The sequence below is a fragment of the Ictidomys tridecemlineatus genome, chromosome 1 (assembly GCF_052094955.1).
Source record: "Ictidomys tridecemlineatus isolate mIctTri1 chromosome 1, mIctTri1.hap1, whole genome shotgun sequence".
Classification (NCBI taxonomy): domain Eukaryota; kingdom Metazoa; phylum Chordata; class Mammalia; order Rodentia; family Sciuridae; genus Ictidomys; species Ictidomys tridecemlineatus.
The window spans coordinates 120,884,323-121,027,339 of record NC_135477.1 but is presented as its reverse complement, the minus strand read 5'-3'; the positions used below and the strand labels follow the sequence as shown (position 1 = coordinate 121,027,339).

Here is a 143,017-nt window from a genome sequence, read left to right as displayed (position 1 = left end):
TATGTTGTATCAGTGTTCTCATTTACTTCTAGGAAATTTTTAATCTCCTCTTTGATGTTTTGCAACCCATTGTTCATTCAATAGTATATTATTTTGTCTCCAGTTGAGGATGTTCTATTTTTTATTTTATCACTTTTTTCTAATTTTATTTCATTATGATCTGATAGAATGCAGGGTAGTATCTCTTTTTTTATTTTTTGTATTTTCTAGAGTTGCTTTGTGATATATATATATATATATATATATATATATATATATATATTAGAGAAGAATCCATGTGCTGCTGAGAAGAAAGTGTATTTGCTCATTGATGAATGAAATATTCTATATGTCTGTTAAGTCTAAGTCATTGATTGTATTATTGAATTCTATAGTATCTTTGTTTAGCATTTGTTTGGAAGATCTATCCAGTGGTGAAAGAGGTGTGTTAAAGTCATTCAGAATTATTGTGTTGTGGTCTATTTGACTCTTGAACTTGAGAAGAGTTTGTTTGATGAAAGAAGATGCTCCATTGTTTGGGGTATATATATTTTAATTGTTATGCCTTGTTGGTGTATGAGTCCCTTAAGCAGTATGAAACATCCTTCTTTATCCCTTTTGATTGACTTTGACTTGAGGTCTACTCTATTGATATGAGGATGGAAACCCCTGCTTGTGTCCACAGTCTATGTGAGTCGTATGTTTTTTCCCAACCTTTCACCTTCAGTCTGTGGATGTCTTTTCATACAAGATGAGTCTTTTGAAGGTAGTATATTGCTGGGTCTTTTTTAAAAAAATCCAATCTTCCAGAATATGTCTTTTGATTGGTGAGTTTAGGCCATTAGCACTCAGAGTTATTTTTGAGACATGATTTGTATTCTTGGTCATATTTGTTTATTTTTTATATTTAACTTAACTTGGTTTCTCCATTGATTAGTATTTCCTTTAGCATAATACCTCCCTTTGCTGATTTTCATTGTTGTTTTTAATTTCCTCCTCATGGAATATTTTGCTGAGGATGTTCTGTAGTTGAGGATTTCTAGTGTAAATTATTTTAGCTTTTGTTTATCAGAGAAGGTTTTTATTTTGTCATTAAATCTAAAGCTTAATTTTTCTGGATATAAGATTCTTGGTTGGTATCAATTTTCTTTCAGAGCTTGGCATATGTTGTTTCAGGACCTTCTAACTTTCAGGGTCTAGGTTGAAGAATCTGCAGATATTCTAATTGGTTCCCCCTATATGTGTTGTCGGGCAGGTCACTCAGAAAACAAATCAAATCCCAGTTTTGTCCAAATTGAAGAATCTTTATTTAGCCAGCCAGCCAGAGACTGCTCCCTGCAGGACCCATAACTGTTTCTGCAAGGAACAGCCCCGAGCCTGAGCATTTTAAGATATTTAAAGGCAAAAACTACATTTGGATTGATGTAGCTGTAAGCAAGCAGATACAGAAACTAAATTGGGCAGTTAGTGAGACAATGCAATGGTACATTGGTATTTCCCACAGGACTTTCCAGGTTGACATAGCAGCAAGCAAGCAGAAGGCAGTGGATCAAAATGACCCTAGTTGAGTACAAATTAGAGAATGGTTACTAACATCTTGACAATCAATCTCTGACAAAGTACATTGCCCAAGAAAAATGGAAAGCAAAGATAACAATTTTACATTGTATAAGAATTACTATTTTGCATTGTCAAGTATATTATGCTAGGTAACTATTAATGAATGCAGAGGATATGGAATCTCAGGGTAAAATGGAGTCTGTTTGGTCATTTCCCATATAGCCTGGCCCCTACAGATATAATCTGATTCCTTTTTCTTGTGGCTTTTAAATTATCTCCTTATTCTATATGCTAGGCATTTTCATTATAATGTGACTTGGTGTGGGTTTGTTGTGATTTTGTTCATTTGGTGTCCTGTAAGCCTCTTATATTTGATTTTCCAATTCATTCTTCATGATTAGAACATTTTCTGATATTACTTCATTGAATAGATTGTTCATTCCTTTGGTTTGGAACTGAATGCCTTCCTCTATCCCAAAATTATATCTATCTATCTATCTATCTATCTATCTATCTATCTATCTATCCATCTATCTATCTCTCTATCTATCTATAGCTATACATATTTTATTTTGTTTATTTATTTTTATGTGGTACTGAGGCTTGAACCTAGTGCCTCTCATATGCAAGGCAAGTGCTCTGTCACTGAGCCACAACTCCAGCCCCCAGTAATTCTTAAATTTGGTCTTTTTATGTTATCATATAATTCTTGAATTTTCTGTTCATGGTTTTTTACCATCTTCACTGTATGGTCAACATTCTTTTCAAGATTATGTATTTTGTCTTCATTGTCTGAGGCCTTGTCTTCTAAATGGTCTAATCCGTTGGTGATGCTTTCTATTGAGCTTTTAATTTGGCTTATTGTTTTTTTCATTTCAAGAATTTCTGGTTTTTTTTCAGAACCTTTACCTCCTCATTGAAGTAATCATTTGCTTATGTAGTTCTTTATAAAATGATCTTTTGCTGTCTATATTTGCTCTCTTATGTCATCCTTTAATTCACAGAACATTTTAGTCATGTACATCCCAAACTCCTTCTCTGTCATCTTTTCTGTTGTGCTGGCCATGGATTCAAATAATATAATATCTTCATTTTGGGGGGGCACTTTCTTCCCTTGTTGTTTATGTGTCTTCTCTTCTAGCACTGCAGGTCTGAGGTGTTACAGTTTTACCCTATAGACTTATTATGTCCCAGCAGGTTTTCAATACCTCTCCTTTAAGGGGGAGAACAATGTGAACATATTCCAATACAAACAATATACAACCTTAAGCCAAATATCTGCTATCAAGACATTTACAATTTTCTCACAATATACAGAAATGGTAAGCTCAATTATTACGTACAATATAAACAGTAGGTTTGCAAAAGAGTCTATAGTTTCTGATGGTGGACAAAGAACCAGGGATGAGGTGTAGGACCAGATGTTGAGGGGGTAGGAGGTAAGGATATAGAGTTATTAGAAAGCATGAAAGAGGAATCTAAAGAAGTTGGTTAGTAGCAGGAGAAGAAAGACAAAGTGATTTTGGGGAGACAAGTAAGTGGGAAGATAGTACAATACAGAAAACAAACAAACATATATATTAAGAAAAGTAAAAAAAGTAAAAAAATTAGAAAAAAAGAAAAGTAAAAAATGTAAAACTCGGAGGTAAAAGAATATACAGCACCACTGTAATATACTAGCCAGACATCCCAATCCTCAGTAGCCTAATTCTTGAAAAGTACTTGGTTTCACAAATGTTGGGGATATGATCATGAGAAAAGAGAGAGAGAAAAAATATTGAAGGAAGATACAAGAATTGCTTTTTGTTGCAGATCAGTATCTTTCCAGCTTCCTTTCTCATCCAATAGACAGGGTTGTCGGTTGTTTGCTGGTATTTCCATCCTCAGGTTGGTGAAGTTTATTAGGGTGGGAGGGTTGGTCTAAGGATTTCCTTTGGGGCCTTCTTGTGTGATATGGGTGCCTGGTCTTATCTCCTTATATCACCTGTAGACCTCACAATTCCTGGTCTCTAATTTAGTCTCTAAACTGTATTTCACCCTCCTTTCTACTTCCCAATCAGGAACCTTTCTCTCTGGAGGTCTTGTGGACTTCACTCTGGGAGCTGTGCACCTGTTGCAGAGAGCTGTTAACACCTCATATGCTTCTTCTTTTTTCTCAGGAATTTGATCTCTTCTGCTTTTTATTCTCGGGATTTTTATCTGGATGTCAATTTAGTACCAATTTCTGATATGCATGTTTCATATCCTTGGGTGAGACATGTCTCTGTATACTTTAGAATTTCATAGTACCCCACCAATGTTTTTTTTAAATAGTTCATTTTAGCTATATATAATATTAGGGTTCATTTTGACATTATATAAGCATGGGATGTAATTTGCTCAAATGTAGTCCCTAGTCCTTCCCTTCTGCCCCTCTTTCTTCACACTCTTTATCTCATCTCTCTAGTTCACTGATCTTTCTTCTATTTATACTTTTTTTAAAAAAATTAGTGTTTTGTGGATATACACAACAATTAGATTTAATGTGGTATGTACATACATGTACATAGGAAAGTTAGATCAAATTAATTCCATTATTTTTCCCTTTTTCTGTTCCTCCTATCTCTTCCTAAATTCCCTTTCTCTTAATGATCTCTCTTTATTTTCATGATTTTTTCCACATCCTCCCCTCTTATTTATTGCAGTCTACATGAGTCCTTAGATCTAAAGTGTTTGTATGCACTGATTCTATTTTTTTGCTTTTATTGGTGCATTATAGTTGTACATAATAGTTGGCTCACTATAGCATAATAATACATGACTGAACTTTAATTTACTTCATTTCAGTCCCTGGTGCTTCCCTTTTCCTTCCCTTCCACCTTCCCTCTATCCCCCTTCCATTGTACTGTCTACCTTCCATTCATTTATATATTTTAATTGGCACTACATAGATATATGTCATGGTATATATATATCACATTTTCTTAATTCATTTATCTAATGACAGGCATCTGGGCTGGTTCCATATCTTGGCTATTGTGAGTAGCACTGCTGTAAGCATTGATGTGACCATATCACTATAGTATACTAATTTTAGTTCTTTTGAACTGAGGAGTGGGATAGTTGGGCCAATATGGTGTTTTTATTCCTAGTTTTTTGAGGAGTTTCCATATGACTTTCCTGTGTTGTTGCAGTAATGTTTACTCCCACCAATAATGTATGAGTGTAAATTTCCCCCCACATCCTCTCCAGAATTTATTATTATTTATATATTTTTTCTTTTTTTGCAAAATTTCTTGTATTCCTTAGACTTGGGAAAGTGACAATTTTTCAGAGAAGCAGAATTTGTGATATATATATATATATATATATATATATATATATATATATATATATATATAAAGCTGTGCTAAATGGAGGACAATACCTGTTATGGAAGGTTGCCAATGAGGAATTTTGCAAGGAGACAGCTAGGTGAAATGCAGCAGCCGGTTATCCTCAGAGAAATCTAGATATGTTGTTAGGAAAGGGACCTTATGAGGGTCAGCAGCAACAAATTGGATATGATCCTGCCATATACTCACAAATTGCTGCAGATGTGGTTAGGCATGGAAGACTTTACAAGGACATGGAGATTTACAAGGTCAATTATCTAAGGTAATACAAGGAGCTAATGAACCTTATGCTGAATTTGTAGATAGGCTTATTCAAACAGCTACAAGAGTTTTTGGGGATACAGAATAAGCAATGCCATTAATTAAACAGCTAGCCTTTGAGCAAGGAAATCGATGGTGCAAGGAGGCCATTAGACCATGGAAACATGAAGTTTTAAACACATATATTAAATTATGTAGAGACATTAATGAACAAGGGCAAATCTTGGCAGCTGCAGTACAACAGGCTTTAGATGCCAGGCCAAAAACATGCTACAATTGTGAACAAACAGGACATTTTAAAAGGAATTGTCCCATAGGAGGAGGGTTTAACAAAACTAGGTATCAAAGGGGTAGAATACCAGGTATTTGCCCACGATGCTGTAGAGGAAGACATTGGGCTAATGAATGCCATTCTCAAACCACCATAGAGGGTACTCCATTATCAAAAACAGACAAGCACCAGGTGTTTACCCACGATATAGTGGAGAAAGGCATCAGGCTCCATTGCCAAAAAATGGACGGGGGGCTAATGCTCTGGGGCCCATGACCACAAATATACAGGGCACTGGAGGAACCCAGGAACACCATGAAGGAACCCAGCAACACCATCAGGGTAGTGCCCAGGACACATTATCCATCTGCGGCTCCGCCAGAGCAGTACTAACTCCAGAGATGGGAGTTCAAATCATTCCCACAGGAGTAAAAGGACCACTTTCACAAGGAACAGTAGGCTTATTGTTAGGATGCAGTTCTTCTACTCTAAAAGGACTTATGTTAAGTCCTGGAGTAATTGATCCCGATTATGAAGGTGAAATAAAAATTTTAGCCAATTCTCCAAAGGGTATATCAGTAATTTCATCAGGAGATAGAATAGCACAGTTATTAATAATACCCAGCCTACATGATAAATTTTCCAGTCATACTGTAGAAAGAGGTTCCAGGGGATTAGGCTCCACAGGTGTAGATTGGGCTATGCTTTCTTTAAATTTAGATTCTCACCCCATGCTAAAACTAAATATTCAAGGACATGAATTTAATGGGATACTGGATACAGGTGCAGACCTTAGCATCATCTCTCATCAAGAATGGTCAGAACATTGGCCATTACAACAAGCCACTCAAATGCTTCAAGGCCTAGGAGTGGCAACTAATCCCCATAGAAGTGCAATGGTATTAGATTGGAAGGATCCTGAAGGATGTGAAGGAACTATACAGCCATATGTGTTGGATCATCTTCCTATAAATTTATGGGGACAAGATGTCCTAGATCAATTAGGTGTGACATTAACAAATAACATCAATCCAAATATGCCCACTATTAGGGCTAGACAAGGTTTCATTGAAGAAAAAAGATTAGGAGAACAAGGTATAGCAGCACCAATTCAAATAGATCAAGGAATAAATTGACATGGACTGGGTTTTCAGAAGGGGTCACTGAGGCAATAAAAATTACTTGGAAATCAGATAGACTGGTATGGGTTCCTCAGTGGCCCCTGACTAAAGAAAAGATACATGCAGCCCATGACCTGATCAAACAACAATTAGCAGAGGGACATATACAACCTTCTGTATCTCCCTATAATACTCCCATTTTTGTCATTAAAAAGAAATCTGGTAAATGGAGATTATTACAAGATTTAAGAGCCATTAATAATGAGATGGTTATTATGGGACCTGCTCAATCAGGGATTCCCCAATTGTCTGCTTTACCAAAAACCTGGTATGTTTTAGCTATAGATATTAAAGATTGTTTCTTTTCAATTCCAATTCATCCTGAGGATAGTCCACATTTTGCATTTACTATCCCTGCACTGAATCATGAAGGTCCTGATCAGAGATATGAATGGAAAGTGCTCCCTCAAGGGATGGCTAACAGCCCAACTATGTGTCAAAATTATGTTAATAAAGCAATCCAGCCATTTAGAAATCAAAATCCTGAACTACAAATATTTCACTGTATGGATGATGTATTGTTAGCACACAAAGATAAAAACACATTGCTAGAATGTTATGCTACACTTACAAATTTATTAAAAAATTATAATCTAGAGATAGCAATAGATAAAGTACAATTAAATTTTCCAATTAATTATTTAGGAGTTCTATTATCCTCAACCATGGTCCGTCCACCAATAATTCAAATACAAGTAGATCAACTCAGATCACTTAATGACTTTCAAAAGTTATTAGGAGACATAAATTGGATAAGGCCTTATCTAGGCATACCAACAGGAGAGTTGGGACCTTTATTTGATATCCTAAAAGGTCCATCAGATCCAAATTCACCCCGCATATTAACTCCTGAAGCAAGAAATGCATTAAAAATTATTGAAACATATGGAAAATATGCATTTGCATAGAATTGATATAAGTTTGCCTTTATTATTTATTGTACTACCAACAAAAAATATTCCTACAGGAGTATTTTGGCAAGAAGGTCCATTATTGTGGATACATTTATCTTATTCTCCTAACACTATTCTTACTAGGTATCCTGAAGCTGTAGGACAATTAATACTCAAAGGAATAAAAGCAGCAAAGGGAGTGTTTGGAATTTCTCCCAATAAAATTGTTACTCCATATACTATGGATCAAATTGATGAGTTAGCTAATGAGTTAAATACTTGGGCAATAATCATGTGTAAATCTAATGTTTCATTTGATAATCACTTACCATCTAATCCTTTGTTGTCTTTTTGGTCTAAGCATCCTGTAGTTTTTCCAAAAATTACAAGAAAAACCCCTATATATTCACTGATGGGTCAAATAATGGTAAAGCAGCAGTAGTTACCCCTGATCAAACTTTTACATTTTTAGTACCCAAACAATCAGCTCAAAAGGTAGAGCTTAATGCAGTTTTACAAGTTTTTGTGATGTTTAAAGATTCTGTATTTAATTTATTTTCTGATAGTCAGTATATAGTTAATGCTATAGTATCCCTTGAAGATGCTGGTAGGATTTCCCCTTCCTCTACTGTTTTCTCTTTGTTTTCTGCTATACAAAGTCTAATCTGGGACAGAAAAGATCCATTCTTTATAGGACATATCAGGGCACATACAGGATTGCCTGGAGCCCTTAGTATGGGCAATGATTTAGCAGATAAAACTACACATGACATACATATTTTCTCTACACTAGAAGAAGCTACACATTTTCATAAAAGGTTCCATGTCAATGCTAATACTTTACAAAAGCATTTTAAAATAACTAAGAAACAAGCTAGACAAATAATAAAACAATGTCAAAATTGTGTGACCTTTTTACCACAAGTTAATCTTGGAGTCAATCCTAGAGGACTGATACCTAACCACATTTGGCAGATGGACGTCACACACTTGCCAGAATTTGGAAAATTAAAATATTTGCATGTTACAGTTGATACTTCTTCTGGATTTTTGATGGGCTCCCTTCATGCTGGAGAAAAAACTAAAGATGTTATAGCTCATTGCTTACAAAATGTTGCCACTGTGGGAGTTCCAAAACAGTTAAAAACAGATAATGCCCCTGGTTATACTTCTACCTCTTTTAAACAATTTTGCTCATCATTTGGCATTACTCATATAACAGGAATCCCATACAATCCACAGGGAAAAGGCATAGTTGAAAGAGCTCATCAAACTATTAAAATGTACTTATTAAAGCAAAAAGAGGGAATTGGAAAGGGGTATATATCCCCCAAAGATAAACTTAAAATAACGCTTTTTACTCTAAACTTTTTAAATTTGGATTCATCAGGGCTTAGTGCTGCGGAAAGGCATATGTGTCCAAAAAATGTACATAAGCCTAAGGTACTTTGGAAAGATATTCTAACAGGACAATGGAAAGGTCCTGACCCAGTGATTGTCTGGAATCGGGGGTCTGTTTGTGTATTTCCACAGGGAGAACAGCAGCCAATTTGGATTCCAGAGAGATTAACTAAGGTCCTGACCCAGTGATTGTCTGGAGTCGGGGTTCTGTTTGTGTGTTTCTACAGGGAGAACAACAGCCGAATTGGATTCCAGAGAAACTAACCAAAGTGAATTCTATGGACCAAAACAAAAATGAAAACAAAAAAAAGGTGATTTGACTCAAATCCATAACAGCTGATATCCAGAGCTCCAGCTTGGCTATTCTTACATCTGCGACAGTGATTAACCAGGATGCTTTTTTCAATATTTATTTTATTATTGCCTTTTCCCACATCATAAAGTTCTATTTTATTTTTGAGCTCATACAGACCTAGGTTTGTGGTGAGCCGCCTCTGCCGCTTATGCAGATTATGGTCGCCATTACAAGATGGCGTTGGCTCCGCTGTGGTATGTGACAAACAACTCCTTATTTGGGAGAGTTGGTGCATGGTTTTTCAGCACCCTATGAAAAAGTTCCATGTGGCAGCTTCGCATTGGGGCTTGAGATGCTATATTAAGGCTGGGAGGGGCATCCGAGGGATTATTAGAAGAAATATCAAGGGCCTGAATAAACTGCTGAAAGAAGATTCCTGAGTTGCGTCTTCCTTGCAGGCAAGGGGTCGCAACATAGGTTAATGTTTTTCTGATCAGTTTTATTTTTTGACTGTGGAGTTTTTAAACATTGCAATGGAGATTTCACCTAGGTAAAGCTACAAGGCCTTTACTATTGTCTTATGTGTTGGATGTTATGTGCACACACTTCTGTTTTGCATTGTATGTCTGTATGTGTGTATGTCCATATATCTTATATGAGGAGCGCTCATGATTAAATGGATCCGAATTTTTTTTATTCACGTGATTTTAATGGTTTAATTTAGATTGGGTAAACAGCTGTTGAAAATTGTTTTAATATGTGAACAAATAAGGAGGTTAACAGATCTGTTTGTTTGCTTTCACCTTTGCTTCTCATTATATTTAATAATTCTGTTCAGGATAATGTAAATTGTTCAAAAAATTGTTTTCTTAGTGCCTGTTGGAATGTTACATAATTTTTTTCCTAGCATCATTGCCAGAATTCCTATCTTCATCCCAGTGCCGGTGAAGACAAAGATAAAACCAAACTACAGCTTCTTCGGTAGTTATCACAACAAACTGTATAAACTGATGCATCAGTGAATAATAACTCAACAAGTAATGCTCAATCAAGGGGTCGATTTACTTTGGGAGGAAATGGACATATTGACAGATTCCTCTACTTTGAACTGCTTGCAGAACTTGCCTGGACTATGTATCGCTTGTATGCATTGTGAACTAGCTGATGGTGTCACCAGTGGTACAATTTTTCAAAGGAGCCCTCAATTGGCTTGGTGTCATGGCATTTTTCATCCTCCTCCCTTCGACTAGTGATGGTCTAAAATTTGGGGGCCAACAGAGGTGAGGCAAAGAACCTCACCCCCCCACTGGCACCAAGGCCAAATTTGGGGGCCAACAGAGGTGAGGCAAAGAACCTCACCCCCCCACTGGTGCAAAGGCCTATCCACAAGTATGGCTATATGCTGGACCAGTAGTCAGTGACGGGTATGATCCGATTGCAGTGGTACCAACCTAAGACAGGAGGCTGACGCCTAGAGGTCAGTTCATCCGATGACGGGTAAGGACCATATGTTGAATTGGACTACCTAACAGGCACGGTCCCTAAGCCACATTACTTGTTTAATTAAACAGAAGGGGGGAGATGCTGAGAGCCACAGCCAAGTCTGTATGGCTCCTGGGCATTTTGCCAACAGTATTGATTGACAGGCGAGGCATTAATCTCCGGCCTCTGCCACTAGTTTTGCATTCTCGCGCTATTTTGGACTTCTTGTGCTATTTTGAGTTCTCAAGAGGATTTCCAGGGATTCCCCAGGAGTTCCCATTGGTTGGCGAAGTGCAGGAGGAGGGATTTCCTGGGGAGCTATTTCCGGCTGGGGGTTCCTGCAGGAGCCGTGTGGCTTTTCGGGAGGATTCCCCAGGAGCGTGTGAGGTTTTTTCCTGCAGTTAAAAAATAAAATTTGTTCCTGCTTCAGTGGCTCGTGATTTGTGCCCAGCCAGACTGCGGCAAAATGGGCGGACATCAAATTAAAAAGCACATTAAAGGAAATAAGAATGCAAAGATAAAACCTATAGAATGGGAGAAAATCTTTGGGGATTGATATCCAGAATATATAAAGAACTTAAATAACTACACACCAAAAATAAGACAACCCAACTAATAAATAGGAAAATTAACTGAACAGACACTTCTCAAAAGAAGAAATACAAATAGCCAATATATGAAAAAATGTTCAACATAATTACCAATTTGGGAAATAAAAATCAAAACAATACATATTTCATCTCACTCCAATTAGAAAATCAAAGAGAGGGCTGGGGATGTCGCTCAAGCGGTAGCGCGCTCGCCTGGCATGCGTGCAGCCCGGGTTCGATCTTCAGCACCACATACAAACAAAGATGTTGTGTCCGCCCAAAACTAAAATAAATAAATAAATATTTTAAAAAATTTAAAAAAAAAGAAAATCAAAGAGATATCAATAGAGTAAAGGGATTAGGGTAGGGAGGGAGGATAAGCAGAAAAGGGGAAATACTGGGGAAATTATAATGGCCAAATTCTATTGTTACATTGTGTATATGTATGAATGTGTAAAAATGAATCCCACAATCTTGTACAATTATAATGCACCAATTAAAAAATGAAAACAAGAAACTACCAAATACTTGTTCCAAAATGCCTGCATGATTTTTCATTCTGATCTGTAAGATGAGAGTATTGCATTTGCTTCACATCTTTATCAACATTCTGAGTTTTCAATCCATTTAATTATGGCCAACTTAGTGAATGTGTACCATTATCTTTTTTCATTTTAATTTACATTTCCCTGGTTACCAAAGAGAAAATAATTTTATGTGTATATTGACCATCTATGAAATTTATATTGAAGTCTCATGTTGATTATAATTTTGGTTTTTTATTATTGAGTTGTAAGAGGTTTTTTTTGGCTTGTTTTTGTTTTTGTTTGGTTTGGTTTGGGTTTTGTATCAGAGATTGAAACCAGGGGCACTTTACCACTTTGCCACATTCTCAGTCCTCTTTTATATTTTATTTAGAGACAGGTTCTCACTGAGTTGCCTAGGGCCTTGCTAAGTTACTGAAGCTGGCCTCAAACCTGTGATCCTCCTGCCTCTGCCTCCAAAGCTGCTGGGATTACAGGTATGCACTATTGCACCTGGCCCAATGTAAGAGCTCTTTTTATATGCTAAAAGTGTGCCTTTAGCACTAGTCTATGACTTGCCTATTCCATTTCTTTTTTGGGGGACAAGGATTTAAAATTTGAAGAAGTCCTAACTTATCTCTTCAAAAATAAAAAAGGTTTATTTTGCACCCAGTCTTAGAGGCTCAAAGTGCAAGATTTAGTAATCACATCTTTTGGATTCTGGTGAGGGACCTCCCTTCCTGTATCACAATGTGATGGAGAAGGAAAAAGAAACTGAACTCATGAAGGAGGAGCCAAGTATGCAGGGTGGCCTTAATTATGACAATATGCTCTCAGAAGAACTTACTCTGCAAGCCTGTAACTAATCTTGTCCAAGGGCAGTTCCACCACGACCTATTGACTTTCCATTAGATTCCATCTCTTAATGTTTCCACCAACTCAACACCACCATACTGGGGGTGTTCCTATCATGTGAAACTTTACACACTCAAACCACATCTAAACCATAACATTTTGCCCCTAACCCCCAAGGGTTTATGACTTTCTCAAATGTAAAATTCAAATATCCAATTCCCAAGAATCATAAAAACTTAACTACTTCCAGTATCCCTCAAAAATCCAAGTCCATCTGAGACTCAAGGCAAATTCCTTCCTACTGTGAGCCTATGAAGTTATAAACAAGTTACATTCTTCTAAAATATAATGTTGTAACTTTTCTAAGTGTAGACCAAAAGCCAGAAGTCATAGGCCTCTCAGCAAGACAAACACAACAAGGCAGATATATATATATATTTTTTGAAGCTCTAAGTCCAGCATCCTATGCATACTGAGGCATAGAGTGATCCCTCAAGGTCTTTGAAAGCCTATCATCTGTAGCTTTGCTAATCATAGCCTTCAGGGCTATTCTCATGGGTTGGTTTTGCAAGCTGATGACTGTGGCTTTTCCAGGCTGGCACTACACACTGCAAATAGCTGGACCTTCCTGGGATCTCAAGAGTGATTGTCCATCTTCCATGATTCCACTGGGAATTCTCAAAGAGAATATCTGTAGCATTTCAATCCTTGTAACAGGCCTCTGACTAACTTTTTAAGCTCTCCTTTGAAATCTCAATAGAAGATATCATGGCTCAGAAGATCTTGCATTCTGCTTCCTGAAAAATTAACACCAAGTGGATAACACCAGAGCTTTCTGCTTGCTCACTTTGAAGAAGCTGCATGAATCATGTTTAGGCCCACTTGAGTGTCTGCTGGATTGGCTAAAAATATAAGTCAAATAGAAAGAGAAGTACCACATATTCTCACTTATATATGAAGCCAAAAGCAGATATCCTTCACATGGAGGTTAAAATAGTAGTTCTGGAGTCTGGAAACTGTGTGGGGGAGGAGATGAAGGAGGGAGGATAATTAACTGGTGTAGGAGTATAGTTGGATATGAGGAATAACTTTTAATGTTCTATAGCACATTAAGGTAACTATAATTTATAATAATAAATCATGTATTTCAATATAGACAATAGAGAAGATTTTGAGTGTTCCTAACACAATGAAATGACAAATGTTTAAAGCAATAAACATAACAGTCCCTGATCTAATAATTACACATTGTATATATGCACTGAAATATTACACATTGGGCTGAGTATGTAGCTCAGTAGTAGAGGGCTTACCTAGCGTGCACAAGGACCTAGATTCAAACCCTGGCAAAGAAAGTAAGGAAGCTAGGAGAGAAATAAGGAATGAAAGAAGGTAGGTCACATGTACTCCATGAATGTGTATTACTATTATGTGTCAGTTGAAAATTTTTTAATATGCAGAAAAATGAAGTGAGCTATCAAGACATAAAACATATGGAAAGGATACATTGATAGTCTGAAGGGCTACCTACGATATAACTCCAGTATTCTGAAAAAGGCAAAATACTGAAGACACTTGGAAAAGCAAGGATTGCCAGGAGTTGAGGGAGAGTGAGGGAGGCATAAATAGGTTGAGCTTAGGGGCTTTTTAGGGCAGTAAAGCTGTTCCAAATGATGCTGTAATGGTAGGTACATAACACTACAATACAAAAAAATCAAATTCTAAAGCATATTTAATGTTCATAATAATGTATTGGTGTTAAAAAATCAATTGTAACAAGTGTCTCACATTAAAACAATAAATAATCCAAACAAACAATGTCAATAAAAGGGGAAATCTGGGGTGGACAGCATGGGAGTATAGGAGAACTCTCTGCAACTCCTATTCAAGTTTTTTTTTGGCCCTAAAACTGCTCTGAATATACATAAAATTGAAATTCACTGTTTATCTCTAAAGCACTAATATTGAAACTATAAATAAATAGAAGAAAAACAAGTAGAGTAAAAAAAGGAGGACATGGGGAGGGAGAGGAGGAAAAGGGGAAGTACAGGGGACTGAAGTGAATAATCCACACTTGTATGATTGTGCCAAGATGAACCCCAATATTATATATAACTATAATACACTAATAAAAAGTTTTAAAACTGCTCTAATAAATAAAGTCTATTTGTATTTAAATGCTAAATGTAGCATACAAACCAATGTTATATAGGGGTTTTAAAGCACAACCAAAATAACAAAACTTTTCCCTGATTATCCAAGGAAAATTTGCTTTCTATATGGTGGCTACTGCAACTACTACAACTATAATCAGCAGGAATTAGTGTTTCTATGAATTTGAGGATGAAATGGAAGAAATGTCAAAAAACCTTAAGGGAAATTTTAACTTAGGAATTTGAGATCCAGAGTCCTCTTTCCTTAATGAGCAAAACTTTCTAAAATCCATCAAGATGGCAGGTTAGAAGAAGGCTATATTCCTTATTGTTCTGTGACCTGGGATTACAGGAGCAGGAGTACTGTGAGGTGAGTGAAAGAGGCATTTTACTAAAACTCAATATTGGACAGTCAGAATGCCTTAGAGACTTAGAAATTTGGGTACATTAAACAAAGAAAAGAGATCACATTGGAACCAAGCAGTAGCAGTAGCAGTGGCAACATCAGTAGTGATGCTGCAACGGCACAGAGTAAGGGAAAACACTGGAAAATACAACTGGCAGATTTAGAGCAGAAAATCCTGAGAGTGGAGGGGAATTCTGACCTAGGCTGAACCAGATTCTTTACTATACTGTACACTGGTGTATGAAGGGTGCCCTGTGTTTCCCAACTGTCCGTGGACAGCTGAGGCGGGAACCATTTGAGGTAAACATGCTGGCAGCAGCTGCTACAGGGGCAGGGAACTAGAAGATCTGAGCTGGGACAGATACATAATTATGCTGCATGTCTTTGGCTATGCCTGACAGAGTGTGAGCAGAGTGTGAGACCCTCTTTGAGTCTTGTGGGAATTTGAACTGGCAGGTATTAATATGCTCAGGGACTATGCCTGGGAAGACTGGAAAGGCACTGTCCATGGGAAGCAAAGGGAGCAAAGGATTGCCTACCCTACCCCATGAATGAACCCTGGGGAGACTCTGAGGGTACAGTATCCCAGCAGAGATCAGAGATTGCTGGGCACTAGAGGTGCAGTGATATAATCTCTACAGAGCAGTCACCACCTAGCAAAGCACCTGGGGTCTGGCTAGACCTAAGCTCCACCTTCAGGAACTCCACCTATGAGCATACCTCTCACAGAACTCTATAGTGGCTCCACCCTGGGAGTGCATTGAACTGGTCTATGCAGCAAAAACTCCAGCTTACAGTACTTCCCATTCTATCCTACCTCATATTGCCAAGAAGAGAAGCTGAGAATTTTTGAACTCCTACAGACAACATGGTGAGCAACATGAAAAGAAGAAGGGTTTTAAAAACTCAGCCCTTATGCTCATATTCAGTACCTACCTCAAGAAGAAATGGAAAGAAATATGATTGAGCATAGACAGTGAACACATATTCTCAACTATTTTTGCCACCTCAGTGGAAACAATTTCTTCATTTTTCATTAAAAAATCTCCTTTTTTCTCTTTTCTTCTCTTTTTTATTGTGTGTGTGTGTATGTGTGTGCACATGCACACATGCATGCATGCTGAATGGTACATGTATATTTATACATATACATATTTGTTTCTTTTTTCTCATTTGTAGCACTTTTTAAATATAGTTATTTTTCTTTGCCTTTTCAGATTTAGGGTTTTTGTTTAGTATATATTTTTATTTTATTCTAAATTGTTTTTCATTTGTCTGCTTCTCTTATCTCTTTTCTTTGCCAATATCCAAATTCTATTATTCTTACTTTCACTCTTCCTTTAATTTTTTACTTCCATTTTTCTCCTCCTTTCTCATAACCATCATATCCTACATCTCTTCTGCATTCTCTCTGTTCACCTTTTGAATTTGTAAACTCTTTTCTACCCACTTATTACATTTTATTCCCTCTAAATAAGCTATTTTTACCATGTTTTATCACTAATTGGTTTATATAATGCTTTCTCCCACCATCAATGCTGTTGCAATTATTACTGCTGTGGATGCCATTGTTGGCATCTATTGTTTGATTTAATGCCAGATATAATACATGATTAATTTCTGTTTTTACTGAGAGCAATTGCTGATGCCACCACTTGCCGAAGTCTGGCTGCAGCAAAATAACGGGGCGGGGGGGGGGGTGACGAGCAACTTGTGTACATTGATACAGCAGGAGTGGGAGCTGTTTATTGTAGGACAGGAGGAGAATATACACATTCCACACAGCTTATCTTAATTAATATAAACTAGATACAGCAGTCAACCAATAAGGTATCTCCACACTTAATGGCTTGCTGGCTTTACTTCACAAACCACTCCCTCTGGCAAAATGCCAGGCACCATCCTGACTTGTTTACAGACCCTAACAACCACTTCTGTTTATTATCTACAATTAACATTGTAGATCTCACAGTAGGAGCCAAGTATTTACTTTAATACTATGTATTGTTTGCATTGGTTGTTGCAATTATTTGTCTTCCCACAATATTTGAGATATTGGAAACCTACAGGGACACTACAGTTCACAAGGTAGAAAGTCTGCTGCTTCAGCTCCATACTAATAGATGGGTAGACACAAACAATATAAAAAAGTCAAGGGAAAAAAACATTCCAAAAAAAAAACAAAATGCCTCAACAACCATTGACACCACAGTGGAGGAAATGTCAGAGAAGAAATTTAGAAAATTCATACATTAACTCTTTTATGAGATGGAAGACAATTTAAGGATTAAAATCAGAGAAAATACAAGAAGTGAATGATCACTTTAATTAGGAGATCAGATATTCTGGAAAAGAATCAATCAGAAATCCTCAAAAAGAAGGAATTAATAAACCAAATTGAAAATTCAATGAAAAGCATTGCAAATAGACTAGACCACTTGGAAGATAGATTTTCAGGCATTTAAAACAAAATGTATGATCTTGAAAATAAATATGACCATTGAGAAAAGATATTAAGATACCATGAACAGAATATTCAAGAACATGGATAATGCTGGGTGTAGTGGTGCAAGCCTGTAATCCCAGCAGCTTGGGAGACTGAGATAGGAGAAGCATGAGCTCAAAACCCATCTCAGCAACAGTAAGGTGCTTAGCAGCTTAGTGAGATCCTGTCTCTAAATAAAATAAAAAATAGGGCTGAGGATGTGGCTCAGTGGCTGAGTGCCCCTGAGGAGTTCAATGCCCACAGGGCCCACCCCCCAAAAAAAGAATATGGATAGCATTAAAAGGACAAATTTAATATCAGGATAGATGAGAGCTCTGAAATACAAACTAAATGAATGCACAATCTTTTCAATGAAATAATATTAGAAATTTTTCCAAACCTTAAAAATTAAATGGAAATTAAAATACAGGAGTGTTATAGTTTCACATGAGAGGCCCTCAAAAGCTCAAGTGTGAGACAATGCAAGAATGTTTACAGAAGCAATGATAGGGCCATGAAAACCTTAATCCAATCATTTGAATGATCATATGATGAGATTAACTGAGTGAGAGCTGAAGGAGGTAGTGTGTGGCTGGAGGAGGTAGGCTATTGAGAGTGAGGCTTTGGGGTGTATATTTTGTATCTGGTGAGGAAACCTCTCTGCTCTTCATCCTAATTATCATGTGAGCTGCTTCCCTCTGCTACACTCTTCTGCTATGATATTCTTCCTCACCTGGAACAATTGTCAATGGACTGAGACCTCTGAAATCATGAGCCCTGAAACAAAATTTTCCTCCTCTATAATTACTCTCATTAAGTCTTTTAATCAAAGCAATGAAAAAGATGACTAAAACAAGGAGGTATACAGAACTCTGAATATACAAAATTACAATAGATCCACTCTAAGACACATTATTATGAAAATGCCTAACATACAAAAATAAGGATAAAATTTTAAAAGGTTCTAGAGAAAAATGACTGGTCACATTTAAAGGCAAACCAATCTGGATCTCAACTGATTTCTCAACCCAGACCCTAACACCTAGGAGATCTTGGAATAATGTATACCAAACTCTGAAATAAATTTGATGCCAGCCAAAAATACTTTATACAGCAAAATTAAGCTTCAGAATTTAAGATAAAATCAAAAACTTTCCATAATACACAAAAGCTAAAAATTCACAACTAGAAAGTCTGCAGTATAAAATGTACTCAATAATATATTTTATGAAGAAGAAATAAAAAATAAAAGTAAAAACCAGCAAAGGGAGGAAATACACAAAAAGAATATCAATTAAAGAAGAATTAACTGCCACTTAAAAACTAAAAATAAATCAAAATAACAGGTAATAAAAATCATCTAAGATTCAATGTAAATGGTATAAAATTTTTAATCAAAAGACATAAATTGGAAGACAGGATTTAAAAAATACTCAACAATATGTTGACTCCAAGAGACTCACCTCATAAGCAAAGATATCCACAGATTGAAGGTGAAAGGATGGAAAAATAACTAACCATTCACATGGATTTTGTAAACAAGCATGGGTTACTATTCTTATATCAGAAAAAGTGGACTTCTTTTCTTCAATCAGAAGAGACAAATAAGGTCATTTATGCTGCTTAAGGGAACCATACAACAACAAGAAATAATAATCATAAATATATATGCCCCAAACAATGGAGTATATAAGTACCAAATCAGAAAACTCTCATAATATTAAGGAGCAAATAGACTACAACATAATAATATTGGATGACTTCAACATGTCTCTCTCATCACTGAATAGATCATTCAAACAAAAACTAAATAAAGAAGCCTCAGAACTAAAATATACAATTAATAATTTAAGATTAACAGATATCTATGGAATATTTCATCCATCAATGACTGAATTCACTTTCTTCTCAGCAGCACTTGAAACATTTTCTAAAATATACCATATATTAGGCCACCAAGAAACTACTTCAGAGAGAGAGAGAGAGAGAGAGAGAGAGAGAGAGAGAGAGAGAGAGAGTATACCTTGCATTCAATTAGATCAATATGGAGTAAAATTAACCATAAGATTAAAAATAGAAACTAACACCTGGAAACGAACTAATACACTTTTTTGGTATTTTTTTAGATAAAATACCTTTATTTTATTTATTTTTATGTAGTGCTGAGGATTAAACCCAAAATGCCACTACTGAATCCTAGCCCAATAATACACTTTTAAACAATTAATGAATAGCAAAAGAAATCAGAGTGAAATAAAAATACTTAGAGGTAAATGAGACTAGTGGTACAACATATCAAAATCTCTGGGACATTATGTAGTGGTTCTCAGAGGAAAGTTCATAGCATTGAGCTCATCCATTAAAACAACAGAAAGATACCAAGTAAATAATCTAACATTACATCTCAATGTCCTAAAAAAAGAACAAATCAACAATAAAATCAGGAGAAGACAAGAAATAATTAAAATCAGAGCCAAAATGGATGAAACTGAGACATTAGAAAAATTTTTAAATCAATGAAAAAATGGATCATTTGAAAGAATAAACAAAATTGATAAATCCTTGGCAAAGCTAATCAAAAAAGAGGGAAAAATTCAAGTTACTCATCTGTGATAAAAAAAAGAAAATATTACCAGTCACTACTGAAATACAGAGAGTTATCAGAAATTATTTTGAAATTTTATACTCTAATAAGCTAGAAAATCTTGAAGATATTGACAAATTCCTAGAGATATGTAACCTACCCAAATTGAACCAGGGGATACAGAAAATTTAAACAGATCAATTTCAAGTAATAAAATTGAAGAAGCCATCAAAAGCCTATAAACAAAGAAAAGTCCAGGGCCAGATGGATTCTCAGCTGAGTTCTACTAGAACTTTAAAGAACTAAAACCAATCCTCCTCTGATTATTCTACTTAATAAAAAAGGAGGAAAAATTTCCAATCTCATTTTATCTGGTAGAACCACCCTGATAGGAAAATCAGACAAGGACACATCAAGGAAAGAAAACTTCAGACCAATATCCTTGATGAACACTGATGTAAAAATTCTTAATAAAATACCGGCAAATTGCATACAAAAACATATTTAAAAGATAGTGCACCATGATCAAGTGGGTTTCATCCAAGAGATGCAAGTTTTATTCAACATAAATAAATCAATAAATGTGATTCACCACATAAATAGATTTAAATACAAGCATCACATGATTTCCTCAATAGATGCAGAAAAAGCATTTGACAAAATACAGCAGCCATTCATGTTTAAAACACTAGAAAAACTAAGGATAGAAGGAGCATGCCTCAACATTGTAAGAGATACATACAATAAACCCAAGGCTAACATCATTCTGAATGGAGAAAAACTGAAAGATTTCCCTCTAATATCAGGAAAAAGACAGGGATGGTCACTTTTACCCCTTCTATTCAACATTAGCCAGAGTAGTTAGGAAAAAGATGGGAATTAAAGGGATATAATTAGGAAGTCAAAAACTCAAACTCTCTCTGCTTACTGATGACATAATTCTACATTTAAAAGACCCAAAAAGGCTCCACCAGAAAAATTCTAGAATACACAAATGAATTCAGCAAAGACGCAGGATACAAAATCAACACTAAGAGATCAATCATGTTCCTATATTCGAATGATGAATTAGCTGAAATAGAAATTGGGAAAACTGTCCCATTCACAATAGCCTCAAAAAAATAAGATAATTGGGAATCAATCTAACAAACAAGGTGAAGGATCTCTACAATGAAAACTACAGAACATTAAAGAAAGAAATTGAAGAAGACCTTAGAAAAGTTGGAGAGACCTTCCATGTTCTTGGATATGCATAAGTAATATTGTCACACTAGCCATCCTACCAAAACTTCCATGCATATTTGATAGAATTTCCATTGAAATTATAATAAAGTGCTTCATAGAAATAGAAAAAGTAGTTGTGAAATTCATTTGGAAAAATAAGAGGCCCAAAATAACCAAAGCAATCCTTAGCAAGAAAATGCAGCATGAGGTATCACAATACCACACATTAAGTTATACTACAGAGCTACAATAACAAAAAAAGAGCATGGTATCAGAACCAAAACATGGATAAAGACCAATGGTACAGAATAGAAGAAATGAAAACAAAGACACAAAAACATGGTTATCTTATACTAAAAAAGGGTGCCAAAGACATACGTTAGAAAAAACAACACTTCAAATGCTGCTGGGAAAACTAGAAATCCATATGTAATAGAATGAAATTTAACCCCTTTCTCTCAACCTGAAAAATAGTCAATTCAAAGTGAAACAAAGACCTAGGAATTAGACCAGAAACTTTGCACCTACTAGGAAAAAAAAAAGTAGGCCCAACACTTCAACATATGGGTTCAGGAACTGACTTCTTTAACAAGACTCCTAATGTGCAAGAAATAAAATTAAAAATAAGTAAATAGCGTGGGGCACAGTGGCTCACATCTATAATCTCAGCAGCTTGGGAGGCTGAGGCACGAGGATTGTGAGTTCAAAGTCAGTCTCAGCAACTTAGCAAGGCCCTAAGCAACTTGGTGAGACCCCATCTCTAAAAAAAAACGATAACTAAAAAAAAGGTTGGTGATGTGGCTTAGTGGTTGAGTGCTCCTGAGTTCAACCCCTGGTACAAAAAAAAATCAATAGGGCTGGGGTTGTGGCTCAGTGCTGGAGCACTTGCCTACCATGTGTGAGACACTGAATTCAATCCTCAGCACACATAAAAAAATTATTATGTCCATATGTGATTTTAAAATATATATTTTAAAAAACCAATAAACAGGATGGCATCAAATTAAAAAGCTTCTTCATAGCAAAGAAAACAATCAAGAATGTAAAGAGATAGCCTACAGAATGGGAGAGAATCTTTGCCACCTACACTTCAGATAGAGCATTAATCTCCAGGATATATAAAGAACTCAAAAGGCTTAACACAAAGAACAAATAATCTAATTAATAAATAGGCAAAGGAACTGAACAGGCATTCCAAAGAAGAAGAAATAAAAATTGTCAACAAATATATAAAAGAATGTTTAACATCTCTAGCAGTTAGAGAAATACACTGAGATTTCATCTCACTCCAGTCAGAATGGCAATTATCAATAATGCAATAAATGTTGGCTTCTGCAGTCTGGCTGCAGCAAAATAACCAGGGGGTGACGAGCAACTTGTGTACATTGATAAAGCAGGAGTGGGAGCCATTTATTGTAGGACAGGAGGGGTATATATACATTCCACACAGCTTATCTTAATTAACATAAACTAGATACAGCAGTCAACCAATAAGGAATCTCCACACTTAATGGCTTGCTGGCGTTACTTCACAAGCCACACCCTCTGGCAAAATGCCAGGTGCCATCTTGACTTGTTTACAGACCCTAACAGTTGGCAATCATGTGGGGGGAAAGGTACACTCATACATTGCTGGTGGGATTGAAAATTGATGCAACCATTCTAGAAAACAATTAGAGATTCCTCAGAAAACTTGGAATGGAACCACAATTTGACCCAGTTATCTCACTCACCCAAAGGACTTAAAGTCAGCATACTGGGCTGGGGCTGGGACTCAGTGATAGAGCATTTGCCTAGTATGGGTGAGTCATTGGGTTCAATTCCTGGCACCACATACAATAAACAAATAAAATAAAGGTATTGTGTCCATCTACAACTACAAAAATATTTTTTTAATGTCAGCATACCACAATTATGCAGCCAATTAATATTTATAGCAGCTCAATTCACAATAGCTAAACTATGGAACCAACATAAGTGACCTTCAACAGATAAATGGATAAGAAATTGGTATAGGGCTGGGGTTGTGGCTCAGTGGCAAAGCGCTTGCCTCACACACGTGAGGCCCTGGGTTCAATCTTCAGCACCACATAAAAAATAAATAAACAAAATAAAGATATTGTGTCAATGTATAACTAAAAAAATATTTTAAAAAGAAAAAAGAAACTGTAGTATATATACACAATGGAATATTACTCAGCCTTAAAGAATAATGAAATTATGGCACTTTCCAGTAAATGAATGGAAGTGGAGATGATCAAGCTAAATGAAATAAGCCAATCCCAAAGAACCAAAAGCAAAATGTTCTCTGTGATATATGAATGCTAACACATAAGGGAAGAATAGAAACTCATTGAATTGGAAAAGGGTAATAAAGGAAAGGGAATGAAGATGGGAATAGGAAAGACAGTATAATGAATTGGACAAAACTTTCCTATGTTCATAAATGAATACACAGTGAAACTCCACATCATTTACAATCACAAGAATGTAAGAAGATCCTAATTAGAATAAGTTATATTCTACATATGTATAATATGTCAAAATACACCCACAAACATACCTAAAAAGAACAACTTAAAAAATAATAAAAATAAATGTTTCCCAGAGGCTCGGGAGGCTGAGACAGGAAGATTGAGAGTTCAAAGCCAGCCTCAGCAATGGCAATGTGCTAAGCAACTCAGTGAGACCCTGTCTCTAAATGAAATACAAAATAGGGCTGTAGATGTGGCTCACTGGTTGAGTGCCTCTAAGTTTAGTCCCCAGTACCAAATTAATAAATTAATATTGATGAGGATATGGGGGAAATGGTACAATCTACATTGCTGGTGTGACTGCAAACTGGTGCAACCACTTTGAAAAACACTATGAAGATTCCTTAAAAAAACAAGAATAGAGCCACCATTCAACCAGTTTTCCCACCCCTCAGTATATATCCAAAGGATTTAAAATCAGCATACTGCAGTAATGCAGCAACATCAGTGTTTATAGCAGCACAATTCACAATAGGTAACATATGGAGCCAACCTAGGTGTCCTTCAACAGATAAATGAATAAATAACATGTGGTATTATACACAATGGAGAATTACTTAGCCAAAGAAAAATGACTTTAAGTGATTTTCTGGTAAATGGGTGGATCTGGAGACTATCATGCTAAGTGAAGTAAACTAGTTCCCCAAACGGAAAGATCAAATGTTTTCTCGGGTATGTGGAAGCTAACCTACATTAAAGATAAGAGAGTCATCAGAAGTTCAGTGGAGTAGATAAAGAAGAATGGAGGGAAGGGAGGGGGATAAGAAAAGGAAAGACAGTGGAATGAATCTGACATAAATCTCCTATGAACATATATGAATAAATCACATTGAATTTCACCATTATTTATATCCACAAGAAATTAATTTTTAAAAAGTAACTATTGGTAAGTGGCAGAAAGATCAATAGAGAAAGGAAGCAGGGTATGGGGAGAGGGAAGGGTAAGGAGAAGTACTGGGGTTTTAATTAGAACAGGATATATTCCATGCTTGTGTAATTATGTCAAAAATGGATTCTACTGTCCTGTATAAATAAAAAGAACTAATTTTAAAAAAACTTTTTCTAAGTCATCTTTGTAAAAAGTCCTAGACCTATATTAAGTTGTTTTAAGTATATAAGATGTTGGCATCTTCTCTTCCTCTGCCATCAATCTGGTAATTATTTAATATGACACACAGAACCTTCAACATTTTTTTTTCTTTTGATACTAGGAATTGAACCCAAGGGCACTTAACCACTGAGCCACATTCCCAGTGCTTTTTAATTTTTGAGACTGGGTCTATGTAGGTTTCTTACAGCCTAAATTGCTAAGGCTGTCTTTTAACTTGTGATCCTGCATCAGCCTCCCAACCTGCTGTGGTTAGAGGCATGGGACACCACACCTGGCTCTTCAGCATTTTTAAAAGTTTTTTTGTAGTTGTAGATGGATGCATGCCTTCATTTTATTTGTTTATTTTTATGCGGTGCTGAGGATCAAACCCAGTGCCTCATATGTGCTAGGCAAGCACTCTGCCACTGAGCTTCAGCCCTTTCTTAGCATTTTCTGAAGAAACATCTGACAATTCACTCTGCCATTTGAAATTCATGTTTCTTATGGGGCTGAGTCAGAATGACAGCAGTCTATTTCCAAAGTTGAGTAGAGTCCATGTGATCACCATGTAAAATGTTATTATGGTTTGAATGTATCCTCCAAAATTTCATGTGTTGAAGGTTTAATCTCTAAATTCATATGTTAATGGTATTTGAAGGTGGGGATATTTTGGCGGTAATTAAGATTAGATGAGGCCATGAATGTAGGATCCCCATGATAGCATTAGTGATTTTATGAGAAGAGTAAGATACTATCTTATTATCTTAGTGTAAGTATGCTTGCTTGGTCTCGCCTTCGGCTATGTTATACAGCAGAAGATCTCATTAGATACTATACAGATGCTGGTGCCTTGCTTTTAGAATTTCCAGTCTCAGAGCTTTAAGTTAAATAAAACTTTATTCTTTATAATTTTTTCAGTCATGGGTATTTTCTTATAGTAACAGAAAATAGACAAAGACAAATATGCTAGAATTGTGTTTTCTCTCTTGCTTGGGTTTTACAATGTTAATAACCTTAAAATTATACTTTTAAGTTTAAGGGTAGAAGAAAATTCTTTGACATGTTTATTTATTTTTTTTACAATCCAGATATTTATTTTAATGTGCATTTTTATATGTAAGTATAAATATATACAGAGTTCAAATTTTACATAATATTATCTTCTAATAGATTAATTAAATGATATTTAAAGTTATATATCTAAGATACTATTATCCAGAGATAACTTCTTAAATATGTTGGTATAATTCTTTACATTTTCCTACTTTTTAGAACTTAAATAAGTAAATATATTTGCATTTTCACTTAAAAGATTTTTTTTCTTTTTTTTATTGTTGGTAGTTCAAAACATTACACAGTTCTTAATATATCATATTTCACAGTTTGATTCAAGTGGGTTATGAACTCCCATTTTTACCCCGTATACAGATTGCTGTATCACATCAGTTACACTTCCATTGATTTACATATTGTCATTCTAGTGTCTGATGTATTCTGCTGTCTATCCTATTCTCTACTATCCCCCCTCCCCTCCCCTCCCCTCACCTCTTCTCTCTCTACCCCCTCTACTGTAAATAATTTCTTCCACTTGTATTATTCTTTTCTTACCCCTCCTTTCCTCTTATATGTAATTTTGTATAACCCTGAGAATCAACTTCCATTTTCATGCAATTTCCCTTCTCTCTCCCTTTCCCTCCCACCTCTCATCCCTGTTTAATGTTAATCTTCTTCTCTAGCTCTTCGTCCCTACCCTGTCCTTAGTTACTCCCCTTATATCAATGAAGTCATTTGGCATTTGTTTTTTAAGGATTGGCTAGCTTCACTTAGCATAATCTGCTCTAATGCCATCCATTTCCCTCCAAATTCTATGATTTTGTGACATGTTTATTTTTTAATGATAATTTTAATACTGACAAAAATATACAGGAAAAGACCACTTACACACTGTAGGTGTGAAACCACTGTAGAAATCACTATGGACCTTCCTCAAAAGACTAGAAATGATGCCACCACATGATCCATCTAAACAACTCCTTAGTATTTATCCAAAATAATGTGTAAGCCAGGCATTATGGTACATGCCTATAATCCCAGCAACTCAGGTGTCAAAGGCAGGAGGATTGAAAGTTTGAGGCCAGTCTGTCAATTTAGCAAGACTCTGTATCAAAATAAAACAAATACAAGTAGTTCAGTGGTAAAGCATATCCAGGTTAGATACCCAATAACAGAAGAAGAAAGAAAAGGAAAAAAATGTTGAAAACTAAAAATCCATTAGACAAACATGGACCAAAGATATAAACAGACAGCTAGCAGGAAAATACTTTAAAAGGCCTTTAAACATATTAAAACTTTATCAACTTAATCTACAATAAGAAACATTAATTAAACCACAAAAGATACTATATTTCCTAATCAGATAGCACACCATCAAAAAGTTGACAATATACTCTTTAAACAAATATGTGGGAAAACGAGTATTCTGATAGGAATGAGGAAAATGGTAGAACCACAATGGAAGGCATTTGGCAATCTCTTTAATAAACAACATGTTTGGCTTTTGAACTAGCAATGTCATCTCTGAGAATTTTCTCTAAATATATGCTTCATAATATTAAACATTACACAAAGTTCTTCATTGTGTAATCATTTGTAATCTGACAATGTCTAAGAAACAAGATAATGTTGTTGGGCATGATGGCACATCCCTATAACCCTAGTGATTCAGGAGAATGAGGCATGGCAAGTTTAAGGCCAGCCTCAGAAACTTAGTGAGATCCTGGTCAAAATAAGAATTTAAAAAACTGGGATGCAGCTCAGTGGTAATATGTTAATTGACAAAAATATCTGACATAAACAACTTGGAGGAAGAAAAGCTTACTCTAGCTATATAAAAGATTTTAGTTCATTGTTAGCTGGATCCATTGCTCTAGGCCTGAGGTGAGACAGAAATTATGGTGGAAATGTGAGAAAGAGTAAAGCTGCTCATCTCGTGGCAGTTGGAAGGCAGACAGAGAAAGAGGTAGAAAGATATCTGGGGGACAGGATACAGTCCTCAAGGGTGTACCCTCAAGACCCACTCCATTCTTTAGGTCATACCTCTTATATTTTGCACCAGCTTCCAATAGTTAATTCAAGTTAATAATCTATCAAATTGATTAATCCACTTATAAGGCTAGAGTCCTCAGGATGAAATAATTTCCTAAAATCCCCACAATGAGGCTTTGGGTGACACTTCATATCCAAACTATAATACACAATAAAATGAAGTATTATAAAATGAAGTATGCTTTATTAATATTCAGGGAAAAGGTAACAAAGAGCATATGTGGTACAGCTCAGATAAAGCATCAATCTCCAGGATATATAAAGAACTCAAAAAAATCAACACCAAAAAAATAATAATCCAATGAATAAAAGGACAAAGGAACTAAACAGATACTTCACAGAAGAAAAAATAAAATTTATCAAAAAATATATGAAAAAATGTTTAACATCTCTAACAACTAGAGAAATGCAAGTCAAAACCACACTGAGATTCCATTTCACTCCAGTCATAATGGCAATTATCAAAAATACTAGCAACAATAAATATTGGTGAGGATGTGGGGGGAAAAGGCACATTCATACATTGATAGTGGGACTGCAACCAATAGAGAAAGCAGTATGGAGATTCCTAAGAAAACTTGAAAGAGAACCACAATTTGACCCAGTCATCCTACTCCTAGGTTTATAACTAAAGGACTTAAAACCAGCATGCTACATTGACTCAGCCATATCAATGTTTATAGCAGCTTAATTCACAATACCTAAACTATGGAACCGAACTAGGGGCCCTTCAACCGATAAATAAATAAAGAAAATGTAGTGTGTATACAAAATGGAATATTGCTCAGCTTAAAGAATAATTAAATCATGGCATTTACAGGTAAATAGATGGAGTTGTATTGTGCTAAGCAAAATAAGCCAATCTCCCCCCAAAAACAAATTCCAAATATTTTCTCTGATAAGTAGATGCTGATCCATAATGGAAGAGGCTATGGAAGAATGCAAAAACTTTCGATTGGGCAGAGGGGAGTAAAAGGAGTAGATGGGGTGTGGGTTGGGAAATATGGTGGAACAAGAGGGACATTATTACCCTATGTACATGTATGATTGCAGGAACAGTATGACACTGCATCATGTACAACCAGAGAAATGAGAAGTTGTGCTCCATTTGTGTACAATGAGTTGAAATGCATTCTTCTGTCATCTATAGATAATTAGAATAAATAATTAAAAAAGAATAAAAGCAACAATAAATGTTGGTGAGAATGTGGGGAGAAAGGTACTCTTGTTCATTGCTGGTGGGGTTCAAATTGGTGCAACCACTATGGAAAGTAGTATGGATATTACTAAGAAAACTTGGAAGGGAACCACAATTTGACCCAGTCATCCTACTCCTAGGTTTCTACCCAAAGGACTTAAAATCAGCATACTACACTGACACAGCCACATCAATATTTATAGCAGCTCAATAACAGCTAAAACACGGAACCAAACTAGGTGCCCTTTAACAGATGAATGGATAAAGAAATTGTGGTATATATACACAATGGAATATTACTCAGCTTAAAGAAAAATGAAATTATGGCATTTTCAGGTAAATGGATGGAACTAGACAATATTATGCTAAGCAAAATAAGCCAATACCAAAGAACTAAAGGCCAAATATTTTCTCTGATATGCAGATGCTAATTCACAGTGGGTGGAGAAGAATAGTGGTATTTTGGACGAGAAGAGGAGAGTGAAGAGAGGGGAGGGTCATGGGGGTTGGAATGATAGTAGAATAAATTGGACATTATTACCCTATGTGCGTATGTGATTACATGACCTGTATAACTCTACACCATGTACAACCAGATGAATGAGAAGTTATGTTCCATTTATATATGGTGTATCAAAATGCATTCAACTGTCATGTATAAATAATTAGAACAAAAAAAATAAAATTTAAAATAAACAAAAAATAAATAAAGACATGCTATCCACCTATAACTACAAAAAAATTTAAATATAAATTTATTGTCTAGTGAGGGCCTCCTTTTTGACTCATAAACAGCTATCTTTTTATTCTGTCCTTTACCACCCCCTTTAACATTCTAACAAAGGAGTTCTCTAGAGTCTTTTCATAGGGGCACTAATCCTATTAATAAGTGCTTCCTTCATGGCCTAATCACCTCTCAAAGACCCCACCTCCAAATGTCATTGTATTTGAGATTAGATTTCAATACATAAATTGTATAGGGACAGAAGTATTCAGTCTATAGCATTTCCCAAACAAGACATAAATTGTCTGAATGTATTTTGTATTAGTCAGTTTTTCGTTGATGTGATCAAGATACCTGTCAAGAACAGTTTGGAGGAGGAAATTTTTGTTTGGGCTCACAGTTTCAGACCTGGGTCCAATGTCAGCTAAATCCATCTCTCTGGGCCCAAGACTAGCCAGAACATCATGGTGGAAGGGGGTGGCAGAGGAAAGTTATTTAGCTCATGGTAGCATGGAAGCCCAAGGGAGAGAGAAAGAGAGAAAGAAAGAAGCCAAGGATAAAATATATAATCTCCAAGGGCATGTCCCCAGTGACCTACTTACTCCAGCCACACCTCACCTGCCTAACTTACTATTACTGGATACTATCCAGTAATCCATTATTAATCTATCAAATGGATTGGTCCACTGGTTAGGTTACAGCTCTGATAATCATTTCACCTCTGAATATCCTTTCATTCTCTATCACATGAGTTTATTGGAGGATACGAGGTATCCTATAACTATAACATATATCTTAAAAAGGGATAAAAAAGATAGCAGATCAGAAGAAGAATGCACTTTCCAGAGGCTTCTCAATCAAGATTTATGAGTCAAAAAGACTGCTCTTTACTGCCACATCGATGTTCATAGCAGCACAATTCACAATTGCTAGACTGTGGAATCAACCCAGATGCCCTTCAATAGATGAATGGATAAAAAAAATGTGGCATTTATACACCATGGAGTATTACGCAGCACTAAAAAATGACAAAATCACGGAATTTGCAGGGAAATGGATGGCACTAGAGCAGATTATGCTCAGTGAAGCTAGCCAATCCCTAAAAAACAAATACCAAATGTCTTCTTTGATATAATGAGAGCAACTAAGAACAGAGCAGGGAGGAAGAGCAGGAAGAAAAGATTAACATTAAACAGAGACATGAGGTGGGAGGGAAAGGGAGAAAAAAGGGAAATTGCATGGAAATGGAGGGAGACCCTCATTGTTATACAAAATTACATATAAGAGGTTGTGAGGGGAATGGGATAACAAACATGGAGGGAAATGAATTACAGTAGATGGGGTAGAGAGAGAAGATGGGAGGGGAGGGGAGGGGGGATAGTAGAGGATAGGAAAGGTAGCAGAATACACAGTCACTAATATGGCAGTATGTAAAAATGTGGATGTGTAACTGATGTGATTCTGCAATCTGTATTTGGGGTAAAAATGGGAGTTCATAATCCACTTGATTCTAATGTATGAAATATGATATGTCAAGAGCTTTGTAATGTTGTGAACAACCAATAAAAAAAAAAGACTGCTCTTCAGCAAGGTGGTTGACTAAGGGAATTCACTGAAATTCAATACTGAAAAGCAAAATAATCTTAGAGACACAGAAAGTCGGAAAATTTGAACATAGAAATAATATATTAGAGATGGTCCAACCCACTGCAGAGGTAAGAGGGAACATAGGCAGAGAGAGAGGAAGGTAAGTGAATGAAATTGGCTTGGGAGAAACTGTGGAAGAGCAAGGGAGACTGACATTAACTGGCCGAGACATGGTGGTGACAGTTGTTAAGTGAAAATCAATTAAGCACTCATCTGAGTGGCTAAGAGTGCAGCCAGAATCAGCATTTCGGTAGCAGGAACCATTTTTGAATGGCTGCAGGGCAGCAAGCAGAGGTTGGAATAGAGAATAAAGGAAGTTACTAGCCTGACCCAGAAGTTACCCATTGTGGGATTCAGATTATGTCTGGACCAGAATGATTAAAACTGGTGCAGAGAGAAACATGCCTAGGGTGATACATGTTGGAGGAACAAGAAAAGAGAGCTCCCTTGATTGCTAGTGTCCCATCACATCATCTGGGATGACACAAGTAACCCATCAGAGAGGCATGTCTCTACTCCAGGTCTGATCCTGGGAAATTCACAACCATGAAGATAAAATATGTAAAGTCTTGCCAACAATTTTGACCACATCAATGGAAACAAGGCCTTTTTTCTCATTAAGAAGTTTTTTACCTGGTGTGTATTCAAATACAAGCATAGGAAAATTATGTCCAATTAATTCTAATGTCTTCCCAATTCCCCTCTCCACTTCCTTCCCTTCATTCCCCTTTGTCTAATCCAGTGGATTTCTATCCTACCCCTCCCCACCCTACGTTATTATGGGTTAGCATCCATATATCAGAGAGAACATTTGGCCTTTGGCTTTTGTGGGACTGGCATATTTCACTCAGCATAATAGTCCCCCAGTTCCATTCATTTATCAACAATGCCATAATTTCATTTTTCTTTATGATGTATATATACCACTTTCTTTATCCACTCATCTATTTAAGGGCACCTAGGTAGGTTCCATAACTTAGCTATTGTGAATTGAGTTACTATAAACATTGATTTGGCTGTATCACTGTAGCATGATAATTTTAAGTCCGTTTGGAATAGATCAAGGAGTAGGATAACTGAATCAACTGGTGGTTTCATTCCAAATTTTGTAAGGAATCTCCACACTGCTTTCCATAGTGGTTGTGCCAATTTGAGTCCCACCAGCAATGTATGAGAGTACCTTTCTTCCCAAATCCTTGTCAACATTTATTGTTACTTGTATTCTTTATAATTGCCATTCTGTTTGGACTGAGATGGAATCTCAGTGTAGTTTTAACTCTGCATCGTGTACAACCACAAGAAATGGTACCTTAATCAGAATAATACTCTATGTATTTGTAATACACAAAATATATTCTACTGTAAAATACATCATGTGAATCTAAGAAGAACAAATAAAATAAAAAATTTAAAAATATAAAAAAGTTTTTTTTCCTATTTTCTCATTTTCCTCCCTTTTTCTTATTTTTTTCATTCTGTGTGCTTGTGTATGTAATGTATGTGTATGTGTGTGTTCTTGCTGCACAGATAGATTTGATTAAATTATACAGATGTATATATTATATATAGATATATATTATTCATATAATTCTTCATTCATTTTAATTGCTCTCTTCTTCATCCATTTATTGTTTAGCCTTAGTTTGCCTTTGGATTGGTTTGTTTTAATCTAATGTTACATCTCAAGGTAAGAACTGTTAAGGTCTGTAAACAAGTCAAAATAACACCTGGTATTTTGCCAGGGGAATGTTAGAGTTTGTAAACAAGTCTGGATGGTGCCTGGCAAAATGCCAGAGGGAGTGGTTTGAGAAGTAACAAAAGTGAGCTATTAAGTGTGGAGATTCCTTATTGGTTGACTGATGTATCTAGTTTATGCTAATTAAGATAAGCTGTGCAAAATGTATAAATAGCTCTGTTGTCCTACAATAAACGGCTTCCATTCCTGCTGTATCAATCTACAGAAGTTATTCGCCCCCCCCCCCCCCCGTTATTATGCTGCAGCCGGACTGCAGCAAAGAACAAACTAATTCCCAAAACCCACTTGTTTTTCCCCCTCTTGTTATCCTTTCTTCACTCTCTTTCCCCACTAATAACCAATTTTTCCTGTTCCCTCTCCCTCTCCTTTTTTGTTTGGTCACTTTTTAATTAATTTTACTCCTCCACCTTTATAGCCATCATCTCTTACCTATCTCCTGCTTCTCTTCTGTTCACTTTTTAAATATTTCAAACTTTTTCTTCCCTTTCTAACATATTTTTCACTTAAGAAATTTTAATTCCACTATCTGTTAGAATTATATAGTTCATGTAATTTCTACCTATTCATATTGTTGTGATTGTTAATACAGTGTGCAACATATCAAACACCTGCTGGTTTTTACTCATTCATGGTTCACTAGTTCATCTAGTTCAAAGTTGTTTATTGCTGATGTTGATGTGAAATCCTGACCCCAGGATTTCTTTACAGGTGGTAATTGATGTTAATAGATATCAAAGTATATATCAGACTGTATTTTAAGACTGTGCATTGGTAGTTAACATTGCTAGTCCTTGCTCCCTTTTTCCAAGGAGGAGCTGGGAAGTGATTGGGACATTTCAAGCTCACACAGTAAAGATCCTTTAGATGAAGCACACTCACAATTCAGCCAAGTAACATCAAACCTTACTCCATACATTAACAAGCCCCATTTAAGCCTCTATAACACTGAAACACATGGAACAGGTAAGAGAAAGACCCACAAAAGAAGACATGACCAGAACTTAGGTAGGAACAACTAGATGGGGACCTTGGGATAGAAGAGAACATGTAGATGCAAACTAAACTAAAGTGAGACAATAGAAGAAATTTTTCCCATCTTAGAAATGAGACATCCAAATAGAGGATCCATATAGAACCTCAAAATAGACCAGATCAATAAAGAACCTCTCCAAGACACATCATAATCAACATGTCTATCATAGAATAGGGCTGGGGTTTGGCTCAGTAGTGGAGCACTTGCCTAGCATGTGCGAGACACTGGAATCAGTTCTCAGCACCACATATAAATAAATAAATGTCCATTGACAATTTAAAAGTTTTTTAAATAAGGAAATAATATTTAAAACTTCAAGAGCAAAATGTTATGTCCTGCCTGGCAGGGTGGCATACCCCTGTAATCCCAGCACCTCAGGAAGGTGAGGCAGGAGGATTATGAGTTCAAAGTCAGCCTCAGCAAAAAGGAAGATGCTAAGCAACTCAGTGAGACCCTGTCTCAAAATATAAAAAAGGGCTGGAGATGTGGCTCAGTGGTTGAGTGCCCCTGAGTTCAATCCCCAGTACCAAAAAAAAAAAAAAAAAAGTCAGGCCCCAGTTAGAAGCAAACAACTAAGTTTCACTTCTGATTTCTCAATTCAACCCTAAAATCAAGTAATAAAATAGTCCAAGCTCTAAAAGAAAATAATTACCAGTCAGGATTCCTATACCCAGCTGGGCATGGCACATACCTATAATCCCAGCAGTTTGGGAGGCTGAGGCAAGAGGATCAAGAGTTCAAAGTCAGTCAGCAATTTAGTGAGGCCCTAAACAATTTAGCAAGACCCTGTTTCTAATAAAATATAAAATGTGCTGAGATGTGATTCAGTGGTTGAGCACCCCTGGGTTCAATCCTCAATACCAAAAAAAATGCTATACTCAGCAAAACTATCTTTCAGAATCATTCAGAAGTAAAAAATTTCTATGATAAAAATAGACTAAAAGAATTCATTACCACTAAAGCCATCACTACAAAGAATAAAGATATACCATGCATAGAGGAACCCAAAAACAAACTCCAAAGCTCTAAAATAGATGTAACTAAATAGAAGAGCAACTAACTAAATGAAACTCAAGACATAATATAGCAAACAAATCAAAATGGCAGGAAATAACACTCATATATTCATAATAACATTAAATGAAAATTGTCTTGACTCCATAGTTAAAATATATATGCTGGCAGAATGGATTAAAAAAGAAGACATGACTAAAAGCTGTTTGCAAAAGACTCATCTCATATATATAGATAGATAGATAGAGATATGTATCTATATATATACATATATATAAAAACTGGAAGATAAAGGATGGTTAAAATACATATATATTTATAAATATGTAAAATATATATGTATATATGTGTGTGTGTATATATATATATATATATATTGCAAACAGAATTTTAAAATAAGCAGGAGTAACTATTTTCATATCTAAAAAGCAGATTTCAAACAAAAGTTAATCAGAAGAGATAAAGAAGGCCACTATGTACTGATAAAGGAAAAAATCCAACAAGAAGATATAACAATAGTAAATACTTAAGCCCCAATTGTCAATGCATATAATTACATTAAAAACTACTTTTTGACATTAAATCCCAGATAGACCCTAATGTAATAAAACTGAGTGATTTCAAGCCACTTCTATCACCAAAAGACAGATCATCCAAACATAAAATCAATAAAGATATTTTTTAACCAAACAATGCCATAAATCAATGGTCCTATAAAGAGAGCTACAGAATATTTCACTTACACACACACAAAAAAAAGGCTGAATTCACTTTCTTATCAGCAGCTCATGGATCATTTCCCTAATTAGACCACATATTAGGTCACAATATAAGTCTTAGCAATTACACAAAAATTGATATATTCCATGCATCCCATCAGATCATAATGGGATGAAGCTAGATATCAATAGCAAGAAAAAATATAAAAACCACATAAAGCCATAGAGATTGAACAATACTCTTTTAAATGAGAAATGGATCATTAAAGAAATCAAGAAATTTTTTAAACAAATGAGAACACATTACAACATATCAAAATATCTGGGACATCATGAAGGCAGTTTTAAGAGGAAAGTTCATATTAATGAATGCATAATCTTATTTTTTCTTTGTAATTCTATTTTAATTACTAAATTATTTAGTAAATACTCTAAAAGAAATATTGGTGCATTATCCATGTACAACCACATTGTGCATAAAGAAAGCAAGTAAGTACTGAAGGAATTCTCATGTTAAAATTATGGTAGATATTTTTTAAAAGTCTAAAACATCATAATAAGCAATTCTTTATACAATGGTCACCACTACCTAAAATCATGAATGTATTTTAAAACCATATAATTAGTAATATTAAGTTAACCTTATATTTCTTCTCTCCTCTTCATTATTGCAGAGGGTGGGTCATACAAATTCTTTCATTTTTTTAAAAATTGGTCTTTTTAGTTATTCATGACAGTAGAATTCATTTTGATATAGTTAAACAAGCATGGAATATAACATATTTTAATTAGGGCCCATTTCTCATAGATGTACATGATATTGGGATTCACTGTGGTGTATTCATTTTTATAAATAGGAAAATTATATCAGATTCATTCCACTATCTTTCCTTTTCCTATCCCTCACTCCTTCCCTTCATTTCCCTTTGTCTAATCTACTAAAATTTTTTTCTCCCCCCCCTGCTTAGCTTGTGATTAGCTTCCATATATAAGCAAAAATATTCAATCTTTGGCTTTTGGGGACTGACATTTCACTTAGTGTGTTAGTCTCCAGATACATCCCATAACTGGCAAATGTCATAAAGTCATTCTTCTTTATGACTGAGAAATACTCTATTGTGTACATATACCACATTTTCTTTATCCATTCATCAGCTGAAGGACACCTGAGTTGGTTCCATAGCTTACCTATTTTGAGTTGTGCTGCTATAAACATTGATATGGCTGCATCATTGTATTATACTGATTTGAAATCCTTTGGATATGTACTAAGAAGTGGAATAACTGGTTGCATGGTAGTTCCATTCCTAGTTTTTTGAGAAATCACCATACCATTTTCCGGAGTGGTTGCACCAGTTTGCAATCCCACCAGCAATGTATAAGAGAACATTTTTCCTCATATCCTCACCAACATTTATTGTTACTTGTACTCTTGATAACTGCCATCCTGACTAGAGTGAAATGAAATCTCAGTGTCATTTTGCATTTCTCTAACCCAATCAATAAATGAGCAAAGGAACTGAAGAGACACTTCTAAAATACATTAAAAAAATTCAACATCTTTAGCAAATATAGTGCCTAATTTTTTAAAGAGGAAAAAAAATCTTAAATAAATAATCTAATATTACACCTCAAGGCCTTAGAAAAGTAAAAACAAATCAACCCCAAAATCAATAGAAGATAGAAAATAATTTTAATATCAGAGCTGAAATTCATGAAGTTGAGAATTAAAATGACAATACAATTAACAAAAAGATAAACAGATTGATAGAGCCCTAGCCAAAGTAAACAAAAGAAAAAGAGAGAAAATCCAAATTAGAGATTAAAAAGAAAATATCACTACAGACACTTCTGAAATCAAGAGGATCATTAGACACTATTTTGAAAATTTATATTCCAAAAAAGTACATAGTAACAATGACCACACAAATTGAACCAGGAAGATATTGAAAACTTAAGTAGACCAATATCAAACAATGAAATTGAAACAGCAATTAAAAGCCTTTCAAAAAGGGCTAGGGTTATGGCTCAGTGGCAGAGCACTTGCCTAGCATGTGTGAGGCCCTGCATTCAATTCTCAGCACCACATGTAAATAAATAAAATAAAGGTCTACTGAAAACAATATATATATATGACTTTCAATTTAAAAAAGTCCAGGTCCAGAAATGGATTCTTGGCTGAGTTCTACCAGAACTTTAAAGAAGAACTAACACCAGTCTTCCTCAAATTATTCCATAAAACTGAAAGGGAGGAAACACTTCCAAACAGAGTCTATGAAGACAGTATAATCCTGATATCAAAATCAGACCAAAACACATAAAGAAAAGAAAACTACAGATACATATTCCTTATGAACATAGATGCAAAAATTCTAATATTTGCAAACTGCATTCAAAAACTCATTAAGAAGGCAGTACACCATGATCAAGTGGGTTTTGGTCCAGGGATGCAAGGTTTTTTTCAGCATACACAAATCAGTAAATGTAATTCACCACATAAACAGAATCAAGGATAAGAACCACATGGTTATCTCAATAGATGCAGGAAATTTCTGATAAAATCCAATACTCATTCATATTTGTAAAAAACTGGACAAACAAGTGATAGAAGAAACTTATCTCAACCTTATAAAGACCCTTTTGAGTATTATAAAGCAAATATCATAGGAAAATGGAGAAAAACTGAAGGTATTTCCTTGAAAATCAGGAAAAAGACATGGATGTCCAGTCTCATCACTCCTATTCAATATAGTTCTTGAAACTCCAGCCAGAGAAATCAAGCAAAAGAAGGAAATTAAAGGGATACAAATAGGAAAAAAAGAAGTCAAATTATCTCTGTTTGATGATGTAGAAGTCCTCAAAACAATTCCAACAAAAGACTTCTAGAAGTGATGGCATTGATAGATAGATATCACTTTTCTATTCTCCAACAGTGGCTCTCCTGAGAAAGAAATCAGGAAAACTATCCCACTCACAATAACCTCAAAAATAAAATCAAATACTTAGAAACTAATCTAACCAAGCAGGTGAAGGACCTCTACAATGAAAATTATAGAAATTTAAGAGACAAATCAAAGAAGACTTTAGAAGATGGAAAGATCCCCCACATTCTTGGATAGGTAGAATTAATGTTGTTAAAATGGCCATATTACCACAAGTGTTATAACACAGATTTAATGCAATCTCAATCAAAATATCAATGACATTCTTCACAGAACTATTTTTAAAAGTCCTAAAATTAATGTGGAAGAATAAAAGACCCAGAATAGCCAAAGCAATCCTGAGCAATAAGAGTGATGCTGGAGGCATGACAATTCCTGATTTCAAATAATACTACAAAGCTATTGCTGCAGTCTGGCTGCAGCAAAATAACCAGGGGGTGACGAGCAACTTGTGTACATTGATACAGCGGGAGTGGGAGCCGTTTATTGTAGGACAGGAGGCGTATATTTACATTCCACACAGCTCATCTTAATTAACAGAAACTAGATACAGCAGCCAACCAATAAGGAATCTCCACACTTAATGGCTCGCTGGCTTTACTTCACAAACCACTCCCTCTGGCAAAATGCCAGGCTTGTTTACAGACTTGTTTACAGACTCTAACATTTTAATACCATTAATTATGGAGATTCCTTATTGGTTGACTGCTGTATCTAGTTTATGTTAATTAAGATAAGCTGTGTGGAATGTATATATACGCCTCCTGTCCTACAATAAGGGGCTCCCACTCCTGCTGTATCAATGTACACAAGTTGCTCATCACCCTCCCGGTTATTTTGCTGCAGCCGGACTGCTGCAGCTATAGTAACAAAAACAGCATGATATTAGCATCAAAATAGACATTAAGATCTGTAGAACAAAATAGAAGACACAGAGACAAATCCACAACCAACAAATGGACAAAATAAACAAACCAACATTTCTTAAACACACACACACGCACAAATGACCAAAAAATATATGAAAAATGTTCTCAACTTCCCTTGTAATCAAGGAAATGCAAATCAAAACTACATTGAAATTTCATCTTACTAGATTCAGAATAGCAATTATCAAGATATAAATAAGAACTAGGGCTGGGATCCAAGATGGTGGAGTAGAGGAGATCCCATTCTTGGCTGCTCTGTGTGTGAATCCCAGAGAGCAGTCGGATGGTTACTCCATCCGGCTCACCCTGACGAATTTGCAGCTTCTCACAGTGTGTGACAGGATCTCAAATAGTGGATTTTCACAGAGTACACAGGAGAAGAAAGAGCAACATAGAACTTGCGGAAAGCAGAGTCGCTCTTTGCCAATGGGAATAGGGTCCTGGAGCCCACCCTCTGAGCACTTCCACAGGGCTCTCTGGTGGCAGAGTGGAGTCCAGGTCATAGCCCCTCCAAGGTCGCAGTGCGCCAGACTACGATCAGCTTCAGCACAGGACACTGTACCAAGATCTGGACGCAGCATAGGGACAGCCCAGCACCCTCCACCTCACCAGACACTAGGGCTCAGGAAATGGATGGGCTCCATCTTGGAAAATCTATCTCATCAACTTTGCACTGACAGCATATGGTTCTTACCCATCATCGGATGAGCTGACTCTAGGCGTCAGCCTCCTATCTTAGGTTGGTACCATTTCAATTGGATCTTACCTGTCATTGACTACTGGTCTAGCATACAGCCACACCTGTGGATAGGCCTTTGTACCAGTGGGGGGGGGGGTGAAGTTCTTTGCCGCACCTCTGTAGCTGAATGACCATCACAAGCATAAGGGAGGAGGATACAAAATACCATGACACCAAGCCAATTGATGGCTCCTTTTGAAAAAAATTGTACCACCAATGACACCATCAGCAAAAATACCCCAGCACTACCACAAGTCACTGCACCAACAGATAGTTCACAATGCATACAAGTGATACATAGTCCAGGCAAGTTCTGCAAGCAGTTCAGTGATAGCTATTGCAGAAGCTGTAGTTTGGTTTTATCTTTGTCTTCACTGGCACTGGGATGAAGATAGGAATTCTGGCAATGATGGCTAAAGAAAAAATTATGTAACATTCCAGCAGGCACTAAAAGAAAGCAATTTTCTAAACAATTTACATTATCCTGAACAGAATTATTAAATATAATGAAAAGGAAAGGTGAAAGTAAACAAACAGATCTGTTAACCTCCTTTTTTGTTAACATATTAAAACAATCCTCAACAGCTGTTTACCCAATTTAAATTAAACCATTTAAATCACGTGAATAAGAAAAAAATATTTGGATCCATTTTTTCATGAGCACTCATCATATATGATATATGAACATACGCACATACAAACATACAACACAAAACACAAGTGTGCACACATAATATAATACATACAACACATAACATAATAGTAAAGGCCTTGTAACTTTTTACAGGTGAAATCTCCATTGCAATGTTTAAGAACTCCATAGTCAAAAAATAGAACTGATCAGCAAAACATTAACCTAGGTCTGTATGAGCTCAAAAAACAAAATAGAACTTCATGTGTGGGAAAGGGCAATAATAAAATAGATATTGAAAAAATCATCTGATTTCATTAGCCTCCAGGTGTGGGAGAACCACTGTCGCAGATGTAAGGATAGCCAAACTGGAGTTCTGAATATCAGCTGTTATGGATTAGAGCCAAATCATCTTCTTTTTGGTCTGTAGAAATTGCTTTAGTTAATCTCTCTGGAATCCAAATCGGCTTCTCTTCTCCCTGTGGAAACACACAAACAGAACCCCGACTCCAGACAATCACTGCGTTAGGACCTTTCTATTGTCCTGTTAGAATATCCTTCCAAAGTACCTTGGGCTTATGTACATTTTGTGGACACATATGCCTTTCCTCAGCACTAAGCCCTGGTGAATCCAAATTTTAAAAGTTTAGAGTAAAAAGGGTTATTTTAAGTTTATCTTTGAGGGATATATACTCCTTCTCAATTTCCTCTTTTTGCATTAATAAGTACATTTTAATAGTTTGATGAGCTCTTTCAACTATGCCTTGTCTCTGTGGATTGTATGGGATTCCTGTTATATGAGTAATGCCAAATGATGAGCAAAATTGCTTAAAAGAGGTAGAAGTATAGCCAGGACCATTATCTGTTTTTAACTGTTTTGGAACACCCACAAGTGGCAAAATTTTGTAAGCAAAGAGCTATAATATCTTTAGTTTTTTCTCCGGCATGAAGGGAGCCCATCAAAAATCTGGAAGAAGTATCAACTGCAACATGCAAATATTTTAATTTTCCAAATTCTGGCAAGTGTGTGACATCCATCTGCCAAATATGGTTAGGTATCAGTCCTCTAGGATTGACTCTGAGATTAACTTGTGGTAAAAAGGTCACACAATTTTGACATTGTTTTATTATTTGTCTATCTTGTTCCTTGGTTATTTTAAAATGCTTTTTTAAAGTATTTGCATTGACATGGAAGGATTTATGAAAATTTGTAGCTTCTTCTAGTGTAGAAAAAATATGTATGTCATGTGTAGTTTTATCTGCTAAATCATTGCCCAAACTAAGGGCTCCAGGCAATCCTATATGTGCCCCTATATGTCCTATAAAGAATGGATCTTTTCTGTCCCAGATTAGACTTTGTATAGAGGAAAACAGTAAAGGAAGTGGAAATCCTACCAGCATATTCAAGGGATAATATAGCATTAACTATATACTGACTATTGGAAAATAAATTAAATACAGAATCTTTAAACATCACAAAAGCTTGTAATACTGCATTAAGATCTACCTTTTGAGCTGATTGTTTGAGTACTAAAAATGTAAAAGTTTGATCAGGGGTAACTACTGCTGCTGTACCATTATTTGACCCATCAGTGAATATATTTGTAGCATTCATGATAGGTGTTTTTCTTGTCATTTTTGGAAAAATTACAGGATGTGATGACCAAAAAGACAACAAAGATTTAGATGGTAAGTGGTTATCAAATGAAACATTAGATTTGCACATAATTATTGCCCAAGTATTTAAATCATTAGCTAACTCATCAATTTGATCCATAGTATATGGAGTAATAATTTTATTGGGAGAAATTCCAAACACTCCCTTTGCTGCTTTTATTCCTTTGAATATTAATTGTCCTACAGCCTCAGGATACCTAGTAAGAATAGTGTTAGGAGAATAAGATAAATGTATCCATAATAATGGACCTTCTTGCCAAAATACTCCTGTAGGAATATTTTTTGTTGGTAATACAATAAATAATAAAGGCAAACATATCAATTCTATTCAAATGCATATTTTTCATATATGTTTCAATGATGTTTAATGTCTTTCTTGCTTCAGGCGTTAACATGCGAGGTGAATTTGGATCTGATGGACCTTTTAGGATATCAAATAAAGGTCCCAACTCTGCTGTTGGTATGCCTAGATAAGGCCTTATCCAATTTATGTCTCCTAATAACTTTTGAAAGTCATTAAGTGATTTGAGTTGATCTACTCGTATTTGAATTTTTGGTGGACAAACCATGGTTAAGGATAATATAACTTCTAAATAATTAATTGGAAAATTTAATTGTACTTTATCTGTTGCTATCTCTAGATTATAATTTTTTAATAAATTTGTGTGTCATTACATTATAGCAATGTGTTTTTATCTTTGTGTGCTAACAATACATCATCCATATAGTGAAATATTTGTAGTTAAGGATTTTGATTTCTAAGTGGCTAGATTAGTTTGTTAACATAAATTTGACACATAGTTGGGCTGTTAGCCATCCCTTGAGGGAGTACTTTCCATTCATATCTCTGATCAGGACCTTCATGATTCAACGCAGGGACAGTAAATGCAAAACGTGGACTATCCTCAGAATGATTGGAATTGAAAAAAAAATCTTTAATATCTATAACTAAAACATACCAGGTTTTTGGCAAAGCAGACAATTGAGGAATCCCTGATTGAGTAGGTCCCATAATAACCATCTCATTATTAATGGCTCTTAAATCTTGGAATAATCTCCATTTACCAGATTTCTTTTAAATGACAAAAATGGGAGTATTATGGGGAGATATGGAAGGTTGTATATGTCCCTCTGCTAATTATTGTTTGACCAAGTCATGGGCTGCATGTATCTTTTCTTTAGTCAGGGGCCATGGAGGAACCCATACTGGTCTTTCTGATTTCCAAGTAATTTTTATTGTCTCAGTGACCCCTTCTGAAAATACAATCCATGTATGTCTGTTCCTTGATCTATTTGTATTGGTGCCGCTATACCTTATTCTTGTTCTCCCAAGTTTTTTCTTTTCCTAAAACCTTGTCTAGCCATAATAGTGGATGCATTTGAATTGATGTTATTTGTTAATGTTAGTCCTAATTGATCTAGTACATCTTGTCCCCATAAATTTATAGGAAGATGATCCAATACATATGGCTGTATAGTTCCTTCACATCCTTCAGGATCCTTCCAATCTAATACCATTGCACTTCTATGGGGATTAGTTGCCACTCCTAGGCCTTGAAGCATTTGAGTGGCTTGTTTAATGGCCAATGTTTTGGCCATTCTTGATGAGAGATGATGCTAAGGTCTGCACCTGTATCCAGTAGCCCATTAAATTCATGTCCTTGAATATTTAGTTTTAGCATGGGGTGAGAATATAAATTTAAAGAAAGCATAGCCCAATCTACACCTGTGGACCCTAATCCCCTGGAACCTCTTTCTACATTATGACTGGAAAATTTATCATGTAGCCTGGGTATTATTAATAACTGTGCTATTCTATCTCCTGATGAAATTACTGATATACCCTTTGGAGAATTGGCTAAAATTTTTATTTCACCTTCATAATCGGGATCAATTACTCCAGGACTTATCATAAGTCCTTTTAGAGTAGAAGAACTGCATCCTAACAATAAGCCTACTGTTCCTTGTGAAAGTGGTCCTTTTACTCCTGTGGGAATGATTTGAACTCCCATCTCTGGAGTTAGTACTGTTCTGGTGGAGCCGCAGATGGATAATGTGTCCTGGGCACTACCCTGATGGTGTTGCTGGGTTCCTTCATGGTGTTCCTGGGTTCCTCCAGTGCCCCGTATATTTGTGGTCATGGGCCCCGGAGCATTGGACCCCCGTCCATTTTTTGGCAATGGAGCCTGATGCCTTTCTCCACTATATCATGGGTAAACACCTGGTTCTTGTCTGTTTTTTGATAATGGAGTACCCTCTATGGTGGTTTGAGAATGGCATTCATTAGCCCAATGTCTTCCTCTACAGCATTGTGGGCAAATACCTGGTATTCTACCCCTTTGATACCTAGTTTTGTTAAACCCTCCTCCTATGGGACAATTCCTTTTAAAATGTCCTGTTTGTTCACAATTGTAGCATATTTTTGGCCTGGCATCTAAAGCCTGTTGTACTGCAGCTGCCAAGATTTGCCCTTGTTCATTAATGTCTCTACATAATTTAATATATGTGTTTAAATCTTCATGTTTCCATGGTCTAATGGCCTCCTTGCACAATCGATTTCCTTGCTCAAAGGCTAGCTGTTTAATTAATGGCATTGCTTGTTCTGAATCCCCAAAAACTCTGGTAGCTGTTTGAATAAGCCTATCTACAAATTCAGCATAAGGTTCATTAGCTCCTTGTATTACCTTAGATAATTGACCTTGTAAATCTCCATGTCCTTGTAAAGTCTTCCATGCCTAACCACATCTGCAGCAATTTGTGAGTATATGGCAGGATCATATCCAATTTGTTGCTGCTGACCCTCATAAGGTCCCTTTCCTAACAACATATCTAGATTTCTCTGAGGATAACCGGCTGCTGCATTTCACCTAGCTGTCTCCTTGCAAAATTCCTCATTGGCAACCTTCCATAACAGGTATTGTCCTCCATTTAGCACAGCTTTATATATATATATATCACAAATTCTGCTTCTCTGAAAAATTGTCACTTTCCAAGTCAAAGGAATACAAGAAATTTTGCAAAAAAAGAAAAAAATATATAAATAATAATAAATTCTGGAGAGGATGTGGGGGGAAATTTACACTCATACATTATTGGTGGGAGTAAACATTACTGCAACAACACAGGAAAGTCATATGGAAACTCCTCAAAAAACTAGGAATAAAAACACCATATTGACCCAACTATCCCACTCCTCAGTTCAAAACAACTAAAATTAGTATACTATAGTGATATGGTTACATCAATGCTTACAGCAGTGCTACTCACAATAGCCAAGATATGGAACCAGCCCAGATGCCTGTCATTAGATAAATGAATTAAGAAAATGTGATATATATATATATATATATATATATATATATATATATATATATATATATATATATATATACCATGACATATATCTATGTAGTGCCAATTAAAATATATAAATGAATGGAAGGTAGACAGTACAATGGAAGGGGGATAGAGGGAAGGTGGAAGGGAAGGAAAAGGGAAGCACCAGGGACTGAAATGAAGTAAATTAAAGTTCAGTCATGTATTATTATGCTATAGTGAGCCAACTATTATGTACAACTATAATGCACCAATAAAAGCAAAAAATAGAATCAGTGCATACAAACACTTTAGATCTAAGGACTCATGTAGACTGCAATAAATAAGAGGGGAGGATGTGGAAAAAATCATGAAAATAAAGAGAGATCATTAAGAGAAAGGGAATTTAGGAAGAGATAGGAGGAACAGAAAAAGGGAAAAATAATGGAATTAATTTGATCTAACTTTCCTATGTACATGTATGTACATACCACATTGAATCTAATCGTTGTGTATACCCACAAAGCACTAATTTTTTTTAAAAAAGTATAAATAGAAGAAAGATCAATGAACTAGGGAGATGAGATAAAGAGTATGAAGAAAGAGGGGCAGAAGGGAAGGACTAGGGACTACATTTGAGCAAATTACATCTCATGCTTATATAATGTAAAAATGAACCCTAATATTATATATAGCTAAAATGAATTATTTAAAAAAATTGGTGGGGTACTATGAAATTCTAAAGTATACAGAGACATGTCTCACCCAAGGATATGAAACATGCATATCAGAAATTGGTACTAAATTGACATCCAGATAAAAATCCTGAGAATAAAAAAGCAGAAGAGATCAAATTCCTGAGAAAAAAGAAGAAGCATATGAGGTGTTAACAGCTCTCTGCAACAGGTGCACAGCTCCCAGAGTGAAGTCCACAAGACCTCCAGAGAGAAAGGTTCCTGATTGGGAAGTAAAAAGGAGGGTGAAATACAGTTTAGAGACTAAATTAGAGACCAGGAATTGTGAGGTCTACAGGTGATATAAGGAGATAAGACCAGGCACCCACATCACACAAGAAGGCCCCAAAGGAAATCCTTAGACCAACCCTCCCACCCTAATAAACTTCACCAACCTGAGGATGGAAATACCAGCAAACAACAGACAACCCTATCTATTGGATGAGAAAGGAAGCTGGAAAGATACTGATCTGCAACAAAAAGCAATTCTTGTATCTTCCTTCCTTTTTTTCTCTCTCTCTTTTCTCATGATCATATCCCCAACATTTGTGAAACCAAGTACTTTTCAAGAATTAGGCTACTGAGGATTAGGATGTCTGGCTAGCATATTACAGTGGTACTGTATATTCTTTTACCTCCAAGTTTTACATTTTTTACTTTTCTTTTTTCTAATTTTTTTACTTTTTTAACTTTTCTTAATATATATGTTTGTTTGTTTTCTGTATTCTACTATCTTCCCACTTACTTGTCTCCCCAAAATCACTTTGTCTCTCTTCTCCTGCTACTAACCAACTTCTTTAGATTCCTCTTTCACGCTTTCTAATAACTCTATATCCTTACCTTCTACCCCCTCAACATCTGGTCCTACACCTCATCCCTGGTTCTTTGTCCACCATCAGAAACTATAGACTCTTTTGCAAACCTACTGTTTATATTGTACGTAACAATTGAGCTTACCATTTCTGTATATTGTGAGAAAATTGTAAATGTCTTGATAGCAGATATTTGGCTTAAGGTTGTATATTGTTTGTATTGGAATATGTTCACATTGTTCTCCCCCTTAAAGGAGAGGTATTGAAAACCTGCAGGGACATAATAAGTCTATAGGGTAAAACTGTAACACCTCAGACCTGCAGTGCTAGAAGAGAAGACACATAAACAACAAGGGAAAAAAGTGCCCCCCCAAAATGAAGATATTATATTATTTGAATCCATGGCCAGCACAACAGAAAAGATGACAGAGAAGGAGTTTGGGATGTACATGATTAAAATGTTCTGTGAATTAAAGGATGACATAAAAGAGCAAATATAGACAGCAAAAGATCATTTTGATAAAGAACTACATAAGCAAATACAGAAAACAAAAGATTACTTCAATGAGGAGATAAAGGTTCTGAAAAAAAAACAGAAATCCTTGAAATGAAAGAAACAATAAGCCAAATTAAAAGCTCAATAGAAAGCATCACCAACGGATTAGACCATTTGGAAGACAATGCCTCAGACAATGAAGACAAAATACATAATCTTGAAAAGAATGTTGACTATACAGTGAAGATGGTAAAAAATCATGAACAGAAAATTCAAGAATTATATGATAACATAAAAAGACCAAATTTAAGAATTACTGGGGGCTGGAGTTGTGGCTCAGTGACAGAGCGCTTGCCTTGCATATGAGAGGCACTAGGTTCAAGCCTCAGTACCACATAAAAATAAATAAACAAAATAAAATATGTATAGCTATAGATAGAGAGATAGATAGATGGATAGATAGATAGATAGATAGATAGATAGATAGATAGATAGATAGATAGATAGATAGATAGATATAATTTTGGGATAGAGGAAGGCATTCAGTTCCAAACCAAAGGAATGAACAATCTATTCAATGAAATAATATCAGAAAATGTTCTAAACATGAAGAATGAATTGGAAAATCAAATATAAGAGGCTTACAGGACACCAAATGAACAAAATCACAACAAACCCACACCAACTCACATTATAATGAAAATGCCTAGCATATAGAATAAGGAGATAATTTAAAAGCCACAAGAAAAAGAAATCAGATTACATCTGTAGGAGCCAGGCTATATGGGAAATGACCAAACAGACTCCATTTTACCCTGAGATTCCATATCCTCTGCATTCATTAATAGTTACCTAGCATAATATACTTGACAATGCAAAATAGTAATTCTTATACAATGTAAAATTGTTATCTTTGCTTTCCATTTTTCTTGGGCAATGTACTTTGTCAGAGATTGATTGTCTAGATGTTAGTAACCATTCTCTAATTTTTACTCAACTAGGGTCATTTTGATCCACTGCCTTCTGCTTGCTTGCTGCTATGTCAACCTGGAAAGTCCTGTGGGAAATACCAATGTACCATTGCATTGTCTCGCTAACTGCGCAATTTAGTTTCTGTATCTGCTTGCTTACAGTTACATCAACCCAAATGTAGTTTTTGCCCTTAAATATCTTAAAATGCTCAGGCTCGGGGATGTTCCTTGCAGAAACAGTTATGGGTCCTGCAGGGAGCAGTCTCTGGCTGGCCAGCTAAATAAAGATTCTTCAATTTGGACAAAACTGGGATTTGGTTTGTTTTCTGAGTGACCTGCCCGACAACACATATAGGGGGAACCAATTAGAATATCTGAAGATTCTTCAACCCAGACCCTGAAAGTTAGAAGGTCCTGAAACAACATATACCAAGCTCTGAAAGAAAATTGATACCAACCAAGAATCTTATATCCAGAAAAATTAAGCTTTAGATTTGATGACAAAATAAAAACCTTCTCTGATAAACAAAAGCTAAAATAATTTACACTAGAAATCCTCAACTACAGAACATCTTCAGCAAAATATTCCATGAGGAGGAAATTAAAAACAACAATGAAAATCAGCAAAGGGAGGTATTATGCTAAAGGAAATACTAATCAATGGAGAAACCAAGTTAAGTTAAATATAAAAAATAAACAAATATGACCAAGAATACAAATCATGTCTCAAAAATAACTCTGAGTGCTAATGGCCTAAACTCACCAATCAAAAGACATATACTGGAATATTGGATTTTTTTTAAAAGACCCAGCAATATACTACCTTCAAGAGACTCATCTTGTATGAAAAGACATCCACAGACTGAAGGTGAAAGGTTGGGAAAAAACATACGACTCACATAGACTGTGGACAAAAGCAGGGTTTCCATCCTCATATCAATAGAGTAGACCTCAAGTCAAAGTTAATCAAAAGGGATAAAGAAGGATGTTTCATACTGCTTAAGGGACTCATACACCAACAAGGCATAACAATTAAAATATATATACCCCAAACAATGAAGCATCTTCTTTCATCAAACAAACTCTTCTCAAGTTGAAGAATCAAATAGACCACAACACAATAATTCTGGATGACTTTAACACACCTCTTTCACCACTGGATAGATCTTCCAAACAAATGCTAAACAAAGACACTATAGAATTCAATAATACAATCAATGACTTAGACTTAACAGACATATAGAATATTTCATTCATCAATGAGCAAATACACTTTCTTCTCAGCAGCACATGGATTCTTCTCTAATATATATATATATATATATATATATATATATATATATATATATATATATCACAAAGCAACTCTAGAAAATACAAAAAATAAAAAAAGAGATACTACCCTACATTCTATCAGATTATAATGGAATAAAATTTAAAAAAAGTGATAAAATAAAAAATAGAACATCCTCACCTGGAGACAAAATAATAAACTATTGAATGAACAATGGGTTGCAAAACATCAAAGAGGAGATTAAAAATTTCCTAGAAGTAAATGAGAACACTGATACAACATATTGAAATCTATGCTAAGCTCCAGGCCAGCATCATTCTAAATGGAAAAAAATCAAAAGCATTCCCTCTAAAATGTAGAAAGAGACAGGGATGCCCTTTTTCACTACTTCTATTTAACATAGTTCTTGAAACCATAGCCAGAGCATTTAGATGAAAGAGATTAAAGGGATATTGATAGGAAAAGAAGAAATCAAATTATCACTATTTGCTGATGATATAATTCTATACCTAGAAGATTCAAAAAATTCCACCAGAAATCTTTTAGAACTAATAAATCAATTTGGCAAAGTAGCAGGATATAAAATCAACACCCATAAATCACAGGCATTTTCTTTACATCAGTGACAAATCCTCTGAAAAAGAAACTATGAAAACTACTCCCTTCACAATAGCAAAAAAAAAAAAAAAAAAAAACCTTGGGAATCAACTTAATGAAAGAGGTGAAAGACTTCTACAATGAAAATTATAGCATGCTAAAGAAAGAAATTAAAGAAGACCTTAGAAGATGGAAAGATCTCCCTTGTTCTTGGACAGGCAGAATTAATATTATCAAAATGACCATATCACTAAAAGTACTCCACAGATTTAATGCAATTCCAATCAAAATCCCAATGACATTCCTCATAGAAATAGAAAAGGCAGTCATGAAATTCATCTGGAAAAATAAAGAGATCCAGAAAAGCTAAAGCAATCCTTAACAAGAAGAGTGAAGCAGGTGGCACACTATACCAGACCTTAAACTATACTACAGAGCAGTAGTATCAAAAACAGCATGATATTGGTACCAAAATAGACTTGTTGACCAATGGAACAGAATAGAGGACACAGAGACAAACCCAGACAGATACAGTTATCTCATATTAGACAAAGATGCCAAAAACATATTGGAGAAAGGATAGCTTCTTCAACAAAATGGTGCTGGGAAAACTGGAAATCCATATGTAGCAAAATGAAATAAATTTCTATCTCTCACCATGCACAAAACTTAACTCAAAGTAAATCAAGGACCTAGGAATTAAACCAGAGACCCTGCATGTGGGAAGCTGTCTCACTGAATGATTCACATTCTCCTTTCTGTGAGTGGAGAGGCTCTGTCCATCACTTTCATAGTGACCTGGACATTGCCTGGATCCTGGATGTAGAGAATGTGTCCTTCAGGTGTAGGCATGCCATCCTGAAGCCCCTTGGGTCAAATTACACTCACTTGTCCTTGTAATCCTGCCACTCCTGACCTTTTTTGGATGGAACTTTCTAATAATGAGGGTCCCCCCCAATAAAAGCTCATTTCTGAATGTGCTTTTTCTCTCTCACCAGCCTCTCATGACTTTCCTTGCTCTCTCATTTGGGAAGCTTGAGCCCAAGAGTGGAGAAACCATCATGAAGCTTGATTTAGGGGTAAAGTGTGTGTCTGTGTTCTATTTGGTGTCCCAGGAAATTCACATGAGCGACCTTAAATTCAGCTTCCCATGCAGGTCAGAGGCGGCACCTGCACCTAATAGAAGAAAAAGTAGGCCCAAATCTCCATCATGTCAGATTAGGCCTTGACTTCCTTAATAAGACTCCTAAAGTGCAAGAAATAAAATCAATAATCAATAAATGGGATGGATTTACACTAAAAAGCTTCTTCTCAGCAAAGAAAAAATCAGTGAGGTGAAGAGAAAGCCTACAGAATGGGAGCAAATTTTTACCATATGCACATAAGGTAGAGCACTAATCTCTAGGGTACATAAAGAACTAAAAAATCTTAACACCAAAAAAAAAATAAATAACCCAATCAATAAATGGGCCACGGAACTGAACACATACTTCTCAGAAGATGATATATAATCAATCAACAAACATGAAAAAATGACCAACATCTCTAGCAATTAGAGAAATGCAAATCAAAAATACTCTAAGATTTCATCTCATTACAGTCAGAATGGCTGCTATCAAGAATACGAAAAACGGGGCTGGGGATGTGGCTCAAGCGGTAGCGCGCTCGCCTGGCATGCGTGCGGCCCGGGTTCGATCCCCAGCACCACATACCAACAAAGATGTTGTGTCCGCCGAGAACTAAAAAAAATAAATAAATAAATATTTTTAAAAAATAAAAAAAAAAGAATACGAAAAACGGGGCTGGGGATGTGGCTCAAACGGTAGCGCGCTCGCCTGGCATGTGTGCAGCCCAGGTTCGATCCTCAGCACCACATACCAACGAAGATGTTGTGTCCGCCGAGAACTAAAAAATAAATATTAAAAAAAAATTCTCTCTCTCTCTCTCTCTCTCTCTCTCTCTCTCTCTCTCTCTCTTTAAAAAAAAAGAATACGAAAAACAATAAATGTTGGCAAGGATGTGGGGAGAAAGGTTCAATCATACATTGCTGATGGGACTGCAAATTGGTACAACCAATCTCAAAAGCAGTATGGAGATTCCTTGGAAGACTTGGATGGAACCATCATTTGACCCAGCTATCCCACTCCTCAGTTTATATGCAAAGAACTTAAAAATAGCATACTATAGTAACATAGCCACATCAATGTTTATAGCAGCACAATTCACAGTAGCTAAAGTAGCTATTACTGCCCTTCAGTAAATGAATGGATAAAGAAACTGTGGTATATATACAAAATGGAATATTACTCAGCATTAAAAGAGAATAAAATCATGGCATTTGCAGGTAAATGGGTGGAGTTGGGGAATACTATGCTAAATGAAGTAAGCCAATCCCAAAAAAACAAATGCCAACTGTTTTCTCTGATATGAGGATGATGATCCATAATGGGGATGGGGCAGAGAATGAGAGGAATGGAGGAACTTTAGATAGGGCAAAGGGGAGAGAGGGGAAGAGAGGGTTGGGGGGGTGGGAAAGATGGTGGAATGAGATGGACATCATTACCCCAAGTACATGTTTGAAGACATGAATGGTGTGACTCTACTTTGTGTACAACTGGAGACATGAAAAATTGTGCTCTATATGTGTACTATGAATTGAAATACATTCTTCTGTCATATATAACAAATTAGAAAAAATAAATAAATCTTTAAAAAAGAGAATATGGATATAATATTAAAAGTTGCAAGAGAAAAACATCAGGTCAAATTTAGAAGTGAACCTAGTAAGACTTACTTCTCACTTCTAGGCTCAGACTCTAAAATCCAGAAAGACTTGGAATGAGATAGTCCAAGCTCTGAAAGAAAACAAATGCCAACCAAGATTGTACTATCAAAGCTATCATTCATAATTGAAAAAACAAATAGAAATTTTCCAAAATAAGAATAAACTAATAGATTTCATGACACTAATTTATCACTAAAAAAATTGTTTAAAATAATACTACACATGAAGAATTTAAAAGTCAACTCCAGAGCACCTGCATGGATAAAACTCACTAGAAAAGAAGTTAAGCAAATTAAAATTGAGACCAAATTAAATATATTGAACAAATCAAAATGACTGGAAGTAATAAACATCTCTCCATAATATAACACTGAACAAAAATTATCTTGACACTCCAATTGAAAGACAAAGACTGACAGAATGAATTAAAAACAAAACATGACTATATGTTGTTACAAGAGACTCATAGGCAAAAACATCCACAAGCTGAAAGTAAAGGAATGGAAAAAGATACTCTATGCAAATTGAGTCTAAAAACAAGCAGAAGTAGCTATTTTCATATCAACTAAGAAGATTTCAAACAAAAATTAATCAGAATAGATAAAGTTCAACTTCTGTGTTTGTAAAGAGAAAAATACAACATGAAAATAGAACAATAACAAATGTTTATGCCTCAAAATTTGGTGTGCCTAACTACTTAGGCACAAATAGACCACAATACAATAATACCAAGTTATTTCAACACATTTTGCTCACCAATAATTATGTCATCCAGACATAAAATCAACAAAGTCACTTCTGCCCTAAATAATACAGCTGAATTCACTTTTTTCTCAGCAGTTCATGGAACCTTATTCAAAATAGACCATTTTTGATTCAGGTGCATGGTTGTAATCCTAGTGACTCTAGAGGCTGAGGCAGGAGAATTGTAAATTCAAGGCCAGCCCTGGCAACTTAGCAAGACCATGTCTCAAAAAAAATAAAAAGGATGGGGCATATAGCTCAGTGGTGAACTGAGTTCATTTCCCAATACAAAAAAAAGACCATATTTTAAGTCATAAAGCGAGTTTTAACAAATACAAAAAATCAGAATAATTTGTTGCTTCTTATCAAGTCCTAATTAAAAATCAACAGCAAAAAATAAAGAAACCAAATCAATATATGAAGATTGCACTATACTATTCTGAACAAAGAATAGATAGATCATAGAAGGAATGAGAAGATAAATTTTGAAATTCCTGGAATCAAACAAGAATAGTGACACAACATATCAAAATCTCTGAGATGCATAAAAGCAGTTCTAAGAAGGCCAGCCTGGAAAACTCAGTGAGACCCTGTCTTTAAAAATATTTAAAAGTGAAGCTGGGGCTATGGCTCAGTAGCAGAGAGTTTGCCTAGCACATGTGAGGAATTGGCTTTGCTCCTTAGCACAACATACAAAAATAAACAAATAAAAATAAAGGCATGATATACCTCTGCAACTACCAAAAAAAATTTTAAAGTTACAAAAAGGACTTGGAATGTAGCTCAGTGGTAGAGTGCTTCTGAGTTCAATCCATAGTACAAAAAAATACACATCAAGAAGGAAAACTGTAGAGTCATATGCCTGATAAACATAAAAAATCAATAAATGTAATTCATCACATAAATAAAATTAAGGATAACTAGCTCAAAACATACAGAAAAAGGCTTCCACAAAATCCAGCACTCGCATTTATGTTAAAAATACTGAAGAAGTGGTTAAGGCAGTAGTAGCTCAGTGGCAGAGCACTTGCCTAGCAAGTGCTGGGTTTGATCCTTAGCACCACATAAAAATAAACAAATAAAGGCATTATGTACATCTACAACTACAAAAAAATTTAAATACTGAAGAAACTTAGAATAGAAGGAACTCCCCTCAAAATTATAAAGGCTACATTCAACAACCCAAAGCCAACATAATAGGGAGTGAGGAAAGACTGAAAACGTTTCCTTGAAAATTAGGAACAAGAAAATGATGCCCACTTTCACCACTCCTATTCAATACACTTATTGAAACCCTAGCCAAAGCAATCAGGTAAGAGAAGAAAATTAAAGGGATACAAGTAGGAAAAAAAAGTCAGCTGTTCTCTTTTCTGGTGACTTGATCCTATATATTTTGAAGGCCCAAAAACCTCCACCAGGAGAATTCTATAACTGATAAATAAATTTAGCAAAGTAAGAGGATTCAGGATCAACTTTTTAAAAATATCTTTTTAGTTGTAGGTGGACATTATAAATTTATCTTATTTATTTATATGTGATGCTGAGGATCAAACCCAGGGCCTCACACATGATAGGTAAGCACTCTACCACTGAGCCACATTTTTTAAAAAATTAATAGCTTTTCTATACACCAGTAGTGATTCTGCTGAGAAAGAAATCAGAAACATGAATCTATTCACAGTAACCTCAAATAAATAAAATATTTGGGAATAAATCTAATGATTACAATAAAAATTATAGAGCACTGAAGAAAGAAATTGAAGAAGACCTTAAAAGAGAGAAAGACCTCTATGTTCTTGGATAGGTAAAATAACAATGTCAAAATTGTCATGCAATGTCCATCCAAATACCAATGACTGGGGCTGGGGATGTGGCTCAGTGGTAAAAGCTCTTGCCTAGTACATGTGAGGCCCTGAGTTCAATCCCCAGCACTGCCAAAAATAAAATGATAATAATAATAATAATAGGATTTCCAAATACCAATGGCAGGCTGGCAGTATGGCTTGGCATGTGTAAGGCCCCACCACTGCAACAAAAAAAAAAAAAAAAAAAAAAGATATTCTTCACAGAACTAAAATGGAGTCTTAAAATTCAAATAGAAGAATAAAAGACCCAGAATAAAAGACCCAGAAGTCCCCCAATGAGCAGCTCCGTGGTCTGAAAGGGCAGGGAAACAGCCCAATGAGCATCACCACAGAGGAGCCAATCAGTTGGCAGCTAGAAGTTGCTGGGGCTGCTGTGAGCCAATCATCAGCTGGCAGCTGGAAGTTTGCTGGGCCCCTTCGGCTGTGGCTCTCAACATCTCCCCCTCTCTGTTTACCAGCGGGGGGGGGGGGTGAGGTTCTTTGCCTCACTTCTGTTGGCCCCCAAATTTTAGCTGAACGACCATGACAAGCAGAAGGGAGGAAGATACACTAAGCCAATTGATGGCTCCTTTTGGAGAAATTGTACCACCAATGACATCATCAGCAAAAATACCCCAACACTACCATAAGTCGCTGCACCAACAGATAGTTCACAATGCATACAAGTGAGTTCACAACGCATACAAGTGATACATAGTACAGGCAAGTTCTACAAGCAGTTCAGTGATGGCTATTGCAGAAGCTGTAGACTGGTTTTATCTTTGTCTTCACCAGCACTGGGATGAAGATAGGAATTCTGGCAATAATGGCACTAAAAGAAAACAATTTTTCAGAAGGCACTAAAAGAAAACAATTTTCTTAACAATTTATATTATCTTGAACAGAATTATTAAATATAATGAAAAGGAAAGGTGAAAGTAAACAAACAGATCTGTTAACCTCCTTTTTTGTTAACATATTAAAACAATCCTCAACAGCTGTTTACCCAATTTAAATTAAACCATTTAAATCACGTGGAAAAAATATTTGGATCCATTTTTTCATGAGCGTTCATCATATATGATATATGGACATACGTACATTCAAATATATAACACAAAACACAAGTGTGCACACATAATATAATACATACAACACATAACATAATAGTAAAGGCCTTGTAACTTTTTACAGGTGAAATCTCCATTGCAATGTTTAAAAACTCTATAGTCAAAAAAATAGAATTGATCAGCAAAACATTAACCTAGGTCTGTATGAACTCAAAAAACAAAATAGAACTTCATGATATGGGAAAGGGCAATAATAAAATAGATATTGAAAAAAGTATCCTGGTTCTGTTGCAGATGTAAGAATAGCCAAACTGGAGTTTTGGATATCAGTTGTTATGGATTTGAGCCAAATCATCTTCTTTTTGGTCTGTAGAAATCGCTTTAGTTAATCTTTCTGGAATCCAAATTGGCTGCTATTCTCCCTGTGGAAACACATAAACAGACCCCCGACTCCAGACAATCACTGGGTCAGGACCTTAGTTAATCTCTCTGGAATCCAAATCGGCTGCTGTTCTCCCTGTGGAAAGACATAAACAGACCCCTGACTCCAGAAAATTACTGGGTCAGGACCTTTCGATTGTCCTGTTAGAATATCCTTCCAAAGTATCTTGGGCTTATGTACATTTTTTGGACACATATGCCTTTCTGCAGCACTAAGCCCTGATGAATCCAAATTTTTAAAGTTTACAGTAAAAAGGGTTATTTTAAGTTTATCTTTGGGGAAAAGTTGTATCTTAGGATCAATGAGATGCAGCATTAAAAATGTATCCCTGCCTGGTGCAATGGTGCACACTTGTAACCCCAGTCAATGGAGAAGCTGATGCAGGAGATCACCAAGTTCTAGGCCAGCCTCAGCAACTTAGACTCTATCATAAAATTTTTTAAAAGATGGGGAGGGGTGCAGTTTGCAGGTATAGCTCAGTGGTAAAGCACTACTGGGTTCAATTTCAGTACCAAAAAAAAAGTGCTCTTTAGAATATTTTCCAAAGAACATATGTAATATAAAATGTATGAAATTGGAATGAATTCATACACAATAGCTCATACTTAGAGCCATTTACCATTTTTGTTTCAACAATAGAAGACCCAGAGAGAAATTCACATAGATACAGCGACCTGATCTTTGACAAAGTTGCCAAAAACATACATGGAAAAAAGATAGCCTTTTTAACAGATGGTGCTGGAAAAACTGGATATCCATATGAAGAAGAATGAAATTAGATCCCTATCTCTCATCCTGCACAAAAATAAACCCAAAATAGATCAAAAACTTAGGAATTAAATCAGAAACTTTTCAATTGCTAGAAGAAAACATGGGGTCAACACTGCAACATATTGGCACAGGTATCAACTTTCTTAATAAGACTCCTAAAGAACAAGAAATAAAAACAAGAATCAACAAGTGGAATGGCATCAAATTTAAAAATTTCTTCAGAGTAATGGAAATAATTAAGCACATGGAAAGAGAGTCTATAGAATTGTAGAAAAATCTTTGCCAATTTCTCCTATGACAGGACATTAATATTTGTTAAAAAACTCAAAAAACATAACACCAAAAAAATAATAAATGGGCAAATGAATTAAACAGGTATTTATCCAAAGAAGAAATACAAATGGCCAACAAATGCATGAAAAATGCTCAACATCTTTAGCAATCAGAGAAATATAAATCAAAACTACAGAGATTTTATCTTAGTCCAGTTAAAATGGCAACTATCAATAATACAAATGCTGGGGAGAATGTGGGAGAAATTGTATTGTTGGTGGGACTGCAAATTAGTATAATCAATTTGGAAAGCAAATGGAGATTCCTCAAAAGTCTAGGAATGGAACCACTATATGACACAGTTATCCCACACTTTGGTATTTATTCAAAAGAACTAAAATCATCATACTATAGTAATTCATGCACATCAGTATTTATAGTAGTACAATTTACAATTGCCAAATTATGGAACCTAACCAGGTGCTCATCAATAGAAGAATGGTTAAAGAAAATGCAGTATATATCATGTCATGGCATACATGATATTCATACATATCCCCAAAAAACTTCTGTAACTGTAGGAATGTTCAGAGGTCAGATGATTAGATTATGAAATCAGTAACCTAATCAGTAGGTTTAATTAATCTCTCTTATGCATGAATAATGTGAACTTAATAACTGAGTGATAACTGTAGGATAGTGGGGGCCACACTGGAGAAATTTAGGTAACTGAGGACATGCCTTTGGGGTTTATATTTTGCTCCAGGTGGTGACTTAGTCTCTCAGCTTTCTGACTACCATGGAATAAGCAATGCCCTTCTGCCATGAAGCTCTAACTCTCCTTAGGCCCAGAGCAATGGAGTTGAACAATTCTAGGCTAAACCTCTGAAACCATGAGTTCAAAATAAACATTTCCTCCTCTAAGTTGTTCTAGTTAGGTATGTTGGTCTCAGCAATGAAAAGCTGACTTACACAATACACCATGTAGTTTTAGTCAGCCAGTTCTATCCATTTACCGGCAAATGCCGTAATTTCATTCTTCTTTATGGCTAATATTCCTATGTGTGTGTGCATGTGTGTATGTGTATCAGATTTTTTTATCCATTCATCTGTTAAAGGCACTTAGGTTGGTTCCATAGCTCAGCTATAGTGAATTGAGCTCCTATAGACATTGATGTGGCTCATCACTGTAGTATGCTGATTTTACATTCTTTGAGTATAGATGGAGGAATGGGATAGCTGGATTAAATAATGGTTCCATTCCAAGTTTTCTGATAAATCTCCATAATGTTTTCCATAGTGGTTGTACCAATTTGTAGTCCCACCAGCAGTGTATGAGTGTGTACCTTTTTCCCCACATCCTCACCAACATGTATTGTTACTTGTATTCTTAATATTTGCCATTCTGACTGGAGTGAGATGAAATCTTGATGTAGTTTTAATTTTCATTTCTCTAATTGCTATCTCCTTTCCTTCTGATGAAATGAATAATAGGTATTTTATAGTCCCAACTATTCATAAGGTTCTGGTCATTTTTTTCCAGCAGTGCTGAAAGGCAAATGTACTTAAATACACCAAAGAACAAGAAAGGGTAAAAATAAATGAATTAGGCTGGAGATTAAATCAATGGTAGAGTTCTTGCCTAGCAGATGTTAGCAAGTGTGAAGTCCTGGGTTCTATCAACAGCACTGAAAAAAATCAAATGAGTTGTCACAGAAAAATTAAGTCCATAGAAAAGTGTTGTCACAGGACAAGAGAATACTTCAACATTTTAGAATAGCTACTGTCAAAAACAAAAACAAAAAGCATATTAAAAATAACAAGCTTTGGGCTGGGTTGTGGCTCAGCGGTAGAGCACTAACCTAGCATGTGTGAGGCCCTGGATTTGATCCTCAGCACCACATAAAAATAAATAAATAAAATAAAGATATTGTGTTCAACTACAACTGAAAAATAATATTAAAAAAAGTGTTACCAAGGATGTGGAGAAATTATAATCATTCTGTACTGTTTGTAGGAATTTAAAATGATATAGCCATGATGAAAAAGCAGTATGATAGTTCCTTAAGTAATTAAAATTGAATTATGACCGAGGAATTCCACTTTTAGATATTGAACCAAAATAACTAAAAGTAGAAACTCAATTATCTATATAGCCATGTTCATAGCAGCACTATTCATAATGGCTAAAAGGTAGAAACAACCTAAATGTCCATCCACAGATAGTTATAAAACAAAATGTAGTATCTGCAGACTTTGTGTATGGGTGTGTGGTAACTGGGGATTGAACCCAGGGCCCCATACATGGTAAGCCAGTGTTCTACCACTAAGCTGCATCCCCAGCAAACCATCCCCCACCCCGCTTTTTTTTTTTTTAAAGACAAGGTCTTGCAAAGTTACTTAGGACCTAAGTTGCTGAGGCTGACTTTGAAATTGTGATCCTTCTGCCTCAGTCTCTGGAGCCACTGGGATTCCAGGAATGTACCACCATATCTATTTATTTAACCCCCTCTAAAAAAAATAAAATTCAGCCAAGCAAAATGACAAAAGGTTTTGGGTTGTAGCTCCCGGGTAAAGTGCCACTGAGTTCTATTCCCCAAACTGAAAAGAAAAGAAAGGAAATTCTGACATATGCTACAACATGGATAAACTTGAGGATAATACACCCTGTGAAATAATCCAGTCACAAAAAGACAAGCCCTGTACAGAGTGTGTACCTGTAAAACCTGGGCAGGCTGAGGCAGGAGGATTGAAAGTTTAAGGCCAGCCTGGGCAACTTAGCAACCCTGTCTCAAAACAAACTGAAGATGGAGCTCAGTGGTACAGCAGCCCAGAGTTCAATTCCCAGCACTACCAAAAAACCAAAATAACAACAATAACAAAAGAGACAAATACTACATGATTCTACTTCTATGAGACATCTAGAGTAGTCAAATTTAAAGAAAGAAAATATAATGGTGGTTGCTAAGGAGTTGAGGGTTGGAGGGAGATGGGGAGTTACCATTTAATAAGTATAGAGCTTCTATTTTACAAGATGAAAAGAGTTCTGGATGTGGGGGGAAACAAAGGTCCACTCATACATTGCTGGTGGGACTGCAGATTGGTGCAGCCAATATGGAAAACAGTATGGAGATTCCTTGGAAATCTGGGAAAGGAAACACCATTTGACCAAGCTATCCCTCTCCTCGGACTATACCAAAGCACTTAAAAACAGCATACTACAGCGACACAGCCACATTAATGTTTTTAGCAGCACAATTCACAATAGCTAAACTGTGGAGCCAACCTAGATGCCCTTCGGTGGATGAATGGATAAAAAATGTGACATATATACACAATGGAATTTTACTCAGCAATAAAATAGAATAAAATCATGGCATTTGCAGATAAATGGATGGCGTTAGAGAAGATAATGCTAAGTGAAGTTAGCCAATCCCAAAAAAACAAATGCCAAATGTTTTCTCTGATATAAGGAGGCTGACTCATAATGGATTGGGGAGGAGGAACATAGGACAAACAGATGAATTCTAGATAGGGAAGAGGGGAGGGAGGGAAAAGGAGGAGGCAGGAGATTAGCAAGGATGGTGGAATATGATGGACATCATTATCCAAAATACATGTACAAAGACACGAATTGGGTGTCAACCTACTTTACATACAAACAGAGATATGAAAAATTGTGGTATATATGTGTAATAAGAATTATAATGCAAAAAAAACAAGTACATATATAAAGACATGAATTGGTGTGAACATACTTTATATAAAGATATGAAAAATTGTGCTCTATATGTAAAATAAGAATTGTAATACTTTCCACTGTTGTGTATTTTTTAAAAATATAATAAAAAATAAAAATAAAGAACAAAAAAATTCTAAAAAAAGAAAAGAGTTCTGGAGATGGATGGTGGTGATGGTTGCATAACAAAGTGAACATACCTATACCACTGAACACTCGAAAATGGTGGTAAATTTTATCCTCTGTGTATGTTTACCATAACCAATTTTGGTGGGTGTTAGGGTTACTAAAGATTAACCCAGGAATACTTTACCACTAAGTCACATCACCCACCTTTTTTATATATTTATTTACTTTTTTTTGAGACAGGGTCTCACTAAGTTGCTTGGGGCATCGCTAAATTGCTGAGCCTTGCCTCAAACTTGCAATCCTCCTGCTTCAGCCTACTAGCTAGGATTACAGGCATATGCTGCTGCACCTGGCTCCCATAATCAAAAATATTTAAAGAAAAACAAAAAATAAAAGTATTATTCAATTTTTCCACATAAGAACGCCAGCCACCTGAATTTGAATCTTTGAAATTTCAGCCACATCTAAAAAGAAAACATTCACACAAACAAAGTTAAGAAGAACAAATAAAACCATCTACATTGTAAGGAGCATCTACCATAGACATGCTAGGATAGGCTGGGACTCACTAAGATGCTGGCCATAAGGAACAGCAGCCACAGGCATGCTTAGTCATGACTGGATGCAATTGATAAGTACCATCATCTACAGACAGAACAACGCTGGAGTGTAATAACAATGAGCACCAACTTGCAACTGTATATAAATGGCTTGTCCTGCCACATCAGAGAGCTTCACTCTGAGGACATCAGTGAGACTAGCCACCTTGCTGTCCCTCCCCAGATCAACTCCACCATTCCCTGACGTCCAACCATGGCTGGAGAGACCCACTGGACAATGACAACATCTACTCTTAGGCTAAGAGAAGTTGCGTGGCATCAGAGGTACTTTGGGGCTTGTGGTTGACCTAAGATTGTGTGATTTGCTTGTAGTGTTTAATTAGTGTATTGTATGCTAATTGGGGTGCTCCAGCACACCTAACACTTTTTGCATTGTGTTTGATGACTGCTGTGATCTAATATACACTTGCATTTAAAAACAATCCACCTATGAGTAACTATTAATAGTGCCGCTGTCGACATACATTGTTAAGGTCTATAAACAAGTCAAAATAACACCTGGTATTTTGCCAGGGGAATGTTAGAGTTCGTAAACAAGTCTGGATGGTGCCTGGCAAAATGCCAGAGGGAGTGGTTTGAGAAGTAACAAAAGCGAGCCAGTAAGTGTGGAGATTCCTTATTGGTTGACTGATGTATCTAGTTTATGCTAATTAAGATAAGCTGTGCAAAATGTATAAATAGCTCTTTTGCCCTACAATAAACGGCTCCTACTCCTGCTGTATCACCATACACAAGTTATTCGTCACCCCCCCACCCCCCCCACCCCGGTTATTTTGCTGCAGCCGAACTGCAGCAGATGGTGGCCCGTTACAGGGAGCCCCGGGACACTCAGGGGTAAGTGACGAAAAAAAGCTGCCCGTCCATAGATAGGACGGGAGCAATCTGCTCGTCCCTAGACAGATAGGGCGAGAGGAAAAATGGCCATTTTGAGAAAATGGAGAAGATTGATACAGTATGTTTGTGTCTTGTTTTGTCTCAGTGTATTGTATTGTCTTTATGATGAAAATATGGAAGGGGTGAGAAGTAAATTGATAAGGGAAAGAGACACCCCAGTGGAACCAAGAATAATTAGGGCATGTGTTGATAAAAGCCCAGGAACTCTAGTCAGAAAGAAAAAGAAAAAGAAAGTTCAGAAGAAGAAGGATTATCAAAAAAAAGTTGCAAAGCAAAAGGCTATTACTGAATACTTTTTGTTATCGGAGGGTGCGTGAATCAGTGCAGCAGCAGCCACGTGAGCCAGTCATGGTGCAGCAAGGGCTTTCCAAGCGGTCGCAGCCGGCTCTTCCACTGCCAGGAGCCCAAATCTAGACCTGACCCGGACAGCCTCGCAGGTTCTTGCTCCCTGTGCCTGGAAGCAGTTTAAGTCTGGGACACTCCCCAGGGCCATCTGGGGCTGCCCGGAAGCTACAGCTGGCAGAAGACGCATAGCGTCCCTGATGTTTGGTCATTTTCAATGCCAAAAACTAAACTACAATGGCTCTCCCACACCTGGAAGCTAATGAGTAATGAGCACTATTAAGGCTTATTTCAAATGTAAAAAACCTTGAGATAATGTACTAAATTGTTCAGAAGGTTGTTTTCTTAGTGGAATGCTACAGGATTTTCTTTAGCCATCAAGAGTTCCTGCCTTCGTCCCAGTGCTGGTGAAAACAAGGGTGGAAGAATTTCCAGTGTTGCTAAAAACCAGAGGAGACTTCAGCTGAGAACCTGATCAGGACTTCGGATCAAGCTAGCTGCCTGCAGAACTTACCTGGACTGTGATTTAAGCTAGCTGCCTGCAGTACTTACCTGGACTATGATTTACCTGGACTGTGAGTTAATCTGTTGAGATACTGCTTTACCTGGACTGAAACAACAAACTGTAATCTACAACAAATTGTAACTCAGTATCTTTGCTAATGGTGTCATTGCTGGTATAATTTTTCCAAGAGCTTCTTGCATGGAGCCATCAATTGGCTTGGTATTGTTACATTTTGTATCCTCCCTTTCTGTTTGTAGCAGGTTATTTGTGGTGTTTCTGTAAAAAACACTATGATCCTTATTTAAATTAAACAAAAGGGGGAAATGTTAAGGTCTGTAAACAAGTCAAAATAACACTGGTATTTTGCTAGGGGAATGTTAGAAGTCTGGATGGTGCCTGGCAAAATGCCAGAGGGAGTGGTTTGAGAAGTAACAAAAGCGAGCCATTAAGTGTGGAGATTCCTTATTGGTTGACTGATGTATCTAGTTTATGCTAATTAAGATAAGCTGTGCAAAATGTATAAATAGCTCTGTTGTCCTACAATAAATGGCTCCTACTCCTGCTGTGTCAATGTACACAAGTTATTCGTCACCCCCCCCCCTTATTATGCTGCAGCCGGACTGCGGCAATACATCTCGCCATAACTTGAAGAAAAACTATAAACCTCAATTTATATATATACAGGTAAATATACCTCCCAAGTCAGCAGATCCAGTTACAGAGCCATGTTATAGAACAGAAGCCAAGATGGCATTGAAAAGACTAGAAAGAAGCAGGAGCCTGCAATGGTAGAAGACAAGTAAGACCACGACCAGAAAAAGATGGTTTAATATTAAGTGGAGCAATACTGACAGTACCTCTAAGACCTGGTGGATGCAAGGAACGGAGAAAGGCTTAAAAGTGCTTGAAACTAAAAATGGGAAGACACCACTTCTAAAGAAAAGAAATGATGTGAAGGAGAAGAAAACTTTGAGCGCTGATGGTGATGTGAAAGGAAAAAAGCACCATGAGAAAATTAAGAATCCCGCAGAAATTAAAAAATAATCTCAAAATCTAAAGGCAGCCTGTGCTCGCTTCTCCACCTCCCCCAAAAAAGAGCCAGGTTACTACCGCGAGAGGGTGCATTCTGTTCTTTCAACACAAGAGGGCAGTCCTACGTTAAGAAATCTGATAGAGCACCGGAACTCCTGACTCATTTACCATTGTTGAAACGTAAATAAAACATTTCAAAATGCACAAAAAATGAAGAAAATTTAAAAAGAAAATAGATATTAAAAAACTAACCATGGATCAGAAACAGAAACAAAACACCCTACGCTAAATAACCTTAAATAGGTGCTTGGTGACGTGAAAAAACTCCTGTGAATCTGAAAAGTAACTCAGTGACAAAAAACAAAAAGAACAGAATTGGCCTAAAAACATGAGATATTAAGGGGAAAAAATTCAGATAGTGAGGAAGAATGCGACTAAATTTATAAGATTCCAAAGGGTAAGATGTTTTAATTTAAAAGTTGGTATTAAGGAAAAGACTTAAAATAACTTAGAAAATAAAAAATCAAGAAAGCAATATAAAAACATGAGAATGTGGTGTGTACAGGCGCAAAGAAAATCCAACATGTATTACTGTTTCTGAAGAAAAAAATAATAGAACAGATGTAATATTCAAAAGTGTTAGACAAGGAAACTTTCTGGCCATAGGAACATTGAAAAGGTCTTCGATGAGCCTACGAAAATTGATCCGGATTGATCAACTCTGAGGTATATCTTAGAAAATCAACTAGATTTGAAAGAAAAAAATCCTATGGGTCGCAGGTAAAAAAGACATTTAAAAAGATGCAAGTATAATGGTAATTATTTGAACAAAAACGCAGATATTAGTAACTACAAAATTACAAAAGTTAAGTCTTGGCACTTAACGGGCGAGGGAGGGGTGACTTTTAAGCACTCCCTTACTTTCCCGCACTACAAGATGCTCCGGGATCATCTCTCCATTTCTTGCCCCAGTATTAGAATCCGCCGTTTCTCCAAAGAAGCCTTGATTCCTTCAATCACGGAAAGGTTGCTGAACTTCGCGGGAAACAGGTCCTTCCAGAAGCTCCGGGTAGAGAAGGGGGTTTCAAAACTCACTCCAAAGTAGGTTACGGAGAAATGGAGGCAGAGGAGGCGTCTTAAACCCTCCTGGCTGGTTACTTGGGAAAATAAAAGTTGAGGTTGCAGCAAAAGGACTGGTGAGCGCCCGCGGGTCTCGAACCACCGAGATGATTGCAAGTTTTCTGGCGAAGGAACCGCTGAGCTAAAGCCAGCCCGGGAGCCGGGACCTGAGTTTATTTATCTGACTGTTGGGAAAGACCTGCGTCACAAAGAGTGAATCACACTGGGAGCTCTCCGGGATGACTCGGTGTTCCACTGTCCAATCCGCTCCCAGCTCCAGAATGCTCCTCTCCCGACGTGCTGCAGCAAGGAAGGACTCAGAAGCTACCCTTCCGTGAACTCTTCCGCAGTAAAGTCCTCCTACCGCCTTTCGGTCCCTTTGCCCCTCCAACAAACACACCAGGTCTCTCAATCATCTTTTACCACTCCGTGATAATCAACTCTTTCAGGGAAGTGAAAGCTTTACAAGGTGCAAACTGTAATTCAGTCCTTGGGACTTGCATGCTTAAACCAGTAAAACGCTACAGACCTTCGTCCAGAAGTTATATACTTCTAGTATCATTTCCTCTATTACTGTTTTCTCTAAAATTATTTTAACCACAAAACACCTATTCTGGCCGGGCGCGGTGGCGCACGCTTGTAATCCCAGCGGCTCTGGAGGCTGAGGCAGGAAGATGAAAGTTCAAGGCCAGCCTCAGCAAGGGCCAAGCTCTAAGCAACTTCAGTGAGACCCTGTCTCTAAATAATATACAAAATAGGTATAGGGCTGGGATGTGGCTCAGTGGTTGAGTGCCCCTGAGTTCAATCTCTGGTACCGCCCCCCCTCCACATACACACACCCAAAGAACACCTATTCCTTTACCTGCCCTGTAAACTGCTAACATTCCCCCGAAATTTCAAGTTTTCTCCAGTTGGCCACTGTTAAAATTTCTGTGTATCTTCCCAGTCCTTTTCCTCAATCTTTATGCCTAACTAACTGTACACACAACAATTTTTTGTTTCTGAGGATCACAAATTTTTTCCTTGACTAAGTCAAACTGAAAATCCAGTTTGTTGGGTATTCTTTTTGTTTACTTAATGTCTTGTGGAGGTTTCCTATCAGTACATATAAGACCTAATTCATATGTATTGTAATGCTTGCTTTATATTTAAGTTTAAATATACTAGTTTTAGATGCTTTGCTATCATAAAGCTGAAGTGAATATCCTTGTACGTATATGTACACATACACAGGTATATTGTTTGAATTTGTCGTGCTGGGGATCCAACCAGGGTCTCCTGCACACTAGCATGACACAGATATGAAGATAGGTGCTTTTAAGTAGAAATGTTGGGAGAATCTGCTCATTTCAATTTTTGTAGGAGGTTATGGGAGAAAGGCCAGAAGCCCAGAGGATGCCTGAAGCCACAATCACCTAAAGGCATAAAGATCTTTTGTTCCTCAATTTTTTTTGTGGGTTTTTGTTTTGTTTTGTTGTTGTTGCATGTACAGGGAAGGGCATTCTTGGTAAAAGAAACAAAACAAGGCAAATTCACTCACACAAGTCTCATGCCCTCAGCTCCAAGATTAGCTCATTGAGGACAGAGATCAATCGATATCTTACTCCCTGCATCATCATCTCTGAGCATCTACAGCTTAATGAGGCACAAAGCTTCTCCCTGTCCAGATTTGCAATTAACCTACATGATTAGGTGTCTGTCTGATGGTAACAGCTACCTCAAAGGCTGTGTTCAAAATCACCAAGGGAAGCCAGGCACCTGTAATCCCAGCAGTTTGTGAGCCTATGGCAGAAGGATTACAAGTTCAAGGCTAGCCTCGGCAATTTAGGAAGGCCCCAACAACTTAGGGAGACCCTGTGTCAAAATAAAAAAATAAAAAGGACTGGAGATGTGGCTCAGTGGTTAAGTACTTCTGGGTTTAATCCCTGGTACCAAAAGTCACAAACCAAGATCAAGAAATTGCCTGTGAATGGTATGGAGCAGGTCAGGTCATCCAGGAGATTACTGCAGTCACTTAAAATTCCTCCTGTGTTTGACCCGCTGGTGCCCACTTAGGGACTTTCAATTTCATTAGGTTTCTGCTAATTTCCAATTACCTAAGAGCTTTTTTTCCGTAACTGTAGAAGGAAAGCTCATCTTCCCCATCTACCAAACATACCAGGAAAACAATAACTTCCCCAGCAGCCCTTGACTCTCAGGAAAAACACTCCAGCTCCCTTACTCTCCCCTCCAGGTAGGATATTCTGAAACAGTGTTCTATGTTGGTCTGTGCTGAGTTCCACAACATAAGGCTCCAGCTATTCACACTGGTAGCCATCCAAGTAATCTAACCCTCCTGTCTCAATTCTCATACATGATCTAAATCAATGACTTGCATCAAATCCCTGCTCCAGATCTGCTTCTTGGAGAATCCAGACAGACATCAACCATGCACCTGGAAGTTGATATACATTAATTGATGGAACCTGCTTAAAAGTAGAGAAGTCTTTCAGAGAGTTAAAAGTCATGACATGGATCAGAGGAGACATACACAATGTCACTTCTTACAAGGTTATGATATGACTAGATAAGGTTATTTACCACCACAATATGGAAACAAAAAAAGATGGGGCAGTTCACTGGTGCAAATACAAGCAGAGCTGATGGGAAAGGGCTATGGTCACTTGACTCAAGTGAAGGGCATCTTGAGCCATGGATGATGCTTTCCTCCTGGAAAACAGATCCTCAGGCCCTATCAACTTAATGCCCTTGGCCACTGAAATCACACCAACCATACCTCCTTATTTCTGACTTGTGTTTACATAGTGCTACCTAAGCACTTTCAAACAGTAATTTCACCAGAATGTATTCCATGACATTTGGGATCTTGATATTTTGCCCCAGAGGATACCACCAGAAACTAAGATTGTTCACCTAAGCATTTACCAAATAAACACATCTAAACCCGTTACAGGTACATTCCTCAACTAGAATGCAGTTACCATGAATTTCATAAAGTTTTGAAAAATAAATTCCTCTTCCAGAGATTTCTGAATAATCAGATTATTCTTGGTTCCTAAATTTTCATACTATCTCCTGCCTCCCTTTTCTAAGCCAGCACTTTGAGCCCCTCTGAACACCCATGACCTGTCTAGGTCCCTTCAAGTCTTAGGAATGGCAGCATATGCCTATAATTCCTGCTAAAGAGAGGTTATTGTAGGAGTATCCCAAGATTAAGGGCAGCCTTTACAATTTAGCAGGATCCTATCTCAAAATAGCCCCAGAATTCGAGTTCCAGTGTGGGGTGAAGAGACATCTCAAATCAGCCAAGAGAGTTTAGAAAATCTGGAATTCACAATTGCTTTTTAGTAGAGACGACCAGAAGATTCCACTGTACTAGAGAAGAAATTATTTGAAGTTGAATTTCCAAAACAATGAATACTTAACCACAGAACTCCCCATCAATAATATATCCAGCCCGTCTTGAAAAGGATACTTTTACCCAAGGCCCTGGAATGTATATGATCCTGGCAAGAGCAGCCACTGATCTACCCAGTATTGACTAATACTTATATAAAACTTTGAGCCCAACCTTGAGTCATAGGTGGACAAATTGTTTCCAGTAGCCAGATTCAGTATCAGAACTAGGCAAAAGGCATGCCTGATAGCAAGGGCATTTTATACAAAAGCCCAGAGTACGATGCTTTGCAGGACCCACAGTGGTTCAGATATTTCATAAAGATGAAGAGCTAGAAAGAGCAGAGAAAGGTGGCAGCCTTAGCCTGAATAAATCCTCCTTTCTAGCTTACAAAAGCAAATGTATTTTCAATGAGGTTTTTTGTTTTGCTTGCATTATGGCTGTTTTTTTACATTTGTATCACTAGATCTGGCAGTACCTGATTTAGATCAGATTTCTGTTTTGTTTTTAGACTGTGCTATTTAATTCTCAAGTTAGATCCTGGTAGGGAAGTCGCCTTCTCAGTGATTCTCAGTGGAGGTTAAGAGGAGGCAATTTGCCTACCTCCTGAAACAGACATTTTTAGTTGTCAAACTAGAGGTGCTGTTATGCCAACTAGTGGGTAGAGGCCAGGGATGCTTTTAAACATTCTATAATATTAAAACAGCCCCTATACCAAAGACTTATCTCGCCCAAAATGTAAATAGTGCTAAGACTGAGTAACCTGGTGCCTAGCCCCCCACTACAGATAAGAAAAACTGTTAAGTTCAACCCTGACTTCTATTCATGATCAGAGGAGGCTGAAATTATAGGAAGTTTTGTCTAGACTCCTCAGGACCCAGACCTTTCATCAGAGAAAAACAACTCATGCTGAAGGAACCTAAGTTAATATAAAAACACAGAGATCAAATGAAGAGAGAAAAAAAGGCTCTATAGTAAATCCTCAGTATGGGAAGGAAAAACATACACACAGCAAAGAATATGGAATGCTCCCACCAAATGTGAAACAGGCCCAGTCAATGCCATTTATTATACATGTTGAATAACCTCTGAGACCCAAGGGCTCCCACAGTGAGTTTGTATGCTTGGTTGTATTTTTTGGTTTTTGGTTGTTTTTTGTTGCTTTTTTTTTTTTCCATTTTCTTTTTTTGCATCAAACAGGTTCTTCCAAGAGCCTGCTCACAAGGAAGACAAAAACAAAAGAAATCTTCAGTAAAATGAAACAAACTGGAGAAGGTAAAACAGTCCACATCTGAAGAACAATGTTAAAAAACTCAGCAGACAGAAACCACACCAAACACTCATCCCATTTAATTTCCTGTTACATGCGCTAAGGAAACCAAGAACATCAGGCCCCAGGGCAGCAATGCTCTGAGAGTCTAGCTCAGGCTCCCCTCTTTGTGACAGATTCATGCACACAATCCACACATACCATTGACCCAGGCAGAAATACACATGCATGCACAGGAGGAGGCTAGAGAACCATAGGGCAGGATGGGAGGCAGGGCTGGTCAAAAATATGGCATCAGCTGGAAAATGGGGACCCAGAGAATCCTTCTGTTGCAGGCTGAACAAGTCAAAAATAAAGGCAGAACACAGGATAAAGGTAGGATGCTCAGACAAGAGGTTAGATAGATGAAGAGGGAAAGATGCAGAGGGAGTTTTGGGAAAGCAGTCTCAGAAGGGGAGGCCTTTCTTTATTGGGAACTCAGATGGGCAGAGGTCTTGTGACTCCGGTGATATACTGGAAGCTAAAGGAATATGCCACAGCATTACCTTTGCATCCTGTGTCCTCTCTCACAGTAGAGGGAAGCCACAAACACCCACCCTTTAGCCCTGCCCACAGACACTCTTAAGGACTTTCCCCAGTACCCAAAAAGAAATGATCCCCCTAACACACACACAAAGTTAGGTCCAGCATAGGCCAAAGTTAGGCCAAGCATAGAAAGCCTCAGTAACTCTTCTTGGTGGAACCAAAGCCAGAGAAGCCCATCACAGCTGCCATCTCATCATCTTCTTCAAATGTCAAGTCTTCCTCAGCCCTCCTCTTCTTCTCCTTCTGTTTCTCTTTCTTATATGCTTTAGCCTTTTCCTCCTGGGGGGAAGGGCAGAAATAACTCAGTTCAGACTCCTGAGCCAAATGTTGTCAAAAGAGATGGGAGGGGCCGGGGTTGTAGCTCAGTGGTAGAGTGCTTGCCTAGCATATGGGAGCACTAGTTTTGATCCTCAGCACCACATAAAAATAAATAAATAAAATAAAGGTATCTATCTACAATTAAAAATAATAATATATATATATATATATATGAAGAAAGAAAGAAATGGGAGCCTCAAGATTCCTTTCTTTTTTTTTTTTAATTTATTTTTATTTATTTTTTAAGAGAGAGTGAGAGAGGAGGGTGGGGGGGAGAGGGGGAGGGGGGAGGGGGAGGGGGGAGGGAGGGAGGGAGGGAGAGAGAGAGAGAGAATTTTTAATATTTATTTTTTTTAGTTCTCGGCGGACACAACATCTTTGTTGGTATGTGGTGCTGAGGATTGAACCCAGGTCGCAAGCATGCCAGACGAGCGCGCTACCGCCTGAGCCACATTCCCAGCCCCGCAAGATTCCTTTCTATCTTTAGAAGAAAGTAAAAAAATCTCAAGGGCAGAGTAAAAGCCACAGTAAAGATTATAAGGTATATAACAAATTAGAGTAATTTTTTTTTTAAACAAATTATAAGGGATAATCTGGAACTTCCAATCCTATACCCAGTTCATCTCTAGTTCTCCCCCGCTGCCCTTTTCATTTCTAGTTCTTAACAGGGTTATAGGTACAAAACCATTTAACATTTTGAAACATGTAGCATATGCCAGGAAGTACTTCTGAGTACTTTATGTATTATTATACTAAGATCACTAATATAGGGAACCTGAATCATGGGGAAGTTATATAACATACCCCAGTTTCTAAGTTTCCTCCACAGTCAGTAAGTGGAGGAAACAGAATCTGACACTATCAACCTAGATCCACAGACTACTCAGAGACTAGGTACACTGAGCTAATCCATTTTTTTTTTTTTTAGTCTTATAGTTTTAAAAAAGAATATGGGGAGTCTATGCATGTGTGGGGTGCAGGAGGTAAATTAAAAATCTTTATACCTTCCTCTAAATTTTGCTGTGATCCTAAAATTGCTCTTAAAAAAAAATAAGTCTTTTTAAAAAATTAAATGAAAAATAATAAGCTGAAACAGTCTAGGAAAATGGCCCAAACAGTCTAGGAAAAAAGGTATATTTGGAGCCATTTCCTTTAGCTCATGAGCAGCTCAAAGAACGTTTTCCCCTAGTATACAGAAATTCAGGGACAAAACTAGGGAAGAGAAAGTATAGCATGAGGAAGGAAGCCAACCATGAGCAATAAGATAAAATTCAAAGCTAAAGAGGGGCAGGGATAAGAGTCTCACCTCTTCTCTGAGCTCCTTCATCCTTTCCTCAAAATCATAATCTTTCTGCTTCTCTTCCATCTTTTTCTTGTTGACTTCAAAACGTTTCTTCACCTGATCCAGGGTGGAACGTTCCACACGCATAGACATACCCAGGTTTCGCTGATCTGGGTGGCATCAATAGGGAATAAATCAAGGTTATTACAAAGCCCCTCAAAAAGTCTTGGAATTTTTTTTTTTAATGTTTCAAAAATAATAAAATAAGAAGACATTTTTTCAGGGCAAGGAGCTCAGTGGTGGAACAATTGCCTAGCATATGCAATGCCCTGGGTTTGATCCCTAACACCACAAAATAAATAATAAATAAATATATATATATATATATATATATATATCTTTTTGCAAAATACCCAAAATAATTATATAGCAGAAATAATTATGACTAAAAAAATTCTTATCCTCACCTGTTCCCAGAAGCAGCAGTGGCTTTCTACTGCCCTTACTTAGCAGATAAGCACCAGTGGGGCTACCTAGGCCTAGAAGGCCATATTTGGGCTTACTGAGAACCTAGAACAATCTCTCACCTTATAGCCTCAAGAAATATTAAACTAAGAAAATAAAGGATGGCCTGTGCTAAAGCAAATGGAAGAGTTCCCTGGGTATTTAAAAAAAAAAAAAAGGGTGGGGACAAAGACAAACAACTCTTCCCTACCCCACTTCCAAAACCCAATCCCAGTCCCACTCACAAACTACCTCCAAGCCTTACGTTTCTTTCCATTAATGTGATCCAGGAAGTTGATAGAGTCTTTCACCACACAGTCACAGACATTGCAGTAATATCTGACAGATGGGAAGAAATAGCACATGGGTCAAATCTGGTTTTAATCAAACAAGAAATTACAATTTCAGGGGGTCAGGCTTACTGGTGATTGAACTCAGAGGTGCTTTACCACTCAGCCACATCTCCAGTCCTTTTATTTTGAGACAGGGTCTCACTAAGTTGCTGAAGTTGGCCTCAAACTTGGAATCCTCCTGCCTTAGCCTCCTAAGATGCTGGGGTAAGTGTAAACCAACACACACAGAAAGAAACTAATTTTAATGTAATCTCTTTAGAGTTTCCATTATAGCTTAACTCTTGAGAGAGGGTGGTAGCCAACCTCCAAAACAGACCAACCCTCCTATTCCTACCTGTGTTGCCTCCTCTCAGTTTGTACCAGGGTTGATCTGTATGACCAACATACCAAACATGTCAAAACTGATGGTATGTACTTCTAAGGACATTAAAAAACAAGGCTTCTGTCCTTGTGTGGATTACTTGCTCTGGGCAAGTCAGTTGCTTTGTTTTGAGAAGCCCATGGGATGAAGAACTTCAGTCTCCAAATCACAGGCATGTGAGAGAGCTTGAAGGCAGATCCTCCAGCTTTATTTAGACCTCCAAGCCAATTCCTTGACTACAGCCTTACAAAAGACCCTGAGCCAGAAACACCTGGGTAAACTACTCCCAGATTCCTTGCCCACAGAAACTATTTTTTGTTGCTTAACTCTGAATTAACTTGATAGTTTACATAACAAAAGATAATAGAGATAAAAATGATATCATCAGTGGGTATACTAAACAGCTCAGAGAAGGGACACTAATTGGTATCTATATTTTTCTCCTGCTGGAAATCTTAACTGGACAGAGGAAGAGTCGTAGGGTGACAAAAGGGTAACAAGCTATTGTGGAACCCTACTTCCTACAGAATGTAGTCTCGGTCTGGAAAGAAAATTAATAACAACTATGGACTTTGCAGCTAATCTGGAACCTCAATACTCTTTCTTCACCATTAACAGCTTCTTAGTTCTAATCTAGCTCTTTTAAATTTCTCCCCTAAAAATCTTCTCAGTAATTCCTTCCTTCATTTCTTCTGACAGAACAAATAATCCCTTTCAAGATTTTAAGAAATAGTTATAGTACTAATATTAAAATGCCCATAAAGCAACTTCTCCTAAAGACCACAAACTTGAGACCTTAACAAAGACTTAACATAAGTCATAGGACTAACATACCGAAGTCCACAAAGCAATCCCTCCCCTCCCACAGACTATTCACTAAAGACCCTGGAGAGAAATAAAAATACATGTTTACATAAAAGGATAGAATTATGGTCAAAATAAGATTGTTCCCTGGGGTCAGGGACCCTCCTCTACACTTCCTAAAACCAACAGTTTATTATACACATCTTTGCTTCAAAGAAAGATGAAAAACTACTTACCCTCCCATCTCAGACTGTGGGGTGGTCTTGGTAATGACAATTGTCTTCCCAAGCTTAGATTCCAAGTCCACTTTGTAGTCCCTATGCCGCAGAAGTTCCCGTTTGACTGGCTGCACTGGTTTTCCTAAAACATGATGGGAAAGAAAGTCCCTTCAATATTATAGTTCTTCAACCAGAAAGAAGAAGAAATGAATGAAACTCAAAATCCAGGGAACTACTCTCATTTCTTTTTATTTCTGTTTCTTTTGTGGTACCAAGGATTGAACCCAGCTCCACTCTATCATTGAGCTACACCCCCCAGTCCTTATTTCTTATTTTGAGACAGGGTCTGGCCAGTTGCCCAGGCTGGCCTAGAATTTGCAATCCTCCTGCCTCAGCCTCTTAAGTAGCTGGGATTATAGGCATGTGTCACCTCGCTCAGGTTTTCATTTCTTTTTTGATTCATGAAAGATGAAACACAATATGCACCTTAAGAGACAGCAGCAGCTGAATGAGAACCTGAACATTGAAAAAAGTGGTAAGAAATCCCCGATTCACTACAGTTTTTCTTCACTTTAAAGCCAGCAAGTCACCAGGCATGATGGCACATACCTGTAAGCCCAGCAGCCTGGGAGGCTGAAGCAGTATGATCACAAGTTCAAAGCCAGCCTCAGCAACTTAGCAAGGCCCTAAGCAACTCAGCAAGACCCTGTTTCTAAATATATATATATATATATATATATATATATATATATTAAAAAAAAAAAAAGCTGGGGATGTAGCTCGGTGGTTAAGCACCCCTGGGCTCAATCCCTGGTACCAATCTAATAAAAAATAAAGTCAGCAAGTCTAGAAGCAACATGTTTTCTATTCATTAACTTAACTGAAGGGGAGATATGTATTTCCACCAAAAGCTACCTTTTTAAGAGAAGCAAGGCACTCAGTAATGCTTTTATGCATACAGATACCCTAAGCACCACACAAAAAGGAACACTCGGTCAAATTTTTAAAAAGACCACCTAACATTTGGGAAATACTCATTCATTTAACAGGCACACCAAGCACTATTTATTATACACATTACATAAAAAACAAAGAGGATTAATATTAGATAAGGTGGTATGGAAGTAAAGCATAAGACTATGTTTGAAAACAGATGAGAAAATAAGAAATTTTTTTTTTGTAAAACGAAGAGGAGCACCAATTCCCTGACACTGTACCAGGTACTGAGAAACAGCATCCACTAAGCATCACATGAAACAATCACAAATTCCTCGTGGGTACCCCTGCTTTTCTGAGACTTTGCGGGAGGGTCTTGATTGGGCCTTCTCTCCTTAAGAAATTTCAAAAGACAGCAGTAGTGTTCGGCAGTAAACTATTCCACTTTGCTTATTCTTTGTTACTACTGCAAATTCCAGTCTCCTCTCTGTATGTCCTTCAAGAAAGCACTAATTGAACAAGCGAAAGAATGGCAAGGAAGCAGAGGATAACAAAGCTGAAAAGAAACTCAACTTCAGTCCACCTTCTCGCTCTCATTTTGTTATACATGTAGAAACCGAAGACCAGGGAAGCCACGCTCCCAGAGATGACATGAGGCAAGTGAGCAGCGCTTTTCAACTCCCACCCACTCTCCAGCCATTGCATCGCCTATTGCATCGCCTCTATGATACCCTTAACCCTTGAAGTGGGCACCCACCATCCTTCTTCTCTCTCTCTTCCGTGAGCCTCTTCTCGGCGAGCTTCTCGTATTCATCTTTGTCCCACTTTCGGCGAAAGTCCAAGTTTTTTGTCTGTAGGGGAAAAAAGTGCTCAAGATCCGTCGCTAATGGTGTCCAGACCCCTAGAGAAAATGAGGTGACAGTGTTCTCGCCACCAAGTCAACCCCGGACTTTCCGAAAGCGAAGCTTCTCTCGACCGCACTAGGAGGCTAAGATGGACTCAGGACCCCAACCCGAGAGACCTCCGCGAGTTCACCGGTCTCTGCGCCTGGACCTTAAGGGGGAGTTCTCGAACCCAGACCCTGGGATCGCCAAGTGGTGTTGGGAAGCCAGTCGGGTGCCGTTGTCTGTCTCTATTCAGCGACGAGAAAGCACACCCGCCCTTACCCGCAAACATTCTCCTCACACACAACACCTACCCCGCTGCCCGACGCCATCTTCACAGCGAAGTGAATGGAAAGCCGGAAAATGCCGTAAAAAGCGGCCTGGAGCTGTAAAGCAAGACCGCCGTCCAATAAGTTTAGAGCCCCGTGTTCTAAAACGCGCTAAGGACTGGAGAGCTTCTAATACTCGCTCGTCGGCCCCGCCTCCGCTCCTAGGAGATGGCGCAGGCGTAATGAGAGCGTGAAGCAACGCGGAAGTAAGGGCGCCTGCAAGCGTTCTTTTAACTCAGGCTTTCAAAACAACCATCAAAGGATTATTAGTTCAACTCATCTGTTTTACAAAAAAGGAAACTGAGTTTCAGAAACTAATCTAATCCAATCAACTATACATGTATTGTCAAGGAGTTGATCTAATCCAATCAACTATTCGTTTATTGTCAAGGGGTTGATCTAATCCAGTCAACTATGCATGTATTGTCAAAAAGAGTTTCTAACCTTTGAAAGGCTGAAGTGCTAATTAGGGGATCTATAAGTTCCATTCACCAGCAAGCACTAGGAATATGGTCCTAAGCTAAAGGATATTTGCAACAGCTGCTACCTTTCCCCAGGCACAGAAGAAAAACTCTTTTTGCACTTGGGCCCTAGTTCTTGAAATAATGGACCCACCCACTCCTTAACTCAGTTTTCATTGAATTGGCCATTCAGTTTGTAGGGCACAATTTAATCAACAGGATTAGATATGGAAAGAAAGGTCATCAGCACACCATCCTAAAGTGAAGCATTCTGGCAAATGGCTCACAATATGGTGATTTTTAGTGACATAACTGTATGAAGGGAGAATAGAAAGAGGGAACTGTGGCAGCTCCCTTTACTAAATGCAGAAGTATCACCCCAGGGAGGTTTCTCCTAGCTCACAGAATTCTCTAGTGTACACTCAATCATTTTCTATGGCCTATGCAAATGAACCCCATGATAGCAAATTACCCAAACTATTACACTTAATATTTTATTTAATATTTTATCCAACCAATTCTAGAAGAGCCTCCATGGCAGTGTAGAATAGTCACAGCAATGATTCTGGCATAGAAAATGGTCTCCAAAATCTCAAAAGATCAGATCTCCCATCTATTCAATTCACCTATTAAGTTCAATATTCAAGGTTATTAAACAGACAGCCCCATCCTGCTACTGTTACCAGTGGATAGGCTAGAAATAATACCATGCTCTTGAGATACCATCTATGTCCTCAGATGTAGCAGAAAATAGCCATTGTCCATCCGTGCTGTCTTCACAAAACTCTCTGGACAGGCCAAGGACTTGTGGACAAATTCCCCAGAATCTGGTTCCAACACTACAATGAAAAGCTAAGTATCTGTCATCTGATCTCCATGGTTCAGAATCCTCAGCCTGAGGCAACTCTTCCAGAGCCTTAATCACAGCAACCATTTTAGCACCTCTTCATAGCATTCAGAGGCATTTCAAATTTGCCTCTACAGCAAAAGTATGTCTCTTTCACATACCAGCCATCTGCACCAGGCAGAGTAGCTGCTTACACTAGCCCAAGAGTCCTTAGGGCCTTCTATAGTTCCGTATTCAGAAAGGACAGAGGAGGCAGAAGGCACTTGTCACCCATCCTGGCCAGCTGTTGTGAAGTCTATCAGGAATTCAGTCCTGGATGAAAATTTTTCTACAAAGAGCAGCAGATGGCAATCAGGCAAGGATCAAGACTCAGACAATCTCTTCTGAATTTCAGCCACAAGATTTTCCCGTTTAATGGCAACCTAAAACATAAGAGAACCCTCATGTGACAAACTAGAAAGGGTACTATCTTCTTAGCCATTGTTTTTCCAGATTTATTTTACTCTGTATCAGTTCCAACTATTTATGCAACCAGTAGGGAGTAGTAAAGGCTCCAAGTTTACCGAGAAAATGTATGCCCTCAAGACGAAAAGAATTAAAACATCTTATCTATTTTGTTGATTAGTCTCAAAACACCAATTCAAATTTCATTTGTCCTTCTTCTGCCCACACAGCCAATATTCACTGGCTACAACTGTTGTTTGGGGTAGGTCTTCATTCAACCCTAATACTACTACCCCTGAATTTATTTTCTCAGCCAGAAAACACATATTTCTTAAGAATCTAGAAAAGATACAAGCACTTGATCCCTTCTATTTCTGCCTGCTCCCACTCACCTCCTCTCTGCTGGCCACCGAACGGAGTTTGATGACCCCTTCCTTCTGTTCTTGCTCACCAATAATGACCACCAATGGAATGCCTGTGTTCTCACAATAGTGCAGTTGGGTTAATAGTTTAGGGTTGTTCTTGTATAGCATCTCTGCCTGAAAGGAGTCAAGACACAGTAGGGGACCTTACTACTATCACCATAGCACATAAACTCCAAAAACATACATTTCCAAGGAAGCCAGAAATAAGTGGCTGGCCCTCTAGTGGTATACTAAAAAAAGTAGAAATAAGCCTTGCTCCTGAGTTCCATATATGCCTAAATGGCACAGATAGCAGCCCCACTATACCTTGATTCCAGCATCCCAAAGCTCTGCAATTAGTTTCAACCGTTCCCGGAGAAAGTTCTTCTGGGGCGTGGCCACAAATACTTGGGTCTCTGTGGTCCGTACCTTCTTGAAAGAATTCTGATAAGAAACAGAAGAAAGTAAAATTAATAAAAACATCCTCTGCACCAGCAATTCCAAAAACCAAGATAAATAAATTATCAGAAAAACAGTCCAACTATACTGCCAGAAATAGATTTTTAGATCTCTAGCCCTATCTCAGCCCTACCTAGGACCTACCTTCATCCTCTGCTCCACAATGTAGAAAATTCGCTCTATTCCAATGCTTAGGCCCACACATGGCACTTTGTGGCCCTTGGGGTCAAATGTGGCCACCAGCTCATCATAACGCCCACCAGCTGCCACACTGCCCACATTCAGGGGCTCCTCCCCAGCCTGAGCTGGGGTTTGTAGCAGTACTGCTTCATAGATCACTCCTGTATAGTAGTCCATGCCCCGAGCCAGGCTTAGGTCAAAGCATATCTGTGGGGACAAGGCTATAGTCAATCCCAGACCAGGCTCTCACGACACAAGAGGTCCACTCCCAACTCAGCTTACCTTCTCAGCAATTCCAAATAAAGTCAGGTATTCAAAAAGCAACTTCAGGTCCCCTAGGCCCTCCAGGGCCTGCTTATTCTGGGATAGTCTGGGATCCTGAAACAATTGCTCTATCAGAGATACTCCACCTGGGAAGAAATGTAGGGAGCAATAAGGTGTATGCTATCTACCCGGATGTACTTCATCCAAATTTATCTTGTTTTTAAAATGAAGGAGAAGGAGAAAGAGAAGATCATGGTCTCGTATCATGAGGTCCTCCTCCCCTGCCTTTACCTCTGCCATTTGAAGATATAACATACTTATTTTAAGTAAAAGGAAAACTAAATTCAGACCAGGCTCTGAAGCTTAATAAATACATCTATAGAAAGTAGCTGATTTGGAGGTGGAAACTGAAAATGTCAGCAGCAGCCTGGTTCTATCATTGCTCTGAAAACCCTGGTTCTTACCATGACATTGGATATACTCCCCAATTTGATCAGCCACCTCAGGAGCCAAGCCTTTCTTTGCCACCATCTCATGTCTCACATCTCTCCAAGACATCTGTATAAATATCCAAATGTTAGCTCAGTTCCAAATCCTTTGTCTAACTGGAAAAGGGTATCTGTCATTTAATAAATATGTCATAAATAGTTAAGTATATTAGTGTACTCAGAGGCAGTTTTTTTAAAAATATTTTTTAGATGTTGATGAACCTTTATTTTATTCATTTATTTATATGCAGTGCTAAGAGTCAAACCCAGTGCCTCACACATGCTAGGCAAGCACTCTAACACTGAGCCACAATCCAAGCCCTCAGAGGCAGTCTAAGATACTCAGCCACTATCCTCACCATACAGTACAACTCAGATCTTGCTTCGGAATATCTCCTTAACTTCCTCCTTCAAGAACTCACTTCCAGACACTGTTCCTTATTTTCTTCAAATGGTATGAACTTGAGGACATGGCAGAAATCCAAATAGGGTCTTCTGAAGCATGGTTTCTTCATTACCTTGTCTAGTTTGTCCATTGAGGCACAGATGGCACGGAACTTGCTTTCAGGAACACCACAAACAGCAAACATCCCGTCCACTATCCGCCGGTCATTGACCTGTAAATTCAATGCGAGTAACCCAAGTGCCTTGTCAAGACCCTTTCCCTTAAAACCTCCTGACTCATAACAGGAATAAGAAAAAAAAAAAATCTTACCAAAAGAGTACATGTATATTCACATTATCAGGCCAAATCCAGACATCTCCCCCAGTCCTCAGCCTAGGCCTCACCTTAATGAGAAAGTCCCCTAGCTGTAACCCACTTAGGACTTCACACATGATCTTCAAACATTCTGCATCAGGGATCATAGGGTCAAAGTGACCAGCAATGTCAAAATCCTACAGTAAAGAAAAAAAAAAGGAAAAAACTTCCACTAATCAGTCAATTCTCTGTTTAACTATCAAGCTGTGCTATCCCCATCAGGTCACTTACACACTGGCAGAACTCCCTGTAGCGGCCTTGGACTATTGTTGGGCTCTCTCGCCGCCACACCTTTCCAACTTGGTAGCGTTTCATCTTCTTCAATTTATTCATGGCCAGATAACGAGCAAAGGGGACCTCATATAGATAGATTAAGGAAGAAAGATATTGCATTCAAAGTTTGGGCCCATTAGAGAGGAGTTGTCCTCTATCAATTGGATCTTATCCACTAGGATTGAGAACAAGGACTTTCTATGTCTTATTTCCCACTATCCCTAAGGGATAGCAGTGCTTGGCATTCAAAATATATTGAAGAGTGTCAAGTGAAGGAATCTCACCTAGCAAAACTGAAAGTTGAACAGAAAGAAGCAGCAGAGAAATTCAAGTCTGGGCCATTTCCTCCCAAAACCTACTATTTCAAAATAATCAAGCTTCAGAACCTGGATTTTCCTACAATTTCAAATCCTTATTTCTAAAAGTATAGGCCAAGGACCAATGCATTTTAATTACCCAGGATGCCTGTTTAAAATGCAAATTGTTGAATTCCACTGAAGTTACAGAAATAAGAATCTCTGGAATTGATGTTTCAGCAAGCTTCCCCAAGGCATTCTAATACACAACAAAATTAAATGACAGGGCTCCAGCCCAGGCTCTGCCGGAACAAGTGCCTTCTGGGAGAAACCAGAAGTAAAGACTACTGCCAATAAAACTATAGTGTCCCAGAATCTGGATCTAGACAGAGGTCAGACTGCAGCACTCAGAAGGATACAGTAAGGTCATAGCGAAGGGACAGCAATTCTCCACCTTGATCCTTCAGATCATACATGAGCCCAGAGTGCTCTTCATATTTCTCAGTTAGCATTTCCTAAAGGGGCCAAATAGAGCCACAGTTCAAAGGATGACTAGAGAACACAGATGAGAAACCCTTTGGGACTCTGAAGGTAGGTAAAGAAAAGGGGTTCTAGGCCCTCTTCTATTCTTACCGTTAGCTCAAATGCTGGGGTATCCAAACCCTTTGCTCCATGACGTTTAAAACAGCTGACAACCATATCAAGAATTTTCTCCCTCACAACCATCTGTTGAGGACTAAGATCCCTGGTGCCCTGGAAGCCAAAAGCAGCCAAAATACAAGCAAAACAAAACAAAAATTTTAAATGACCATTTAAGAGAAAGAGTTAAACTATACCTATAATCTAAGGTTTAGAGCTAACAATTTTTTCTGACTCTGATACCCATCCAATATCTCAAAAATAGTAAAGGTTTTTTAATTTTTTTTTAGTTGTAGTTGGACCCAATACCTTTATTTTGTTTATTTTTATGTGGTGCTGAAGATCAAACCAAACACCTGGCACAAGCTAGGTGAGCATTCTACCACTGAGCCACAACCCGAGCCCAGTAAAGGGTTTTTGTAAAAACAAAACAAAACTTTGTGGTGCTGTGAATCAAACTCAGGACCTCTTGGATTTTTTAGATTGGTGATTGAACCCAGGGGAACTTTACCACTGAGCTACATCCTCAATTCTTTATATTTTTATTTTGAGACAGGGTCTCACTAAATTGCTTTGGACCTCACCAAGTCTTTAAGGCTAGCCTCAAAGTGTGATCCTCCTACCTCAGCCTCTTGAGTCAGTGGGATTACAGGCATGCACCACCATGGCCAGCTGTAAAGGTTTTGTATGAATGTGTTGTTTTCTTTTAACTTAGCTTAAAAGGCTAGGTGTGGTGGCACATGCCTGTATTCCCAGCAACTCAGGAGGGCAAGCAGGAGGTTCACAAATTTAAGGCCAGCCCTAAGGCCTTAGCAAGGCTCTAAACAACTTAGTGAGACCCTATTTCAGAATGAAGAAAAAAAAAAAAAAGACTGGGGATGTGGGTCAGTGGTTAAGTGTCCCTGGGTTCAATCCTTGGTCCAAAGGGAGGAAAAAAACTTAGCTTAAAAGGATTCTAAAAGGGGTCAGAGAAATAAGTGATGCAGAGGTCAGTCCTTGAAAGCATGCTAATGGGACAGGATGAGCAAAGGGTATTACCTTCGGGATCTTAATGATAAAATTTGGTTTCTCTTGATGTGGTTTAGGTTGGGATGTTAACAATGCCTCTGCAACCTGGAAGAAAAAGGAATATAAGATGTGGCTCCATCGCACACTGGTCAGACCTGTGACGTCACTGATCCTATGGACCACCAACCTACAAAAACCCTTGACCCTAAGCAACAGGAAGCCTGAGTGCTATCCTGATCTCAGCCGCCCTCCTCAAGAACCTATGCTGTATCTACAAATATACATGTAATATATGAGGTCAGGTCTTCACCACACAAGCTTCTTCACTGTATCTTAGTTTTTAAGTGTCTGAAAAAGTTTAAATAACTGAGAACAATGAAGGCACAGAACACCACTACACCAACAAACATGTAAAAGCAGGAATTAATTATGACTTCTTCCAGTATTCAGTTCCTACTCAAACAACAAAAATAGTAATCCTATTAAGACAGTTTTGTTTATCAGGCTTGGAGATAAGGAAAATGTAAGCTGAAACAGAAGTAGCCCAAGAACCAGGAACAAGCCTGAAGTGAAAAGGAAAGCATTTCTTGACAAAACTTAAAAACTCAGGCTAGTAACATGCTGTGACTGAAAATTAATTTTTAAAAGGAGTTCTGTTGTTTGTGACAGTACATTGCATCTGCTAAGAGGACATTAAGGAACTTTCCAAAGCACAGCAAAACAGAACATTGTCTTTATTAACAGCATGTCATATGCCCTTCCAGAAATAAAGGGTTTGGTAGTTCCATGTTTTAGTGATTCTATCACCCAAAGAGAAGTACAAGTTCAAAGCCACAATCCCTCATATGTAATACCAAACTCCAAAAATTTCTGAAAATTGAAGATGTCTTTCTGAGATTCATTTTAAAGTAAACTCTAATGTGAACTCAATGTGTTTATGGTCTCTGGCCATCCCATTTAGTGGGAATATCCACAATATTTTGCTTAAGAATATAATGTGTTCGACTCCAAAATTTTCAGTTAATAGAATATAGACCTGTATTAAAATAATGCCCTTGCTGAATGACTTCAGACATGGCATTAAACCTTGCAGCCTCCGTTTCCTCAACTGTAAAATGAAAATAAAAACCCCAACCTCCCAAGATTGCTCCAAATGTTAAATGACAAAGCACCCAAAATGCTTAGTTCTGTGCAAGTACATAATGAGCACTCCATTTTAAAAGCCGTGATAACATAGTACAGATCGCGAGTCATGTTTCCAGACCTGAAGACCCAACCCTGAAAGACAAGCTATCTCAGTCCGGCTCACCTGGCTATGACAATCTACTGCAGGGATGCACGCAGCGCGGGGCGGTCGCAGGAGCTGGCTGAGCAGCGTAACCCAGGTCCTCCTAGGCAGGAGTCCGAGCTGGGGCATCGTGCGGAAGAGCACCAGCCTTCCGGGACAGGGGCCAAAGGCCTGGGAACCAGTGGGGCGGGACCCCCGTAGTGCGCGCGAGAAGCGAAGCAGGATCGCCAGGAAGAACCAAGTACCGAATTAGTCCAGGTTGACTGAGATCCTGTCCTCCCAGGCTCTCTAACCCGGAAGTGGATTTTGCACTCTGCGGAGGCTCTCTAGGCAGGCGGGCCAGCGACTCGATAGCCGGAAGTCGTCCGGGTTGCTGTCGAGTCCACCCAGGCTGGTCTAGACCTCAGTCGGCTCTGGTTGGCAGACGGAATGGCAGAGCGAGCTAAGCTGGAAGAGCTGGTGCGACTTCAGGGAGAGCGCGTGCGGGGTCTCAAGCAGCAGAAGGCCAGCACCGAGCAGGTGAGACCCAGGCGGCAGGGGAATGGCCAGGCAAAGCCAGGGAGGGCATAAAACGGGGGGTGGTCTACACGGAGGTCAGGTATGTGAAGGAAGGGGACTGGATTGCTAGGGAGAAGGATGGGCTGGGTGGAGAGGTAGCCAGGAGGGGTCCCCAGAGAAGTAAGGCTAGTCTAAGCAGAGAGATCTGCCCCAGTTCCTGATGAGGGAGGAATATCGAATGAATGGCGGGGGAGGATAGGAGTGACAGATGAATAGCTCAGAGGCCTTTTTCTCTTCACAGATCGAAGAGGAGGTGGCAAAACTACTGAAACTGAAGGCACAGCTGGGCCCTGATGAAAGCAAACAGAAGTTTGTGCTCAAAACCCCCAAGGTAATATGATTCCTATGGGGCCTCTGAGAATCCTAATTCCATTCACAAGGGCACTAGTATGTTTGGTTCCCTAAACCAGGTCATTGAGGAGGCTCTGAAATATTGCAGAGGAAACAATAATTGCTCTGGGCACTGGGCTGGATTGAACTCTATCTGACTCATTATGGGAAGGCAAAATGATGACAGAAACTAGTTAGGTGGATGCTCAGGGGAGTCAGCCTGTTGCTGCTACTCCTTTAATTCAGTAACTCATTGAGTACTATGTTCTTAACATTGTACAAATCACTTAATACAACATGGTAGTATTAAAAGGAGTTCTGTTGTTCATGACAGTACATTACAGCTGCTAAGAGGACATTAGGGAACTTTCCAAAGTCCGTCAAAACAGAACATTGACTTTATTAACGGCATGTCATATGATCTTCCAGAAATAAAGGGTTTGGTAGTTCCATGTTTTAGTGATTCCTATAGTCCACTGAAAGACAGATTTAGGACAAATTATCCCACACATGCATATGTGATGGGTAATATAAAGAAATTAACAATAATTGTCTGAAAAACATAAAAGAGAGTTGGAGGATCTGAGAAAGACTCATTGAGGCTTCAATGGATGAGAGACAGCCAAGAGAAGAGTGTAAGGAAATAGGTCCAGCAGAGTATGGAAACCCTGAGGCAGGAAAGAACTTTTTTTAGTAGTTTCCATGAACTAGAAACAGACCTTCATGACTAGAACCAGAGAGATAGAGTGGAATGAAGTTGAAGATTCCTAGCTCATCCTTGAGGATTTCAATTCAAATGCGATTTTCTTTAAGTTCTGCAAACAGAACTATTTACTCCTTCCTCTCAGTTCTCTTGCCACTTCATACAAATCTCTATTATTTCACTGACTTTTAATAAATACTCATGTGGTTTACTTACCCTGAGAGGCTTAGACTAGATGCCTAGAAATAAGTAGGTATTCAGTGAAAGTAACTGAAATTGAATTTCAAGAAAGAAGGGAAATAGTTTGTTTTCTTTGAGTTAAGGTTAAATTCTTTGGGCTCCTAAATTCATTGAGCTTTTCCTTTCTATATTCTCTTTTTCAGAGGTTAAATAGAGTATAAAATCTTGAAGCATAATGATTAATAATTATTCAAACTACTGAATGAGGTGTAAAATTTCTGGGGAATTTATGATAGCTCAGTCCAGCCTTATCTAAACTCAGCAATCAGTCCTGACATCACTAAAAGCAGGACAACTAGACATATGTTCCTGCTGATATGATGCAATAAGAAATACATAGCACTCACTATGAAATATTCTTGCCAAGGGAAGTTGAACTTAAATTCAATCAGGTCTTTGGACTATTAATTTAAACAAAATACCCAAGATGAAGAAATATGTTAAATGACACATGGAGGGTATTGTTAACCAAATTTAAAATGTGAAAAAAAAATTAAGTCAAATGACCCAATTTCCTCAATAAGTAAATTATATGAAAAGAAAAAAAAAAAGAAAAAGAAAGCTGGGATGTAGCTCAGTGGCAGAGCAAGTACTTAGCATGCACAAAACCCTGGGTTCAATCCCCAGCCCCCAGAAAAAGAAGAAAGGAAACTGAGAAATTGTCATAGATTAAACAAACATATCAACCAGGTACAGTATATAGACTTTGTTTAGAAGCTGATACAATTAGATTTAGTATTAAATACTATTAAAGGGTTGCTATGTAGTTTTGTGATTAAAATAAAGGTAGTGTTTTGAGTTTTCTTAAAATCATTACATGTTAGAGAATCATACTGAAATATATATGGATGAAAATGATAGAATATCTAGAATTTGAAAATACTTCAGGAAAAAGATGTCAGGGTTTAAATGAAATAAGAACTAACAGGTGTTACTGGTTGTTGAAGTTAGGTAATGGCTACATAGTGATCTATAATATTATTCTCTAAATGTTGTCTTTGAAATTTCCCATAATATAATGTTAAAAGAAAATGAGGATTGGCGCATGCCTGTAATCCCAGCGGCTAAGGAGGCCGAGGTAGGAGGATATAGAGTTCAAAGCCAAGCTTGGGCAATGGTGAGGTGCTTAGCAATTCAGTGAGACCCTGTTTCTAAATAAAATACAAAATAGGGCTGGAGGTGTGGCTCAGTGGTCAAGCACCCTTGAGTTCAATCCCCGGTACCAAAAAAAAAAAAAAAAAAAATGAGGTTATGCTAAAGAGTAAATATCTACTTCACTTTGTTGAAACACATTTCTAAATGTGTAATTCATATTTTTACCAAAGATAACTCAGTAATGTAGGGGTAAGGCCCTTTCAAGGCGACTTCATGGTCAAAACCATTTTTATGATAATAAAACGTTATTTGCTTTTTCCACTGTTAACATTTGCACTGAAGGTGCAAAAGCACTGTATGAGTAGAACGGTTACCTTAGGCACAAATCGAGACAGTGGCACTAAACTATACTAGTAGCCAGTACAGTCATCTCTTGGTAACTTCAGGAGATTGGTTCAATTTGTCTCCTACAAATATCCACAGGTGGTCAAGTATTTCATATAAAATGATTAGTATTTGTGTACAAACCATGCACATCCTGTGTACTTTAAATCATTTCTAAATTACTTATAGTGCTTAATATAATGTAAAAGCTACATAAATAGTTATTATATTGTTCAGGGATAATGACTAAGGAAAAAATTGTGTGTGTTCAGTACAGATGCAATTTTTCCCCAAAATATTTTTTAATCCAGTTTCTTAAATCTATAGATATGGATTTATGGTCCTTTGGATACAGAGGACCAACTATATGTTCTTTCTTCAGTGTACTCACAGTTAAAAAATAAAATTCAGTGTCTGGGGCTGTAGCTCAGTGGCAGAGCGCTTGCCTGGCATGCATGAAGCACTGGGTTCGAGATCCTTAGCACCACATAAAAGTAAACAAATAAAATAAAGACATTTTGTCTATCTACAACTACCCAAAAAATAATAAAAAAAGAAGCAAAATTCAGTTTCTCTCAAGAATGTTCTTTATAAAACAGTAAAAGTTTTTAATTTTATTTGATCTCAACCCTTGAATATGCTACTTGTACTTCATTCTGAAATGGGGAAAACACTTGAGCCATTGTTCAAGTTTTGAGCTTGGCTAGTTACATTTTTTCATAGAACATCTTTTTAATTTGAAAGAAGAACTGAACGATAAATTATGGCTTTTCAGACTTGGATATTTAGCAGACATTTTTCAAAAAAATGAGCCTTGTCATTTTAAGGAAGACATGGCAGTGATTTATTGTCAGTGATAAAATTCAGGCATTCAAGTAGAAGTTAGAATTTTGGAAAATTTTTATTTTCCACCATGAACTTGACAGTTTTCCAATGCTTTAAAGATTTTCTTGATGAGAGCTGTGGTGATAATTGACAAGTATAATTTTCTGATATTGCATAATGAAATGTATCAACATTTGAAAGATCTGTATAACTGTTATCAATGTATTTTGCAAATGACCCATGTATGTATAAAATCATGCATGGGTAAAAGATCTATTTAAAGTACAAGATACAGTAATGGGTTTGTTTTTTTACTGTGATAAAATATACATAATGAAATTTACTATTTTAACAATCTTTAAGTGTACAGCTCAATAGCATGAAGTACATTCACATTGTTTTATAACCATCACCACTATCCATTCTAGAACTTTTTCATCATCCCAAGTAGAAACTATACCCACTTAACAAAAACTCCCACAGCACCTGCCCCTTCTGCCATCTGGTGACCACTATCTTATTTTCTGTCTCTGTCAATTTTATTATTCCAGTTACCTTACATAACTGTGAGGCTAATGCATTCTAATGTACCTGTATGAAAAATTCACTGATGTAACTTTCAGATTCCACATTACATGCAATCTTTAAGAAACAACCGCTTGTTGGATCTTGGGATAGTATTAAAGAATATCCACAGTTAGCTGAAAAGTTTGCTAAAATACTCCTTCTTTTATAAATATATATCTATTTAAGATTAGATTATCTTCATATACTTTAACCAAAACAACATATTGAATATTGAATACAAAAAGCACAGCTGCCTTCTTTTAAGCCATACATTAAAGAATTGCAAAGATTACTCAGTGCCACTGTTCTTACTAAATATTTTTGTTTAGGAAAAGAGGTCCTTTGACGAGAGTTCTCCTGCTATAAACCTGGCTTCGGGTGATGACTTAACTTCTCAACATCCTATAATTTATCTACAAAATTTATCTCCCTAGCCTGTGTCTTAGGACTACTAACAGAAAAAATTACAATAGTATTAATTAGAATTTAGAAGAAAATTATGTTGAGAAAGAAAGGCTGCTTGTAAACTTTAAAATTCAACTCTGAACCGCTTTGAGTTAGTTATGTGCCTGTTATCAGGTAGGTATTTTCTGTTAGACAAGGAAATTCTGTTATTCCCAAAATTTTTAAAAACCTGCTTGGAGAAAAATGGTCCAAGAATTCTAGAAAATAGAACCAAACTAAAATGGAAAATGAACTTAAAAGGCCAATAGCAAATGAGTATAGAAATTAATAGGGAAATTGTATTCATTTTACTATTCAGTGGTCTTTTAGGAAAATCTGAGTTTAGGAAAGGATTTGTTTTCCTCATTGTCGAGATCATTCTTTTATATTTCCAGAACTTACTCTTCTTTGTTTTAAATCTCATTCCTGATTCTTTGGTGGATTTTGACTCAGGGCACAAGAGACTACAGTCCCCGGCAGATGGCAGTTCGGGAGAAGGTTTTTGATGTAATCATCCGCTGCTTCAAACGCCATGGTGCAGAAGTAATTGATACACCTGTGTTTGAACTAAAGGTAAGAGAAGTGTGAAGAGAAATATATGCTTTTCATAATAGAAGTCATTCTCGCTCCTATTTACACTGAATTCCATAGCATCTGTACTTGGGATGTTTTTTAGATACATGGACGCCCCTATGTATATGAAGTATAAATATGCAACCAGTATCCCTTTGATGGACCCTACAGTTGTTTCTAGTTCTTTGCTATTAAAAACCAGCTTGCCCCAGCAACTTGGGAGGCTGAGGCAAGAGGATTACAAGTTCAAAACCAGCCTCAGCAACTTAGCAAGACCCTGTCTTAAAATAAAAAATAAAAAGGACTGGGCATGCTCAGTGGTAAAGCACTCCTGGGCCCAATCCCTGGTCAAAAAAAAAAAAAAAAAAACCCACACAGATTGCATCAATATCTGCTTGATGCCCATTACACTCAAAATACAATTCTGGCTCTTTATTTTTTTTTTTTTTTTTTTTTATTTATCTTTTTAGTTGTACTTGGACACAATACCTTTATTTCATTTATTTATTTTTATGTGGTGCTGAGGATTGAACCCAGGGTCTTGCACATGTGAGTCAAGCACTCTACCACTGAGCCACAACCCTAGCCCAATTCTGGCTCTTTACTTGAGCTTAGGAGGCCCTAGATCACCTGGCCACTGCCTTTTCCGCTTTATCTCATGCTATTTTCCCCCTTACCCATTATATTATTCTGGTCTTCCTTCTAATCCTGGAACATATTAAATATGTTTTACCTCAGGATGTTTAATATTCTTGCTCTTCCCTTTTCCCAAACTGTTTTTTTCCCCAGCTCTTTGCATGACTTTAGTTTCAGAGTAAATTAAATTAGAGATTGCAGGCTTTAGTTTTAGATCTCAGCTTAGATACCATTCCTCAAATAATCCTCTCTGAATTGTCTACAGTAACCCCTCTCTATCACATCAACCTATTTTATGTCTTTTAGAGTAATTGTGACTATCTGAAATTATCTGTTAATTTCTTTCCTTGCATAATATAGTACCTGTTTCTTCTCACTGCCTTTGTCTTGTTCACTGATATATACTCAGTGCTTAGAGCAATGTCTATTCATGGGCATTTATCTACAGTGCAAATTCATATAAATGGAATTGCTGGGTCAAAAGATTGAACCCACTGGGCACACACCTGTAATCCCAGCAGCTCCAGAGACTGAAACAGGAGGATCGCAAGTTCAAAGCCAGCCTCAGCCTTAGCGAGGTCCTAAACAACTCAGTGAGACTATGTCTCTAAATAAAATACAAAAAAGGGCTGGGGATGTGACTCAGTGGTTGAATGTCCCTGGGTTCAATCCCCAGTACCAAAAAGAAAAATTTTGAACCCATTTATATTTTTACAAACTATTCATGTGCTAGAGCCACAGACTGGGTAGCATAAACAACAGAAATTAATCTTTTCACAGTTCTGGAGACCAAAAGTTTGAGATAAAGTATTGGCAAGGTTGGTTCATTCTGAGGGCTATGAAGGAAGAATCTATTCCATGGTTTATAGATGGCCATCTTCTTCCTTTTGTCTTCATATCAACTCTTTGGGGCCAAATTTCTTCTTCTCATAAGTTCACCAGATATATTGAATTAAGGCCTTAGCTTAATTATCTCTTTAAAGACTCTGTTCCCAAATACAATCACATTCTCAGGTTACTAGAGGTTAGGACTTCAACATGAATTGGGGTACTCATAGTTCAGCTAAAAACAATAATCAGCATGTGTTTCTTATTCAAGGCACGGGGAATTTTCAGGCTTTTTTACATCTTCGGCAGTCTGATGACTGAAATATGTTGTCGAACACATCACAGGTTAAGGACTGCTATAATACCTTTAAGACATTCTGTTTTAGCTTTTGACATTATTTAGTTCTCTCAAGCATTATAAAAAACACTTGTTTGTTGGTCTAATAACCCCTCTTAGAAGCATTTCCACAAGAAAAATATTCAAAAACAGAAAAGATATGTATCCAAATAGGCTTATTGAAATGTTACAGAATATTTCTAAAAATTAGAATAACCTGGTGTGTACAGTTCTCACACGTATAATCTCAGCTGCTTGGGAAACTAAGGCAAAAGGATTACAAATTTGAGGCCAGCCTAGCAACTTAGCTTTTATTATGAGACTGCTGTTATATAATAAAAGTACATAAATAATTGCTCAATGGTAGAGTACCCCTGGGTTCAATCTCCTCAACCACCAGCAAAAAAAAAAAAAATAGAATAACCTAAATACCTAAAAAGATAACAATAGGGAGGAAGTAAATACAGAGCTTCTTCTCACTGGAATATTGTACATCTTTTTAAAAAAATATTTTAAGCCCAGATACATGGCATGCATCTGTAATCTCAGAGACTCGGGAGGCAGAGGTAAGAGGATCACAAGTTTAGGCCAGCCTCACCAACTTAGTGGGGCCCTAAGCAATTTAGCAAAATTCTGTTTCAAAGAAAAAAGGTCTGGGGATGTAGCTCAGTGGCAAAGTGCCCCTGGGTTTAATTCCCATTACAAAAATAATTATAATTTCGGCCAAGCACAGTGGTGCATGCCTGTAATCCCAGTATCTCAGGAGACTGAGGCAGGAGAATCTCAAGTTAGAGGCCAGCCTCCACAATTTAGCAAGACCCTTCTCAAAATCTTAAAGAAGAGGGGACTGGGATGTAGTTCAGTGGTTCAGCACTTGCCTAGTATGTTGAGGCCATGAGTTCAATCCCCAGAATCACAAAATAATAATATTAATAATATTGCTTTAGCTCTATCACAGAATGGAAAAGTAATAAGAAAAATCAATGTAAAATTGGTGTTTCCTTTTTATTTTAACTGCATCAAACACATAAGCATTGGAATAAAGAGCAGAGGGAATATGGACACGTTGAAATTAGTCATGTTAGCATAGTGGATTTTTGTTTTCAAAATTTTCTTTTAAATTATTGTGACCATATTTCTTTGTTTTCTCCAGGAAACACTAACAGGAAAATATGGAGAAGACTCGAAGCTTATCTATGACCTGAAGGACCAGGGTGGGGAGCTGTTGTCCCTTCGTTATGATCTTACTGTATCTTTCTAAACCTGGGCTCTTTAGACTTTGGATGGATTAACTCTTACTAGGCTGTGGCTATTTCTAGCCTCAGGTATAGGGACAGGCAGACAGGTAAGATTAAATATGAAGCCTCAGGCAATTAGGGGATTATTTCTCTAAACCAGTAATGGGATATTACTAAAGAGCACAGCCTTAGAAATCTTTTGAATCCCAAGTGAGACTTCAGCTTTATGTCAAGGCCCAGATCCCAGTTCTACAACAATCCCCTGGCTCAGAATATTTCTCCCCTGCCATTTGTAGTAGATAGAGTTCTCTTTTGTTGGCCAACAGCACAGTTCCTTTATCTCCAAGCTACACAGAGAATCTTCTGTTTAGAGATTTCCCCATGGCTCAGTGGCAGAGCACTTGTGCCCAATCTGCTCTGTGCCCAATCTGCTTAGCCCCCTGCTGTGTGAGCACAATGAGAGGAGACACTATCAAAGAGGAAGGAGTCCTCTTTTTGAGACTTCAGCTGCTCTTTACGGTATCACTATTGATTCTGTCTGATGTTCAAAAATGCTTTTAATCTTATGGGTGGTGGTTTTGCCTATACAGGGTGAGGTTAGACCCCAGCTTCTGTAGGTGATGATAACTTCCAAACTGTGATAGGAGGAACTTCCTCCTTAACTCTCTGTCATCAGGTTCCATTTGCTCGGTATTTGGCAATGAATAAACTGACCAACATTAAACGTTATCACATAGCTAAGGTATACCGGCGGGATAATCCAGCCATGACCCGAGGCCGATATCGGGAATTCTACCAGTGTGTGAGTACTGGGAAACTTTGGGGTAGGATGGGTAACTCCAGCTCTTCTTCAAGCCACTAGAATACTGAATACTGTGGTGTCTTATACTGGTTGTCTCAATAATGTTTCTAGGTTTCCATGTTGTTTTCATATAGATTTCACAATGGCCTTATGGGGAAGGGAAGAGAGATTTTCTCCATTTTACATAGACGTAAACTTGAGCCAGGTGCGGTGGCGCATGCCTGTAATGACCCAGCAGTTGAGGAAGCTGAGACAGGAAGATCTCGAGTTCAAAGCCATCCTCAGCAATGGTGAGGTGCTAAGCAACTCAGTGATTCCCTGTCTCTAAATAAAATACAAAATAGTGAGCTGGGATTGTGACTCCATGGCACAGCGCTTGCCTAGCATGTGTGAGGCACTGGTTTCAATTCTTAGCACCAAGTATCAAAAAATAAAATAAAGGTCCATTGACAACTAAAAATACGTTTATTTATTTAATCTTTATTTTATTTGCTTATTTATTTTTATTGATGCTGGGGATTGAACCCAGGGCCTCACATATGTGAGGCAAGTGCTCTACCCCTGAGCTACAACCCCAGCCCCCAAACAATATATTTTTAAAAATACAAAATAGGACTGGGGATGTAGCTCAGTGGGTGAGTGCCCCTAGGTTCAACAATCCCTGATACTCCCCCCCCACACCAAAAAAAAAAAAAAAGAAGTAAACTTGATATTCAGCAGATGATGAGATCAGGTCTAGTGCTTTTTATATTAAACCACTATGATAAGATTACATAAGTGGATGAGGAAATTCAATTTGAGATATCAAATCATCCGAGCTGCCACACAGCCTTGTAGGTTCAAAACAGGGACTCCTTTATTCTCCGTACTCCCACGAACTCCACCCTAGAGGAGGTGAGGACACACCACACACCAACCGGAAATCCCTCCTCAGGCATTTCCCCAACCAATGGGAACTCTCCAGAAATCCCCTCCAAAGTAACAGGCCCAGAGTGACAGCAGGGGTCTAATATTACAATTGAATACACAGCTTAACATAACCATTATCTCAATGGCTTGCTCATGGCCCTCAGCTTCTGATGAATAGAAAAAAATGGTTAATGACTAAGGCTGAATAATTGCCTTATAACAATAGGAGGAATTAGGGAAAACCTGATGAAGATATAGATAATGAAGGAAAATAGCCCAATACATAGAAAGGAAACCACAACTGGGATTTTCCTCTGAGCTGATGATTGCTTGTAGAAAGTGAATGAGAAAGTCTGTGCTTGAGTGCAAATAGGCCTTCACAGAGAGCTGAGCTCCCAAGAGTCTCTCCTAAGATGTTTCAAACTCTGAGACCCTTTAACTACCCCTCTTCCTTCAGGATTTTGACATTGCTGGGCAATTTGACCCCATGATTCCTGATGCAGAGTGCCTGAAGATCATGTGTGAGATCCTGAGTTCACTTCAGATAGGCGACTTCCTGGTCAAGGTCAGAACTGAACAGGGCTGGGAGGCAAGGTAGGGCCTGGATTCTCACAGGAGAAAGTCCTTGTGCAAAGGAACCAATAGCCCCGGTTATCAAGGAATATTGAGGTCACAAAAAAGAAAGATATTCCCTCTTCATCATGTCTTGGGTCCCCACAGGTTAATGATCGGCGCATCCTCGATGGAATGTTTGCCATCTGTGGTGTTCCTGATGACAAGTTCCGTACCATCTGCTCCTCAGTGGACAAACTGGACAAGGTAACAACCCAAGCACCTGACTCTCTTCCTAGATCCCACTCTGCCTTGAGAAATGAAAAATAAAATTAGGAGGAGGAAGTGCCTGCCTCTGTGCCCACCAAAGAAAGTTTAGCCCCAGGATCTAAGTTGAAAGGCAGCTTCTGCTCTAAGACTACCCCCACGGAGGGTCCACCCTGCTTAGGTAGGGAAGCTGTCCAGGGTCAATAACTGGTATCTCTCTGTCCAGGTATCCTGGGAGGAAGTGAAGAATGAGATGGTAGGAGAGAAGGGCCTTGCACCTGAAGTAGCTGACCGCATTGGGGACTATGTCCAACAACATGGTGAGGAACAGAACCCAGCCTCCCCATCAGCCTCCCACTGCTCTCAGTCCTAAGTGTGTGTAGAGAGTGAGTGTGTGTGCTAATATACACATGTGCTTGCATTTCAGGCAAAAAGTTGAACCTACTGCCTTTTTCCTCTCCTGGACAATCTGGCTCATGAATCTTTCTCCCCAGGTGGGGTATCTCTGGTGGAGCAGCTGCTACAGGATCCTAAATTATCCCAGAGCAAGCAGGCCTTGGAAGGCCTAGGAGATCTGAAGTTGTTGTTTGAGTACCTGAACCTGTTTGGCATTGCTGACAAGGTAAGTCAACTTGGGGATGGAGGCCCTGGCTGACCTCTGAGGCTTCAGGTCCCTGATCCTAATCTGTACTGACCATATCCTTATCTCCACAGATCTCCTTTGACCTGAGCCTTGCTCGAGGACTAGACTACTATACTGGGGTGATCTATGAGGCAGTGTTGCTACAGACCCCAACCCAAGCAGGGGAAGAGCCTCTAGGTGTAGGCAGTATAGCTGCTGGAGGGCGCTATGATGGGCTGGTGGGCATGTTCGACCCCAAAGGGCGCAAGGTGCCATGCGTGGGGCTCAGCATTGGAGTGGAGCGGATCTTCTCCATCGTGGAGCAGAGATTAGAGGTAGGTCCTAGGGTGTGGGTACAAGACAGTCTGGGAAGGCAGTGGCATCTAAGCTACCTTTGATCTCCAAGTGAGCAAGAAATACAGAAAAGATGATTGTTGGCCTTCACAAATTCTAACCCAATTAAAGCCCCTTTTTATGGATATTTGATCTGTCTCCACTAAATCCTGTGCTCTGGACCCCTGCTTCCTCAGGGCTGTCAGGAACCTAGGCTGGTGAATCCAAAATTCAAGTCTTCCTCATAACAGAATACTTAATATTTTAATGTTATATGTCGGGACAGTGCTTGGTGATTTTCATGCATTAGCTAATTCTGGCAAATAGCCATCTATTTAGCATAGCTATTTTTTTTGCATGTTTTTATATATGAAATTGATAATTTGCTCAAAGTCATGAAACTTTTAAGTGGCAGAGTCAGAATTTAAATTCAGGTAGCCAAACTCAAGTCTTACTCCTAACCACTCTATAACATTCTTTCTCGGTGGGCAGTATGTGTCTAAGACTTGAGATGGCTGCCTTGTCTCTCTAGCACCTAGATTAACACCAAGGAAGCCCCTCATGGCCTCAAGCCCTCCTTTTGTTTTTCTTTTTTTTTTTTTTAAACTGAGGGGGATACTAGGGATTGAACTCAGGGGCACTGGACCACTGAGCCACATCCCTAGCCCTATTTTGTATTTTATTAGAGACAGGGTCTCACAGAGTTGCTTAGCGCCTCACTAAATTGCTGAGGCTGGCTTTGAACTCACAATTCTCCTGCCTCAGTCTCCCAAGCCACTGGGATTACAAGTGTGCGCCACAGCGCCCAGCTAAACTTTATTTTTCTTTTATGCGGTGCTGAGGATCAAACCCAGTGCCTCATATTTACTAGGCAAGCACTCTACCAGTGAGCCACAATATCAGCCCCAAGCCCTCCTTTCATGCTACTGCTCTTAAATGGCTGGCTGCATTTTATCCTTAGGAATATTCTGGCAACCTTCCCAATGTTCCTGTGTTACTATAGTCATAGCAGGACCTCTTCTACAGGGTGGACATGATGCGTGTTTCCCAGTTGAGGTCCAATGTAGGCATCTTACATTGTAACAACTTTTTTTTTAAAGTTATTGATAGAACTTTATTTTTATTTATGTATATGTGGTGCTGAGATTTGAACCCAGTGCCTCACACATGCTAGGCAAGCGCTTTACCACTGAGCTACCACCCCTAGCCCACATTGTAAGAACTTTGACAGTAATTTCCAGAAAAAGTCAAAGGGTAGCAGCAGCATTTGCCCTTGTCCCCCATACCGTGGGTTCTGCCCTAGAACTGAAGTATTAGAGACATAGTCTCCTGAATGGACAAGTAGTTAAGTAGGGACTTTAGAAGGCCAGGGCTGATTTGCTTGCCTGGGATGGCCTCATAGTAGTACTTCTTTGTGAATGTTCTTATGGACCTTTAACATATTAGACAGAAATGAGCTTGAAATAATGCAAATAAGATATATTTTCCCTTGCCCTAGATTATTTTTTCTGGCAAGGCATATGTATAAGTTTATTTCTTCTATCTTCTGAGAGCTACCCTAAGCTAAATTGCTACATGAGAACACCAATACCCTTCCCTGGTGAAACTCACTGACTTGGACCTAGTCTCTCAGAATGCTAAGTAGAGCCTACCCTGTCAGTGTTTGCTCCTTGACAGTGTTAGCCCTGCTGTCTGACTTTTATCTGCCCATTCACCAGGCTTTAGAGGAGAAGGTCCGGACCACAGAGACACAGGTGCTTGTGGCATCTGCACAGAAGAAACTGCTGGAGGAGAGACTGAAGCTTGTCTCAGAGCTGTGGGATGCTGGGATCAAGGTAGGGTACAAGCCCCAGGATGACAGCAAACTTGGAAATGCTAGGCACAAACTAAATAGAAGTTCATCTATAGGGTCTTTTGCAATTATTTCTTTTTTTTTTAATATTTTTTTGTTGTTGTCAATGGACCTTTATTTTACTCAGTTATATGCGGTGCTGAGAATTGAACCCAGTGCCTCACACATGCTAAGCAAGTGCTCTACCACTGAACTACAACTCCAGCCTGCAATTATGTCTTGAGGTGGAACTAAGAGCAGGATGCCAGTTTGGGTTTCCAAGAATTTGTTCCTGAAGATAGCAGAAGCCAGTCTTCATCATCTGCCCTGGTCCCTTGCAGGCTGAGCTGCTCTACAAGAAGAACCCAAAGTTACTGAATCAGTTGCAGTACTGTGAGGAAGCAGGCATCCCACTGGTGGCCATCATCGGGGAGCAGGAGCTCAAGGAAGGGGTTATCAAGCTCCGTTCAGTGGCTAGCAGGGAAGAGGTAAGGGGGAGGTCAGGAATGCCAAGGAAGGAGAATATAAGCCAAGTTGATGGGCTCATGCCCATTTGAGACCTGAGCAAAAGCCTGGCATTCATATAGTACAAATGCTTAAAGGAGTTAAATAAGGACTTAACATGTTACTATGGTCATAGCAGGATAAGATATCCAATACCACATATACCCTGTGTCTTTCTGTCTCCTGAAGAGGCACGGACTACTTTAGGGTGTCTGAATGGGTTCTTGCTCCGAGTGAGCCAAATCTGATGACTAAAAGAAGTAGGCACTCAAGGAGCAATGGAGTGGAAGATGCTTATACTACCTTCTTCCCTGTCCTGCCCAGGTGGACGTCAGAAGAGAAGACCTTGTGGAAGAGATCAGGAGGAGAACAAGCCAACCCCTCTGCATCTGCTGAACTGAGTAAACTATGAAAGGAAAGTGGGACTGGCATTGTTTGAGACTAAAACAAAACTGCATATGTACTTCAACAGCTTTGCACATTCCTGTTGCAGCAGGAAGACTTCAAATGTGGTCAGAACAGAGACTTTTTATTTTTATTATGATTATCTTACTGATAATCAGTGACAAAAGTGGCCAAGTACTACACCACTTTTATAGAAGGCCCTGGGGATTAGACGAGTCTTTTTCCTGAGTTACCTGTGGGGGTTCTGAAATGGCCTCAACCACAGGGTCCCATACCAGATGGAGCAGATGTCTTCCTGCAACTAATCGCCAAAGGTCTAATAAAATGTCTCAACCACTGGAGCCTGTCCGTTTCATTAATGCCTAGCATCGCCTTCCCCATCTGAGCCTGACCCACCCATTCAGATCAAGTCAGGAGTGGAAACGGCAAAAAGACACGGTACTGCCCATGAGCTATCCCCCAAGGTGAAAGGGGCACCCAGGGGCCACCACCCTCCCCATTGCAAATGACTCCACTCCTTGGGATGCAAGCCTGGCTCGCCAGGGTTTCTAGTTTTCCACTTGAGTGTCCAAGGGCCCATGGCGCACGTGCAGTGGTTACCTCCACCCTCAGGAGGCGGGGTCGTGCTCTGCCAATAAGAGCTGGAGGCGGGGGTGGAGGGTAGGGAAGATTCCAGAGGCCCACGGAGGGAGTTATAAAAGAGGGTGCTGGCGGGCTTGGATAGAGCCATGCAGTCCAAACGCGAGTGTGAGGTAAGTAGTTGGCGATGTAGGGGTTCGAGCTCCGCCTGTGCAGGGGATTTTCCGCAGGGATCCCAACGTTGTAGGCGAGGTGGGGACTTACTTGGTGATCCGCCATTCCAGCCTGCCTTTTTTCTCTCAGCAATGGTGTGAAAGAGTGAATCCTGAGAACAAGGCGGCCTTGGAGGCATGGGTTAGAGAGACGGGCATTCACCTGGTGCAGGTGAACGGGCAGAGGAAATACGGCGGGCCACCCCCAGGTACCGTAGCCCTAGCCCCTATGCCTGCACTTGCTGCGCCGGCACCCATTGAGGGAGGGCCTGCCCCGAGGTTCCGCAGTAAGAAACCCCTAACTACCGGAGAGCAGATGTGGAAATTTATCCAGTTACCCGGTCACTCTCCCGTTGAGGAGCACCTACCCTGTGCCACCTGCATTGTTTGCTGTCACCTATTATGCCTATAACCTAAGTGGGATACGGGCATTCCCATTTTATAGACGTTCGGTGGCATCGCCCCCTCCCTTGCTGGTTCCTTGGGCTCAGACGTCCATGGAACCATCCCGGTGACTGACGGTGCCCCTCTACACCCTCTTCCCCAGGCTGGGTGGGAAGCCCACCGCCGGCTGGGTCAGAGGTGTTTATCGGACGGCTGCCCCAGGACGTGTATGAGCATCAGCTGATTCCACTATTCCAGCGCGTGGGCCGCCTCTACGAGTTCCGCCTAATGATGACCTTCAGCGGCCTGAACCGCGGCTTCGCCTACGCCCGCTATAGCTCGCGGCGCGGCGCCCAGGCCGCCATCGCCACGCTGCACAACCACCCGCTGCGGCCCTCCTGCCCGCTGCTGGTGTGCCGCAGCACTGAGAAGTGCGAGCTGAGCGTAGACGGGTTGCCGCTGGGCGTAAGCCGCCGCGCGCTATTGCTTGCGCTGCAGCCGCTGGGTCTCGGCCTGCAGGAGGCGCTGCTGCTGCCCAGTCCCGGACCTGCGCCCGCACAGATCGCGCTGCTGAAATTCAGCTCGCACCGCGCAGCTGCCATGGCCAAAAAGGCCCTGGTAGAAGGTACGGGTGGAGGCTGCGGGGAGGCGGCTGGTTGGCACTTAAAGTCCTAAAATCTTAGGGTCAAGCGTGCTTGAGTTTGCTACCTAACACTAATTTCAATAGTGCTACACCTACCACTTACACGGAACATTTCTCCTTGCATTCCCTAGACGACTTCTTTAACATTTCAATGAAAAAACTGACTTGCCCTAGGGAGCCCAACTAAGCCTACCTTTTATCTATTGTAGAACTTGATTCCTTAGACCAGTGTGAATTAAATACAATGGGTAGCCCCAAAGGTTAGCTATTGTAATGGCTATGAGGTAGATAAAGCCTGCTTCATACTACTCCAAGGAATCTTAGAGGGCAGCAGTTTTTACACCCCCTTTACACATAAATACAGTGAAGCCTAAAGAAGTTGTTTAACTTACCCAGGGTTACACAGCCAGGAAGTGAGGAGGCTCTAAATTAAACACAGGCTTATGTAACCCCAGAAGGTTCAGAGTCTGGGGAACTTGGGCCCAGGGCTTAGACTTGCCCTTATCTCTTGCCTTTTTCCTGCAGGGCAATCACGCCTCTGTGGAGAACAGGTGGCTGTGGAGTGGCTCAAGCCAGACCTGAAGCAGCGACTGCGCCAGCAGCTCATGGGTCCCTCTATGCGGTGCCTACAACCAGATAGCAACCGACTAGCCCTGGCCAGGGACAAGCTAGGGTCCCAAGGGGCTAGGGCTGCCTTGCAGCTACTCTGCCAAAGAATGAAGCTGGGCAGCCCAGTATTCCTCACCAAGTGTTTGGGCACAGGACCTGCTGGCTGGCACCGTTTCTGGTACCAGGTAGTGATCCCTGGGCATCCAGTGCCTTTCAGTGGCCTCATCTGGGTTGTACTGGCTCCAGATGAGCAGGACGGGCATGAGGTGGCCAAGGATGCTGTGTCTGCACGGCTTCTGGAGGCACTGAGTGATTCTGGGGCCAGCCTCCTGTGGTATGCTGGGGCTGAGGCAGGTGCTATGGTTAAGCAGTGACCTCATCCTCTCCACAGGCAGCTTGAACAGGTAGGCAGAGCCTGTGTCTGTCTGCAGCCCAGCAGGCCTGGGCAGTCACTATCTGATCCCACAAGGGGAAGTGGCACAGGCCCTGCCCTAGGCCTGAGACAGCCACCCTGCTGGGACAGGGCCCCATCACACCTGGGGCTTTGTCTTAAGTTGTGGTGAGGGACCTTGGCCTCCCCCTTTGAGCCTAGGGTCTAACCTGACCCTCTATTCTTCCTTGGTCTTTCCCTGTGGCACACATCATACCTGTCTACCCGCCCCCATCCAAGCTTAGCATGAATCGTGTATTTCTCTTTATTTTTATTTGGGGAATTTGCTGAGCCAAAGGGTTGAAGCCTGTCCTTTTACCACTTGTCCTTCTGGTTTTGGTTCATGTATGGTTTTGAGCTTTTCTATGCTAATTGTATTTATATTAAACCCCTCGTTGGTATACACACGTGTCTGTGCTGTCTTGCCACAGTTGAGGGTTTGTTTTCTGGTAGTGAGCAGCTGCTATAGAGCAAGTACTTCCCACTTCAGTGCCCTGAATCCTGGGCCTCTGTGCAACTTCTTACTCTGCACAACACAAATTGATGTTGTAGCTAAGTAGGTTCAATCTCCAGCACCAAAAATGATTTGAATATTCATGTCCTCTTTGGAGGTCCACTCCAGGAAGCAAGGCTCTTTCATATAAAGACCTGTCCTCATCCTCTCAGTCACTGTCATTCTCACTGTCCTCCTCTTCTGAAACCTTGGAATCTTCTCCCTCTTCCCTCAGCCCTGCAAAGAAGTCATCAGTGCTCCAAGCCTTGCTGCTAAGAGCACGCAATGGGCCTCCCTTTTTCTTGCGTCGACGGTAGTCATCCACCACCACAGCACGTAGCTGGGTCATGTCCCAAAACTTGACATGCTGGTCATGACCACTGCTGGCTAAGAAGCGGCCACAATGGGAAAGAGCCAGCTCTTCCACAGGTTCTCCAGCATGCTGGCCCACACTGCCCACCACTCGATTTGGCAGGATGTTCACAGCCCTGGGTGGGGAAAGAACAATGTTGGGTACTGACTAGCTGGACTTGTCCTTTTTGTAACCAAGGGTTGTCCCAGCTTCCCTTACCTGATGATTCCATCAGTGGAGCCAGTGCACAGCAGACTTTCAGTGACTGGAATCATACAGTCAATGGACTCAGCTCTTAGGGCAAAGCGATCACTTGTAGCCCCAAAACCGTTCCAGTTAAAGAGATAGATGGTACCTTCACTAGATCCACAGGCCACTTTCTTCCCATGCTGAAGGAAATAAAGAAAAACATGTCTGTGGAGCCACCTGAAACTACACCTTTATCTAGCACATACACACACACACCCCATCCCATCATTCCCAGCTGTACTTTCATGAGAGTGACAGAAGTCAGGTCCCCGGACTGAGCTTCTGAGAGCAGCTCGAACCGACGTCGCTTGATATTGAAGACTCCAAGGCAGCCATCCCCACTGCAGAGAGTAGAGCACTAACTTAGCCAAAAGTTTCTTTGAGGAAAACTGACTCGGGGACAGGAGGGGTAAGGAGGCATCTCTGAGGCTGTACCTGGCTGTTAGTAGCAACTTCTTTCCTGGGTCCAGGGCCATGTCAGCAATGTATTCCTCATGCTGCCGCATATCCATCAAGGGGCCCTCCTTCCGAAGGTCCCAGAGCCGGACTCCACCTGTGTCATCCCCAGTGGCCAAAACATTCTCATCCACCAGCAGCAGACTGTTGATGGGGGCACTGGAGAGGCAGATGCAGAACTTTCTTAGAGTATCTGTCCTCATAGGGACCTCCTGATCCCTACCACTCACTTCAGTGCGCAAATAACTGGCTCCCTTACCTATGAGCCTTGGAAATACGTCTTTCCAGTCGGCCCTGTTCCACATCTAGAACATGGATGGCTTTGTCCTTGGAGACAGTAACAAGTTCTGGAAGGAAAGGTGCTCAGGTCATAGTGCTGCTCACTGCACCATTCCCACATTACCAGCTGTCTTTACCAGTACTTACTCTGCCCATCTTCAGAGAAGACCACAGCTCGGCAGGACTTGAGATGGTGACCTGAGGACCAAAGTTCCTTGGTTTCTCCCTCTTGGCAAGAGTAGGAAAACCTAGGGAGAGGGGAGGGAGGTGAATGACCCTCAGGCCATGCCTGGGATACATGGAGTGTAGAGACCAACTAGGTAGACCAACCTTCTGACCTAAATAAGCACTCTTGCTTGCACACCTCCGAGCCCAAAGAGCTTACCACCGTTTATCCATTTCCAGTGAGCTTCAAATGTTAAACTTTTTCAGTAGACATTAATTCAAGGTGTTTTTGCATAGGACTTCTCTGTGATTTCCCTCCACCCTTTCTTTTACCATCCTTTGAAAAGATTGGGTCTGGACCACTATGGAGGCCCAGAAATTCTTGTTAAATCAGTGATAGAAAACTAGCCCCCAAAAGAAGGGTGAACATCAGGGTATGTGCCCTCCATGTCCCCAGAAGCTAAGAAACGAAAAAGGCTGGGGATATTGCTTAATGGTAAAAAAAAGTAGCAAAAAAAAAAAAAAAAAGTGAAGCAGAAAGGCAGTAGCCTATAAACTCATCCTTGAAGCAATTACCCATCAAGGAATATCATAGTGCTTGCCTCCCCAACAGATCATTCAGTATAGCTGAATGAGATCCCACAGGACAAGCAGTCTGATTTTAATCTCCAGAAAAGGAACCCTTTCACAATGGTTATGGGAAGAAGAGTCAGAGGCCCAATAGAAGGCAGCAACTGAGGATAAACAGAATTGGATGACAAACAGAGGAAGGAGCACTGGAAATAAAGGTGGAGGTCTAGAGAACTCCCAAGTTTATCTTGCACTATAAATACAGATAGTAATAGAAAAGAACCTATATTTGTTGATCTACTTGGGGGCTATACTGAACATTTGTCCCCTCTGAAGATAAGTATTGTTTCCATTTTTAGAAATATAAATACAGAAGTTAACCTGCTATAAACCTTCAAAACTAATGAGGGGTTAAAGTAAATTTCATAACAACCCTCCTGGTTATAAACTTTAGTGGCTTTCCACTGCTTCCTGCCTACATTTCTTGCTCAAAATCAAACTTGTATTGAACACCTTACTTGAATTAGAGGGAAGAGATAAAATGGAGAACAAAACAGACTATATACTACACTCCTGACAAGTGTTTTTCAAATTCCAGTCATAATCCATTAGTGAGCTGCAATCAGCACTTTGTGTGCATGTAATAATGATAAAGAAGAAATTATCAGAATACATTATACATAAATATAAATGGTATTATTACAATGGGGCAAAGCCAAAAGTTTTAAAAACCTTAGTGAAGAAGACAAGCATTCAAATAACTACACCAGCAGATGTATGGCTACCAGCAATTATAAAGTTTATGAGGGAAAAGGACAATGGCATCTGGCAGGTATCTAATTTTTTTTCAGATTCTAATATTTATTTAGTTATAAGTGGACACAACATCTTTATTTTATGTGGTGCTGAGGATCGAACCCAGTGCCTCTTGCATGCTAGGTAAGTGCTCTACCTCTGAGCCACAACCTTAGCCCTAGATATCTAATTTTAAGTCTGGGGAATGGTGGAAGAGGGAAGAGAGGCTGAGAGCTCTGGAATAGTAGGTAAAGGGGAGGGGAAAGTATTTTCCAAACATAAGGAATAGCATGTGCAAAGGTGCTGAGGCTTCAAGATACTGAGCAAGGAAAGGGTGAATGAGCACAGAAAGCAAAAGAGTACAGACATGGGCCTAGCAGAAAAGGACTTGAAAGCCAAATTAAGGGGTCTCTTCTAAATCCTAAAAGCAGATTATTGAAGGATTTTTAACCTCGGGGGTAACGTGATCAGACGTGTTTTTAAAAGATCAGTTAAAGGTGGAAAATCACGGAGCCCATTAATCCTGGTCGGGCTCAAAATAATCGATGGTAAATAAGTCTCATACACCCTTTATTCTGCTAAGCTCTTGTGAGTCACGAAGTTCCAGCTTTGTCTTTTCAGTTCTTTCAACAAATTGTGTGGTAACTTGGTTAAGTCAAACGTTAAGGAACGTATGAGATTAAATGAAATCCTGCAAAATGAGTTTCCCTGCAACATTTTCTCCTCCCTCGTCCCCGCTCCATCCCTGGGAAAGGGGACACCATGCCACTAGCCCAGCACCTCACTCACACAAATACGTCCCCGTCCACATCCCCAGCTGCCAGCAGGTCTCGGGTTGGATGGAAGGCCAGCCCACTGGCCGGCGCTTCCAGCACAATATCTTCCGGGGTGTCCCGGATCCGGGACGGGGATTCGGTGGAGTCAGGGTTTTCCTCCTCGCTCTCATCCTCGGCGGCTCTCTCCGCACACGTGCTTTCCATGCTGGGGATGATTTGGAGGCGAAATTGCCGGCTGGCTAGCGACAAGCGAAGTAGGCTCAACGCGGAAGTTGTGCCCCAGCACGCCGCTTCGGCGTCGGGGGCGGGGAGAGGGCGGGGCCGGAAGCGCCTTGTCAATACCCTCCTCAGTCACTTCTTTTTTTTTTTTTTTTTTTCTTTTTTTTTTTTAGTTATGGGCAGACACAACATCTTTTATGTGGTGCTGAGGATCGAACCCAGGCCGCAAGCATGCCAGGCGAGCGCGCTACCGCTTAAGCCACATCCCCAGCCCCCTCAGTCACTTCTTATAAAGTCGGAACTGCACATAAGTCCTCTCCCCTCACACTATCCCATTCTGGTGGATGCTCCCTCAGGTAACTAGGAGGAGGACTTAATTCATTCTTAAATAGGAGAGGGACACCAGTCATTTGTGGTTTGTTGAAATCTAAGACCATGGTAAGCAGCAGCCAAAGACGCTTAGGAAGCAGCAAAAGCCCACAAAGCAAAAGCCTCGCCAAGATGACCTACAGGGGTCTTAAGGAGACAACCCGCGTACACTTTAAAGCCACCATCCATGCCCAATGTATTTGAGTCGAGAAACTGAACAATGCCTGTGAGCCTTCTTACAGTTTAGCTCCAGACTCTCAGCCGGCTAGACTGGAAGTGCTCAAGGCTATTGAGCAATTGCTGAAGAAATAAATGGACATCAGAACTGATGCTCTGGATCTCTCTATTACTAAAGGTCACTTTGCACTCTGCATGGTAAGGCAGAGGAGTTGCAGGTGCCAGGTTTAAGAAAAACTGCTCACATCTCTTTGGTACTAAGCCTTCCAAGACATTTTTATATACTGATGTCCAACACCTTAAAAAGAGGTGAAATAAATGAGGTTACAAACTTCTAAGAGAAGCTTTGTTCCATTTGATTGGAAAGTGTCCTGGTCACCCACCAGAGAGCCTTGATCACTTCCTTAAGGTTGGAGGTATTGCAGAAACTGTGTATGTGGTGCTGAAGATTGAACCCAGGGTCTTGTGCATGTGAGGCAAGCACTCTACCAACTGAGCTATATCCCCAGTCCCCAGAAACTGAATTTTAAAGTTGCAGTCAACCCCCAGGTCTTATTCTTACTTCCCTTCTAGGTATCAATAATAAGCCATGTCTCTTGACATTTTCCTTAATTGGGACTAAAGCCCACACTTGTCATTATTCTGAAATTAGCCATTCTAGATTTGTTGGAGACAGGGCCCAATATCAGCCTCTTAGATGCCATTGACAAAGCTGGCCTCCTCAAAAGCCCTCTCCCAGGACTGGGGGTGTAGTTCAGTGGTAGAGCACTTGCCTAGCATGCAAGAGGCCCTGGGTTCAATCCCCAGCACTGCAAGACAACAAAGTACCCTTTTCCATCAAGCTGAAAATTATCAAAGGTAAGGGTTAAGGTGACTTTGGAGCTTTCCTGGGACTTAGTGAACCTACATGCCTTGAGCTCAGGGTAGGCAGTGGCAGTTTGGCATCCAACCAGAAAGAAATGGGTAACTCCTAATCATAAACACCACACCAAAGTGCTGGCAATGAGCACAAAGGGAGAAAAGAGTACAGGGCATGGGATGGAGTGAAATGAAGGCCAGTAGGCCCACCCAGACATTGGCAAACTTCAGGGTGATGAAGGGCACCAACACCTTCTGCACTAGATAAGGGATTTCCATACCTGCAGGCCTGGATACATCAATTTTACCCTTAAGACTTATTTCTTCAACCAAGGAGGTGGTGATTTTCACTCAGCACTACTAAAGCTCCCAGGACATAAACTTATGAAAGGTTTTTCTTCCCATAAGTTTTACCCCTAAGGCTTGTAAGGTTTTTCTTTCCATTTTCATGATGCCTTTAGCAAAAGCCCAGTACTGTATAGCCTTGACACCATAAGAATGGCAACCCATCCTGATGAACTTAATCCACAGGGAATCTCTGCTCTGGGATTAACCCCCCAGACAGGACTAAATGAGTCTGACATTTGAAGCAATCATACATATATTCCTCTATTTCTTGCCCATCAGTGACAGTCATTCTTCTCTTTTCCACAGGGCATTCTTCCTAGTAAACATCTTTACTATCTAGGATTCTAGAACTTCAGCTCAGGAAGGAGTGATATGACTTTCTGGGTGTGATTTTTTATATAAAGAGTACAGAACTAGTCTTCTTGGTGTTCTAGTGGTCCTAGAATGAAGATGCTCAACACAGAGAAGACAGCAGGTTAACTAGTTTTAATGGAACCAAATGGTTATACAATAAAATTTTATATACATTCACAAAGACATCTTGCAACCTTCCTAGGACTTGTAGAAAGTAAGCAGTAGGGAGAACATCCATATGCAGATACTCCAGTAGGAAATGGAGATTAGTATTTTGGTCTTTTCACTTCAACCCTACAATGGAAGGAAAAATAGGTCAGTGTAAGATCAATACACTGAACAATTCCCACAGGTCCCACAAAGGAAGAAAAATGCTGCTCACCCATCAGCTTCCATCTTCTTTCTCTTCTCAATGATCTGCAAGAACAGTGACATTCTAAGTTCACTGGAGGTTCAAGGCTAATAAACTCTCACTTACATGGCTCTCCAACCCCCTGCTTGTTCTTGGATCTATTGAGCCGGTATCTTCTCCCAGCTAAAACACTCCCACTAAGGGACAATCCCACTTACTGCACTAATCTTCTTCCACTGTCGATCAAGCTCTGCCTTGTCATTGGTTTCCTTGAAGCGCCTGGTTTTCCTTCCTTCAGACATCTTGATACCATACTGGAATGCAGCCCTGAAAAGATCCATTGGGAGAAGATGATATTAAAGATTTTGTAGCAGTAACAAGGTTTTCCCCCAAAATTTCCATACCCCTCTCCTTACTCCCTACCCATATTCAGATCAACTCACTTGGGCAAAGCCTCCTTGTTGTTCATATACTCGCTGTATTCTTCCTGGGTATCAAAGTCCCAGCGGCCTAAGGGGCCTTTTTTGTTTCCCTGTAGTAGGACAGTACAAGTGGATGAAGAAAGAAACAGAAAAAGTATTTTAATCCTTGATTAAAGTCAGGCTGGGCTGGGGATGTGGCTCAAGCGGTAGTACGCTCGCCTGGCCTGCGTGGGACCCGGGTTCAATCCTCAGCACCACATTCAAAAACAAAGATGTTGTGTCCGCCAATAACTAAAAAATATTAAAAAATTCTCTCTCTTAAAAAAAAAAAAAAAAAAAAAGTCAGGCTCTCCTGAAATACCAGGTGCCACCATTCATAAATCCTATCCTAATAAAAAATAAAATAAAAATTCTATTTACTCACTCTGTATCAGGTATTGTTCTGAACACTAAACATATATCTTAATTCATTGATGTGACGAGGGAATTATATTTTTGTTTTCTTCATAAAGAAACTAAGGCAGTATCAAATAATAAAATAACTTAGCAAAGTCACAAAACTAATAAATGGCAATCACAGGACGAAACAATTATAGAAGAAACAATCCATACTCTTAATCACTGAAGTATACTGAAAAGGAAATGAGATGTCTCCACAATTAATGGTATTAAGGGTGGCTTTATTTTTAAATTTTGTTTTGTTTTGTTTTGGGGTTCCAGAAATTGAACTCAGGGGAACTCGACCACTGAGCCACATCCCCAGCCCTATTTTGTATTTTTATTTTGAGTGAGAATCTCATCAAGTCTCTTAGCACCTCACTTTTGCTAAGGCTGGCTTTGAACTTGTGATCCTCCTGCTGCAGTCTCCTGAGCTGCTGGGATTACAGGCATGCGCCACTGTGCCCAGCCTTCCTCTGTCTTAAAAAAAATAATAACTTAAGCCAGATATGGTGGTGCATGCCTATAATCCCTGTTGCTCAAGAGGCTGAGGCAGGAGGATCGTGAGTTCAAAGCCAGCTTTAGCAATGATGAGGTGCTAAGAGACTTGATGAGATCCTCACTCTAAATAACAATACAAAATAGGGCCGGGGATGTGGCTCAGTTCCCCTGAATTCAATCCCCAGTAACCTCTCAAAAAAGAGGAAAGGGCTGGAGTTGTGGCTCAGTTGTAGAGCACTTGCCTAGCATGCGTGAGGCACTGAGTTCGATCCCCGGCACCACATAAAAAAAATAAATAAATAAAACAAAGGTATTGTATCCATCTACAACTAAAAAAAGTTAAAAAAAAAAAAAAGATGAAGACTTCTAATACTGGCTATAACAAAATTCAGTTATTTTCTAAAAACTGCAATTCCTTCTGCCATTCCACTTACGTATTAATGCTTGCTTACTGCCTAGGATGGGACCAAAGCCTGATACATAACTGTAGTAAATAAAAAAGAATAGACTTTTGGTCATATCTCATTTGATCTTGGCAAACCCTAAGGAAAAGGAAATGTGCTAAAGAATAAATGCCCAGGTCCCAAACTTCCTTCTAATTTCATACCTGGTCCATTTTGCTATAATCCACCTCCTCATCACTATCCACAGCCATATCATCCATCCTAAAGAGAAGCAGCAGTTAAACAGATGCTGTAGACTCAACAATCATGCTTCATGATTCACAAACCCATGCATCAGAAAAGGCCACCCCTCCACACTTCATCCAGAACCTAACAGTTCTTCCAAGTAATAAATAAGCAGCCTTGGATCTCAGTATATCAAATTTTTACTTCACCCCACAATTTGTTCTCCAGTCATCCCAGCCTCCCTTTCTTAATAGGGTCCTACGTACGTGGCTGGGTAGCACTCTGCATAACTGTTGGACATGCCAAAGAAATCGCCCAGCTGCTTTTTGTCCTCTGGTTTCTTCAGCATATGCTATGTTAAAGAATATACTACACAGAATACCACCTCTTGCAGAAAAGCTTCAGACAAAAGGAACCAAGGGCTGAAGACCTCAACATGAAAATTCTCAGAAGCACACTGTGAGTTTGGATGGATCCTCTAAGGAAGGGGCAAGGCATCATTTTATTCCTGTCAAAATTGAGCATAAGGCAAAGCATGTAGAGGTAGGAGGGATCAGGGAGGCAGGCAGAGCTGTAATGAAGATAAAACAGCTCTTTAACTCAGAAACATTAAAATAAAGGATATGATTCTGTGCCTTCCCAGCCAGCAGACCCAGCAAACTTTTCATTGATGGACTTGATCAACTCCTTGGCAGAACCAGGTCCTGAAGGAAAGAAAGCTCTGTTTAGACTTTGAATTAATACGTTTATAACCTCCACCTCACAAGCCAGGTGCAGGGGCGCACACCTGTACCCCTAACTTGGCAGGCTGAGGCAAGGGGACCACAAGTTCAAGCCCAGCAACTTAGCAAGACCCTGTCTCAATATAAAAAAGGATGTAAATGTAGCTCAGAGGTGAACCCCTGGATTCAATCCCCAGTCCCACAAAAAACAAAACACCTCCCCATAATACATCAACATATTTCCAACTTATGCCTTCATTAAAACTTTTTTTAAAAGCACAGAATTTTATGTAACAAAATTTTAACCAAACTCCAACTCATATAACAAATTTCTGTGGTTAAAATGGCAGTTGGGAACCCAGAACACTGCACACTCAACTTCTGTCTCACCTCTTTAGAACTTCAGAGCTGGAGAAATTATTTCTAAAAGCAAATATGTCCTACCATTGCCCAGGAAGATGGGAGAATTCCAGACTCATCCTGTCTATTCCATGAAATAAGACATGATTCTTAAAATGAGTCCAGAACAAGGAAGTTTCCTAATGCCACCAGCCCTTGAGCATTACTTCAGATTCTCAGTCCAGGGGAAAGCAAAGCTGCTAGATGAAATAAGAGATGCTATGAATATGACCCACCTTTGTCAACATCCATTGGCTGGAAAAGAAATGAAAATTGAGGTAAGTACCACTTTAATAGATTCCCACCTATCCAGCCCCCAAGTCCAAATTGATTCCCTGCCCCACCTTGCCTGTATTTCCAGATTCGGTGACCCACCCATTAGTTGATCCAGGTGCTGCTGTGGAGCCACAAGGTGCCTATAACAGCAGGGTCCCACACCTGGCTGAATGGGCAGAGAGGAGCAGCTCCACCACTTGGTACAAGGGTCCACATCTCACCTCATCATCTACTTTTGGTTTTTCAAAGTAGCTGTGCCGCTTCTTTTCCTCCTCTCTCTCCCGGTCCCGCTCTCGCTCCCGCTCCCTATCTCGTTCTCGTTCCCTCTCTCGATCCCGATCTCTGTCTCTCTCGCGATCACGCTCCCGTTCCCGGTATCTCTCCCGTTCCTTGTCCCGGGGTGTCTTGGTCGTGGAGGGGACATAGTCCCCAATGTCTTCAAAAATGCTTGGGAAAACAGAGATCACTAGCTGTGAAAGTCACACACATTTCTACTTAACCTAGCCATTGCTCCAGTTTCTCATACCACCACAAACAACTTCCCAAAATGCCAAAGGAAAGAAACACAGAGGCCCTCCCCTAAGATTAGGTGCTAGGTTTAAGATACATACTTCATGTCAGCTTCAGGAGGTTTCTTCTCTTCCAGCTTCCCTGCAATGTAACCAGGAGTCAAGAAAACAATCCTTAGTTAATACCCACTCAGCTTCACCATCCTTTTCAGTTCTAAATGCCCTTGCAAGCTTCTTCTGTTTAGAATATAGGACAGGGACAGGTGTAATAGTGCATGCCTATACTCCCAGCTACTCAGAAAGGTGAGGCAGGAGTATTCCAAGTTTAAGTCCAGGCTGGGGAACCTAGTAAGATCCTGTCTTAAAAAATAAAAAGGACAGGGATAGCTTAGTGGCAATATGCTCGCAAGTTCAATTCCCAGTACCAAAAAAAAAAAAAAGAAAAATTAGGATGAATGCTACCACTCTTCCTTCTCATACTTCAAACCTGACCACTGCTTTCTTAGTAGGTCAAGTAGGAAGAATCTGGATATACTCATCTATGCCAATGCTCCATTGCTCCCATTTTTATCTGCTCCCTGAAAACCTCCCAATGTCCTGGAGACACAAAGCTCCAGGAGACCTTGGTTCCATCACTGAATAGCCAGCCCTCCAGAGCTAAGGTTTCTCTCCCTAATCCTCCAGGTACCTTTATCCTTCTTCTTGAGCTTCTTGTTGCGGGTACCCTGCCTCAGGTACGAAAGAATCTGGGTAAGCTTGCTGATGACAATGTCATTTGTAGTCAGTGTAGTCTGGGCCTGTAAACCCCAAGCAGCAAGAATATTATTCCACTGAACAGGAAGCTCTTTTATTTATTCACTACTGACTTGAAAAATTAAAGAATGAGTTACAGTTAACCAGGTAAAGATAAGAAAAACAGATGTTGCAAAGCAGTCCAGACAGAAGAAACAACCTGCACAAAGGCCCTGGATCTAGAATATTCAAGAAAGTCAAAATGACAGAAGAATAATAGAGAGGCATGGTGAAGAGACCATGAAGGCCAAATGTTGCAAAGGCTCATAGGCCATGGTAGAGATTCTGCTCTTTACCCTGAGAAGGAACCACAGAAAACTTCTAAATTATAGTGAGATAAAATTTGCATTTTAAAATCACTATGGACATGTGTAAATATCATAGTGAAAGCTGGGATGGAGAGACTAAGGATGTCTAAAGAGTTCAGGGTTTCTTTTTGGAAGGAAGAGTGTGGTTTGGACTGAAATATTACTGGTGGAGATGAAGAAAAGTAATGGATTCAACTGAAATTTATGGGGTAAAAAATAAACAGGAGTTGGTGATAGGATAAACAAAGAACAGAGCACAGGTGAGGCCGATTCTGAGATTTAATGATTATGATAGACTCTTACAACTCACTCACCTCCATGGTGGGGCAATCAGCCTTGCTGCGGATAAGAGTAGTGGGGATATCCGTGTCAGCATACTCATCGTCCAGGTCTACCACATAGGCCATACGACCTGGTAGAAACAGCTCATTCCGTTCATATGCTTTGCTCTTGAAAAGCATACGGTAAACATTGCGGCCTGCACAAAGGGGAATAGTAGCAAGTAGCCAATAAAAACCTTCTATTATATCAGCAGTCATTTATTAAGTACTTGCTCTGTACCAGGAGCCATGCTAAGTGTTATGCATACTTTGCTTCCTTCAATCTTTCACAAAAGCTCTGGGAGATGGGCATTATTATTCCCTAACATGACTGAGAATTAACTGATTCACCTAAAGTCATACAGTTACCAAGTAACAGAGCAAAGAATGGGACCCAGGCAGCCTAACTTCAAAGCCTGGGTTCCCATTCACTCTTCTACAATGCCTTCTCAAGGGCACTATGTGCCCACATTGTGTTAAATCCTGCAAGAAAGAAGGATGAGGTTTAAGGCAATACTTACAATGATGGTAAAATAAAGCTACACTATATACTCAATATTATAAGTATGCTTGCTGTACATTTCATTTTTCTTCATCCATACGACAATCCCAAATGTTGCAAAGTAAACATTAAACTAACTTTTCACATGTGAAAGCAAAATCGGTTGCCTAACATCACATACTTAATGTGATTTCATCATGAGGATTCAAAGCCAGAACTCTATATCCTGAGTTTCTAATCACAAACCATGCTATCTTCCTTTTTTTAGAGGGTGAGGGGTAGTGCTAGGGATGGAACACATGACCTCATGCATATGCATGCTAGGCAAATACTATAGCACTAAGCCACAACCACATGAAATAACTAGGTCCATGTCTGAGTTCTATTGGAATATTTCATGGGAACTAGTTAATTTGGAGGCAAAATGAGATTGAGGGTAAAGGAAGCATACCCTGCTGAGAGAATCAAATTCCCTACAATTCACCTGAACTGCCCTATCATTAATATAGAAATCCTGTACTCACCCAGACGTGTTTTAAATTCAATTTTGTTTTCAGGATCCTCATCTTTCCTGAAAAGACAAAAAATAATTTTTTTCTTTAGGTAAATGTACTTATTTTTTTTTTTAAATATTTTTTTTTTTTTTTAGTCGTCAAGGGATCTTTTATTTATTTATATGCAGTGGTAAGGATCGAACCCAGGGCCTCTCTCATGCTAGGCAAGCACTCTACCACTGAGCCACAACTCCAGCCAGGTAAATGTACTTCTATTTTAGGGCCCAGCATTCTAAACTCTTAAGCCTTCCCTTACTTGGTTTCCTTCTGGGGCTTTTCCATCAGTTCCTCTTCTTCTTTCTCTTTGCTGGCAATCTCAGCTCGTACCTAACAGGAAATCAAGATTTAGACACTATTCACTTTACATACATTTACTGAATATCCACTATACCACACTGTGGTCAGAAACAGAAACACAATATTAAATCAGACAGACACTGTACTTAGTGTAATGGAGGTTACAGCAAGATGAATAGACAAATTAAACAATTTTAACAAAGTATAATAACTGTTATGTGAAGTAGATGGGTAATACAACGGTGCAGCGCAAGGAAGGTGAGGAGTAGGAGGGCTTAACCATATCTAGACGATCAAGGAAGGTTTCCCTAAGGAAAAAATTGTAGGCTGATACCTGATGGGTGAGTAACAATTAGTCCTACAGAGGGGCCATATTTTGCCCTTCCCAACTAGATGGTTGGGACTACCATGTATCTCCATCCTCATCTCAGCAAGGTCCACACAAAAGAATTCAACACTTTAGTATTATGGCGCACCTGATCACCATGACTCACCTTTTGAAGCAGAGCAAAATCCAAGCCTTTCACCAAATGGGTATGTTCCATGTCACCACCCAAGAATTTGGATTCCTGGATCAACTGTCTTCTCTTCTCTGCAGCTGATTTGTCCCTGCATAATGAAAAAGACCCCACCGGAAGAGTCCTTTGTGGCTATCAAGTGCTTCTTAAAATGGCATAGTATGCTTATATGACAGAGATGCTGAAGGAAGCATGCCCCTTGGTCCTCTTGGTACTCACGCCTCAGCAGTAGGGCCCACAGCTCTATAGTTAGCTGTGGTGCTAATTAGCTCTGTTTCCTCATAATCCTTGTTCACACCATCTCTGCGTTCCTTGGCCCGGTCCCGATACTTCTCTGCTAGTTCTCTTTCTCTCTCAATTTCCTGTTGGCGTAACTTGGCATAATAACTGTAACCAGAGAAATCAGACATGTAAGTTACTATCTCGGGGTCATCAGAACCACTTCTGCCTGTTTCCCTACATCTTCCTCCAGTTCTCTATGATAAAAACTGATAGAACTGCCAGCCAGTTCTTGATAAGTCTTCAAAGTAAGAATTAGAGCTTCTTCCAATTCACAGACATACTGTTCCAATGCCCACTTGGGACACTCCAACCATCACTAAAAATCTTTTTAATGAACCTCTAAGGGAATGAGAGACTCTTCCATATTGCAATTAAAAAAAAAAAATCCCCTGAAACTATTTTTAAATTTTAGCTAAAAATACTTTATTCCTTGTTGGTCCACCTTAGAAGAGCAGAAAAGGAGAGTAACAGGTCCAAAAAGTTTAATATCACATAAGTAATAATCATAATGATAGTAATATGATGAGACTCCAGAGTCTAAGCTGAGATAGGACAATAACATGCTCAAGAACAAGCTGGGAAAATTAGTGAGACACTATCTTAGAATAAAAAGTAAAAAGGGTTATGTAGTGGTAGAGCACCCCTGGGCTCAAAGCCCCCTGCCACCAAAAAAAAAAAAAAAAATCCATAATGAGGGCAGCCAAGACTTAATGAGTAGATTAGAAGTTAAACAAAGTACCCAAGGCTATCTGGCTAGAAACAAATAAAGACAAGATTAAAATTAGGTAGGCTGACTCCAAAGCCCTACAATATCACTTTTTTTTTTTTTTAAATATTTGTTAGGTGTAGATGGACACAAAGCCTTTATTTTATTTAATTATTTTATGTGGTGCTAAGGATTGTACCCAGGGCCTTGTCCGTGCTAGGTAAGCGCTCTACTACTGAGCTACAACCCCAGCTCCCCCTACAGCATCACTCTTAATGTTATCACTCCTCTACATTTATAAAGTAGAGAACCTAAAAATGAAGGAAAATCTCAGTCTCTACTCTTTCCCCAAACACTATCCACCTTAAAACCCACCACCCCTTCACACTCACTTCACCTTTTCTTTTTTCTCCTTCGTGCAGCAGGGTCTTCATCCTCATTGTACTCCCTTGGCATTCTAGAAAGAAAACAAGAAATTCACTGAAAGTAAAATATTGCCCCAGAAATCCCAAGAAGTGTCCTTAAGAACTAAAGAAAAGCTGGTCTAGAATTTTGGCCAAAGCAACAGACTAAATTGGGCAGAAATCCACATTAATACTTACACATAAACAGTTCTCAAATTTTAAAAAGCATCAAGAAGATCTAGAGTACTATGAAAATTATATAGTCTCAAGTATACCCCCCAAAAGTCTGAATCTGTGGGCTGGAACAGACCCAGAAACATATATTTGCAACTGTAATGACTCATTAACGTAAGTTGTCCATGGAATATACCCTGAACATCCCCATCATCACTGGAGCTTCAATCTTCTCAAGGAGAAAATCAGAACCTCAGGCTTTAAAAAAGGATTAGCTTTCCAGCTCCCAGGATATTCTGGATCAATAGAAAGGGATAGGAAGGAAATGGAAGAAAAACTGGATCACTTGAAGACTTACTCATGGTGACGAGATTTAGAAGGTGGTGCAGAAGTAGGTGCAGCCCTTGGGGTCATAAGAAGTTTCCTGAAGTCTTCATTGGTGAGTTTTGATCTAAAAGAACAGGCAAATTTTTAAAAAATAGCACCCAATAATAAATATAAAAGGAACATGAAAAAAATATTAGCTTTACTAAAAAACAGGGAAACATGAACTAAAACAAAGACATGCCACTTTCAACACATTAGGGTTGACTTCTAAAAAATTTGATAAATCAAATATGAGTGAGAGGGGCTGGGGATGTGGCTCAAGTGGTAGCGCGCTCGCCTGGCATGCATGCAGCCCAGGTTCGATCCTCAGCACCACATACCAACAAAGATGTTGTGTCCGCCGAGGACTAAAAAATAAATATTAAAAAAATTCTCTCTCTCTCCTCTCTCACTCTCTCTTTAAAAAAAAAAATATGAGTGAGAACTTGGGAAGTGGGAATTTGAGAATTTGAAAATCAATATATTCTCATATACTGCTGACAGGAACATGAATCAGTATAACCAATTTGGAAGGTAATTTGGTAGTATTTATTAAAATTTAAATATAAGGATCATATGAATCAGCAACTCTCATTTTTCTATATTTATCCCAGCCAATGAGTCATATGTACATAAGAAAGCCTATAAAAAGTAGTTCAATTACCAGGCCTAATGGTGCACGCCTGTAATCCCAGCAGGACAGGAGGCTGAGACAGAAGGATCACGAGTTCAAAGCCAGCCTCAGCAAAAGCAAGGTGCTAAGCAACTCAGTGAGACTCTGTCTCTAAATAAAATACAAAATAGGGCTGGGAATGTGTAACTCAGTGGTCAAGTGCCCCTGAGTTCAATCCCCAGTACCAAAAAAAAGAAAAGAGTTTCAATTGAAAATATCATGAGGTTGGAAACAACCTAAATGTCCATCAACTGAAGAATAACTAAATAAATTGTGATAGTGTTTCTCAAATGTGGAATATACAGCAATGACAGTATAAGCGATCATTTAATGGGCATACTGACAAGAATTCTCTCTTGACCAAACTAAAGATAGACTCCTTTGAGTCCTCTTTCCTTCTCCTACTGACTGCATTCTTCAACTCTAATACAAGAGTAGGGATTTATAGAAAATTACTAATAAACCTTGCTGGTCCACCTTAGAAGAGCAGAAAACGAGAGTAACAGGTCCAAAAAGTTTAATATCACATAAATAATAATCATGATGACAGTAATATGATGAGATTCCAGAGTCTAAGCTGAGATAGGACAATAACAAGCTCAAGAACAAGCTGGGAAAAGTGTTCGTATGGTATGGTGGAGGGAAGGACTGAATTCTTTGCTAAAATCAAGCCACGGAAAAGGTTTAGTCAAATTAGAACTCTTGGAGAGGCTGGGGTTATGGTTCAGTGGTAGAGTTCTTGCTTAGCATGTGCAAGGCACTGGGTTCAATTCTCAGCACCACATGTAAATAAATAAATAAAAGGTCCAACAACATCTTAAAAAAAAATTTTTTTTAAATAGGACTCTTGGAACTTGACTAAAGCTTAGTCAAGGAGGAAATCCTTATCACCATTGTGAAAATAATCTCCAAGATATTAAGTGATGTTTTAATAAAAAATAGCAAAATGATAGCTGCAGTATACTATCATTTAAATATTTTAACTAGCAAAACAATGATAAATTTTCCTCAGGTATTTAAATATATGTACAAGTATATTTAAAAAGAATAGGAGGAAAAGATACACATAAAAAAGTAAACAGTTGTTATCTCTAAGAAATGGGCTGAAATTTGTGAGATTATTAAAGACAACTTTGCCCTTATTTCCAATCTTCTAATTCTGTACAGGAGAATTAATTCCTATATAATATATAATAAAACAACATATTTCAAAAACTAGAAACTTTCCTGACAGAATTTAACTCTAATACTCTTATTCAGTGGGCCTGATACAAGGTTCACAGAGATAATGGGCCAAGTTATGCAATTTTTTGACCATCCTTGCTGACAAGATATTCTCAATTCTTTCACCATCACCATCACCACTCTTACTCACTGATAACTGTTTCCATGGTCCTAGGGCAAAATACTCACTGGTGGAAAGAATGAGGATCATCCACATCATGGCCATCTGGGGCCAAAGGGTTGGAGAACGGCTCACCTAACAAAAATAATTGACATTAATCAGTCTCTTGTACATCAGGTCCTGCGCAAAAACTGGAAATTAGAGCAGTGAACAATACAGAAAGCAAGAATGACAGTGATAATACAATGTAATAAGTGCTGAAATAGGAAAATACAAGGAGCTATGAGAGCAAGGAGGGCTCCTAAACCTGCTCTGGAGGATTAGACTTTCCCAAAGAGCACATCTAAAATTCATGAAAGATCTGGGGCACTCCTGTTCTCCGTGCTACCTGGAGACTGAAGCAGGAGGATCGAGAGTTTTAAGGGTAACCTAAACGATACAGCGAGACACACAACTTAAAAACGAAACAAAACCCTAGGAGAAAGCAGAATCTCTGCAACCCACTAGTCGAGTTAAGTAAGGAGGTGACGGGGGAGAGGGCGGGGTGGATTCACTGATAACAGACACCGGTCGCTGCTAAGGCAGAGGTCTAGAAGTCTGAAGCTTCCTGGCCTCTCTTGGGGCCCACCGGCGTCTCCCAACTTAAGTTTAATAGCCAAAATGACGCGCCAAGTGCTCCTAGTGGCGCGGGAAAGAAAGAGCAGATGGCCACAGCCTTACTATCTCGCTCTGGCATTTCGTCCGCGGTCTTTCAACGCCAGCAAGTGCCGAGTTCCCAAGAACCAAACGGACAACAAACCAGGAGCCACAGGCCTCTTCCCCCAGTACGCCCCGGAAGTCGACCACAGTGCTTTGCGTTCCCAGCTCTTCCGTTTCCTCCCTCTCGCACCTCTCGCCGCCTGCTCTCAGAGTGCACTCTACAAGGCTTTTTTGGCACTGGCTAAAGCTTACCCCGCCTCCTCGCGTCATCCAATCAATGGCGTAGGCTGTGTGTCCGCTGTTGGTCCGACTGGAGAACTTGGCTGGAAGGCCTGAGACTGGGAGCTTGAGTACTAGTTAAGATGGCAGCAGCCGCAGCCGGTCGAGCAGCGGGGGCAAAGTTGGGCCTGCGTGAGATTCGCATCCACTTATGCCAGCGCTCGCCCGGCAGCCAGGGCGTCAGGTGAGGCGCAGCGTGGCGAGGCGGGAGGGCTCCGGGACGCCGGGGTCACGACCTCGACCTCCCGGGTGTTTGGGGAAGCCCGTGCCCACAGCACGCGCGGCGCTCTCTCCGGCCCCATAGGGACTTCATCGAGAAACGCTATGTGGAACTGAAGAAGGCGAACCCCGATCTGCCCATTCTAATCCGGGAATGCTCTGATGTGCAGCCCAAGCTCTGGGCCCGCTACGGTGAGTACGGTCGCTGGGAATATGGGACCCGTGTGGAGGAACGGGTTCGACAAGAGGGGCTGTCCAAGGTCACACAAAAACATGTGGAGAGGGTAGAATTCCAACTTGAGGCTGCTGTTGCCAATGAAGAAATTAACATTTGTGGGGTTATATAACGCATTGTATTTCGGGCAGCATGTCTATGGGGGTAGCCGGCCCCGCCTAGGAACCGGGAGTTTTATAGAATGGGCTTGATTTGAAGACGCGCCTGTAATCCCAGCGGCTCTGGAGGCTAGCCTCAACAATGACGAGGGGCTAAGCAACTCAGTGAGACCCTGTCTCTAAATAAAATACAAAGTAGGGCTGGGGATGTGACTCAGTGGTCGAGTACCCCTAAATTCAATCCCTGGTACCCGCCCCACCCCCCCAAAAAAAACAATTGCTAGTTAGTTCGCCTCAGCGTAGGTTCTTCCCAATTACTTGTGGCCAGTGCAATAGGGTGTAAAATCTCAGTAACGTGGAGCACTTAGTTTTAGAGGCTGTCCTGAGTTCTTACCTGCTTAACTCATTTAATCTTCCATTTGAGGGTGTTGATTCTTTTCTCATTGTAGAAATTAGAAGACTGAATCAAAACTTTATAGAATATACCTAAAGTTATCCAGCTAATATATAACAGGGCTGAGCCTTTGTATTCCCCCCAACACACACCCTTTTTCTAGAATGCACCTCTCCTGGATTTCCATGGCTTTTTTGTTACTATCCAGGTTGTTGTTATTGCAGGTCTGAATATATATTACCCCCCTCAAAAGTGCATTCCCTGACCAGTTATGTAACATTGCCTCAGTCCCTTTTAGTCATACTACTTATTCCAATTTATTACAGTCCAAAAATTTCTTACCATGTTGTCTGACACACAATAAGCATGCAGTAAATATTTATATTACCAAACAGTGGCATTTTAATCACAGCTGTTAATTATATCTTGCTAAAGCAATGGACTAAAGGGGGAGACAAACATAAGTAACTTAAGTGCATTGTGCCATATATTATGCCAGAAGTTCACTGGATTAATTCTATACATACAATTTGGTAGTCCCACTCTGCACAGTACATGGTAATTACCTCTCCACCTTTTTCTCTCTTCCCCTCAGCATTTGGGCAAGAGAAGAATGTCTCTTTGAACAACTTCAATGCTGATCAGGTAACCAGAACCCTGGAGAATGTGCTAAGTGGCAAAGCCTGAAGTCTCCACAGAAGTGTATGAGCAAGAGCCCCAGAATCTGAGCTCTGTTGGACTGAATACAATATGGAAAAATGTGTTCCTCTGTTCCTTATAAAGCTTGTGCTGTAAAATGCTGCCTCAGAATGCTCTTTATTTTACCCTATACCCCTTATTGTACAATCACTGAGACAAGGTAGTTTAATACAAAAATAAAGCTTTATTCTTATCAAAAGCCACCAGCTGAGCCAGGTGCAGTGGCAGACACCTGTCATCCAACTACTTGGGTGAGGCAAGAGGAGCACTTGGGAGTATGAAACCAGTGTGGGCAACACAGTAAGACCCCATCCCAAAGGGGGGACCGTAGGGGATGGGGAGGGGTGATCCAGGGCCTCCAGAATAAACGAGCCAGAGAGTCCCCTCTGGGCCATGCTGGGTAAAAATCGGAGCAACTGGGCTCCAAAGGTGTTGGCTTAGATGCAGGAGCAAAGAGCATGAGACCTCATGATGGTTCTAATATCCCAAAGACGCCACTGTTTACCCCTAAAAGAAGCTTGGGAGGCAGGATAATGTGTGACATTGAGAAGCCAGGTCAGCCACGAAGAGCTATCTGCTGGAGGGCATGCACCCGATCCTGAAGCTGGACCTCCTCCTGATGCCTTTCCAGAGCCTGCAGCCCTGATTGCTGCAGGAAGGCCTGGACAGCCTGAGGGCAGAGAAAAAAAAATAATGATTAAATACTTGAGTCCCCATGCCCTAAAACTCAATTCCCACAACCTCATGGGTTCCACTTCATGGAAGAGGGTGTACTGCCAACAAGATGGATGAGTTCTAACCTGCAGCCCACATTAGGCTAGGCTAGCCCAGTCTAGTCCAGAGAAGCAACCATAGTTAGGACTACAAGGTAAAAGGAAGTATGGTGAGACCAGAGGTGTCTGAGCTGGGGAGAATAGCAGGGCCAGGGGCCAGAAATCTACCTCTGGCCGATACAGGAATAGCAGCTGTAGCAGCTCCAAACTCTGGCCTACTACTTCAGTATCAGAGAGGGCCAATGTGTTCAGCAAGCAGGGAAGCAGGGGTCCTGGCCACAGCTGCCGGCAGTAAGCTGGACCCTTCTCTGCAACATTGCAAAGAACTGTGAGTACCTGTGGAGAGACATGTATACAGTCCCCAAAAAGATGAAAACCAAAGATTTTAGAGAGAATACATGTAGTGCTGACCACACACCTAGACACTGTGCCTGTTCTTTCATATACATGTATTGTAATCCTCATTTTAAGTGAGACTGAAGCTTAAGGTAGGAAAGTGCACTAATCCAATTTAGGAACTCGCCTAAACTGGTCTACCTCTGAAATTATACCACACCACCTGCCAGCTCTCAGCTAACCGTTCTGAGGGTTCAGGACTGTTTTTGTTTACACTTTGACAAGGAGGTCCTAGACTCGTGACCCAAATACATACCAGTACACTAACCACATTAGATAGTGGCAACAGCTGCAAGAGGGGCTCAATCAGATCCAAGGAAAGCAAGGAGGTACACAAAGTAGGACTGCTTGCTGTAAAGGAAAAAGTCAGTATGAAGTACCTTAAATTTGGGCCCGAACCACTGTCCCCCAAATCCTATCCACTTTAGACATAGGTAATACTTCCTCATAGCCCAAGCTAAAGTCCAGGCCCTTCTCAGTCTGGAGCAAGAAGTGCTGCTCCAGACCAATGGTCTATAGGGCCCTGTGGATAAGGAATACCTGCCCCTGATGCCATCTCAGTCCTGGAGCATATGCAGGAACTTGACTTCCTGAGTTCAAGAGCCTTTGCCCCTCTTCACAAGGCCCTTAATTACCATTCTCATCTCCCTAGGAAGGCAAGGATTTCAGAGACCTAACTATGATTTTGGGGACCTGAGCTCCTGGATTTCTGAAAAGGCTTAGGGAAGCCAGAGACTCATAGAGATCCCTACCCTATCATCATCCTTGGAGTCCCCTTCTCCTAGCCTGACTGGAAGTTTAATTTATACCTCTATATCCTATAGTACAGTAGCTTCTGGCTCTGGGGTCTGGCTATCACCAGGGGATTGAGTCAGGAAAAGGATTCCATATTTGTGATGTGTATGTATGTACATCCAACACCTCATAGATGTGTACTTGGAGTGAGTATGGTGTTTAAGCACGGGAACGCATAATAGGGAATTAATGTGAGCACATCTGTGTGTACTGCAGATATACCCATTCTGTCCCCATGTGTGTTTGAGTCCATGTGTGCCCATGGCAGAGGGTTTTAACTGCACTTCCAGTCTCCTTGCTCATGAGACCCAGTGTGATCACTTACCCCCAGAATCCTGTGTAGTGACTAGGTCAGGCAGAGGCCTGGCTGGGTTTGAAGGACAATAAGAGTGCTTGTGTCTTAAAAATGTTTCTGACTGAAGCCTTAGTGGAACCTTATTTACTTACTGAGGCCTCTTTGGTAAGCCTGGGGAATAAGCCAAGGGCAGGAGGAGTATAAGGCTGATACCTCACTTCCCTATACCCACGAGCAAGAACAGGGATCCCTGAACTATTCTTTCAACCCACCAAGAAGGAACTGGGGCAACTGGAAAGGAAAAGTGCCTGACAGCCATAGTAGATAAAGGGTTCCTCTCCAGGAAGTCATTTCAGGGCCACCTGCCTGCCAAAAGATAAGTATAAAGTGGGAGAGGTTAAGTGCAGATCTTCACTAATGGTTGGCAGGAGGGATAAGTGAAGGGCATCTCCCAGCCCAGAATGCAGGGCCCCTGTTATGGTATTAGAAATGCTCTGCCCCATCCTGTAGTCAGCATTTATTTCCTAACAGCTCTGTTCTCTCCTGCTTTGGTTGTTTGTTTTTTGGTACCAGGGATTAAACCCAGGGGTGCTTAGCCACTGAGCCACATCCCCAGCCTTTTTTATTGTGAGACAGGGTCTAAGTTGCTGAAGCTGGATTTGAACTTTCAATCCTCCTTAGTGGGGTTTCTTTCTTTCTTTTTTTTTTTTTTTTTTTTGTACTAGGGATTGAACTAGGGGGCACTCAACCACTGAGCCACATCCCCAGCCCTATTTTGTATTTTATTTAGAGACAGGGTCTCGCTGGGTTGCTTAGCGCCTCATTTTTGCTAAGGCTGGCTTTGAACCTGTGATCCTCCTGACTCAGCTCCAGAGCCACTGGGATTACAGGTATGCACCACCATGTCCAGCTGTGCGTTGGTTTTAATAAACATTTTGGTGATGGTAGAATAAATGAAAAGTAAAATTTTAAAATAAAATAAATTTTAAAAATTGAATAAATCTTAAATATAAAATAAGGACTGGGGATGTAGCTTAACAGTAAAGTGCTTGTCTAGCATGTGCAAGGCCCTGAGTTCTATCTCCAATACCACAAAAAATGAAGTTCCAGGTCTGGGAAGATTGTGGTGCATACCAGTGAGATTATTGAGTAGCCAGAGGCCCTCTGGAAGCAGGCTGGGCTGTTTCTGAAGGAAGAACTGGAAGAGGATAAATAAGGCTGCCAGGATACGTTCATCTTTGAGTTGCATTTGCCCTCCCACAGCCTCTACTGCCACATCTGTCAGCAGGTTGCTTAGACACCGGAGCACAGGGCATGCGAGCTGCAAAGACAAGATGAGGGTTAGATGTGAGAAAGAAGGGATTATCTGAACACCAGAAGAGAAGAATATCTACCCATCTAGAAAAGATGTCTACCAGGCTGTTCTGTTTTTTGTTGTTTGTTTGTAGTGCTGGGGATATAACATAGGGCCTTGCACATGCTAGGCAAGTGCTCTACCACTGAGCCCCAGCCCACTACCTGTCCTTTTAACTTACCAGTTCTAGTCCTGCCTCCTCGGTTCTCTGAACAGCCCCCGCCAAGTCCAACAGCAGTAGCCCCAGAGTAGACAGAGCCCCATGGGTGATGAGCAGAGCATTATTGACCTGACTGTGCAACAAAAAACAAACAGTCACTATCCAGGTAATCCCACCTTTAAGCTGGGAAACAGCCTAGGTCTGTGGGTCTCCTGGGCCAAAGAGAGGACCCCAAAAAGGATAAAAACTCACTACAGCAATTCCAAAAACCTAAAATTCAAAGGCCTAAGTGTCATAGAAGGAAACCCTTTCCCTGGAGTTCTGCAATTTTCCCAATTGGCCTATGTTACCTACAGATGATGTAGTGAAGGCACCAGGCAAACTCCACAGCAACCCCAGGGTTCAGTTTGGGGCCAGGTTGCATCAATCGCAGCATGTGCTGGGGGAGGAGGGAGTCCAGGATAGAGCTGCCAACAGAAGAGCTGTGAGTAGGAACCATTAAGATGCCAATGGTTCCTCCCAAATCCTTTTAGCAAAAGGCAAAGTGTCCAAACCCAAGGCTCTTCCTAGTCAGACATACAGAGTTAAAACGTTCAATAGCTTTGGAAATCAGATCTGATCAGGTATCCATGGGCTATACTACCAAGAACATCAACCTTGGCTGCACATGTGGAGAAATAATTTTACTTACGGAATGATCTTCTCTGGAGCTTCCTTAGCCTGCAGAAGCTGGGACAAGGCATATCCAAGGGCTTCCAGCACAGCCACATGAGGGGACTAGAAGTAGACGTAAAATCTGTCTCTGGAAGCTGGGTCATAAGGTCTCCTAAGACTCAGCCCCTTGACAGAGCAGAGACTAGAGCTACCCAATCAAAGCCAGTGGAGCATGCAAAGAGGAGTGATAGGTTTGCCCAGGGAAGAAAAAATAGGCACTCACCTGGATGCAGGCAACCAAGGCTGAAACAATGCCCTGTGGCAGGAGCTGCTGTCTCACAACCTCACTCTCCACGATCAGATTCCCCAGTGTATACAAACAGAGCTCCTGAGAGCAGGAAACAAAAACAAGGGCTGCATTCATCTCATGCCACAACAGAGATGGGATAAGAAAGATGGAACAGTCTGGTCCTTGAAGCTTATAAGAGGGTAGCTAAATGATGGGTATACACATTGCTATAGCATCAGGGGAAGCAGGGGGGGGTTTGTTTGTTTGTTTTCCTTACCCCTACATATAGCTTGAATTGGAACCAATTTGTTTGGTTTTGGAACCAGGGATTGAACTTGCCACACTGAACCACTAAGCCACATCCCCAGACCCCTTTTTATCTTCTATTTTGAGACAGGGTCTCACTAAGTTGCTTAGGACCTTACTATGTTGATAAGGCTGGCCTTGAACCTGCAATTCTCCTGAGTTGCTGGGATTACAAGTATGTGCCACCATGCCCAGCCCCAAAATCACAATTTTAAATTCTAAGCTCAGAGCAAGGTAGGAGGGTACAGGGCTTACTATGAAATCTGAGCTGTGACCAGAAAGGTAGGTGAGGAGGTAGGAAGTAGCTGGCAGGCAGGCCTCAGCCACCACAGACTGCTCAGAATGAGAAAGCTCATGCAGGCACCGAGCTGCCTCAAGCTGCAACAGGGCTCTGTTGCTGGTCAGGAGCCCAACCAAGGTCCGCATGCTGCCCTCGAGCCTACATGAATGAACACCAGAGACCTGTTAGTCATGTGCTCCATTCCCTTTACACTGTCCCCTCAGAGCCCCAGCTGACCCATATCATCCACACAGACCTGATGAAAATTTGCTGTGTCTCAGGGTGCTGCAAGCCTCGACGAAGATTGACCAGAGCCTTCTCTCTCTCCTTTTCCTCTGTACCCCGCTGGGCTAGCCGCAAGAACTCCTGGACCTGAAGCCCAGAACAAAGACAGAACACACAACAGCCAAGAAGCAAGTTCTGAGATCCTCTCTATCCAATTCACCTGGGAGGGCTTCAATATCACACCACCATCCCTAAAACTTGTCATGAATACTAATATAGCTAAATCTTGCAAGGGAGCACACAGGTTGGGAATCAAGAGCGAGTATGAATACCCACCCTACAACATACCCTATAAGGGACCTGAATCCCAGTTTCCTCACATGAAAACGAGAATGACAGTATCTACTCTGCCTTTTTAAAAGGTTATTTCAAAAATAACATTTAAACTCCTCAGCCTGGCAAAACCTACTCCTTCAGCTATTCTCCCCATGTAACCTACACTCCAGCAATACCTGGCATGATGTGATTTGTTTTAATGCTTCCAAGCTTTTGCATGACCAGTCCCTCTAGTCTTCCTTCAACAGACTAAAGAGTTTCTCTTGCCAAGCACAGTGGCACATGCCTATAATTCCAATGGCTCTGGAAGCTGAGATAGGAGAATTGCAAGTTCAAAGCCAGCCTCAGCAACAGTGAGTGGCTAAGCAACTCAGTGAAACTCTGTCTTTAAGTAAAATACAAAATAGGGCTGGAGATATGGTTCAGTTGGTAGAATACTTGTCTCACATGCACAAGGCCCTGGGTTCAAACCCCAGCACCACCAAAAAAAAAAAAAAAAAAGGGTTTCTCTTGAGCGTCATGTTTCCTTCCATTATGATAGGTGGTATCATATCACAACTGTCTCCTTCATTGGTCTGTAAGCCCTCCAAAGAAAATAACTTTTCATCTTTGTGTACCTCAGTGCCCGCCACATTGTCCTGGCATAAAGTAAGCACACAATGAATAAGCAGTATAGGAAAGGTGTTAAGTGATTGGTAAACTATTATATGAAAGCATGCACAATACAAATACAAGCATACCCCCGTGCTTGCTGAATGTAATTTCATTTATTCATTCAATAAAATACTGAACATTTGCTGTATTTCATATACTGTGCAACCATTTGATTTTTTTTCTTTTTCTTCCCTCCAGTACCAGGGATTGAAGCTAGAGCCACTCTACTACTAAACTACATCCCCAGCCCTTATTATTTATTTTTGAGAAAAGGTCTAAGTTGCCAAGGCTTGCCTTGAATTTATGATCCTCCTACCTCAGCCTCCTAAATCACTGGGATTACAGGCATGCAATCGCACTTGTCTGGCATCTGGGTTTTCAATGATGGCAAATAAGATAGGAGGATTTTTTGAATTTAGAGTCTAGTTGGAGAGTCAATAAACAAGCAAATTAGATAATACGATTAATATTCTGCAAAAAACAAACAGGTTGCCAAAATACCAATGCCAAAAGAGATCCATTTTAGATATTACAGATACAAAGTCCTTGAAACAGGAAAGAAATTGGTATATTATTCCAGGAAACGAAAAGGGGGCAGTGGTTGAGATGAGTAAGCTGACACAGGTTGGAGATAGGCAGAAGTGAGACCATGATGGGCTTTGCAGGTCACAGGAAGGATTTTGGTCTCTGTGTTTTTAAAAGACCTACTGCGAGTGGCAAATGTAGAAGTTTTTAGGAGGCTGCTGTAATATCCAGAGATGGTGGTGACAAATACGATGGCGAAGTATGTAAAAAAATTGTTAAGAGGTAAAAAACGGTCAGGACTTGACAATGGGATGATTTAGAGAGAAGGGACAATTTATTGTGGAGGATGATGCCCCTATTGCTGGTTCGACCCACTAGATGGAGACGTAGAGTGGATCGCGTTCAGGTAGGAGGCAGACTTGGTGTCAGCAGCAATGGACTATAGCGCGAACCCAGTCCTGCCTGGCCCGCTCACCTCGGCTTCTCCCAGAACCGTGGCCGAAGATTCCCCTCCGGCTTCCTCCGGGTCGTCCTCTCTCAGCAGTCTCTTGCTGACCAGTTGCTGCTCCCTCCGCGCCTTCCGCAGTGCTGGGAACAGAATCGGCTCAGTGGGTGAGAGGCAACGTGGACCCAGACCCGCGGGTCGGAGCAGAGGATCGCCTCCCCGCATCTCCAAGCGCCACCCTCACACCAGTGCTGCCTCGCCCGCCCACACCTGCCTCCCGCTCCCGCCGGCGGCGCCGTAGCTCTTCCACCCCGCAGGCCATCAACCCGGGGCGGCGGGGCTGTCGGGTCCACATGGTAGAGCTGGGGGATATCCACAAGGAGCTCACTAATCTCAAAACAGCTACACCCGTCCGTCCGGAGAAAAATGGCACCAACTGCGCAGCCGCAGCGCAGAGCGGGGGTGGAGGGACGAAGTGAGGGCGGGGCGAAGTGGAGAGGAGGGGTAGGGCCGGGCCGGAATTCCAAAGGAGGGCTGGTTAGCCAAATCTTGCCAGAGAGAGAGCTAGGATTCTAATACTAGTTGCCGACTTCGCTGTCATTGTATTTAATGAGGAGCTGTACTCACTGCTTGGTCCTGGAGGATGTCTCAGTGATCTAACCTAGCCTTGGGTCATGGCTCAGGCAATCAGAGTATGCCAACAGGATACGCAGGAGGCAATGTGGTCTGAAGCTTCCTTGTTTGGGTTGGGGACAGATGTACAACTACTCCTCAATTAAAAATCAAGTGTGAGGGGCTGGGGTTATACCTCAGCGGTAGAGCGCTTGCCTCGCACATGTGAAGCACTGGGTTCGATCCTCAGTACCATATAAAGGTAAATATATCTCTATCTATCTATATATGTTATCTATAGATAGATCAAGTGTGAGAGTCAGATGGGATAGTGCATGCCTGTAATCCCAGTGACTCAGGAGCCTGAGGCAGGAAGATCACAATTCAAAGCCAGTCTCAGCAACTTAGTGAGCCCCTGGGTTCAATCCTTGGTACCAAAAAAAAAAAAAAGATTTTCAAGTAGCTATTTCCCTAGAAGTCTAGAAATATGAATGTGTGAGTGCTGTCATAAATGCTTAGACCTTACCGCCATCTGGGACTCTTGTTTTTTTGTTTCTGGGTCCCCCCACCTCCTTGGCAAAACGGGTGATTTACTAATTGATCCTCATTCAACATACTTCCAGCCCTTCCTTCTAGGCACAAGAATTGCCCTGGAAGGAGGGCAGGGAATAGCAAGTTACAAATGGGAAATATTTCTTCTTGGCTGAATGAGAGGCTGAAGTTGCCCTCCAAATGCAGTGGGATTTCCACAAGGGAGTACCCCAAATCTTTACAAATTAGGTTGGTTTTATTGAAAGCACTAGGTGCCAGGGTGATCAATCCAAGGCATTTATTAGAGGAAGGTAACTACTGAGTGGGCAGCAGTTTTCTAACCTAATTACAAACTGCAAGAGAAAGATGTTCTACCTATATATGTTCATAACAAGGAAATCAGAGTATGGAGTTTATATGTGAGGTTAAGGAATTTGGCTTAGATTCTGGGCTAGTTTCTTTCAGTGTTTTGGGCAACAACCTAAATAGCTTTACTTGTACCTGGGAATGCTGAAGGCCCTGGCTTGGGTTCAAGCCTTCAGGGGAAAGCATGCAGCTGATCAGAGCCATCAAAGCACTTGGTATTTCTTGGTTAAGATGAGAGAAAAAGTGAGAGCACCTTGAGAACCCTACAGGAAATTTACATTTAAAATATCTTGTTTTCCAATTTCAGGAGAGGAAACGAGTACTGTGAATAAATGATAGAGCAACTAGGTCAATATGTGTCTGTTAAACACCTGTTTTTTGTTTTTGTTTTTGTGGTGCTGGGCATTGAACCCAGGGCCTTGTGCATGCCGGGCAAGCACTCTACCAACTGAGCTATATCCCCAGCCCTGTTCATTTGTTTTTGGTTTTTGGGTGTTTTGTTTGTTTGTATTTTGTTTTATTTTAGATACTGGGTGGGGATTCAGCCCTGGACCCTTTACCACACTGAGCTACATCCCCAACCCTTTTTATTTTGAGACAGGGTTTTGCTAATTTGCTGAGGGTCTCAGTAAATTCCAGAGGCACCTTGCACCTGGCCTATACCCCTTTACTTTTTTTTTTTTTTGGTAGATAGAAATAATACCCTTATTTCACTTATTTATTTTTATGTGTGCAGAGGATCGAACCCAGTGCTTCACGCATGCTTGGTAAGCACTCTACTGCTGAGCTACAACCCCAGCCTCCAGATACCTCTACTTTTAATAAAGTTATTAAATAAAGGAATAAATAAAGAGGGAGGAAGAAGAGTTTTTCTTCAGACCAACATCCTTTTCTCAAAGCTAGTTGTACCCTCTTTTTAAAATATTTTTTAGTTGTTGATGGACCTTTATTTTACTCATTTATTTATAGTGCTGAGAATCGAACCCAGTGCCTCACACATGTGAGGCAAGTGCTCTACCACTGAGCCACAACCCCAGACCTAGTTGTACCCTCTTAAGACAACAGAAGAAGTTCACAATCTCTTCCACAAAACATCCAATTAAATATTGATAAACCCACTCTGATTCCCTCTTAAAATTGGAAGCCATCTCGCCACAAAGACATAAAAGCTAATTTCGGCTTTACTATAAATTACTGCAAATTCTGAACTTGTTTGGAATGTCTGCTCATGCCTTGAACTCACCCATGCCTGGCTTTCCCTGACCAGATAGCAGCCCTCTCTGAAATTTTAGTGAGGCCTCATAAATCTTGGCCTTCCCTGGCCAGAAAATGACCCTCTCTGAGGCTCTAATGACCTTCATAAATTCTGATGTTGGGCCAGCAAAAACATAAACTAGCATTTATGTTATGCTCGTCAGAGTTTTGTTATCTATAACCTTCCCCTTTGTGTACCTTTCTAAAAGCTGGGTTCCAAGAAAGCTGCAGGGCTGTCTTATTCCCATGTTTTTTGGGGGAGAGGCAGTCCGGCTGGTCGAAATAATAAGCTTGCTTTTAATTTGATTTTAATTTAAGTCAGTGGTCTTTTCTTTGCACTCTGGTCTAACAATATCTGAGGAAAATCAAGGATTTGGATTTGGGTGGCCAGAAGATAATATTAACCAAGACTAGAGAAAAGTAAGGAAAACCAATTTGACTGAGTCCCTGGAATGTATACCAGGAAGCAAAGGTGCTGGCTTAAGACTTAAGGCACAGGGGATCATCCGTTCCCCATTCCTGCCAGACAAGCCTGGGGCGCCTGAGTCATTCTTCATTGCTTGGCACCGGGTGTCTAAATGCCTTCTTCCTGGTTCAGCCCCTCTCCCTGCATCAACCTTCACTTGGAATATTTCCTAGAAGGGAAGTGCGTAGGGCTATTGGCAGGAACAGATGTGGTGAAGTGACCAGGGTTCACAGAGGAGGAAACGGAGTGACATCACAGGATTGCCCAAACTCTTGGGGCAAACAGAATAGATAAGCCCATGGGACTGGAAGCCCGAGAGTGCCACCAAAGCCATTTCCAGAGCCCACTCAGGCCATAGAGGCTTTCAGGATTTAATAACCATGGTGAGTTTACAGTCTTGGGGTCGAGCGCTGGGGGCACCTGAGCTGGGCATCCCTGGGGACTAACTGGGACCTCCCTGACTTTTGCTGTCTCTCCAGGAGAGCGTGCGCTGGTTGTTGCTTTTGCTGCTGCCGGTGCTGGATATCTCTGCAACCACTCCGGATCCCTGCGAGTTGGACGAGGACGACATCCACTGTGCCTGCAACTTTTCGGAACCGCAACCCGACTGGTCCAGTGCCTTTCTGTGTGTAAGTGCGGTTGATGTGGAGATCCGTGGCGGCGGCCGCAGCCTGGAACAATTTCTAGAGCGTGTCGACATCGACGCAGACCCACGGCAGTACATGGACGTGGTCAAGGCTCTACGTTTGCGGAGGCTCACGATTGGAGCTGCACGGGTTCCTGCTCTACTGCTATTCGGCACCCTGCGTGTGCTAGGGTATTCCCGCCTCAAGGAACTAACTCTAGAGGATCTAGAGGTAACAGGCACCATGCCGCAGCCTGTAGGAATCCAAGGGCCAGGGCTTTCCGTCTTGCGCCTTCGCAATGTGTCCTGGACTACAGGAGGTGCCTGGCTCCCGGAACTGCAGCACTGGCTCAAGCCGGGTCTCAAGGTACTGAATATTGCCCAAACACACCCGCTTGATTTTTCCTGCGACAAAGTCCTCACTTTCTCGACCCTCACCACCCTAGACCTGTCTGACAATCCTGGACTGGGAAAACGCAGACTGATGGCGACCCTCTGTCCCCACAAGTTCCCGGTCCTCCGGGATCTAGCGCTACGCAACGCTGGAATACAGACGCCCAATGAGGTGTGCTCTGCTCTGGCTACAGCTGGTGTGCAGCCCCACCGCCTAGACCTCAGCCACAACTCGATGCTCGCTACTGCAAAACCTGAGGATCCTGGGTGTGTCTGGCCTAGTGCATTAAACTCCCTGGATCTGTCATTTGCTGGGTTGGAGCAAGTGCCTAAGGGACTGCCGGCAGAGCTTGAGGTACTCAATCTCAGCTGCAATAGGCTAAATAGGAAGCCACGGTCAGACGAATTGCCCAAGGTGGGTAACTTAACACTGGACGGAAATCCCTTCCTGATTCCGGGAACCTCCAATCCCAGTAGCATTGTCCCCTCTGGAGTATTCCCAGCCTGTGTGCATTCACCCTTGGCGGTGGGGATGTCAGGAACGCTGGCTCTGCTCCAAGGGGCCAGGGGCTTTGCCTAAGGCCCAGAGGAAAAGAATCCATAGACTTAGATTGCCCTGGCTTGGAGGAGCACCATCCCGTCAATCAGCACTTCTGCCTCAGAACCAACCCTCTGCCTCACCTTTATTAAATCTTAAAGGATGGACCGATGTAATTCAACAGACCTTTACTGGGTGTCTGCTATGTTCTGGGCTCAGGGGTGAATGTGGAATCCATCATACTATAACTTTCTTCATCCCTACTCCCTAGAAACCTTGCCTACCCTTCCAAGAACTGCAGGGACAGAAAGAACAGCAAAACATTGCCTGGCTCTGGGAGAAATAATGAATGCTTGTATAGTCAGGACTTTCTGAGCAGATTACTGGAACTTGGGTTAATGGATGTTTAATGGTAAACATATCATGGAAGATACAAAATGTTTTCTTTCCCACACACTGTCCAAAAATCAAAGGTAATAAAACCCAGAGTCAGCTGGGCGGGATAGAACATGCCTATAATCTCAGCAACTCAGGAGGCTGAGGCAGTAGGATCACAAGTTCAAAGCCAGCCTCAGCAATGTAACAGGGCCCTAAGCAACTTAGTGAGATTTTGTCTCAGAATAAAAAACAGAAAGGGCTGGGGATATGTGCCTTGGGTTCAATCCCCAGTACAAAAAAAAAAAAAAAAAAAGTCATTTGCTTCCCTGCTTCCTCCCTCACCACCCCTTCAGGGAAAGGGTAAAAGTGCCTCCCTGTCCTACATAAACTTTGAATTTCATCATTTCAGGGGTTCTCTCCCATAGTGTAAAACTAATTTGTCCCCACAGGTACAGTAGTCTTCACTATGTCACTCCCCAAATAAAGGATAATTTCTTTTTCCTTTTTTTTAAAATTTGTTCTTTTTAGATGTATATGAGTAAGGGGAATTTAAGCAGGGGAAATGGATACAAGGTACAATATATCTCTGAATCAGAGATCTGTTTTATTGATACCTAAGTGGATAACCCATTTAGATTGACTCTGATTTGCAAACAAGATAACATATCAGATCCTTCACAATAAACAGAATCAACTCAGAGACCTAGGATATCAGCCATCAAGAAGGGCTGCTTCTTTTGAATCCTTTTCTCATTACAAGGAGGCAGCCACGTATATCAAAAAGCTAATACCTACTAGATGGAGGGTAAGGAACAGGGGTGGGGGATGCATATAGTTCAGTGCTCCTGTCTGCCTTAGGCCAGTGTCTAGAGCCTCATAGATAGGAATCAGAAAATTAGCATTGGTGGGAGAGTTATAGAGGTTAGCAAAACCAGACTCAAAGAATGGCAAAAATACAACTAAATTAGCTGGAAACTCACTGGAGTGTTCCCAAGGGACCATCTACCTGCCTGCTGGGAAGTTTCTAGTATAGAAGAGTTAATCACCCCAAGACATTTTTTTTACATTTGAATAGCTCTGATCATACTTCATGAAATAGTTATAGAGCCCCTGTTCCACTTCAGGCCCCATATTAGGTTGGAATACAGAACAATCATAACACATTTGCCCTCAGGGAATTTTCTCAATTCAGTAAGGGAGGTAGACACATAAAAGCTAATTGTGATTCTAGAAGATGGAGAAATCATCTCCACAATGGGAGGAAAGGATTTGAAAAAGATAAAACATGTAATATGTATTTTGTGACATGACTATCAGTTCCTCATGAAGGACATCCCAGGCAAAAATAGGCAGCTTGCTAAAAGGCTCAGAAATCTGAAATCAGATGACCAGAACTGGGAACTGTACCTGGTTAGGTAGGACTGGAGACCATCTCCAAGGCAGGAAGCAAGCCCTCACCAGAAACCAACCATGCTGGCCCTTGATCTTGGATTGCTAGTCTCCTGAACTGTGAGAAACAAATACCTGTTGATTAAGTTGCTAGGGCATTTTGTCATGATAGCCTGAGTTGTCTAACAGAAGATTTTCAGGGAAGTCCTCTCAGATAAGGAATATCTGAGCGGAGATCTGGGTGAACTGGAAACCAAGCTTGAGGATAATATGGGGAATATAATTCAGGAAGAAAAAAAAATCAAAATGCAAAGACCCTGAGGTCTTTGGGAGTTAAAGGAAAAAGCAAGAATGCCAGTGTGGCTGTATCAAAATAATTAAAGTTGGAGAGGGGTAAGAGATAATATTAGAGAGATATCAGGGACCAGGTCATGTAGGGCCTTGTAAAAAAAAATGCTACTCAAAGTATGGTCCAAGGCAAATTGCTATTACTTTATTCCCATTGTATTTCCAGGGCTTAATATAGTGCCTGACACGTGGTGGGCACTGGAATGCATTAATATCTCCAGCTTCCATCACAATGATCTCCAGCCCTTGTTATTTCTGCACTATAAAAAGTACAAAGGTCAAGAAAAAATGTGTTTTGCTGGAGATTGAACCCAGATCCTTGCACATACTAGGCAAACATCCACTATGAGCTACACTCCAGACCCTCCCCTTTTTTTCACTGCTGGTGATCAAATCAAGGGCCTCATGCAAGACAATATGGAAAATGAATAACAGGGCTGGGGATGTGGCATGCGTGGGGTGCTGGGTTCAATCCTCAGCACCACATAAAAATAAAATAAAGATGTTGTGTCCACCAAAAACTAAAAAATAAATATTAAAAATCTCTCTCTCTCTCTCTCTCTCTCTCTCTCTCTCTCTCTCTCTCTCTCTCTCTCTCTATCTCTCTCAAAAAAAAAAAAGGGAAAAAAAGAATAAAAGGCTGGAGGACTCACACTTTCAGATTTTAAAACTTACCACAAAGCTACAGTAATCTAAATAATGTGGTATTGTCATAAACACAGACATCTAGATAATGGAATAGATTCCTGAAATAAACTGCATCTATAATCAATTTTTGACAAGGGTGTCAAGTCTGTTTAAGGAAGAAAAGACAATTCTTTCACCAAATGGTGCTAAGGAAACTGTATGCCCACATGGAAAAAAAAATGTGTTAGCTTTTTGTTGCTGTGATCAAGTTACCTGACAAGAACAACTTAGAAGAGGAAAAGTTTATTTGGGGCTCATGGTTTCAGAGGTTCAGTCTATGGCCTATGGCTCTGGGCCTGAGATGAGGTAGAACATCATGCCAAAAAGGGTGTGGTGAAGGAATGCCAGTTTAACTCATGGCAACCAGGAAGCAGAGAGAAAAATCAAAGTGCAGGGACAAAATAAAAAACCCAAAGTCATGACTCCAGTGACCTACATCCTCTAGCCACATCCAACCTGCCTACAGTTGCCACTCAGTAAGTAGTTCTTTCAAATTATTAATCCACCAAATGGATTCATCTACTGCTTAGGTTATAGCTCTCATAATATAACTGTTTTACCTCTGAACATTCCTGCAGTGTCTATCACATGAGCTTTTGGGGGATAACCCATATCCAAACCATAAAAAGAATGAATGCTCAAGTAGCTCAAAATTATTAAAGACTTAAATGTAAGATCTAAAACACCTAACTCTTAGAATAAAATATAGGGCAAAAACTTTATAATGTTAGGTTCGACAGAGATTTCTTGGCTATGACGCCAAAGGTATAGGAAATTTTTTTAAAATAGGCAAACTGGACTTCAAGAAAAACTTAAAAATTTGTGCATCAAAAGACATCACCAACAGAGTAAAAAGGCAACATATAGAATGAGAAAACATGTTTGTAAATCATATATCTGATAAGGGATTCATGCCCAGAATATAGAAAGAGCTCCCAAAACTCAACAACAGAAAAACAAATAACCCGTTTCAAAAATGGGCAAAAGACTTAAATAGACATTTCTCCAAAGAAAATATTTATGTGCCAAATAAGCACATAAAAGGTGCTCAACATCACTAATCATTAAGAAAATGCCAATCAAAACTATAGTGAGGGGGTCAGGGTTATGGCTCAGTGGTAGAGCGCTTGCCAGGCATGCATGAAGCACTGGGTTCTATCTTTAGCACCACATAAAAATAAACAAATAAAATAAAAGCATTCTGTCCATCTGCAACTACCAATTTTTAAAAATAATTAAAAAAAAAACACCATAGGCTGAGACAGGAGGATAGATTGGGCCCAGGAGTTTGGGGGTGTGGTACACTACACCAATGGGGTCTCTTTACTAATTATCAGTAGTGGGATTGCACCTGTGAACAGTCATTGCACTTCATCCTGGGAAACATAGCAAGACCACATGTCATAAAAACAAAGAAAAAAACAAACCACAAGGAGACATCGCCTCCTACTTATTAGAATGGCAACTATTCAAAAGAAAACAATAAGCCTTGGGAAAAATGTAGAGAAATTAGGACCTTTGGGCACATGTGGGAATGTAAATTGGTACAACTACCATGGAAAACAAATCTCCATGAGTCCAGGGGCTGTGTCACTTGCATTCAGTTTACAAAGTAGTGCTTCCATAAATCATGGCAGGTATTCCATCAATCTTTACTGAATGATTAATTAAATGAGAGCAGTGGGCTTAGGGCTGGGCATTGCTGCGCTGAGGAAAGAAAAAAAAAAAAAACACTGAAAAGCATTTTATTACACCAAGGTCCCACAAAAAGGTTTGTCCCCAACTGAGTTTGGACACTAGAAACTATGTATCATGGTTCCAGTCTCAAGGTATCTATATATCTATATATCTATAACATATATCTTAATATTTTTTTCTGGCAATGTTCAGTATCGAAGTAACAGGATTCATTCATCCAATGTCAGGGTTGGGGCACAGGCATCCTCAGTGAAGCCCAAAGACTGAGAGATCTGAAATGATAAAATAATGATGAATAATACACCCTACAGAAGGAAGGAAATGAAGCAAGTAGAGGGAGATGAACTGAGAGAAGCAAGGGCCCCATTTCCACTTGGCATTCTTTGGTCAGATGTTTGTGTGGCGTGATGGATTTTATGCTGAAAGGGCAAAATATGGTCAAAGGACTTCCTTTTTTGAGCCAAAATTGGTTTCCCTGTATCTTCCTCTTTTGTTTCTGCTCTGTCATCTGTATATGTAAAAACTTTACAATGTTTACAACTTGTATATGTAATCAAACATATACATTTTCTTTTCCTTGACTACAAAGAGTTTTGCTTTCAAAAAAAATATTTTTTGCTCTATCTTATCCAGACTTCTCTTTTCCAACACAAACCATCCACTCACTTTTTCCAGTGATCAGAGTTCCATCATTCTTCAGCTCATGGGAGGCTCTTAATGAACCACTTTAAAAAATCATATGTATGTGCTGGGGTTGTAGCTCAGTGATGGAGCACTTGCCTCTCAGGTGTGAGGTACTGGGTTCGCTCCTCAGCACCACATAAAAATAAATAAACAAAATAAACATAATGTGTCCAACTATAACTAAAACACTTTTAAAAAAAATCCTATGCAGTCGAGAACATTTGAACACCAACTTGAATCTTTGTGAATATTTTTAAGTTGCTAATTTTTAAAAGTAATGGATGTAATGAGTGTGTTATTATGATCATGTTTA

At 39.7% G+C, this 143,017-nt stretch overlaps 9 protein-coding genes and 1 non-coding gene across 16 annotated transcripts; 5 read left to right on the top strand and 5 right to left on the bottom strand.

Annotated features, from left to right (window-relative positions):
- Nucleotides 1–72,220: 72,220 nt before the first annotated feature.
- On the bottom strand, nt 72,221–79,229 carry Zmat2 (zinc finger matrin-type 2). The gene is made up of 6 exons (XM_005327314.5): nt 79,011–79,229; nt 78,570–78,663; nt 76,895–77,018; nt 75,406–75,479; nt 74,661–74,806; nt 72,221–73,315 (listed from the first exon to the last, which is right to left on the bottom strand). The coding sequence occupies exons 1-6, from the start codon at nt 79,026–79,028 to the stop codon at nt 73,172–73,174; spliced, it is 600 nt and encodes a 199-aa protein (XP_005327371.1). The 5' UTR covers nt 79,029–79,229; the 3' UTR covers nt 72,221–73,171.
- Nucleotides 79,230–79,966: 737 nt separating this feature from the next.
- LOC101955201 (histidine--tRNA ligase, mitochondrial) lies at nt 79,967–87,145 on the bottom strand. Its single transcript, XM_005327312.5, has 13 exons — nt 86,858–87,145; nt 85,579–85,653; nt 84,535–84,654; nt 84,321–84,416; nt 83,564–83,689; nt 83,362–83,469; nt 83,091–83,189; nt 82,549–82,642; nt 82,103–82,230; nt 81,785–82,027; nt 81,509–81,625; nt 81,170–81,316; nt 79,967–80,755 (listed from the first exon to the last, which is right to left on the bottom strand). The coding sequence occupies exons 1-13, from the start codon at nt 86,963–86,965 to the stop codon at nt 80,696–80,698; spliced, it is 1,521 nt and encodes a 506-aa protein (XP_005327369.1). The 5' UTR covers nt 86,966–87,145; the 3' UTR covers nt 79,967–80,695.
- Nucleotides 87,146–87,173: 28 nt separating this feature from the next.
- Nucleotides 87,174–102,155, top strand: Hars1 (histidyl-tRNA synthetase 1). Of its 3 annotated transcripts, XM_005327307.5 has the most exons (13): nt 87,175–87,355; nt 87,636–87,725; nt 92,436–92,555; nt 95,510–95,605; nt 96,271–96,396; nt 97,763–97,870; nt 98,026–98,124; nt 98,351–98,444; nt 98,619–98,746; nt 98,839–99,081; nt 100,798–100,914; nt 101,252–101,398; nt 101,739–102,155. In XM_005327307.5, exons 1-13 carry the CDS (start codon nt 87,266–87,268, stop codon nt 101,808–101,810), a joined length of 1,530 nt encoding a protein of 509 aa, XP_005327364.1. In that variant the 5' UTR covers nt 87,175–87,265; the 3' UTR covers nt 101,811–102,155. The 3 variants fall into 3 exon arrangements, with proteins under 3 accessions (XP_040129683.1, XP_005327364.1, XP_077902600.1); XM_040273749.2 differs by lacking the exon at nt 101,252–101,398 and having other exon boundaries at nt 87,174–87,355; XM_078046474.1 differs by lacking the exons at nt 87,175–87,355; nt 87,636–87,725; nt 92,436–92,555; nt 95,510–95,605; nt 96,271–96,396 and adding an exon at nt 96,422–96,686.
- Nucleotides 102,156–102,249: 94 nt separating this feature from the next.
- Dnd1 (DND microRNA-mediated repression inhibitor 1) lies at nt 102,250–105,079 on the top strand. The gene is made up of 4 exons (XM_040273750.2): nt 102,250–102,571; nt 102,702–102,819; nt 103,158–103,619; nt 104,163–105,079. The coding sequence occupies exons 1-4, from the start codon at nt 102,548–102,550 to the stop codon at nt 104,618–104,620; spliced, it is 1,062 nt and encodes a 353-aa protein (XP_040129684.1). The 5' UTR covers nt 102,250–102,547; the 3' UTR covers nt 104,621–105,079.
- Nucleotides 104,928–109,135, bottom strand: Wdr55 (WD repeat domain 55). The gene is made up of 7 exons (XM_005327305.5): nt 108,825–109,135; nt 106,653–106,753; nt 106,486–106,573; nt 106,206–106,385; nt 106,012–106,111; nt 105,741–105,910; nt 104,928–105,657 (listed from the first exon to the last, which is right to left on the bottom strand). The coding sequence occupies exons 1-7, from the start codon at nt 109,013–109,015 to the stop codon at nt 105,339–105,341; spliced, it is 1,149 nt and encodes a 382-aa protein (XP_005327362.2). The 5' UTR covers nt 109,016–109,135; the 3' UTR covers nt 104,928–105,338.
- A 1,183-nt stretch (nt 109,136–110,318) lies between these two features.
- Trnaa-agc (transfer RNA alanine (anticodon AGC)) lies at nt 110,319–110,391 on the top strand. The gene has a single exon. It is a non-coding gene; the product is annotated as a tRNA-Ala (tRNA).
- An 862-nt stretch (nt 110,392–111,253) lies between these two features.
- On the bottom strand, nt 111,254–123,498 carry Ik (IK cytokine). Its single transcript, XM_005327304.5, has 20 exons — nt 123,346–123,498; nt 122,694–122,760; nt 120,600–120,692; nt 120,061–120,120; nt 118,895–119,062; nt 118,652–118,766; nt 118,117–118,187; nt 117,831–117,877; nt 116,799–116,962; nt 116,073–116,181; nt 115,487–115,526; nt 115,097–115,322; nt 114,836–114,854; nt 114,104–114,182; nt 113,745–113,825; nt 113,457–113,514; nt 111,932–112,020; nt 111,707–111,815; nt 111,519–111,553; nt 111,254–111,430 (listed from the first exon to the last, which is right to left on the bottom strand). Exons 1-20 carry the CDS (start codon nt 123,359–123,361, stop codon nt 111,403–111,405), a joined length of 1,674 nt encoding a protein of 557 aa, XP_005327361.1. The 5' UTR covers nt 123,362–123,498; the 3' UTR covers nt 111,254–111,402.
- A 44-nt stretch (nt 123,499–123,542) lies between these two features.
- Ndufa2 (NADH:ubiquinone oxidoreductase subunit A2) lies at nt 123,543–125,346 on the top strand. Its single transcript, XM_005327303.5, has 3 exons — nt 123,543–123,787; nt 123,908–124,014; nt 125,145–125,346. Exons 1-3 carry the CDS (start codon nt 123,687–123,689, stop codon nt 125,234–125,236), a joined length of 300 nt encoding a protein of 99 aa, XP_005327360.2. The 5' UTR covers nt 123,543–123,686; the 3' UTR covers nt 125,237–125,346.
- Nucleotides 125,347–125,412: 66 nt separating this feature from the next.
- Tmco6 (transmembrane and coiled-coil domains 6) lies at nt 125,413–133,192 on the bottom strand. 5 transcript variants are annotated; one of them, XR_005727834.2, is made up of 12 exons: nt 133,006–133,191; nt 132,766–132,878; nt 130,807–130,922; nt 130,526–130,709; nt 129,959–130,063; nt 129,713–129,798; nt 129,372–129,488; nt 129,043–129,154; nt 128,642–128,828; nt 126,674–126,768; nt 126,190–126,329; nt 125,413–125,918 (listed from the first exon to the last, which is right to left on the bottom strand). XR_005727834.2 is itself a non-coding variant. In XM_005327302.5 (12 exons), the coding sequence occupies exons 1-12, from the start codon at nt 133,088–133,090 to the stop codon at nt 125,805–125,807; spliced, it is 1,482 nt and encodes a 493-aa protein (XP_005327359.2). In that variant the 5' UTR covers nt 133,091–133,191; the 3' UTR covers nt 125,413–125,804. The 5 variants fall into 5 exon arrangements, 4 of the variants coding, with proteins under 4 accessions (XP_005327359.2, XP_040128002.2, XP_077902558.1 ...); XM_005327302.5 differs by having other exon boundaries at nt 126,190–126,357; XM_040272068.2 differs by lacking the exon at nt 126,190–126,329.
- Nucleotides 133,193–136,085: 2,893 nt separating this feature from the next.
- On the top strand, nt 136,086–140,181 carry Cd14 (CD14 molecule). The gene is made up of 2 exons (XM_005327301.5): nt 136,086–136,347; nt 136,444–140,181. The coding sequence occupies exons 1-2, from the start codon at nt 136,345–136,347 to the stop codon at nt 137,560–137,562; spliced, it is 1,122 nt and encodes a 373-aa protein (XP_005327358.2). The 5' UTR covers nt 136,086–136,344; the 3' UTR covers nt 137,563–140,181.
- Nucleotides 140,182–143,017: the final 2,836 nt, after the last annotated feature.

Excerpts from the sequence above, each read along its gene's own strand:
- Zmat2 (XM_005327314.5), bottom strand. Across the intron at positions 77,019-78,569 it reads AGAGAGAGAGAAGAAGGATG|GAAAACCAGTGCAGCCAGTC; the intron begins GTGGGTGCCCAC and ends ATCATGTTTTAG. Across the intron at positions 75,480-76,894 it reads CCACAGTCTGAGATGGGAGG|ATATTACTGCAATGTCTGTG; the intron begins GTAAGTAGTTTT and ends CCCATCTGTCAG.
- LOC101955201 (XM_005327312.5), bottom strand. The coding sequence starts at position 86,965 with ATGCCCCAGCTCGGACTCCTGCCTAGGAGGACCTGGGTTACGCTGCTC. Across the intron at positions 84,417-84,534 it reads CCCCAGCATTTGAGCTAACG|GAAATGCTAACTGAGAAATA; the intron begins GTAAGAATAGAA and ends TGGCCCCTTTAG. Across the intron at positions 83,690-84,320 it reads CCCTTCGCTATGACCTTACT|GTCCCCTTTGCTCGTTATCT; the intron begins GTATCCTTCTGA and ends TATCTATATGAG.
- Hars1 (XM_005327307.5), top strand. The coding sequence starts at position 87,266 with ATGGCAGAGCGAGCTAAGCTGGAAGAGCTGGTGCGACTTCAGGGAGAG. Across the intron at positions 99,082-100,797 it reads TCGTGGAGCAGAGATTAGAG|GCTTTAGAGGAGAAGGTCCG; the intron begins GTAGGTCCTAGG and ends CCCATTCACCAG. Across the intron at positions 100,915-101,251 it reads TGTGGGATGCTGGGATCAAG|GCTGAGCTGCTCTACAAGAA; the intron begins GTAGGGTACAAG and ends GGTCCCTTGCAG.
- Dnd1 (XM_040273750.2), top strand. The coding sequence starts at position 102,548 with ATGCAGTCCAAACGCGAGTGTGAG. Across the intron at positions 102,572-102,701 it reads AGTCCAAACGCGAGTGTGAG|CAATGGTGTGAAAGAGTGAA; the intron begins GTAAGTAGTTGG and ends TTTTTCTCTCAG. Across the intron at positions 103,620-104,162 it reads CAAAAAGGCCCTGGTAGAAG|GGCAATCACGCCTCTGTGGA; the intron begins GTACGGGTGGAG and ends TTTTTCCTGCAG.
- Wdr55 (XM_005327305.5), bottom strand. The coding sequence starts at position 109,015 with ATGGAAAGCACGTGTGCGGAGAGAGCCGCCGAGGATGAGAGCGAGGAG. Across the intron at positions 106,754-108,824 it reads GTGGACGGGGACGTATTTGT|GTTTTCCTACTCTTGCCAAG; the intron begins GTGAGTGAGGTG and ends CCCTCTCCCTAG. Across the intron at positions 105,658-105,740 it reads TCCACTGATGGAATCATCAG|GGCTGTGAACATCCTGCCAA; the intron begins GTAAGGGAAGCT and ends TTCCCCACCCAG.
- Ik (XM_005327304.5), bottom strand. Across the intron at positions 118,188-118,651 it reads ATTTTGCTCTGCTTCAAAAG|GTACGAGCTGAGATTGCCAG; the intron begins GTGAGTCATGGT and ends ATTTCCTGTTAG. Across the intron at positions 115,527-116,072 it reads GCTCAAGAAGAAGGATAAAG|GGAAGCTGGAAGAGAAGAAA; the intron begins GTACCTGGAGGA and ends GTTACATTGCAG.
- Ndufa2 (XM_005327303.5), top strand. The coding sequence starts at position 123,687 with ATGGCAGCAGCCGCAGCCGGTCGAGCAGCGGGGGCAAAGTTGGGCCTG. Across the intron at positions 123,788-123,907 it reads CCCGGCAGCCAGGGCGTCAG|GGACTTCATCGAGAAACGCT; the intron begins GTGAGGCGCAGC and ends CCGGCCCCATAG. Across the intron at positions 124,015-125,144 it reads CAAGCTCTGGGCCCGCTACG|CATTTGGGCAAGAGAAGAAT; the intron begins GTGAGTACGGTC and ends TCTTCCCCTCAG.
- Tmco6 (XM_078046442.1), bottom strand. The coding sequence starts at position 133,090 with ATGTGGACCCGACAGCCCCGCCGCCCCGGGTTGATGGCCTGCGGGGTG. Across the intron at positions 130,064-130,525 it reads GTCACAGCTCAGATTTCATA|GAGCTCTGTTTGTATACACT; the intron begins GTAAGCCCTGTA and ends TCCTGCTCTCAG. Across the intron at positions 128,829-129,042 it reads AGGAGGCAGGACTAGAACTG|CTCGCATGCCCTGTGCTCCG; the intron begins GTAAGTTAAAAG and ends TTGTCTTTGCAG.